The following is a 127756-nucleotide window of genomic DNA, read 5'->3' as shown; positions in this document are numbered from 1 at the left end:
GTGATTAGGAAAGAGGAGTTAGAATGCACAGTAATTATGGGAAAGATTGAAGGGAAGAAAGCAAGAGGAAGACAAAGACAAATGATGATGGAGACAGCAGCCAGAGAACTGGAAATGAATACCAATGAATTGATCCACTTGACCCGAAACAGGAGTGTGTGGGCCATGGCAGTCAAAGCTCAAACTGGGCACGGCACCTGATGATGATGATGATAATAACTCTATGAGAGTCATTCAGAGTCGTCCCCAGTCAAAAGCCGTGGAGGAACTATGAGATCTGCATTCCTCTGAGGATCTCAGATCAGAAGCATTCAACTCTGGTCACCAAGAAAGTTACAGGATGTCTAAGTACGATCTCTGGAAAACCATCTCACAGGTGACAGATGCTCGACCGTTGTTTCAGGGCTTGAATTCTATCACCTCTTATACAGTTAAAAAATCAAACGACATAGGCGACAGCAGGGCTTTGCTTCCAGACGAGCTCAATGCCTTCTATGCTCACTTTACCCATCAAAACTTGGAGGAACCATCACAAACTCCCAATGAAGGTGAGCAGTCTTCAGAAGGGTGAAACCACGAAGAGCATCCACTATTATCCAGCGGCATTTACATCCACAGTGAAGAAGTGTTTGGTCATGAAACATAAACTCCTGCCTCAGAAGTGACTTAGACCAGCTCCAATTTGTCTACTGGAGCAACAGGTACAACAGCAGATGCCATCTCATGGGCTCTTCACTCGGGCATGGAACATCTGGACAGCAATACATCCTTGTGGAATTGGATCCTCGATCTCCTTACTTGCAGATCCCATTCAGTTTGGATGGGCAACAACATCTCCTCCGTGATCTCCATCAGCACAGGTGCACACAAGACTGCATGCTTAGTTACAGCAACACACATCAAAGTTGCTGGTGAACGCAGCAGGCCAGGCAGCATCTGTAGGAAGAGGTGCAGTCAACGTTTCAGGCCGAGACCTTCCTTACTTTGATGTGTGTTGCTTGAATTTCCAGCATCTGCAGAATTCCTGTTGTTTGCGTGCTTAGTTCCCTGTTCTACTTGTACTCCGCGTATGACTGTGCATAAGCATACCTCCAATGGGATATTCATGTTTGCTGATGACACCTCTGTCGTAAGTTTAATCAAAGGTGGTTATGAATCAGCACAGAAGAGGAAGAATGAAATTCTGGCTGAGTGGTGCCATAACAACTACCCCTCACTCAATGATTGGCCTAATCTCAAACAATAACAAGGTGACCTACAGGGAAGAAGTCATCTCTCTGACACAGTGGTGTCAAGAAAACAACCTCTCCCTCAATGTCACAAAAACAAAGGATCTGATTGTGAATTACAGGAGGAATGGAGATGGACTAACCCCAATTGACATCAATGGATCTAGGATCGAGAGGGTAAACAGCTTTAAGTTCCTCGGCATCCACATCACCAAGGACCTCATGTGGTTTGTGCACACCAGCTGTGTGGTGAAAAGGGCACAACGTGCTTCTTTCACCTCAGATGGTTGAGGAAATTTGGTATGGGCCCTCAAATCCTAAGAACTTTCTACAGGAGCACAGTTGAGAGCATCCTGACTGGCTGCATCACTGCCTGGTATGGGAACTGTACCTCCCTCAATCGCAGGATTCTGCAGAGAGTGGTGCAGATTGCACATTTAGTCAGAGATGTAACGTAAAGATTTTTACTACTCATGTATGTGAGGGATGTAAGATATAAAGTCAATTCAATTCAATGTCAGCAAGACCAAGGAGCTGCTTATTGACTTCAGGAGAATGAAACCAAAGGTCCAAGAGCCAGTCCTCATCTGAGGATCAGAGGTGGAGAGGGCCAGCAAGTTTAAAGTACTCAGTTTTATTATTTCAGAGGACCTGTCCTGGGCCCAACACCCAAATGTGATCACGAAGAAAGCATGACAGCGTCTCTACTTCCTTAGGAATTAGCGAAGATTTGGCATGACATCTAAAACTTTGACAAATCTCTATAGGTGTGTAGTGGAGAGTATAGTGACTGGCTGCATCACAGCCTGGTATGGAAACACCAATGCCTTTCGATGGAAAATCCTACATGAAGTGGTGGATGAAGCCCAGTCCATCACAAGTGAAGCGCTCCCCTCCATTGAGCACATTTACATGAAACACTTGCACGAAAGCACCACCATCCAGGACATGCTTCCTTCTCGCTACTGCCATCAGGGAGAAAGTCCAGAGGGTTCAGGAAGAGTAATCACCCCTCAGCCATCAGGCTCTTGAACCAAAGGGGATAACGTAACCCATCTTCACCTGCCCCATCATTGAAATGTTCCCAAAACTCTATGGACTCACTTTCAAGGACTCTTCATCTCATGTTCTCGATACTTATTGCTTAATTACTTATTATTATTTCTTTCTTTTTGCATTTGCATATTTTGTTGTCTTTTGCCCACTGGCTGAACACTTTAGTTGTTGCGGTCTTTCATTGATTCTGTTATGGTTATTATCCGATGGATTTATGCCAGCAAGAAAATGAATCTCAGGGTTGTGTATGGTGACATACATGTACTTCGATAACGAATTTACTTTGATCTTTGACAGCGCTGAGTAGAGCTAAAGTTGTGGGGCAGAGGTACAGTAAAGCCTTTTCTTCACAGCTACAATACTTGTGGTTCAGTCTAAACTTCTGATGTCTGTATGGAGATTGCATTTTCTCCCTGAGACTGTGAATTTCCTTGGAGTGCTTCACGTTTTCCACACACATTCCACACATGTTGGTGGTAAAGGTAATTGGCTACTGTAGCTTGTCTCTCGCCTATAGGTAAGTGGTTATATCTGGGAGGAGTCAATGGGAATGTGGGGAGAACAAATAAAATAGGATTAATGGAGGTTTATTGTAGATGGGTGTTTGATTGTCAGCGTGGACTTGGTAGGCTGAAGATGCTGTTTCGTTTATGCATCACTGCACGCTCTATGATGTGGAACTAGATAATATCCAAGTTGTAGTACTGAAGGCCCTGTTCTCTGGAACAAGAGTCATTAGTCAAAGTATTTGACTGCAATTGCCACATTGGTAGCTAACCAACAATGTGGAAGAGATATACTCGGCACAAAAGGCAGTACAAATCCAGTCAGCCAATTCACTAGGTGTTTTGTTTACTCACAATAATTAGCAAAACTCTCAGCGAAAGTACTATCAAGCTGTACTTATTCACCCAGCAATGCCCAGTTTTAGCTTCTCAACAACCCCCATGCTTCTGACCTCGTCACAGCCTTGCAGCAAGGATGGAGAAAACAGTTGATTTCCAAAAGTGAGGTGAGAGTGATTGATCTTGACATCAAGACATTTGACCGGGTGTGTCACCAAGGTGCACGATAACTGAAGTCACTCGACACCGGTAATGGGAGCCATGCCCCTCACCGGTAGCGGGAGCCATGCCCCTCACCGGTAGTGGGAGCCATACCCCTCACCGGTAACGGGAGCCATAACCCTCACCGGTAGCGGGAGTCATACCTCTCACAAGGGAAGCTGCTTGTGGTTGCTGGAGATCAATCAACCAAGGCTGCGCCAAGAAAACTGCTCTACAGTGTATTTATAGGGCAATGTTCCTGGTTAAACTTCCTTCAGCTGCTTCACCAATGACTATCCTTTCATAGCAGGGTCAGATATGGGATAATCACTAATTACATTTATGATTTATCTATCTATCTAGTCTAGCATACTACTAAAACTCTCATGCTCTGTCTGTTTGTGACCTCCAATTAGCGCAAACGGTGCATTATGACGGTACTTTTTTGGCTAAATCGATTAACATGTGCTAACTTACAGAATGCAGGCAAAGTTCAGGGTTAGATATTCGTATAAAATTGCTCATTCGCCAAAATCAGCAGACTCGCTTTGACCCTTACAGATGATCCGCCATCATGGAAATCGGGATGCGACAGCCCGACGCATGCGCACGGCCAGTCTCAGCAGCGACACCTACTGGAGTAAAAGGGCAGGGCAGCTCTATTTCAAAGGGTCACATTCTGCTAATCACCATCAGCAATGTGCAGGATTGGGACAGATCTAACTGCGACCCATCAATAACAGATAATTAAATCTTATTGTAATGACGTACTTCGAGACACCCATAAAACCCTTTGCTACAGTCAAAGGACAGCGGTGACTATATCACGTCCATTTAGGAGAGCACCAACCACATCATCAAGAGTAATCAGCACCCTTTGGTGTTACTGCTTCATATCCTCTATCTAGCATTAGGGTAAAAAAAATGGTCAGCCTAATTATGCTGCATGGAAAGGGATGGGGGTCATTATGGTCAAGGGATGACGCCAAACGTCATCAGGAAGCGGCAAGGAGAGGGAGAGAACAAGAATCGGATGAGGCCAGGGCCGCACGACTCCAGGATCAAAGAGTCAGGACAAAAAAAGATGAGAGAAGAAGAGAAAGAGGAGGAGAGGCATGCACGTCTCCAGGATCAGAGACAAACAACAAACAGCAGAAGAGCTGAAGAGACGGGGGATGAAAGGGCTGCACGTCTCCAGAATGACAACGAGAGGCACAAGGGTGGCAGATAAATCAGAAATGATGCCATCAAAAGTGTCCTTCGTTAAATGAGGAGCAGCTATATTTCCTTTGCTACACGTCGTTCTTCTTTAATAAACTGAAGTTTTCTACTTAAGTTTCCAAAGCAAAGTGATACCAATAGCATTCAGGAAAATTTAATGTTCATTCTGCTCACATCAGACTGCACTACCCTTCTCTCAAAGGGTGCCCCAATGGGTCACCCCGTTGTCTAGTTGCAAATAAAGCAGACCATCCCTGCATGCAGCAAGACTGGCATAGTTTGATAAGTAACATTCCTGGTATAAGGTTGGCAGGCAATGATCATACCAAGCATTTCAGAGTACAACCACCTATCTTTGATATTTAACAGCATTGCCATCTCTGAGTTTTCCCACTACCATTATGCTGCTGGTGGTGGTGGGGGGTGGGGGAGAGTCATCATCGTGCAAGAAAAAGGTCAAATGTCAGGGTATATAGCTAATGTGGTTCAAGTAAAAGAAACCACAACACAGACTTTAGAGCTTTAAAAGCAAAGGTGTCATTTGATATAAACATGTTAATTTATCATTACTTAATCAGAATCAGGTTTAATATCACCGGCATGTGTTGCGACATTTGTTGTCATTGTGGCAGCAGTACAATGCAATACATAACAAAAGAAGAAAGCTGTATTACGGTAAGTAAATACAGTAAGTGATATATAATGGTTAAATTAAATAAATAGTGCAAAAATAAAAATAAATAAAGCAGTTTTTGTGGGTTCAATATCCATTCAGAAATTGGATGGCAGAGGGGAAGAAGCTGTTCCTGAATCACTGAGTACATGACTTCAGGCTCCTGTTCCTCCTCCCTGATGGTAGCAATGAGAACAAGGCACGACCTGGGTGATCAGGATCCATAATGACGGACGCCGCCTTTTTGAAGCGTCGCTCCTTGAAGATGTCCTAGATACTATGGAGGCCGGTGCCCACGATGGGGCTGACTACGTTTACAACTCTCTGCCCCTTATTTTTCGATCCTGTGCATTTGCCCTCCATGCCAGACAGTGATGCAGCCAGTGAGAATACTCTCCGTGGTACATCCAGACATCCCACCCTGCAAAAACTCATTTCACGGAGGTAGACCATCAATTTGCGGGGGAGATGAGATGTCTGCAGTAGAGTAGCTCGTTAGCAGCTAGACAGCTAGTTTAAATAATGTTAGCTATGCTAATGAACAAATGACACCTGTTAAACTCACCTCAAGATGTCTTTTACAGTCCTAACCCACCATGGGCAATAGAAAAGTCACTGTTGCAAACAGTGCAGCGAGCAACACTGTCATTATTTTTGACCCCTATTAGGCAGGGGTACACTTTAGTGTAGTCTGGGGTGACATACGTTTTATATTTTCTTTTTTTGGAACTCTCAGCCATGGTGCGCTCTCTCTCTCGTCGCTCTCTCTTGCTCTCTCTCTCTCTCTGTCTTGCGCTCTCTCACTCGCTCACTCTCAAAAAAATTGATTTCCGGGATATTGTATATAATTTGCAATGAATAAACACTAATAAAATATTATACGCAAACACGAGGAAATCTGCAGATGCTGGAATTTCAAGCAACACACATAAAAGTTGCTGGTGAACACAGCAGGCCTGCTGCTTTCACCAATAGCATATTATATATTCTTTTCAATTATCTTAGTAACTCTTTTTCTTTAACACCATTGACCACAGGCTCAACTGGACCTACTGCATAAATATCACGACTCAAGAGCAGCTCGGAGGCCAGGTATCCACATTAAACAACCCACCTCTCAACACCTGAGGGCCTTTCCTCCACCAAGCAGATACAAATCTAGTGTACAATGGAATGTCCTTCACTTGCCTGGATAAAACCATGCTAACAACTCTCAAGAAGAGCAGAACTATCCAGGTCAAAACACTCTGCTAGATTAGCGCACTATTGTCCACTCAAAGCATCTACCATTGGTGCACAGTATTGTGTACTGTCTTCAAAATACCCTGCACTTATTCGCCTAGGCTACCCCAAGAGCATCTCCCAAACCTGTAACCTTTATCATCAAGAAGGACAAAGGCAGAAGGTGCAGTGGGAGCACTACCACCTGCAAATTCTCCCCCAAATCTCATACTATCCTGCTTTGGAAATATGTTGCTGGTCCCTCCTTGTTGTTTAAATCCTGGAGCTCTCTATCAATGCTTTATGAGAGTGCATTCTCCAGAGAACTGCAATTACTGAAGAAGACTGCTCACCATCACCTTATCTAAGCAATCAAGGACTTGTCAGTGTTGCTGGAAATCTGAAACTGTTACAGGATATGCTGCAAGTATGCAACAGATCAAGAGAGGGAAATAGAACTAATGAAGCAGGTCAATGATCTCTCATTAGTTCTGAGGAAAAGGTCATTGGATTAGCTCATGTGTTTCATGCTAAAGTTGAGACTTTCTGAGTACGCCCAGCATTTTCTGATTTAATATCAGCATGTTAAAGCCCTAATATGAAGAAGCAGAAACTCTGCACACAATTTCCATAGAACGGGGAGAATGAAAGCAAAACATCCCAGCTCATTCTGCTGAAATTTCACCGCTCTGAAGCTTTAATTATGTTTTTCTTTCAACACTTTTACTTGGGCTGCAAATAGTTGCACAGGTATTATCAAGTAGAATCAAGACACTCCCTTTCAAGTTGCAGAATACCAATGGCCACTGGTCAGGGTGTTCACACATACTGGTGAACACTAGATGTTACTTTAGGGCTAAGTGGGTTCTGACAAAATGATGGAAGTAAAGTAGACATCCGGAACAATGTGCAGATACCAGTGGGCCTACTAAGTATTTAAAGAATTTGCTGTTCTTATTTCAAAAAATGATTGCAGCTGCTGGAGGTACACAATCTGGAAATATTTAGCTAATCAGGCAACATCAATGAAAAGAATGGATGATAGTTTTTATCACATGTCAGTAGTAGGCTGGATTCCATTCAATTATAGTGAAACCTGCAGTCAAGTGGCAATTGGCAGCTGCCCTTAGAATTGTCATGGGTTTCTGACAGAAGCTGGCAATAATTGAAAGAATGTGGACAAGATATCAGATCTTGTCCATGGATGGTAGGGGTATGGAGGGCTATGGTCCCAGTGCTGGGACTAGATGGGCTAAAGGGCCAGTTTCTGTGCTGTACTTTTTTATGATTCTATCTATTTGTTTTCTTGGTGGGAAACAAAAGAAGCTGCAGAATAATGGTTACTGGTGAATGCAGCAGGCCAGGCAGCATCTCTAGGAAGAGGTACAGTCAACGTTTCAGGCCGAGATCCTTCGTCAGGACTAACGAAGATGCTGCCTAGCCTGCTGCGTTCACCAGCAACTTTGATGTGTGTTGCTTGAATTTCCAGCATCTGCAGAATTCCTCGTGTTTGCAGAATAATGGACTCTTTCCAATATATCATGGGCATATCTCTCCTTACCATCAGCAGTATCTACAGAAGGCAATGCCTCCTACCTCATCAATGATACCCACCATCCAGGCCATGTCATCTTCTTGCAACTCTCCATCAGGCAGGAGATACAGAAGCTTGACGTCCCACAACACCAGGTTCAAGAACAGTTACTTCCCTTTAACCAAATGGCACACCCACAATCACTACTGTTCAGCAAAACTATAATCAGTTTGGTCACTTTGCACTAAAATTAACTTACTTTGTTGTTAATCTTTAGTTATGTTCTTATAAAAAGTGTGCTTAATTTTTACTTTTCTTCTGAATACTCCTTATATGATGCTATGAGCCTGTGATGGTGTTGCAAGTAAGTTTTTCGTTGTAGTTGTTCATAGATATACTTGTGTGTATGTCTATAAACACAACTTTGATTTTGATTTTTACTTTGGGCCGCCTATACTATACCAGCACTTGGTTCATGGCCACCAACATCTTGCCATTTCAAGTCCTTACCCTGACTGCATTCTAGATTCCAGGCATACCTTGGGTGAAAAAAAAGCTATGTTCCTTCTAACCTTTTCACTCAACTTAAACCAATGCTGCCTGGTTTTAAAGGTCTTTAATGGAGAAAAATTTCTCACTATCAACTCAGCATTGCCCGCAGAAAAAGAATCTCAGGAACATATGTGGTGATGTGTATGTACTCTGATGATAAATTTTATTTTGAATTTTGAACTTTGATCTATGCCTCTCAGAATTTTGTATACATACCTGTAGTTCTTGCCTTCCCACAACAAAGAAGACTACAGTGTTGACTTAAAACTTGACCATTGGATGTTCATATTATAGAAGCCTTATCAGCACACAATAATTTAATGACTAAGGTTGAGATAATCCTGTGTTTGGAGTGGAGATACAAAAGTTAAGGATTTTCAATTTAATTCATAGACTAACTCCACTCCAGTGGAAATCTTCTTGGAAGTGAGGTGTAGTTTTCCAGTGAGGAACACTAAGGAGAAGTTTGATCCAATGATACAACTTTGCTTGAATTGAATTGAATTGACTTTATTTCTTACATCCTTCACATCCATAAGGAGTAAAACTCTTTATGTCACGTCTCCATCTAAATGTGGCATATGCAATCATAGAAATTTATAATAATTTATAATAAATAGAACAGTCAATGTAATATAGAGTACACTCAAATCAGCATGAGTTCATCAATCTGATGGCTTGGTGGAAGAAGCTGTCCCGGAGCCTGTTAGTTCTGGCTTTTATGCTGTGGTACCGTTTCCCAGATGGTAGCAGCTGGAATAGATTGTGGTTGGGATGACTTGGGTCCTCAATGATCCTATGGGGCCTTTTTACATACCTGTCTTTGTAAATGTCCTGAATCATGGGAAGTTCACAACTACAGATGCGCTGGGCTGTCTACACCACTCTCTGCAGAGTCTTGCGATTAGGGGAGGTACAGTTCCCATACCAGGCAGTGATGCAGTCAGTCAGTATGCTCTCAATGGTGCCCCTATAGAAAGTTCTTAGGATTTGGGGGCCCATACCAAACTTCCTCAACTGTCTGAGGTGAAAGAGGTGCAGTTGTGCCTTTTTCACCACACAGCTGGTGTGTACAGACCACGTGAGGTCCTCAGTGATGTGGATGCTGAGAAACTTCAAGCTGTTTACCCTCTCAACCCCAGGTCCATTGATGTCAATAGGGGTTAGCCCATCTCCATTCCTCCTGTAATCCACGATTAGCTCCTTTGTTTTTGTGACATTGAGGGGAGAGGTTGTTTTCTTGACACCACTGTGTCAGAGAGATGACTTCTTCTTGTAGGCCACCTCGTTATTGTTTGAGATAAGGCCAATGAATGAAATGCCGTCAGCAAATTTAATTAGCAAATTGGAGCTGTGGGTGGTGACACAGTCATGGGTACACAGGGAGTAAAGGAGGGGACTCAGTACACAGCCCTGAGGGGCTCCTGTATTGAGAGTCAGAGAGTTGGAGGTGAGGGAGCCCACTCTTACAACCTGCTGACGATCTGACAGGAAGTCCAGGATCCAGCTGCTCAAGGCAGTGTCAAGGCCGAGGCCTCTGAACTTCTTGTTGAGCCTGGATGGAACTATGGTGTTGAATGCTGATTTGTAGTCCAAGAACAGCATTCCCACACAAGCATCCTTCTTCTTCAGATAGATTATTGCATCATCTGTTGATCGGTTGTGTCGGTAAACAAATTGTAGGGGGTCCAGTTTGGGTGGTAGCAAGCTGCAGATGTAATCCTTAACCAGCCTCTCAAGGACACCAGTCATTCAGGCATGTTACCTTGGTCTTTTTTGGTACAGGGACAATGGTGGACAATTTGAAGAAGGAGGGCACTCTACAATGGGAGAGGGAGAGATTAAAAATATCAGTAAACACACCTGCCATCAAAGTCTGTTATAGGATTGAGTCTGTGGTGGACTTGTTGGTGAACATCATACCTTGTATGGCAATGCTGAGTAGACAGCAGAAGATGATAAATTTTTGGGGGCAGATAAATGTAAGAAGGATTATCGATCATCTTTCTCAGCTGAAGTCTGGTGAAGAAGGACTGAGGTAGCCAATGAATTGGCAATTACCTGGAGGAAATTATGGAATAGTTGCGGATAGGATCGGTGATAGTGGAAGGAGTTCCCCGGCAATGAGAGATGCAGTTCTGATCTGGGAAGGTCCAAGTTTCCTTCTGGCTCAGGAGATATTATGGGAAAAGCTACAGCTTAAAAGTTGTCATATTCTCTTTGGCCTATTGATCTCCTTCAGCATGTTTATCTTTGGTTCCAGGTGTATAAGACTCCTGAGTGGATGTGAGTATTACATTGTGGCTTTGAAGAGATCACCCTTCTTTCTTTTTAAATCTTTTTATTACTTTTCCAAAATTATAAACTGAATAACAATATTGATACAGAGAGATTGGAATAAACTTCTTGTTGCTAAACATGTACAAAAAAGACTTCAAATAATACAGGTGTAATAGATTTCCAAACTCTTAATATCGTTGATCATAGAGAAAAAAGAAATAAAAAAGAAAAAAGTAATACAAAGAAAAACACAAAAAAAACTAAATACTAAATCTAAAAAAAAAGCAAACGGAACAAAACAAGACTAGACGAATATCTTAAATCGAATACATTCAATAATGTTGTCAACGCCGCTCTTCTATTCATATATTTTAAGTTAATAAGAAGGATTCGGAAAAGGTCAAGTTATATCATATAAAAATGTTGTGAAGAGATCATCACCCCCGAGATTTGAATTTCAGCCTCAAATTAATGAAGGTGAAATGGTAGGAGACAGGAACAGATTGAACACAGGATAGTTAGTCAGCTTTGCTGATCCAGCACAAGAAACTAGCGAACACCTGAGTCTGTAGCAGAAATTTCAACTGCTGGGTACCAGTGTTGAATAAGATTTTCACATCAGTCCAGCAATCTGATCTCCAACCTGATCCCAGGATTGCTGGTACATTGCCCTGGGGAAGTGGCAGAAGTCTTGGAAAGCATGGAGTTGGTGTGTTTGCTAAAGTTGACACACTTTGTCTTGTTTCCTCTGCAGCTCCACAGTGATCTTGCTGTTGTGTATTTATCAGCTAACTCGGACTATTGCCGGCCATGGTGATAGAGTGTAATCTAGGCCATGCGCTGTTCCCAAGTTCTCAGCTCCACTCTATCTCAACAGTTTCCCACACATCACGTAGTCACCACTGGGAAAGCACAGCACAGGAACACCATGACAAACACTAAGGTCTTGTACAGGCATGAATAGTTTATGCATGTCATTCATTGCTCTTTGGTTGCTATGATAGTTTTATGGACAAGTTCTCTAGAAAGTTATTGAAGTGGCATAGTTTGTACTTTCAGAAGAAGGAACAGGTGGTGAGAGTTAAAGGGAGGATGGTAGTGTTAATTTTTTTGGTTGAAGTGTTGCCAGTTTGACTGCAGTCTGTCATCAGTGCCAGAAAGGAGCTACTGTCATGGTTTTCTGTACATTTTTCTTTTCCTAATCATCATCCCCCTTCTTCTCCTTCCCCTCCATGTGCTGTTACGCATTTGCTGCAGTGGGTAATCGTGGCAGGTCTTTGAAGTTGAGTTTATTGTCATATTACAAGTACATTTATGCACAGATGCAATGAAGAATTTATTTGCAACAGCACATAGCATAGCATCAAATAAGCAGCATTCACAAGAAAAACCTAATGAAAGGTAAATCATACATAATTTTAACAAGAAAGTAGACAATTAGAACAAAAATACCCACCGAGTCCATTTTAGTGCAAAGTGTTGCTGTACCGCGGCAGTGATGAGGATTACAGTAATTCGTTGTATCTACCAGTGCCTCTGGTAGGTACAACCAATGATGGGGTGAGATGTACCCATGATGCAGTGGGCAGGGTTTACTTTTCCCTGCAGCTTCTTACGATCCTGCAAATTTGAATTGCCGTACCAGATCTTGATGCATCCAGAAGGGATACTGTCAATAGTACAGTGCTGGTCAGAAAGAAATCTGTGGAATGTGTAGCCTCGTAATCTTGGTGGAGACAGCTTCATCATCTCATGACACATCATGGTGGAAGATATCTTTATGTATCTCCTGCAGACGTACTGTTAATATGAGCACCTTAAAGTATGTCAGCCCATCCGGAGGGAGCCGAATATGCTGCTGTCTCATAGTATGCAAGCTGACCACATGCTCTGGTTCCTTTAGTTATAATGTCCCCTTACAGTTGGCTTCAGCTCAGCATTCCCTATTATTGGTTGCAAGTTCTCCATTTTTTAGTATGCATTGCAGCAGCTATAAATGTCACAACCAGCTCTTCCAGTTACAGTGAGGCTTGCACTAAATGATACTGCAATGGTCACTGGAGGCAGGGGAAAATAATAGGGGAAGATGAGAGGATGGAAGATGCCTTCATGAGATTGCATGTGACATAACTGGTTGATGGAGAATACTGATTATAGGAAATATGTCCTTTGTTAAATGGGATGATGGAGATCTGGCAGGACAAGAGCCAACACTTCCTGGTATGAGATTGCAAGGAGGCCATTTAAGGACATAAATACAGTCCATGAATGCCTGCACTTTGGGGAAACCTGCAACTTTTTTACATTTCTTTTCATAGCTCACTTCTGGGAATTCTATGATTTACATTTTCAGTAATTAAAACATAATTTTTAAATGCTTACATAAAAATGATCGCAGATCAAAATGAAATTCAAGGAAAAATAGATAGGGTTTTTTTTTTCTCCACAAAATCCTGAGGCATGGCAAAGATCATAATTAGCAGGCTGGTTTGGAAATACCAAACACGGGAGGTTCTGCAGATGCTGGAAATTCAGTGTAACACACACAAAATGCTGGAGGAACTCAGCAAGTCAAACAGCTTCTGTGGGAAAGGAATAAACATATGACATTAAGGGCCAAGACCCTTCATCAATCCCGATCAGACTGACTGAAGAAGGGTCTAGGCCTGAAACATTAACTGTTTATTCCCTTTCATAATTGCCGACTGACCTGCTGAGTCTCCCCAGCATTTTGTGTGTGTTGCTCTGGTTTAGCAGTTGTCTTTACACTCAGCTTTTTGGCCAAAGCAATACAGACACACATGTGAGGTTGCATTTGAAATCATATAATGTTATACAGAACTCTCAATGCATACAAAAAATACTCTGAATTTTGGCACTTTAAGTAACACAATTTCATAAGTTAGTAAAACCTGTTCATACTGAGTCAAGAAGGACTATTGTTTTTTAAACCAGTAAGAGTGAAAATCTGACTGCAGACTAATTTTATGTGTTGCATTATACGTGACATCGTTTGGTGGAATTTGAAAATGGAAATTAATGGTAGGGAAAGTGGAATCCATGCGAAAAAGCAAAGTAATTAATTTCCCTTGGGGACTAAGACACTGAGAAATTTGGATTAGATCAATTTTAAACTGTCATTGCTATATTTTTGGGATTGTGTGAATTGATTTTCCAGCACATGCCACTGAAGTATAATAAATAATGTGAGTACTGCAAGTAGTGCTGAAAATATGTGTTACTCATTACCAGTTGAACCTAGTAATTTTGCATCTCAGACAGCCAGCAAGAATGACAGTAAGGAGCCCAACTTGTCCCTCACCACCTAATTAATTATCTTATTGCTGCTTATGAACTCCTGCTATGTGAAAATTGGCTGCTTGTATCTCCACAGTTGTGACTACACTGCAAAGTACATTGTGAAGCTAAAGGTAAAAGATCCAGTGGGCACTGGAATTTGGACAAGAAACAAAAGGTGCCTGGTTCCATCTAGTCCCTGTCCCACCTTTCTTACTGCTATATACAGGAAATATTGTCTCTTTTCTCTCTGTTTTAATGCAGGGTCATGACTAAAAACATCAAGATACACCTATTGCTTCCACAAATACTGCTTGATCCCTGAATTCTTCAAGTGCTATGTTTTTAGTTTTATGCCGTGTAGCTTTTTGAGATGTTTGACAGTATTGAATGGTGCATGCCCTTTCCAATCCTTCATATCAGACATGTAAATGTCCAGGATTGAAAGTCTTATCATACGAAGAGCGTTTAATGGCTCTGGGCCTGTACTCTCTGGAATTCAGATCAATGAGAAGGGATCTCATTGAAATCTATTGAATGTTGTGGGGGAGTCTAAGACCAGAGGACACAGCCTCAGAATAGAGGGAAGTCCATTTAGAATAGAGATGATGAGGAGTTTTTTTAGCCAGAGAGTGGTGAATCGGTGGAATTCGTTGCCACAGGTAGCTGTAGAGACCAAGTCTTTTTGAAGATTTGAGTCAGAGGTTGATAGATTCTTGATTGGTCAGGCATGAAGGGATACTGGGAGGAGACAAGAGATTGGGGTTGAAGGAAATGTATTAACCGTGATGAAATGAGTGCAGTGGGTAGAGGGGAACAGGTGGATGTCGTATACTTGGATTTCCAAAAGGTGTTCGATTAGGTGCCACACAAGAGACTTATAAATAAGATACGGATGCATGGAGTTGGAGGAAGTGTATTGGCATGGATAGTGGATTGGTTAACCGATAAAAGGCAGAGAGTTGGTATAAATGGGTGTTTCTCCGGTTGGCAGTCAGTGGTGAGTGGGGTGCCGCAGGGGTCGGTGCTGGGCCCGCAGCTGTTTACCATTTACATTGATGATCTGGAAGAGGGGACTGAGTGTAGTGTAGCAAAATTTGCTGATGACACTAAACTGAGTGGAAAAGCAAATTGTACAGAGGATGTGGGGAGTCTGCAGAGGGATATAGATAGGGTAAGTGAGTGGGCCAAGGTCTGGCAGATGGAATACAATGTTGGTAAATGCGAGATCATCCACTATGGAAGGAATAATAGAAGAGCAGATTATTATTTAAAAGGTGATAGATTGCAGCATGCTGTTGTGCAGAAGGACTTGGGAGTGCTTGTTCATGAATTGCAAAAAGTTGGCTTGCAGGTACAACAGGTTATTAAGAAGGCAAACGGAATGTTGGCCTTCATTGCTAAAGGGGCTGAATTCAAGAGCAGGGAGGTCACGCTGCAACTGTATAGGATACTGATGAGGCCGCACCCGGAGTACTGTGTGCAGTTTTGGTCTCCATACTTGAGGAAGGATATACTGGCTTTGGAGGCAGTGCAGAGGAGGTTCACCAGGTTGATTCCAGGGATGAAGGGGTTAACCTATGAGGAGAGATTGAGTCGCCTGGGACTATACTCTCTGGAATTCAGAAGAATGAGAGGGAATCTTATAAAAACATACAAAATTTTGAAAGGGATAGATAAGATAGAAGTAGGAAAGTTATTTCCATTGGTAGGTGAGACTAGAACTAGGGGACATTACCTCAAGATTTAAGGGAGAAGATTTAGGACAGAGATGAGGAGAAACTGTTTTTCCCAGAGAGTAGTGAATCTGTGAAATTCTCTGCCCAGGGAAGCAGCTGAGGCTTCCTCACTAAATATATTTAAGAAGCAGTTAGATAGGTTTTTACATAGATGGGGAATTAAGGGTTATGGGGAAAAAGCAGGTAGATGGAGCTGAGTTTACGGACAGATCAGCCATGATCTCATTTAATGGTGGGGCAGGCTCGATGGGCCGGATGGCCTACCCCTGCTCCTATTTCTTATGTTCTTATGAAATAGCAGAGAAGGCTCAATGGGCCAAATAGCCCAATTCTGCTCCTATATCTTAAGGTCTGATGGTACGTAGCAATACTTTCCTGAAATGCACCATAATTCAGTATTACTCTGCAAGCATATTTTAGATATGGTTACATGTTAAAATTGTAAACTTAATTATTTATAAATGCACAGATGAGGTGCAAAGAAAAAAATATTCAAGACAGTGAAGGGTAAAGAAGAATTTGTTTTTAGAAAGTAACAGAAAACACTGAATTTCAATAATTTAGAACAAAATACTTCAGAAATAAAATAACAAATTTTAATCATTTGGTTACGTAGGCAAGTACAGCATCGATTTTGCATCTGTCAAACTTCCGTAAATAGCAGTGAGGTGAGTAACTGTAAGACCATAAGATATAGGAGCAGAAGTAGGCCATTTGGCCCATCGAGTCTGCTCCGCCATTTAATCATGTGCTGATCCAATTCTTCCAGTCATTCCCATTCCCCTGCCTTCTCCCCATATCCTTTGATGCCCTGGCAGATCAAGAACCTATCTATCTCTGTCTTAAATACACCCAATGACTTGGCTTTCACAGCTGCTCATGGCAACAAATTCCACAGATTTACCACCCTCTGCCAAAAGTAATTTCTCCGCATCTCTGTTCTAAATGGATGTCTTTCAATCCTGAAGTCATGCCCTCCTGTCCTAGATTCCCCTACCATGGGAAATAAATTTGCCATATCTAATCTGTTCAGACCTTTTAACATTCGGAATGTTTCTATGAGATCCTTCCCTCATTCTCCTGAACTCCAGGGAATAAAGCCTAAGAACTGCCAGACGTTCCTCATACGGTAACTCTTTCATTCCTGGAATCATTCTTGTGAATCTTCTCTGAACCCTCTCCAATATCAGTATATCCTTTTTAAAATAAGGAGCCCAAAACTGCAGACAATACTCCAAGTGTGGTCTCATGAGTGGCTTTACAGCCTCAACATCACACCCCTGCTCTTATATTCTATACCTCTAGTAATGAATGCCAACATTGCATTTGCCTTCTTTACTACCAACTCAACCCTGAGGTTAACCTTTAGGGTATCCTACACAAGGTCTCCCAAGTCCCTTTGCATCTCTGTGTTTTGAATTCTCTCCCTATCTAAGTAATAGACTGCCCATTTATTTTTTCCACCAAAGTGCATGACCATACAATTTCCAACATTGTATTTTATTTGCCACTTCTTTGCCCATTCCCCTAAACTATCTAAGCTTCTCTTCAGGCTCTCTGTTTCCTCAACACTACCCACTTCTCCACTTATGAACATAGTGTAATGAACATAGAATCAACAGCACATTACAGGCCCTTTGGCCCACAATGTTTTCCCGACCATGTGACCGACTCTAAAAACTGGCTAGAATTTCCCTAGCATATAGCCCTCTATTTTTCTAAGTTCCATGTACCTATCTAAGGGGCTCTCTTTGCATAATTGGCATTTTAGCCACGAACCCATTAATCCCATAGTCCAAATCATTGACATTCATCGTAAAAAGCAGCAGTCCCAACACCGACCCCTGTGGTACTCCACTGGTAACCGGCAGCCAGCCAGAATAGGATCCGTTTATTCCCACTCTCTGCTTTTTGCCAATCAGCCAGTGCTCCACCCATGCTAGTAACTTCACTGTAATGCCATGGGCTCTTATCTTGCTAAGCAGCCTCATGTGTGACACCTTGTCAAGGGCCTTCTGAAAATCTAAGTACACTACATCCGCTGTATCTCCTTTGTCTACCCTGCTTGTAATTTCCTCAAAAAATTGCAGTAGGTTAGTCAGGTAGGATTTTCCTTTCAGGAAACCATGCTGGCGTTGGCCTATCTTGTCATGTGCCTCCAGGTATCTGTAATCTCATCCAACAACTTCCCAACCACTGATGTCAGGCTAACAGGTCTATAGTTTCCTTTCTGCTGCCTCCCACCCTTCTTAAATAGTGGAGTAACATTTGCAAACTTCCAGTCATCCGGTACAATGCCAGAATCTATCAATTCTTGAAAGATCATTGTTAATGCCTCCGCAATCTCTCCAGCTACTTCCTTTAGAACCCGAGGATGCATTGCATCAGGTCCAGGAGATTTATCCACCCTCAGACCATTAAGCTTCCTGAGCACCTTCTCAGTCGTAATTTTCACTGCACATACTTCACTTCCCCAACACTCAAGAATATCCAGTATATTGCAGATGTCTTCCACTATGAAGACTGGTGCAAAATACACATTCAGTTCCTCTGCCATTTCTGTGTCTCTCATTACAATATCTCCAATGTCATTTTCTATTGGTCCTGTATCTACCTTCAACTCTCTTTTATCCTTTATATACTTAAAAAAGCTTTTAGTATCTTCTTTGATATTAGTTGCCAGCTTCCTCTCATAATTCATCTTTTCCTTCCTTATGACCTTCTTAATTTCCTTCTGCAAGTTTTTAAAAGCTTCCCAATCCTCTATCTTCCCACTAGCTTTGGCTTCCTTATAAGCCCTCTCTTTTGCTTCTACCTTGGCTCTGACTTCACTTGTCAGCCATGGTAGTGTCCTTCTCCATTGAAAAATTTCTTCTTATTTGGAATATATCTGTCTTGCACTTCCTTCATTTTTCGCAGAAACTCCAGCCATTGCTGCTCTCCTGTCCTTCCTGCTAGTGTCCTGACACGCCTTTTCTATTTCCTGCTGTAATTTGTAATCCACATCCCGGCTACTGTTTGGAGGTCTGTATACAACTGCCATTAGCATCCTTTTACCCTTGCCATTTCTTAACTCAACCCATAGAGACTCTACACCTTCCGATCCTATGTCATTCCTTTCTAATGGTTTAATATTATTTCTTATACACAGGACCACACCACCCCTTCTGCCTACTACCCTATCTTTCTGATACACCGTATATCCTTCGACATTCAACTCCCAATGGCAGCCATCCTTTAGTCAAGTTTCAGAGATGGCCACAATGTCATACTTGCCAATCTGTAGCTGAATTTCAAGATTGTCCATTTTGTTTCTTATGCTGTGTGCATTCAAACACAACACTTCCAGTCCAGTATTTGTTGCCTTCTGTTTTAACTGCACAATTCAAAGTTCTGAGATGCAACGGGACTTGGGAGTCCTCGTACAGGATACCCTTAAAGTTAACCTCCAGGTTGAGTCAGTAGTGAAGAAGGCGAATGCAATGTTGGCATTCATTTCTAGAGGAATAGAGTATAGGAGCAGGGATGTGATGTTGAGGCTCTATAAGGCGCTGGTGAGACCTCACTTGGAGTACTGTGGGCAGTTTTGGTCTCCTTATTTAAGAAAGGATGTGCTGACGTTGGAGATGGTACAGAGAAGATTCACTAGAATGATTCCGGGAATGAGAGGGTTAACATATGAGGACTGTTTGTCTGCTCTTGGACTGTATTCCTTGGAGCTTAGAAGAATGAGGGGAGACCTCATAGAAACATTTTGAATGTTAAAAGGCATGGACAGAGTGGATGTGGCAAAGTTGTTTCCCATGATGGGGGGAGTCTAGTACAAGAGGGCATGACTTAAGGATTGAAGGGCGCCCTTTCAGAACAGAAATGCGAAAAAATTTTTTTAGTCAAAGGGTGGTGAATCTATGGAATTTGTTGCCACGGGCAGCAGTGGAGGCCAAGTCATTGGGTGTATTTAAGGGAGAGATTGATAGGTATATGAGTAGCCAGGGCATCAAAGGTTATGGTGAGAAGGCGGGGGAGTGGGACTAAATAGGAGAAAATGGATCAGCTCATGATAAAATGGTGGAGCAGACTTGATGGGCCGAATGGCCTACTTCTGTTCCTTTGTCTTATGGTCTTATGGTCTTATGCCTCTATTGCCCTGTAACTCATCCCATTGGCTGTGGTTATGTCTCATCTCCTGCCTGTCCTTTCTATCACATCTGTTGCACGCTATCTTTGATTTATTTTTGTTTTCCCCTTTCTCAGCCCTATCACTCCAGTTCTCATCCCCCTGCCAAATTAGTTTAAACCCTCCCTAACAGCTCTAGTAACTAGTTAAATTGTAATGGTAATGGCTGAGGGAGGCAAATTGGGCAAAACCTGAGGGTCATTCCCCAGTCATTTCCAGTGCAATGGATCCTGCATGTACGCCAAAAACGCAGAGGCAGCATGGCTTGGAATCTCCTACAAATATCAAAATCTCTGACTATGAGAGATGTACCAAAAGGCTTGACACTGAATGGTTATATTTTACAATATCATTAAAAGATAAGGATGATGAAGGTGCAGAATTTATGGTCACTAACTTTGCTAATGACAAAATCAGGTAGGAAATATGATTGTAACTGCAAGGGGATATTGATAGGTTAAATGAATTAGCAAAAATCAGACAAATGATGTATAATGTTGGATTTTGTGGAATTGGCTACTTTGTACATAAAATAAAAAAGGAAACTTGTTATCTACATGATGAGAGATTGCAGGGCTTGAGAGGTAGCAAGATCTGAGTGTCCCATTGAAGGTTAGGAGGTTATGCTTCAGTTAAGCAGTGCATTAATGAAACCATATTTTGAATAATGGTCTCTACATTAAAGGAAGGACATCATGTGATGGAAGGAGCTCAGAGAAGGTTCACTAGAACTTTAAATGGACAGATTGCCTTCCTAGGAAAGATTGAACATGCTGGACTTGACCATGCAGGACTTTAAAAGAGTAAAAAGGAAACTTGGTTACAATACTTGAGATCTTGAGAGGTCTTGACAGGGTGTGTGTGGAGTGGATGTTTTCTCTTGTGGGATAATCTAAAAAGAGGATCACTTTTTAAACATAAACGTAAACACTTCTCACCCATTTAATAATGAGGTGATCTTTAAATATAAGTCTAAATATTTTAATGCACCTCTGCCTTTTTAATATTTTAATAAGTCTAAATATAAAGATAAGTCTAAATATTTTAAATGCATAGGCGGATAGATATTTGGTAAGAAAGGTTACCATGGGCAAAGTGGAATGCACTAACCAATGTCATTTTAAATGGCCTAAAAGGCTGATTCATGTGTATGTCCACATAATGAAGCATTCTGTTAGTGCTGCAACGTCAATTTAAGTTTTGTGAAATGTTGTGAGGTACACTGGACTCATATCATTCTGAATGAGAGACAGATGCCATCAAACAAGTTTATTTAATCACTTTGTGGCTATTGTGTTGAGAACATATTGCTTTTGGAATGACAATTCTCTTTTGGCCACAGGAATGATGCAATGATCTGATGATTTTAAAAAACCACTCTGCTTATAATGTTTCTATAAAATTAATGTTTTAAAGTGATACTAGCGGTTACCTTAGTATCGAGATAAGTGATTTGGAAAATCTATGGGAGTGTCTGTGTAGGAATGTAACCTTAACTGGAGATTTGTGTTTGATGAAGCTTATAATTTGCTGGCACAGCAGCAGAGGCGGTGAGATTATATTTGCCTTCTATTAAACACAATGTTGGTGTTGAATACAGCTAAAGGTTGTGATTTGCACAAACAAAATGCCACATCAACTGTATCTAAAAGCAACTGTTAGGCTGGAGTGAATTGGACTTCTTCCCATCCTTCAAAATATATAGCCATGGTACTACGTCCACTTTTTAGTTCACAAATTTTGTCTACAAATGTTTTATCAGATACAATTTACCTGTCAACTTCTTTGTTAAAATAAAAGTACCCTGAACACGAGAAATTCTGCAGGTGCCGGAAATCCAAAGCAACACTTACAAAATGCTGGAGGAACTCAGCAGGTCAGGCGGCATCTCGATTAGATTAGATTAGATTAGATTATGAGGACACACAATCCTCTTTTATTGTCATTTAGTAATGCATGCATTAAGAAATGATACAATGTTCCTCCAGAATGATATCACAGAAACACAAGACAAACCAAGACTGAAAAACTGACAAAAACCACGTAATTATAACATATAGTTACAACAGTGCAAAGCAATACCGTAATTTGATAAAGAACAGACCATGGGCACGGTAAAAAAAAAAGTCTCGAAGTCTCTCGAAAGTTCCGTCATCTCATGCAAATGGTAGAAGGAAAAAAAACCCTCCCTGCCATGAGCTTCTAGCGCCGCAAACTTGCCAATGCAGCATCCTGGAAGCACCCGACCACAGCCGACCCTTGAGCCCATCCGAAAACTTCGAGCCTTCGACCAGCCCTCTGACACCGAGCACCATCTCTGCCGAGCGCTTCGACCCGGCAACAGGCAATAGGCAAAGCCGAGGACTTGGGGCCTTACCCTCCGGAGATTCTCGATCGCACAGTAGCAGCGACAGCGAAGCAGGCATTTCAGAAGTTTCTCCAGATGTTCCTCCGTGCTCTCACATCTGTCTCCATCAAATCAGGATTGTGCACGGTACCTACTTACAAATACGATACCTATGGTAATGAACAGTCAATGTTTTGGGCTGAGACTCTTCTTCAGGACAGGAAAGGAAGAGGGAAGATGCCAGAATAAAAAGGTGGGGGGAGGGGTAGGCGGACAAGCTAGAAGATGATAGGTGAAGCCAGGTGGGTCGAGAGATAAAGGGCTGGAGAGGAAGGAATGTGATAGGAGAGTGGATTATAGGAGAAAGGAAGGAGGAGGGGATAGGCAGGTGAGAACCGGCAAGAAGCTAGAGTGGGGAATAGAAAAAGGGGGTAAGAGGGGGTAGGGAATATCTTTCCACCTGAAGGAGACATCAGGTTGGAGGCTACACAGACGGAATATAAGGTGTTGCTCCTCCACCTGGCACAAGAGGAAGCCATGGACTGACATGTCAGAACGGGAATGGGAATCAGAATTAAAATGTTTGGACACTGGGAAGTTCCACTTTTGGCAGATGGAGTAAAGGTGCACAACAAAGCAGTCCCCCAGTTTACAATGAGTCTCACCAATGTAGAGGAGACCGCATCGGGAGCACCGGGCACAATAGACAACCCAGCAGATTCACAGGTGAAGTGTTGCTTCACTTGGAGGGATTGTTGGTGCCCTGAATGGAAGTGAGGGAGAAGGTGAGTGGGCAGGTGTAACACTTTGACCGCTTGCAGGAATAAATAGCAGCAGGGAGGTTAGTAGCAAGGGACGAATTGACAAGGGAATCATGGAAGGTGTGATCCCTGTGGAAAGTGGAGAGGTCGGGGTGGGGGAGGTACGATGAGTTTGGTGGTAGGATCGCTTTGCAGATGGTGGAAGTTGCAGAAGATGATGTGTTGGATGCGGAAGGTCACGGAGTGGTAGTTAAAGACAAGAGGAACACTATCACTGTTAAGGCAGTGGGAAGATGGGGTGAGCACGAATGTCCAGGAAATAGAGGAGATACAGGTGAGGGCAGCATCAACGGTGGAGGAATGGAAACCCTGTTCCTTGAAGAAGGAAGACATCTCAGATGTCCTGGAAAGGAAAGCCTCATCCTGGGAGCAGATACTGTGGAGATGAAGGAACTGATAAAAGTGAGTAGCATTTTTATGGAGACAGGGTGGGAAGAGGTATAGTCAAGCTCTGCAAAAGTACTCCGACATAGTTTGAACAGTATTTAATAGGTCACTGAACAATTCTATTATTATCTCAGTCAGTACTTGTTCTGGTGCCACAGTAAATTTGTTCATTCAAACACTGCACCATTGTGTGATTGCAGCACATTTAACATCCAATGAAATTTCTCCACACAGCGAGTTTTCAATCCCGGGATGTCTGTGGAAGGCAAAAAGCAAAGCTGAAAATCTGTGGAATGTGGAGGTCAAATCAGAGAATGTAGTATAATAAATTGAAGTGAACATCAAGTTACACATTTGGGCTTTCTTTGCTCATTTACATATGATCCGTAATGTTAAATAAGTTTAGAAGGCAAAATGCCAACTCCAACTGTTAAGTAGGTCTTCTGTAATTCCATTGCTGTCTAAAACCATGGAGAGACAGTGCAAAAATTATTTGTCGTTTTATACTAGTAAATTGTGTGCACATGAAAACAACATTCGGAGGGCAGAGCTTAGTCAAGATGGTGCTAAACGCCGACTTCTTTGCTTACATCTTCAGAAACACCTCTATTTCCATCTCTAATATCTCTATTTTTCCCTTTCAGGGTTCTTTTGAAGACCCTGACCTGGAGTTACACACTGTTCTTTGCGGAATGGGACCCACTCTTGCCGTTATCCAACATGCCAAGGGTGCGGCTTAAGAGTTCGGCTTGCATTTGGAGCCTAGGATCTCGGTGCTCTGGAGAGGCGGATCGAAGGTCAGTGTCCCAACAGACCGGTGTGTTGTGGGAGCTGGAAGATCTTCGGCTGTGTGCCCAGAGATCTGAGATCTTTGGGCACAGAGCTCGGAAAAAGCGATGCAACAGACTTTTAACCTTGTAAACCAGCAAGTTTTTATTTTATGTCTTCCCCTCTCGCTGTGAAAGTGGAGACATCTCTTTCTCCCTTATTAGGGAGCGAGAGAACCTGTGGTATGTCGAATACCAGGTGAACGTGTAGGCTTTGGAGTACTGCAAGCCTGTGTCTTCGCTGTTCCTTTGCACACTTGAGTGCTCGGTGGCGGGATTGCTGATGCTTTTTTTTGCCATTGGGGGGAGAGGAGATCGTTGCTTCCAGCCTCTTACGCAGGAGGGGGAGGAGAGCTGGGGGGAATTTGGGGTTCTTAACATTTAACTGTCATTTATTCTTTGGGGCACTCCTCTGTTTTCATGGATGGTTGCGAAGAAAAAGCACTTCAGGATGTATATTATATACATTTCTCTGACATTAAATGTACCTTTGAAACCTTTGAATCCTTTGAAGTAACTCTGTACATTTCATTGAAAAATCATGATGTCCATTTTATGTTTTCTATCTCTTTCTATTATTAGTGTTTAGTGCTAAATTTAATATTCAGATTTAGTTCTACACAACATTTACAATAGTGCATAATGTTTATGTGCCATAGGGGGGATTAATATAGCACTTGTTTTTTACCAGTCCCATTTTCCAGGAGGCATTCAATTTGTGTTATGCTCTCATATATTTAAGTAGCTTCATATCAATTTTGTAATATTCTCAGCCCTATTTGAACAATCAGTGCAATCTGGCAGTAAACTCTAAACAATTGCCTTTATGTATTTCTTTATTGCATCTTGGCCAATCATTGATGTTTACAACACAAGAGGGGAATGGGGAGAGGAAAGCCTGTATTTATTAACCACCTCTAATTAATCTTGAGTAGATGAGAGTGAGCTGTTGCTTGGACTGTTGCTCCTCACTAGATCCTCATAGTGCCACCATGGTATCCAGTACATCTTCAAGGAGTGATGCCCCAGAAAGGTGGCATCCATCATCAAAGTACCCCGTCACCCAGGACATGCCCTTTTCTCATTGCTACCATCTGGAATGAGATACAGAAACCTGAAGGCACACACTCAATGTCTCAGGAACAGCTTCTTCCCCTCTGCCACCCGATTTCTGAATGAACATTGAACCCATGAACACTACATCACTTTTTTATTTCTATTTTTGCATTGCTTATTTAATTTAACCATTTTATATATATACTGTAATTCACAGTTTATTTCTATTATTTGCATTGTACTGCTGCCGGAAAGCAACAGATTTCAGAACATATGCCACTAATATCAAACCTGATTCTGATTCTGTTAAATAGAGATGATGAGGATTTAAACCCAGTGGCAATGAAGGAACACATTCTCAAGTCGGGGTGGTGCATGACTTGGAGGAGAACCAACATGTGTGGTTCCAATCACCTACGACTTGGTTCTTTTAGGTTGGTAATTATCACACGTTTGGGAGCAGTTCAAGAGCAAAAGTATCTAGAAACAAACATGTATATTTGGACATTACAGATGCATGCACATGCCTGCCCTTCCTCAGGAATTTTAAATGTCTAGCCTAAGGCACCTGAATCCTTAAAGTTATGTGGCAGACATGTATACGCATTCCTAACTTCCATATTTACATAATTTTTCAGGATACGTTTTGGAGAACCCCGTGTCTCTGTTGCACATTTCCCTGTCTGGAGGATGCTGGTGTAGGAGCCTTGGCAAGTTAATTTAGTACATGTTGAGGCAATGGTGTAAAATGGATGGTGAATGTTCAGGTTGGCGGATTTGGTGTCAGCCAGGTAGACTGCATTGTCTTGGATATTGTTGAACTTCTTAAGCTTTGTTCAAAATGCAGTAATCCTAGGATTCCTGACATCTGCCATTGTACTTTTCTTACACATTAATTTTTTGAGATCTGGTAGTCACTGGGAAGGCCAGCATTTTCCATGCTAATTGCCTTTGAGGTAGTGGCAGTGAGCTTCCTTTTTGAACTGCTACAGAAGATACTCCTTTAATGTATTATATAGGGAGTGCCAGGATCTAGACAGTGATAATGATGGAACAACAATATATTTCCAAAGCAGCTGCTGTGTCACTTGCTGGGGAACTTACAGCTAATAGTTTTACATGCATCTGAAGCGCTTGTTTGCTATGTGTTAAATAGTTTTAAAAAAGGAGACAGGAAGTGTTCATTCGTTGTAAAATTCTTAAGTCTGCTCTTGAAGTCATAGAATACAGATGACTCAACCAATGATCTCTTTAGCCAATGGGATGTTGATATGGGGACCCAATTTCTAGAGCGTACATCTTCCACACTGATTTGGATTCACAATTTATTTGTTGCATAGGTCCATTCCAAAAGATCTTGATATATCATCCATGGGATCATTGTTACACATCTGACAATCCTACAAGCAGAGCCAGTGAATTTATCCAAAGTCAAACAGCATTTATTGTTCTGTTGTATTGCTGGTTTCTCCAAAGTGCAGGGTGCATAAAAATGAAGCTTCTACCATCATGGCCATTTAGGCTGAAATGCCTGTTTCTGTAACACAAGAAAGTCTGCAGATGCTGGAAATTCAAGGCAAACTCACTTCCCAGTGGCCAGACATTTTAATTCCTATTCCAACATGTTGGTCCATGGCCTCCTCTCGTGCCAAGGTGAGGTCAACCTCAGGGTGGAGGAGCAACACCTTATATTCCATCTTGGTACCCTCCAAGCTGATGGCTTGAATATTGAATTCTCCTTCTGGTGACCTAATTTCCTCCCCCCTCTATTCCCCACTCTGACCTTTACCTCTTAATCACCTGCCTGCTAATTCCCCTGGGTCCTTCCTCCTTTCCTTTCTCCTGTGGTCCACTCTCCTCTCCTACCAGATTCTTTTTTCTCCAGCCCTTGACCTCTTCCTCCCACTTGGCTTCACCTATCACCTTCCAGCTGGCTTCCTTCCCCTCCCCCCACTTTTTTATTCTGGTATTTCCCCCTTTCTTTCTCAGTACTGAAAAAGGGTCTTGGCCCGAAACATTGACAGTTTATTCATTTCCGTAGATGCTGCCTGACCTGCATTTTGTGAAGCCTATTTCTGTGCTGTGCGCCCTATATGCAAAGCATATCCTTCTTTATTAAAATAGCATGTAAAGTAGAAGTTAATGACAATTCTATACCCAATGCTCAGCGAGTTAACCTTCTCAAAATTCTGATAATAGGCCGTTAACATGAAATATTTACTCAGTTTTATTTCACAGGTGTGATCTGCAGAATATTTCCAACATTTTCTGTATTTATTTCAGATTTGCATCCTTTGCAAAGGTATTTGCAGTTCTCAGGCTGGCAATGCAGAGCATGATGGAAGAAATCCTCAGCCTAACATTATTGGCTGTCCTGCTCTTGAAAAACACATTTTAAGCTTCAGTACATCATGTTACAAAATATTCTTCTGTTTGCAAGCTTCAAATTAAAGATACTGTGTTAAGCTCAGCTGATATGAGAAGCAAGTGTGATCTATAATTTATGGTATTGTACCAACAAGCTACAGGACTTAGCGATCTTAGCCATAATTTACAGCAGTAAGTTTTTTGCAGCTTTGCTGAACAAATATCTTTCTGGAAGAGAGGAGCATTATTGCGATTCCATTGCCTGATTTTTTCTGGAAAAAATTGTCAGGCATAATTTGGTTGGTTCATCAATCAATCTTTTTTCTAGCCTTTTCCAGTACTTTCCTAAAGAGAACTGCCCTTATTCAGTACATATATTGATTGCTGTACAGCTTTGATGTGTCATAAGTACTTAGCAGTAAATTATGGAAAATTATCACAGAACAATATGAGTTCTTGGCAGTATTCTGTTTATAATTACATTTTAAGTACATAAGAATTAATGATATTTTGCAATAAGCATTTGTCAGCACTTATTAACATTCAACAAATCAGTAATTTCAAGTAATTATCATTCATTTTAATACAATTTATCATAGCTCTGTGCACTCTATTATAAGAAAAAAATGCAAAAATAAATTTTACAATGTAATAATATAATTACAAAAACTGAGTTGCTCATGTTTCAGAGAAAGTATTTGCAAAATGGTAAAAGATATTCAAGCATATGTGTCATTGGTTGACATCTTTTGCAATTTAATTTGCACTTTTTCTATTTTTCCTCATGTTTCTTCTCCTGAAGAGAATGGGATTAAGCTCCACAGATGATAGAACCCTCATATTTCATTCAAATGGCTGTTCTTTTCAAATGAATGTGGACTGTAAATGTGATTGGACATCTACAGGATTGGACTAATCCACATCTAATATTCTGCTGAAGAAATTCTGCAAGAGATTATTAGATAGCAAATTCAAAACGGGAACTCTGCAAATGCTCCTCCCCTACTTGCAATAAGGAGCCCCCCCAGTTCAGTGGAATTACAACATTCTTTATCTTATCACTTCACACAGTGAACTAACTAAAGCAATGAGATCCTTTATTGAAACAATCCATTTATCCTGGAATAATATATTTTTACAATATTTAAGTATAGTGCCAAAATCAATTCAATTTAGCTTATTTGTGTGTTAGCATGGTGTGCAATCTACTTAAGCTAAAAGCAAAAACAAAACGGAGTATCTGATTTTTAGAATCAGAGAGTCATAGAAAAGTACAGCACAGAAACCTGCCCCTTGGCCCATCTAGTCCATGCCAAACCATTTACACTGCCTTCTCCCATCGACCTGCACTGGGACAATAGCCCTCCATACCCCTACCATCCATGTACCTATCCAAACTTCTCATAAATGCTGAAATTGAGCTCTCATGCACCACTTGCACTGACAGTTCGTTCCACAACCTCAAAACCCTCTGAGTGAAGAAGTTTACCTCATGTTTCCCTTAAACTTTTCACCTTTCACGCTTGACCTATGATCTCTAGTGTTGTCCCACCCAACCTCAGTGGAAAAAAGCCTGCTTATATTTACCCTACCTACTCCTCATAATTTTGTATACCTCTGTCAAATCTCCTCTCAATCTTCTACATTCCAAGGAATAAAGTCCTAACTATTCAGTCGTACCTTATAACTCAGGTCTTCCAGTCCCGACAACATCCTTATAAATTTTCTCTGTACTCTTTCAACCCTATTTTCATCTTTCCTGTAGGCAGGTGATCAAAACTGCACAAAATACTCCAAATTAAGCCTTACTAATCTCTCATACAATTTCAACATAACATTCCATCTCCAGTATTCAATACTTTGATTTATTAAGACCAGTGTGCCAAAAGCTTTCTTTACAACCCTATCTATTGATTATGCCACTTTCAATGAATTATTGACCTGTATTCCCAGATCTCTTTATTCTACAGCACTCCTCAGTGCCCTGTTTTTCACTGTGTAAGACCTACCTTCACTGGTCCTGCTGAAGTGCAACACCTCTCACTTCTCTGCATTAAATTCCATCTGCTATTTTTCAGTCCATTTTTCCACCTGGTCCAGATCTCGCTGCAAACTCTGGTAGTCTTCCTTGCTGTCCACTACACCCCCAATTTTGGTGTCGTTTGCAAATTTGCTGATCCAGTTAACCACATTACATCCAGATTGCTGATATAGATAACAAATTCTCATTACAATGAGTTTCTGACAAATTGCAATTGTTGTGATGCTACTCCAATATGCACGCTGGGAACAGACTGTAAATTAAATGTTTTTGTATTGCCTTCAGCAGTAAGTGAGATTTCTACACTTGGCATAATAAAAAGAGATGCCATCATTTTTTTAAACTTTTCCTGCTAGCATGAACTATATTCCCTGAAAGCTTCCAGGAGGATGCAGAGAAGAAAACTATTTGGGTAAATAAGGACTGCTGCCCTAATCTTCACTATTCAGCAGTTCTATTATCAATTGGGACAGACCTCTTCAGTGTTAGTTTTATCCAGGCTCATTTTGTTAAGAGCAGAAGTCAAATTGTTGTTCATTACAGGGAAAGAAAACTTGTAGAAAAATCAAAATGCTGAGAACTTACACTAAGACAGCTGAAAAATGTATTAAGTGATTGAAGAAATTTAACTTTGATGACCACAGGGCAGAATGTCACCACTAGTGATTAGTGCTGAGAGGGTATTGGTACCAGCTGTACTAACCTCCAGCACATTCCATTGACATCAGCCGAATGAAATGTCCTATATGGAGGTGACGACAAGTGACTGATGTACTCATATGTTTAGAGCTTCAAACTAGAGACAAATTTCTCCCCCGAACAGGAGGAGAGAGGAGTTATACCAGGGGTGAGAATATTTTTTCCACCTGACAAGTTTTTAGGTGGTGGAAACATTGAAGAAGCTTGAGGAATACCTGGGAGAGTCTTAATTATACTATTATATATTTAACATTGATTAATTCTTCAGTTAAACAGGATTAAACTAGTGAATACTGGCCCACTGCAAATCTAAATCTCCTAGTTTCTAATAGACAAGATGAAGAAAAAAATCCTTATGTGTGTAAAATAACTTTCTAATTGTGATTACAATTGTGATAAAATGAGAAATAGAATTTAGATTAATGAAATTGTAGAAACTGCACATATTTCTTCAGAATCTTCTGTTATATCTAAGTTACTATAATACATACACAATGTTGACATCCAGATCAAGTCATAGTTCCCTTCATTACTTTTGATTATGTCAATACTCCTCACCTTTAACATTTGGTCATGTAACTCCAATTAACAGCTCATGTTATAGGCAGCTACTGAACCGTACCACAAATAAAAGCAGCATATCTATAATAAAACTACTTTATAATTTCAATTTCACAAGTCTGACTTCAGTTTTTAAAATAGCATGACGAGATCACTTGAAGCCAGCTTCTAATTCAGTAGATAAGTTCTGGACAAAGCATCATCATTCTTAAATTTGATTGAGATCCTTTGCATATATTGGTGAAATATGATGCCAAATGTTGTCAGAGCTGGAGGCTTAGAGACACTCTTGTTGTGTAGGTTGGTGCTGTTTCTGCAGTTGAAACAAAAAAACAGCGTTGTTTTATATCATCAAGTAATAATTTTGCTGACAAAATAAACTAATGGAATGGATCACTAATCTTTTATTGAATCTGCCAGACTTCAATTAATTTTTATAAACAAATTAAAATGTTACAACTAGCACTAGGGATAAAATATTGCAACAATATACATGTCAAGTGTTCCCAGCAGCTGCTGGGGATGTAAACAACCTCATTAAATTACGTTTGTACATGACTTTTCAAAACTCCGGGGCAAACCATTCATAAAATATAATAGCACACACAAAACACTGGAGGAACTCAGCAAGTCAGGCAGCATCTATGGAAATGAATGAGCAGTCAACATTCTTCAGGACTGAAAAGGAAAGGGGAAAACGCCAGAACAAAAAAAGGTGGGAGGAGGGAAAGGAGGCTAGGTGGAAGATGATAGGTGAAGCCAGGTGGGTGGGAAAGGAGAAGGGCTGGAGAAAAAAGGATCTGATAGGAAAGGAGGGTAGACCATACAAGAAAAGGAAGGAGCAGGGGACCCAGAAGGAGGTGATAAGCAGATGAGAAGAAATAAAATGCCAGAGTTGCAAGAGAGGAAGAGGGGAGGGGGAGGTAATTTTTTTACCGGAAGGAGACATTGATTTTCATACCTTCAGGTTGGAGGTTACCCAGATGGAATGTAAAGTGTTACTCCTCCACCCTGAGGGTGGCCTCATCTTGGCACTAGAGGAGGCCATGGACCAACATGTCGGAATGTGAATGGGAATCAGAATTAAACTGTTTGGCCACTGGGAAATTCTACTTCTGGAGGGTGGAGCGGAGATGTTTAACAAAGCAGTCCACAAATTTACAACAGGTCTCACTGATGTAGAGGAGTCCGCATCGGGACACAATAGACGAGCCCAGCACATTGTCAGGTGAAGAGTTGCCTCACCTGGAGGGACCGTTTGGGGCCCTGAATGGACGTGAGGGAGGAGGTGTACGGGCAGGTGTATCACCTAGGCTGCTTGCAGGGATACATGCCGGGAGGAAGATTAGTGGGGAGGGATGTATAGGCAAGGGAATCGTGGACGGAGCAATCCCTGGGGAAAGCGGGGTGGGGGGGGTGGTAAGTAATAATATGTTTAGTGGTAGAATCTCTTTAGAGATAGCAGAAGTTGCGGAGGAGGATGTGTTGGATGCGTCAGCCCATGGGGTGGTAGGTAAGGACAAGAGGAATTCTATCACCATTAAGGTGGTGAGAAGTTGAGGTGAGCGCGGATGTTCAGGAAATGGAGGAGATGCGGGTGAGGGCAGCATCAATAGTGGAGGGAGGGAAACCCCATTGTTTGAAGAAGGAGGAAATCACTAATATCCTGGAAAGGAAAGCCACATCCTGGGAACAGATGCGGCAGAAGTGAAGGAACTGAGAAAAGGGAATAGCATTTTTACAGGAGATGGGTGGGAAGTGGTATGGTGAAGTTAACTGTGGGAATCAGTAGGTTTATAAAAAATGTCTGTTGACAGTTTACCTCCAGAGATGGAGACAGAGAGATCATAAAAGGGGAGGAAGGTGTCAGAGATGGACCAAGTGAATTTAAGTGCAGGGTGGAAGTTAGAGGCAAAGTTGATGAAATTGCTGCATGAAGCAGAACTAATGCAGTCGTCAATGTAGTGGAGGAAGAGTTGGGGAACAATACCAGGGAAGGCTTGGAATGTGAATTGTTTTATTTACTATAGTAGTCAAATACTAGGTTTAAGTAGGGAGACAGATTCAATTTCTTTTAGAAGAAATGTATATGTCTTTGGATCTGAGAAAGTTAAGATATTGTTTTAAAAATCTTGTTATTATTGCAGGGACTGGATTGGGGAAATGCAAGCCACTCACCTCTTTCTTCCTCTTTTCAATTTTTTAAATTGCAGCTTACAGTATTGAAAGGGAGAACACAACCACAGCTGTGAAGATCCCTGATGACCCTGTGATCTCTGTCTCAGAGGCCGATGTTAGGCTGTCTTTAAAGAGAGTGAACCCTCGCAATGTGGAAAGTCCGGATGGAGTACATAGTAAGGCTCTGAAAACCTGTGCCAACCAACTAGCGGGAGTATTCAAGGACATTTTCAACCTCTCATTGCTACAGGCGGAAGTTCCCACTTGCTTCAAAAAGGCAACAATTATACCAGTGCCCAAGAAGAATAACGTGAGCTGCCTTAATGACTATCGCCTGGGAGCACTAGCATCTACAATGGTGAAATGCTTTGAGAAGTTGGTCATGATTAGACTGAACTCCTGCCTCAGCAAGGACCTGGACCCTTTGCAATTTGCCTATCACCACAACAGGTCAACAACAGACAAAATCTCAATGGCTCTCCACACAGCTTTAGACCACTGGACAACACAAACACCTATGTCAGGATGCTGTTCATCGACTATAGCTTAGCATTTATTCCCCTCATTCCCACAATCCTGATTGAGAAGTTGCAGAACCTAGGCCTCTATACCTCCCTCTGCAATTGGATCCTCAACTTCCTAACTGGAAGACCACAATCTGTGTGGATAGCTGATAATATCTTCTCCTCGCTGACAATCAACTCTGGTGCACCTCAGGGGTGTGTGCTTAGCCCACTGCTCTACTCTCTAAAAACATATGACTGCGTGTCTAGGCGTAGCTCAAATACCATCTATAAATTTACTGATGGTTGTGACAAGAATACACATAGATTAAGATGTTAGCTGTCCTGTGGTGGCACCAGTGGGATCAACAGTTGGTCTGCCACCTGTCTTCAGGAGAGAGAGAGATAAGGAAAACAATGGAGCAGCATTTGGAGATGTGTAATGAAGGGACAGGAGAGAGAGTAACAGAAGGAGGGAGCTGTCAAGAGCGACTCCCCCTTTGAATCCTGAACTGTTTGAAGTGATGGACAGGCGATACCCCAGCAGGGGGATAAAAAGAGACAGGTTCGCTAAGGCAACACACACACGACACCCGAGGTAACGAGACCCTGGAAGCGGTGCGCCTCTCACAAGTCGGTGGAAAGCTTTTGGATGGCTGATCGCGGGATCAAACCTTAGACGCTCAGGGTGGAAAGGCACGATCGGCGGGAACCTGGTGTGTGTCCACCCTTGCCTGGGTGCCAGGTTCAACATAGGGAAACGATCGTATCTGGAAACGGAGGGGTCACGGTCGGTGACCTCAGATGACATCACAAAGGACTCGTCCGAAAGCTGACTGCGAAGGTCTGTGTGTGGAAGCCGTTTTGAATATTCATTTGTTTTTGCTCTCTCTCTCCTTCCCCCACACTGTCCATCTCCCACGGCAGCGATTACTGCGAACTGAACTGAACTAAATTGAACTGAACTTTGCGTCACTTTGAAACTGGTGATTTACCCCTAGACAACGATAGAGCTTGATTGATCCTGTTATCTGAATTCTGTGTACATGTATGTTTATCATTGCTGAACTGTTGCATTCATTATCCTTTTGATTAGAGTACTGTGTTGCTTGTTTCTTTAATAAAACTTTCTTAGTTCTAGTAATCCAGACTCCAACTGAGTGATCCATTTCTGCTGGTTTGGCAACCCAGTTACGGGGTACGTAACATGGTGTAACCATTGTTGGTAGAATCTCAGGTGGTGATGAGAGAGCGTACAGGAGTAAGATATGCCAACTAGTGGAGTGGTGCTGCAGCAAAGACCTGGCATTCAATGCAAGTAAGACGAAAGAGCTGATTGTGGACCTGTGGAAGGGTAAGACGAAGGAACACATACCAATCCTCATAGAGCGATCGGAAGTGGAGAGAGTGAGCAGCTTCAAGTTCCTGGGTGTCAAGATCTCTGAGGATCTCACCTGGTCCCAACATATCGATGTAGTAATAAAGAAGGCAAGACAGTGGCTCTACTTCATTAGGAGTTTGAAGAGATTTGGCATGTCAACAAATACACTCGTAAACTTCTATAGTTGTACAGTGGAGAGCATTCTGACAGGCTGTATCACTGTCTGGTATTGGGGGGGGGGAGTGCTACTGCACAGGACCGAAAGAAGCCGCAGAGGGTTGTAAATCTAGTCAGCTCCATCTTGGGTACTAGCCTACAAAGTACCCAGGACATCTTTAGGGAGCGGGGTCTCAGAAAGGCAGCGTCCATTATTAAGGACCTCCAGCACCCAGGGCTTGCCCTTTTCTCACTGTTACCATCAGGTCAGAGGTACAGAAACCTGAAGGCACACACTCAGCGATTCAGGAACAGCTTCTTCCCCTCTGCCATCTGATTCCTAAGTGGACGTTGAACTTCTGGACACTACAGCACTTTTTTTTAGTAGGACAGTATTTCTGTTTTTTGCATGTTTTAAATCTATTCAATATACATATACTGTAACTGATTTACTTATTTATTTATTGTTCTTATTATTTTATTTTTTACTCTTCGATATTACGTATTACATTGAACTGCTGCTGCTAAGTTAATAAATTTCATGTCACATGTTGGTGATAATAGACCTGAACATGATCTCAATTCTGATTCTGATTGTAGCTACTTTTGGTGTGGTGACCTCCTAATCCAATCCCACCAACCTTTCCCAAACATTCCACTCTCCACTCAGAAAGATCATGCTAAAGAACAAAATGGAACAACACATGCTTAGGCTTTCCCCCTTACAACTGGAAATATTTTAAAGCAAATTATGCTGATACTACCACTGTACCATCTCTTCTCACTTTTTATTCATCTTTCCTACTCATTCTAATTTTGCTGAGCTAGAACCTAAACTTTTCTAGTTTCACAAACTAAAAACTCCAATGTATAAACAAATAAACAAAACCAATTGAGTACTTGCCTCTTTCTTCCAAATCCTGAAAGTATGTGTGCATCAAATCTTTTTCAAATTCTTCATGTTCATCATCTTCAAATATTTCACTAATTGAATTATCTCCAAAACTGTCAAGTGGATTTTCTCGAAGATTAATATATCTGGTGAAGGACAGGAACATACATAGTCCTTAGTTGGGTTTTCATCATTATTTGATTTACTCATGACATTTTAATTCATAAAAATATCAAAACATGAAGTGTTTTCTCATGAAAAATAAGAAAATTCACTTTCTTTTAATTATTCTTTCATTGGCAGTATTAGTGGAAATGAAACTCACCTAAACTCATTGTGTTCTAATTCTCCTAAATCTTGTGGTGTAGGATTTTGAAGCACAACTCTTAAGAACAGAGGAGATGGGGCCATATGTTACCATTACAGTTAAAAATCACAGCATCAGCAGTACTCCACTCTCTCAATAGTCAAGTAGCTCCTTTCAGTATCGATTGTATACAGTGGATTATAGCTAATCCACAGTTTGGGCCTTCAGTTAATTGGGACAGCAGCTAATTTGAGCCAACTCTTAAAATAAGAAAAGCTAATCAAGGAAATAGCTGGGATACCATTTGTTTATTTGGAACACTATGCCACTTAATTGGGACAGGAGACTGTTGTTGAACAGTTTCTGACTACCGTCAGATGTGTGTTAGACACTACTCTGTATGTAGAGTGAACAGTTTTTAAACAGTGCTAGTTGTGTGTGCTTGTGTTCAAAAGACAGTGATTTTTGTCACTGATAATCAGTGAGAAATAAGCACTAAAACAATTCAGAATTGTTTTGCTTATTGTGGTTTCAAGCGTTCAGGCTTAGCCATGCCAGAAACAGCCGGAAGGTAAAATGAAATGATTTCACTACTTCACCAACTATGAAGAATCTGAAGGTATAGACAATTGTCTTGAATGTTACAATGAAAATGAAGATATGGAGAATGCAATCGTCAAAAGCATTGTATGACGTCACTCCATTATCTAGAGTAGGTATCTGCATCGATTTTGTTAATTTACAGTCCATTGAAGGAATGCGGCAATGTACGCTGAGTTCCTCCATCAGTAACTGTTAAGAACAAATAGTTTTATAGTACCGTGGTAGCATTGATAGTGTTCTAATTTGTCCTGTATTTCATTTAAATACATAATTTGTTACTCAATTAAATTGTAGCTTTTCTTTTTTATAACTATTTCCATGAAACTTTGACTAGAGTGCCTAAGATATTTGCACAGTAATTATTCGTCATTGGCAAATACTGGGATTGGCGACGGTGGAGCACCACGGGAGGAGACTGGGACAGGTGGAAGAGAAAGAGTGCTGGGGCAATTTGTGGTGCAGGTGCAGGCACACCCAACAATGAGATCCCAGATAAGGTCATTTGATTCCAAACAATTGATTTATTGATCATTTCAGAATGTCTCTGTGGTGTTTCCCACTCCCTTCCCTTTTTCCCAAACATGATTCCCCACTTCCCACTTGCAGTCTACAAAAGAGACTTATATCAGGATTGGGTTTATCATCACTCACATATGTCATGAAATTTGTTTTATTTTGTGGTAGCAGTACGCTGTAATACATAAAATTCCTACAGTACTGTGAAAAAGTCTCAGGCACCCTAGCTATATACTGTATTTACGTGCCTAAGACGCTTGCACAGTATAGTACATCACAAAGCTTTGAAAGAGGTGGTTATGGAGATAATGGATGCACAAGTTAGCATCTTCCATTCTGAGACTTTTCTGGCAACTGAAGGGTGACACATGTGACACTACCATTTAAGAAGGGAAGAGGAGAGAAAACAGGGAAAGATGGACCTACTAGCCTTCCTTGGAAAATGCTGGAATTTAAAACAAAAGGATATGATATTCAGTCAGAAAAATGATTTATTCAGAACTAACTTAGAGTTATGAAAAGGAAATAGTGAATCACAACCAATTAGAATTTGTCAAGGAGAAGATGAGCGAGAATCAGTGGATATAGTATATTTAAATTTTCAGAAGGATTTTGGCAGTAGGTTGATTACCAAGGTTAGGGTAGGTGGAATTAGTTGACATGGATTGATAATTGTTAACAGAAAGAAAATTCAAAGTAAATTTATTTTCAAAGTACATATACTGTATGTTGTTGTATACTACCTTGACAGTCATTTTCTTTCAGGTACTTACGGGGGAAAAAATAACTTCAATAGAGTTTTATGAAGAGCTATGAATAAACAGCCAAAGAGTAACAAGCAATCAATATGCAAAAGAAGGCAAACTGGGCAAATAAGAATAATACTGAGATCATGAGTTGTAAAGAATCCTTGAAAGTGAGACTTTAGATTGCAGTTTTATTTTGGACTAATGGTGCATGAATTTATCCACACTGTTTCAGGAACCTGATGATTGTAGGGTATCAGCTGTTCTTGAACCTGGTGGTGTGGGATCTAAGGCTTTTGTACCTCCTCTTCAATGGTAGTAGTGAGAAGAGGGCATGAGATGGATGGTGGGGATCTTAGATGATGAATGTTGCATACGTGGTCTAGGACACATTCCCGTTTCTAATAATTAGAGTCATAGAATCATAGAAAATGCAGCGCAGAAACAGGCCCTTCGGCCCACCTAGTCTGTGCCAAGCCATTTAAACTGCCTACTCCCATCGATCTACATCAGACCATAGCCCTCCATACTGCTGTCATCCATGTACTTCTCTTAAATGTTGAACTTGAGCTTACATGCACCACCTGCACTGGCAGCTCATTCCACAATCTCACAGCCCTCTGAGTGAAAAAGTTTCCCCTCATGTTCCCCTTAAACTGTTCACCTTTCACCCTTAACCCATGACCTCTAGTTGTGATCCCATCCAAAATCGGTAAAAAAATGTCTGCTATATCTATATACTACTAAAACTCTCATGCTCTGTGTTACATACCTCATGGATATCTTGTGACTGTCTTATGACCATGATGTAATTGAGTAGCTGATGAGCATGATGTAATGGTCTTTTGGAGGTCACCCGATGTAATTTTCCTGCCGATGTGAAGTCATGTGATGACATGTCCACCATGGGTATAAAGGGGAGGCCCCTGGTGACGCAGTTAGTTTTCAGTTAGATCATCAGTCAGATACTCCACTAGGCTGCGTATTCATCCCATGACGCAGTTTAGTTTTAAAACGGCGTTTTACTTTCTATTGTAAGGTACAGAGGTGTTGGGTCGGCAGTTTCACCAATAGCTGCCAGCTTTGTTGGTGTACCTTTTCAGTAGTATTGGAGAGTGAAGACATTACTAAGGTACGGAACCTGAAGAAGTCAAGTAAAGCTGATATCGTTCGGCGGTATTAGAGAGGATTGACCATTATTGAATCCTCATTCAAGAAAGAGTGATCTGCATGAAATAACATCTGCTAAAGCAGAAAAGTTTGTGCAGTGTCTATTCTACAGAGGAAAAGGTCAGTTCCTTTAAACCGTTTAATTTCCATCATCGTGAATCCTGCAGACAAGGCAGGTTCCAGCTGGGATCAGCAGTAACCTCAAGTTTTCGAGGAATTCTTTACTTTAGGAAAGTCTCTCCTGATTGACTGTATAAATCTCTTGGACTTTCAAATTTACCATTCTAAGAACTGTGTTCCAAATTACAACTTTAATACTGTCTTCGCATTTACCGCTTTAAGAACTAGTACTGAGATTGGCGGTCTGTTAAATGGCTGCACAGCAGTTTACTTCTGGTTAAGGTTTTCGTTTGTTTATCATTTTACTAATGTGGAGCAGAGTTTAATAGATGTTTATTTGTTTATAGAACCTGACTCATTTCTATATTCATTGTTGCCGGTCACGTGACACTCTGCCTGTTTGTCTGTTTGTGACCTCCAATTAGCGCAAATGGTGCATTACAGCAGCACTTTTTTTGGCTAAATCGAATTAAAATGCGCTAACTTACAGAATGCAGGCAAAGTTCAGGGTTATATATTCGTATAAAATTGCTCATTCGCCAAAAATCAACAGGCTGCCTTTCACCCGAGACCCGATCAGCCATCATGGACATTGGGACATCACAGCCCGATGCATGCGCACGGCTAGCCTCAGCTGCGCCTCACGATGCTCACAGAGCCACTTCAATCTTCCATGGAGACCGTGACGCCACAGCTCGACGCATGCGCACAGCCAGCTTCAGCAGCTTGGAGGCTTTGGTGTTACTGCTTCCTATCTTCTATCAAGCATTAGGGTAAAAATATATGGATAGCCTAATTATGCCACGTGGAAAGAGAAGGGGGACATTATGGTCAAGAGATGACACCAAATGTCGTCGGGAAGCGGCAAGGGGAGGGAGAGAACAACAATCGGATGAGGCCAGGGCCGCACGACTCCAGGATCAAAGAGTCAGGACAAAAAAGTTGAGAGAAGACGAGACAGAGGAGGAGAGGCATGCACGTCTCCAAAATGACAACAATAGGCATTAACGGAGGAGAGAACAAGAATCCGATCAGGCCAGGGCCACACGACTCCAGGATCAGGGAGAAAGAACAAATGGTTGAAGAGACGAAGGATGAAAGGGCTGTGTGTCTCCAGAATGACAAAAACAGGCAGAGAAGGAGGAGAGAGGAAGAGACAGGAGAAAAGGAAAGATCAACTCGAGAATGTGCGGGACAGAGTAATTATTGTGAGAGTTGCTGAAGACGACAATGGCCGCTTTCGACGACAATACCTCGACAGAGAAAGAGCGAGGCAAAATGCACGACTTGCATGCCGTCACATTTCTGCTGATGTTGGTTCAATGACCACAGTATGCCCTCACTGTCGTGACTTCCTATTCACTGGAGAAACCACACATTTTTGCTGTATGAAGGGAAAGGTCAGGATAGGCAATTTGCAGCCTCTACTTAATAAATTCCTCAATTTGTACAGCAATGATGAACCTATTGCAAATGAGTTCAGGAAGAACATCAGACAATACAATTGCCTCTTCCAAATGACATCCTTTGGTGCCAAAGAAGTCACTCTAACTAGGAATCGATGGAATCCCTCTCTGATTATTCAAGGCCAAATCCATCATTACATCGGATGTTTAATTCCAGACCCGACCCAGCAAGCCCGCTGCTTTCAAATTTACTTCATGGATATTTAATGTTCATTCTGGTCACATATTTGTCTTGCTATTCATCTTTCTTCTTTAATAAACTGAGTTTTTCTTCTTTAATTTCCAAATCAAAGAGATAGCAATAGCATTCAGGAAAATTTAATGTTCATTCTAGTCATATCAGACTGCACTACCCTTCTCTCAACAGGTCACCCCGTTGTCTAGTCTCTCTTAATTTTGTAAACATTCATTCTGCGTTCCAAGGAATAAAGTCCTAACGTATTCAATCTTTTCATATAACTCAGGTCCTCCAGACCTGGCAACATCCTTGTAAATTTTCTCTGCACTCCTTCTAACTTAATTACATCCTTCTTGTAGGTAGGTGGCCAACACTGCACACAATACTCCAAATTAAACTTCACCAATGTCTGATACAACTTCCATATAACATCCAATGTCCTGTACTCAATACTTTGATTTATGAAGGCGTATATGCCAAAAGCTTTCTTTACAAACCTATAAACCTGCGATGCTACTTTCAATGAATTATGGACCAATATTTCTAGATCCCTTTGTTCTACCACACTCCTCAGTGCCCTACCGTTCATTGTGTAAGACCTACCCTGATTGGTCCTACTGAAATGCAACACCTTGCACTTGTCTGCATTAAATTCCAACTGCCATCTTTCAGTCCATTTTTCCAGCTGGTACAGAACTCACTGCAACCAATTAGAGTCTTTCTTGCTGTCCACTACACTTCTAATGTTAGTGCCATCCACAAATTTGCTGATAACCACATTATCAACCAGATAGTTGATATAGATGACAAACAACAATGGAGCCAGCATCGATCCCTGCAGCAATCCACTAGTCACAGGCCTCCAGTCAGAGAGCCAAACATCTACTACCACTCTCTGGTTGTCTTACAAAGCCAATATCTAATCCTATTTACCACCTCATCTCGAATGCTGAGCTGAACCTTCTTGATCTACCTCCCATGCAGACCTTGTCAAATGCCTTGCTAAGGTCCATGTGGACAACATCCATTGCCTTGCCTTCATCCATTTTGCTGGAATCTTCCTTAAGAACACAAATCCAGGATTATGCTGCTTTGCAGAAGCACAGAGGTGCTGCACATTTGAAGATTCTCCATTTTTGTGTAGGGCATTAAATCGAAGCCCTATTTGCTTTTTCCAGTTGGATATATGAGTTTCCCTGGCATTATTTCTCTATTTATCACTCATTTAACATCACTGTTTGTGGAAGACCGTTATATTAGAACAGTAGCTTCATGCCAATTTTATTTTTACTAGTTAGAATGTGCTTTGGGAAGCTCTAAAATGTATAGTATTTGAAAAGTATTAATATTAAATCAATACTTCATTTCTTTCCTTCAAAAAATTCTTCAATGTAACCAGATTCTCCAAGATATCCCAAAAGAACATTATCCTAAAACATTCTGACCATGAGCCACACAAAAAGACAGCAGGACAGGTGACAAAAAAAAAAACACTTTCTAAAAATGCCAAAATGAAGATATCCCAAGAACAGGAAAGCCCACAGGGAACTCCAGAGCCCAATATGGTCCCCAGAATAACATTTTGAGTTTAGTTTCTTTGGTGTGAAGTACACCATTGATGCACTGCTAGACGATCTGGCCTTGTGTAGATTCTTCTAAGCCCCTCACAATTTAGGAGCGGATTTTTAGCAAAAAGGCACCAACTATAAATTCTGTCTCACTTGAACAACTTCAATTGGACGATCATGCCTTAAGAATTCTGAGCTGAGAACTTTACAAAAGCAATACAACGCTTCGGTCAACTACATGCAACTTCAGTTACTCATGTAAACTGTTGTATTGTGCTCCTGGCCAGAAATCTGCTGTGACCCACATCATGACAAAACAAAATAGATGTAAAAATGAATGTAAGAAATATTGTACCTCTTTATTTATGATAGATATGTACGTCAATAATCGTCTGCCAAAAATCTTCTTAAATCCATATGAATGAAGTATTCTTCTTTCTCCACTCCGCTGGTTTACAATATTGATCATCCCACCTGTGATAATTTTTCTTAGCTTTTGTTCTCTTAAGATAGTTTCAGTTTGGTTTTGTTGAAGCTACACTCCCTATTCCAGTGAGTAAAGAGTATGTTTATTGCTCATTTCATTAAACTGTTAATTGCTATACACTCTCCTGTTGAACATTCCTCTGCGACCAATAACAAAGACAAAGACAACTTAAATAAATCATTTTACTCAAGTGCTTTCTGTGCCATGCATTTGTCCAAACATAACGCATAGCCAGAAACAATGCAATAAATCTATTTGACTATATGAGATTGCTAAACCTTGAAGTTAGTTCTTAAAGGAGCTGTTTGAAATTAATGTTGTTCCAGTATTAACCTCCATATGTTCAGTCTCAAATCACTATGGAAGCTATTTCAGTAAAATCTCTTGAAGTTCCGTGTCATCTACATTTTTAGTTATAACTTACTCCATATCTTGCACCTCCGTTAGATTACCAGTGTCAGAAACTTTAGTCTGTGCCACACCTTCCTCAATTAAGTTCATCTGCATTGCTCCTTGGCTCTAATGGCTTTCTTAAAATCTACCGATCATGTTATGTTGATGCTTCCAACTATTCTCCTACTCCTTGTTAGTATTGATTCCCTCAACCACATTTTGTACGATTTTTGGGTACAATTTGCTGTAGTCAGTATGTAGAGTGTTGTTGGCTTATGAATGCCTCGATGTAGGAGCTGCTGTCTTGTTTTATCCCAATTCAAATAATTAACATGCTTGTAGGAGAATTTCTGTAATTTCTGCTATCATTATTTGTTATTCATTTGGTAAGCTTTGCTCAATCACGTGCACCGGCAATAATGAACTCAGTCACCTAATGAAGCGGTATTCTGCACTTCATAAAGTAACAATCAGCTGAATCCATCCGCATTCTTCTGGATAATTCATACATCCTTCTGTGGGCAGGCTAATGTGCAGGAGTACCTCATAACTAACAACAGAAATGCATCACTTAAATTTTCAGCTTCTATTGACTTTTGAGCAAAAGGGTAATTAAGGAGAGACATAATGAAGGAAAATAAAGGAAAATATTTTTAATAATAACAAAATCAAAGATTATAATGCCACACTTACTTTAGATTGGGATCCGTCAAAAGAGCAGATGGCATGTTCTTGATGTCATCGCCACTGACAACTAACATCTTTAGACTAGGCATTCTACACAAGACTCTGGATAGGTAGGTCATCTTGTTCTTCTGAAGGAACAGGGACTGGAGTTCACTGAGTCTGTGCAGGATGTGAGAGAGAACGCACAATGTTAACGTCATCTTCAGCTCTACATTGCGGTGAATACCCCAATGGACAGCCTGGTCATCTCACCTCAATTACAGCATTTTTTTTAAATAATCGGAATCAGGATCAGGTTTAATATCACCAGCATATGTCAAGAAATTTGTTAACATTATGGCTGTGTTGCAATGAAATACATGATAAGTAAATATAGAGACAAAAAACTGAATTACTGTAAATATATATATATATATGCCTATTAAATAGTGAAGTTAAAATAAGAAGACCAAAAAAACCAGAAACAAAAAGTACTGAGGTAGTGTTCATGGGTTCAATGTTCATTTAGAAATTGGATGGCAGAGGGGAAGAAGCTGTCCCTCAGTCACTGAATGTGTGCCTCCTTCCCAATCATAACAATGAGAAGAGAGCAAGTGCTGACTGGTGGAGATCTTTAGTGATGATCGCCGCCTTTCTAAGGCACTGCTTCTTGAAGATGTCTTGGTTTCTACAGCGGCTGGTACCCATGATGGAGCTGACTAATTTTACAAGTTTCTGCAACTTACTTTGATCCTGCGCAGTGGTCCCCCCCCACCATACCAGATGGCGATGCAGCCAATCAGAATGCTCCCCACTGTACATTTGTAGAAGTTTGCATCCAAAACAAAGACTGGATTTTAGAAAGTGTAAATGAATGCATTTTCATTTTAATATTATTGGCCTAATTATACAGTTCTGTTCCAGTGGCAACAGGCCACATTGTATTGTGTAAATGGCCTGGAATCAGAATGGAGAGCAGAGTTCTTGAAATTAATTATTTTACTTCTCTTATACAGCTATTTCAAAAGCAAAGTTTATAAAACACTGGCTAATTCTTATCTGTTGTGTGGTCGCAATTGAGCTGAAGAGGGTGCACAGAAGGTTCACCAGGATTTAGCCTGGACTGGGATATTTCACATGTATGGATATGCTGGATTTGCTTTTTCTGGAATGGAGGGAGCTGATGGGAGACTTGATAAAGATATACAGAATTGTGAGAGGGATAGATAGTAAAGATCTTTTTGATTTGGTGAGGGTGTTTAAAACATGAAGGCCTGAGTATAAGGTGGGGGGAATTAAAGGAGAAAATTTTTTCACTCAACGAGTGATTGGAACCTGGACAGTACTGCCTGAGGAGGTGGGAGAGGCACATACCCCCACAACATCTATAAAGGATCTGCACATACACTTGAATTGTCGAGGTAGAGAAGTCTATGGATTGATAACTACAGTGGTGGGTATGATCATGGTGGACCACTAGATTTGGTTCTGTGGTGTAGGAGTTTATGACTCGATGACCTTAAGGAGTGATATTTAAAATCCACGGTATGCTTTGTGGTAAAATGGGCAAGTAGAAGATACTTCCCATGTACGACCCACCGTGTTGGGGGTACCTATAAATCTGACCACAGTAATCCTGGATACTTAGCCAATCTTTTCAATCTCCTGCTCTGCTTGCTTTACACTTATGTCTGTGAGGCTGAGCACAGCCCCAATGCCATATTTAAGTTTGCTGACGTCACCACTGTCATTGGTTGAATCAAAGGTAGTGACGAATCAGCATACAGGAGGGAGATTGAAAAATTGTGTCAGGGGTACCACAGCAACAACCTCTCATTCAATGTCAGCAAGACCAAAAATATGATTATTGATTTCAGGAGGAGGAACATGAGACCCATGAGCCAGTCCTCATCAGGGGATCAGAGATAGAGTGGGACAGCAAATTCCTTGTGTTAGCATTTCAGAAGATCTGCCCGTGGGCCGGCACATGAATGCCATTACAAAGAAAGCAGGGCAGTCCCTCTACTTTCTTAAAAGATTGCGAAGATTCAGCATGTTGTCTAAAACTTTGACAAACTACTATAGATGTGTGGTGGAGAGTATACTGACTGAGTTCATCATGTCAGTGCCCTTGAACAGAAAAGCCTACAAAAAGTAATGGATACAGCCCAATCTATCACAGGTAAAGACCTTCCCCACCATTGAGCACATCTACACAGAGTGCTGTCTCAGGAATGCAACATCTATTGTCAAATACCACCAACACCCAGGTCATGTTCTCTTCTTGCTGTTGCTATCGGGAATGAGGTACAGGGGCTTCAGGTCCCATACCACCAGGTTCAGGAACAGTTATGTCCCCTCAACCAGGAGGCTCCTGAACCAGAGGGGACAGATTCAATAAACTTCACTCAACCCATCATTGAACTGTTCTCACAACCTATGAACTCACTTTCAAGGACTCTTCATCTTATGTTCTCAATTTTTTTTATTATTTTCTTTTTCTTTCCTTTTGTATTTGCAAAGTTTGTTGTCTGTCCATCCTGTTGGGTGTGGTCTTTCCTATTTTGTTTCTTGCATTTACTGTGAATGCCCGCAACAACATGAATCTCAGGGTTGTATACTGTATGCACTTCGATAATAATTTTACTTTGAATTTTGAACTTTTTCTTAAGTACAGTCCAGCATGGGACTTCGCATGGAGCTCAGCAGGAAAGTTGAAAGTTGAGGTAATTTCATAACTCCTATTCTGAGGAACATATTATAACTTAGGGACAACTTACAGTGGCTAATTAAGCTACCAGCCCGGGCATCTTTGGGATGTGGAGCAAGCAGGGCTTCTAGGGGAAACCTAGGTGGTCACAGTCAGAAAGTGTAAAGTCCACTGAGAACTTTTCTGGAAATTAGAATTGACTTGGGTCACTGCAGCTCTAAATTGAAGGGGTAGTATTTCTGTACATCTGGAAACATAGGATCTGATCTGAGTTGGACAGAATGGCTTTGTGTGTATCTGGGAAAGGGATAAATCGTATCTCACTAATGTCATTGAGTTAAAAAGGTAGCTTAAAAAACTGATAAAGACAAGGTGGTATATACGGATTGTGGTGAGGCATTTGACATGGTTTCTCATGGTGCTGGCCCAAATATTGAGGCACATAGAATACAAGGCAAACTAATTAATTTGTCCAAAATTAGCTTGATGATAGGAGACAAAGGGCAACTGCGGGAGGATGTTTTTCTAATTGGAAGTTTGTGACCACTGCAGGGATTGGTGCTCGTTTTCTTTGGAATAGATTGCCAGTGGGAGAAAAATTATGGGTATTTGACACTAGGTTGACTGTAATGGAAAAAAAATAAATGCGTTTTAGAATCTGGGTTGAGATTGCCCAGACAGATTTCACAAACAACTTCAGCAAGAGGGTTTAAAACAAATCTGCATAGTTTGGACTCTGGAGATAAGCTATCCTCTGGGAGTTGCCAGCATTTAATGTACTTAACTGAACATAAATTTGACACTTGAACTCAGCTAAATTGTAACCTTCTTCGGGAGTTAACAGCTTGTCCTAGGAAATATAATCTGTGCAGGTGAACAATGCATGGAGTCCATTGGGACGGTGTATACTTGCCCTGAATTCTCACCTCCCATGTTGGGGGACGAGATTGCTGAGCCTGTGGCAGGTTTAACTTGGCACAAGTACAGAGGTCCCAGTGGGAAGAAATGGCTGCCAGGGTAATGGTAAGTAGTTATAATCCCAAGGGCAGGTAATATGAAACTTGCTAATCAGTAGATTTGCCCATTTACTCGAGTCTGCAATTAGTTTAATTTGGACTGGGTTTGAAGCTACACTGAAGGTAATTTCATGGAGAAAATCTTCTTTCAAGATATGGCAAATATAAATTGTGTCCTATTCTTGGCCACTTCACGTTTTGCACCTTTCGTAGATTCTGGTGAAGAAGTTACCTGTTCAGATCCTGAGGAAGTTCCTTCAGTTTATTGCTGCTAAGATCCAGACTCTTGAGCTTGGACATCCGAAGAACACAAATGGGCATGCTCAGAAACTGGTTCGAGGACAGATCTAAGTGGCTGAGTTTCTGCAGATCACGCAGCTGAAACAAACAAAATTCAACTTATGTTACATCACATTAAACTAATACCTGAAACCTTGTACCTCACTGAACAGAGATTTAGCTTTTTTATATTGATTAAGCTTTCTTCATTTTATTAGAAATTAGGGTGAAAAATTAACCTCAAACCTATTGTCATGCTCTTCTTCTCCACGGGGGTTTTGTTGCCAGAAGAGTCGATACAACATTTGAAAATATATGCAACAGAAAAGTGAACCACAAAGCTGTCTGAGGGTAAGAGGACCGTTAGCCTTTGTACAAGCTAGAATCAGAACTCACAAGTCGAAATGCCAATATTTCTGCTTTAACCAGGAGCCTCCTTTATTTTTGGTGTCATCTCTTATTTATCTCAAAATGCAATTTTTCACATTTACTCATGTTCTCTTTTCACCTTTTCCACAAATACACTTGTACATTTATATCACTAGGCCCTGGGGACTGAATTGCTACACGAAGCAGTGGCGACCACAGTCAAGATGCTTATTATAATGAGTCCATCTGTTACCATAAGCTATAGTTTGGCATCTTCCCAAAGTAGATTTGTTAAGTGGGGGCTACCAAGCACAATGAACCAAAGTCAGGTAAATGGATAAGCTATGAACTAGACTTGCTGGCAGACTAGACTTGAGGTGTCCATGGTCATCCCCTGTTCCTAATAATCTTTTATTATTTATTCATGGGGGGGGGGGGGTGGGCAGCACCAACAAGGCAGAAAATGTTAATGAAAGAAAAAAAATACTACTGGCAAATACTTCTCTAATTTCACCCTTATTTTCCTGTGAAGTTTTATGTTTACAAAAGAGGTTTGCAAGGTTGGCTCTGAATATGAGGGGGTATGAAGGGGTTAATGGTGAGGAGAGAATGAGTTGCCTGGGGCTACAATCACTGTACTTAAAAGAATGAGAGGGGATCTTATAAAAACATATCAAATTTTGGAAGAGTTATATAAGATGAAGGCAGAACAGTTGTTTCCAAATGGAGGGTGAGAATAGAACTCGGGGGGGGGTAACCTCAAGATTTTGGGGAATAGATTTATGATGGAGTTGAGGAGCAACTACTTTTCCCAGAGAGTAGTGAATCTATGGAATTCTCAAAGTTTAAAGTAAATTTAGTATCAACCACATATATGTCACCATATACTACCCTGAGATTCATTCTCTTATGGGTATTCACAGTAAATATAAAGAAAATAATAGAATTGATATAAACACACTTAATAAATATAGGCAAGCACCAATATGCAAAGGCAATAAACTGTGCAAATATAAAGAAGAGAAAAATAGTAATAATCATAATAAATAAGGGATAAATATTGAGAACATGAGTTGTAGAGTCCTTAAAAATGAGTCCATAGGTTGTCCATGGGGTATGGAATCAGTTCAATGTTGGGGTGAGTAAAGTTATTTCTTCTGATTCAAGAGCCTGATGGTTGAGGGGTAATAACTGCTTCTGGATCTGGTGGTGTGGGGTCCTGATAGCAGCAGTGAGAAGACAGAATGGCCTGGATGGAGGGAGCCCTCAATGATGGATGCTGCTTTCCTGCGACTGTATCCACTCCGTGTAGATGGACACTCAGTGATATGGAGGGCTTTACCTGGACTGTATCCACTACTTTTTGTGGGCTATTCCATTCAAGGGTATTGGTATTCCTAGACCAGGACAGGGACGCAGTGGGGAATACTTCATTAAATATATTTAAGACTCAGGTAGATAGATTTTTGCATAGATAGGGAACTAAGAGTTATGGGGAAAGGGCAGGTAGATGTAGCTCAATCCATGGCCAGATCAGCCATGATCTTATTGAATAGCAGAGCATGGGCCAGATGGTCTACCTATTCCTGCTCCTATTTCTTATGTTCTTATGTTTTTAACAAGCAGAATATTTTGGTGGCTAGGAAGAAAATTTCTTCCTATTTGATGGGGGCAATCTACAACACCTGGGTAAATGTATTTTTGGGCAGGATGCATTATAATTTCATTCCTTTTTTTAAATTCTTGACGTAATCAGAACTCACCAGAATCTAAAGAAGTTATTTGCACCACTCTGGTGGGCTGTGTTTGTAAGGAAAATCTTGGCTTAAATTTTATTTTAATAATAAACAATTCAGTGCAATGATACAACTCTAATCATACCCAGCAAAATCTAATGGAATCTGTACATTCAACGCTTGAAGGTTGACTTAAATTGAGTCAGTGTTTTGGTATTCTCTACTTTGGATTTTACTCCCATGCTTCTTTACAAAGTTATTGATTTTGTATTAAAATCACTTTATGGTTAAATCCCTAAAACACATTGTGCCTAAAGTCCCACATCAACCAGGTCCAAGAACAGCTACTTCCCTTCAATCATCCTATTCTTGAACAAAGCTTCACAACCCTAATCACTACCTACGTGTAGAACACCAACATGGTAACCACTGGATCACTTTGGATTACGAAGGGATTTTTTTTTGTTCCAATTGTGTGCTTTCTTGTAAAAATGTGTGCCTAATTCACAGTATGTTTAATTTGGGATTTTCTTGTCAACGTTACATACCTAATGCTATGTGCCACGATGCTTTGGCAAGTAAGTTTTTCATTATACCTGTGCATATATGTGCATATATATGACTTTGACTTAGGATTCAAAATACAAAGTAAACAAAAACAAATGCTTTATCAGTAGCTGACATTACAGTTAGGTAGTGAGGGTGCCTTGCTTCCTTTTTCAATTTAGGTGTGTGGGTTATGGGAATTCTTTTACATAAAATAACTTATTATTCCTTGTCTCCTTTTATTGATGTGTGTATTATAGGGCAGGCTCTTAAATTTGTATTGAGTCTGACTTAAATAGATCACTATAATTCTACATGAATCTATTGTAATTCTACTGAAACAAATGCTGAAATCCTGATATCAGTGGGTATAGTTTAATGCCATTAAAGAACTGCTAGGATCGTATTTTCTGAGGGGGCAGCAAGGCATTCAAAAATGTGCACAAAGTTGCATTATTTCTGGTTCGGCCAATTCGCAACAGCACATCGTCATTCTTTTTCTGCTTTCTAGATGTTACATTAAAAGGATCACGGTAGTGTAGAGGTTAGCACAACGCTAGTACAGCCTGGGGCATTCTGGAGTTTGGAGTTCAGTTCTGGCGCCGTTCTGTAAGGAGTCTTCTGTACATCCTCTCGTGGAATGTGTGGATTTCCTCCCACAGTCCTGCAGTTTTCTCCTCCAGTTCAAAGACGTACCGGGTAGGTGAATTGGTCATTGTAACTTGTCCCATGATTAGGTTAGGGTTAATCACGTCTGTTAGGGGTTGATGGGGGCAGCATGCATCACTAAATAAAATAAAACATGACTGCTTTAGCACCATATCTCGCAGTGTTGCCACTTTTGGAGAACTATGGACTTGAATCCCAAGGTTCTTTGATTCATCAATGTTTCTTAGCACTCGACCATTTAGTGTAAATACCCTACCCCTCTATCTGATCTCCCAAGATGCAGCACCCCACAGTCCTCAGGATTGGTCACATCTGGAATCATGGTAGCAGTAGGGCACTGCATGGAACTGGGAAATTGGGAGGTGGGGGTGTGTAGGTGTCTGGCGATATAGCAAACCAATGAGTTAAGGCATGCTCTTCTCTTACTGCCCCATAATAGAGAGAAATACGCATTAACATCGGAAGCTAGTCGCTGACCTGAAATGCTGATTTGTTTCCCTCACCACAGGCAGTGTATCTCCACCATTTTCTTTTTGTCTCAAGATTCACGCAACTGAAGTCCCCCCCCCCCACTGCCCCCACCTTCAATGAGCTGTGAGTAATGGCTCTTTCGATTTTATTATTGAGCACATGGAAACCAGGGATGAACAGTCCAGTTGGAGCATTGTGAAAACCTTTAAGGTCTTTTGCAAACATGTGAACATCAAATGCACCACGATAGCCCGTAGCTCTGTAAATCCACCCAACACTGCTGTCACTTGCCTCCTCCATGGTATCCAGATGCATATTTTTGGATGCAGTCTGCACTGATTTATGTCTGATCTATGCTCAGCATTTTCACTTAAAACATGACCTGTAAAGACTGGATGCTAGGGTTCGACAGCCAAGACTAATTATGAGATGTCCTCTGAAAACAGATTACCTTTATCAAGAACGCAACCTGTTCATGTGCTAACGTACTCTCTCTCATCAGACGCACCCTCCTCTGTTTCACCTTAAGCTCTGCAGGGTGGACACACCTTAGTTGTGAAGGAGTGAAAGACGCTAGAAGCTCTACATGCCGGTCAAATGCAGGACACTCAACTCAGGTACAAATTCCAGTGGTGCACCTAGTCAAAGAGAACAATGTTGTCACCGTGACAACCTACAAAATAAAGCTCAGAGGTGAATAAATCAACATGAGTCTGTGAAGGAGGTGGAGAAAGGCTGGAGACTGCAGAACTGCGTTTTGTTTTTTTTTTGCCTTGGTACAGAGTTGATCCGAGTCCCGTTGTAGTGAAAAGTGCAACTTTCGTCTTGAGACAAGGGATGTTGTGGGTATGATGCAGATGTTTTGGTTGTCTGCAAATATTTTTGGAAATGAAGCCAGGCTGCGTTGAAATTCACTTTTCTATGTGTTTGATCAGTGAGGTAACCTAGCTCGGTTTCTGCCCAGCACTTGCACAGTAACACTCTCATCTGCTGGGCCGAACTTGCCCTTACCTTCCCTTTTGATTCTTCCTACTTTCTACATACAAGCATACTGTGTACCCATGGGCATTCACATGGGCCCCAGCTACAGTCCTTCTGTTGGCTATGTGAACGGCTCTTGTTCCAAACCTATTCCGGCACACTCCAACCCCCCACCCCCCAGGCCTACAACCCTGCCAACTCATTCTCTGCTACATTGAAACCTGTATCGGTGTAGCCTCCAGGACTCATGCAGAGCTCATCAACTTCATCACTTTCGTCACCAGCTTCCACCCTGTCTCATGATTGCCTTGGTAATTTCTGGATACCTTCATCTCCAACTCAGACGGTGGACTAGCCACTAAAATCTATAAACATATTGAATTCAACAGCTACCTTCTCCCAGCCGACCTCCTGTAAAGATACCACCTCTTTTCTTTGTCCGTGCCACATCTGCTGTCAAGCCGAGGCTTTCTGCTCCAGGCCTTCTGAAATGTCTTCCTTTCTAGAGGTGTGGCTTCCTATCTACCTGAGCTGATGGAGCCCTCCCATGCGTTAGCCCCACTTCCTGTGTGTCAGCTCTGACAACCCCCTCCCCATCACCCCAGAAAGAACAGCAATAGATTGTTCTTTTTCCTGACAACACATTTCATAACATATGCCAATGATATTAAACCTGATTCTGAGATTCTAATTTTGACCTTGGTCCTCACCTTTCGCCCCAACTGCCTCCCCATCCAACGCAACGTCTTCCTGGCCTTTCTATCTACTCCAGTGCCAGCCACCATCTGTCACATCTCCCCCTTCTCTCTCCAGAACCCCCTCTCCCTCTCACCCACCTACCTGCTTGCTACCAGGAGTGGTCTCCTTGGGACCACCTGTCACATCTCCCCCTTCTCTCTCCAGCACCTCTCCCCCTCTCACTCACCTATCTGCTTGCTGCCAGAGGTGGTCTCCTTGGGACCACCTGACCTGCTCATCCACCCCACCCAGCCCTCCCCTCCCCTTCCCTGGCATTTACCCTTGCAACCAAAGGAAGTTCCTGTCCCCTTACCTCCCCCCTCACCCCCAACCAGGGATCTAATCAGAAGTTTCAGGTGAGGCAGTGCTTGCCCCTCTTCTGATCTGACCTACTGCATTAAGTTGAGACATTGTTATATGCTGAAAATCATCTATGTACCCCCTCGAATCTGTAGTGTCTCCAACCAAAGCATCATCTTACATTTTTTTGCCTTCATGCATGCAGCTTGACCCATTGGATTCTTCCCATGTTCTGCAAGTGTGCCAGTAGCCCCTTCAAAAACTCATTGGATAGTTATTCGTCTGAAAAGCAATGAAAGACTATCAGGGCTTTTTTGATGTCCCTTTGATTCGCTGCCACCACTGCATTTAAGGGAGTGATTACCACTGAGTACTGTGGGCACAGATGTCAGAAGCATATACAGTACCTCATACCCATTTTTTCTCCGTTGCTTCCCATGTATACTCTGACACTGTTCTGTGTCTCTTTCTGCTTTTTGTATAATGGTAACAAGTGTCAGAAACAATATTAATGTATTGCAATGGTGAGAACATTTTCCAAAATGACAGGCATGTTTAGAATGTAATAAACAAAAGAGATTCCACAGATGCTGGAATTCCAGAGCAACATTTCCAGAACAATATTTCCGTAGATGCTGCCTGACCTACCGAGTTCCTCCAGCATTTTGTGTGTTGCTTTCAAATATAATGTTGGTTTTGGAAAATGTGTGTAACTGCCCCATGCAGGGAACCATTACCATTTGGATATTACAGAAGAACCTTTATAAAATACTTAATGGACACCTATGATCTGTATTAATATGGTGCAAGGATTCGTAATCCTCTTGATATCAGGGCATCAGCAAATCAGCTCATCTCTTGTCAAGACCTGCTTTCTGTTTCAGAATCAGAATCAGATTTAACATCACTGGCACATGTCATGAAATTTGTTGTTATGCAGCACTGTACATTGCAATCCTTAATAATAAAAGCTGTAAATTACAATTAGTGTGTATATATATATATATATATATACACACACACATATATATATATATATATATCTAAAACGTTAATCTAGTAGTGCGAAAAGAAAAATGAAAGTAGTGAGGTATTGTTCATGGGTTCAATGTCCATTCGGAAATCTGATGCCAGACTCTGTTTGACAACGGAGAAACAAAAAATCTGCTGGAAGGACTCAGTGGGTAAATCAGTATCTGAGGGAGGAAAGGAATTATTGTTGACATTTTGGGCTGAAAGCCTGACGAGTCCTGATGCAGGATTTTGACCAGTAAAGCCAACAATTCCCTTTTTCTGCAGATACTGCTTGACTGCTGAGTTCTTCCATCAAACTGTTTGTTGCTTCAGATCTCAACATATGCAGTTTCTTGTGTCTCCATTCTGTTAACGTATGACCTGGTTTCCCAATCCTGTTCTGGTACCCTATTATCCTTGTGTTCAGTCTTGCAGAGTTTCAACAGCTTAGTTACCATTATTTGCACTAATATAATCAATTATTGGGCATTCAGCTGCTTCAGCACTTCAACTATTGAAGATAATGTCACTGAGGATTCAGTTTACTAAGTGAGAATTCCATCTGAATGAGTCCTTGCAGGTATTTAATGGCTTGGGAGGAAGAAAACTGGTCAATGCTACGCTGTGAAAATGAAAATGCGGGATAAAACAAACTTGAAACCAAGAAAACCCGGCTCTCAGGATAGTGGTGTATGTGTTCCTGCAGGCAGACTCACTCTGGACCAAATTTAACAACACCCTTTTCTCTAGAATTCTCCTTTCCTTTCTCTCTCCACTTCCCTCCCTCCTCTCTTCCCACCCCCATAACTGACTCACCAACATCCAGCCGGTATCATCCACCAGTCCGCCAGGCACTGGACAACTACTCCCTCCCTGTCTGAGAGAGTACAAGGTCAATGAGGTCCCCAGGTCCCAGTTTCAAATTCCTTGCCAGTTGAAACTAACTCTAGTCCTTTCCGTCCCACCAACACACACTCAATACCACAACAAAACTATCCGACAAAAATAACCTACAAAGAGCTCAAATCTCTTGCCGACACACTCAATCCTGCCAGGTACTGACAGGTTCAGCTGTTAGTAGTTGGCAAGAGCCCTTCAATGCACATCTATTGAGCCGGCCAGAGTGAGCTGTGTCTGCAGATGAAACCAGTAAGACTTCTCAACACAGATCATAATCATGGTTAAAGAAGTACTGTTCTAGGACTTTTGGAGAATTACACCTGTTTAAAAAATGTAAATTACCATAAGAAGCATGTATATATTCAAAGAGTTAAATCATTTAAGTAGTTCAGGAAGAGAAAAAGAGTAGCGAGGTAGCATTAATGGGTTCAAAGTCCATTCAGAAATCTGATGGCAGATTCTTTTTAACCATAGGGAAACAAAAACTCTGCTGGAAGAACTCAATAGGTAAATCAGTATCTGAGGGAGGAAAGGAGTTGTTGACATTTTGGGCTGAAACCCTGCATCAGGACGTACTGATGAGTCCTGATGCAGGATTTGGTCCTGTAATGCCTGGTAGGTTGGTAGATAGCCCTATCCCATCCACCGACCTACAAGGAACTGGACAAGTCCCTCTCCCAGTCTGAGAGTTGCAAGGCCACCAATGCCCCCAGGTCGCAGTTCCAAGTTCCATGCCAGATGAAACTAAGAGCAGACCCTGTAGCTCCTTCCGCCTTACCCGCACACACTCAATACCACAACAAAGCCATCCTACAAAAATAACCTCCAAGGAGCTCAAATTTCTTGCCAACAAACTCAATCCTGCCAGGTATTGACAGGTTCAGCTGTTAGTAGTTGGCAAGAGCCCTTCAATGCACGTCTATTGAGCCGGCCAGAGTGAGCTGTGTCCACAAGATGAAACCAGTAAGACTTCTCAACACAGATCATAATCATGGTTAAAAAAACCACTGCACTAAGATTATTGGAGAATTATACATGCTTGAGAATAAAAGAAAAGAAATAACATGGGTAAAAGCAAGATTTTGTGGATTTAATTATGTTGCACTGGAAATGTAGTTTTTGAACAGAGCGAAGACCTGATCAGAAAGGTTCAAAAAAGGTGTTGTAGGCAAATTGAAAGAGGCCAAATGTCAAATAATTTTGGAAAGGGTACAAAGGTAGGAAATGGGAAATAACTTGGAACAATGTTAGAAATGTTTTAAAAAGCTTTGAGTTATTTTAATTCTTTTTGAATTTTGTTGTGCTTATTTAGACATTGAACTTCCACATTCAATCACAGAGTTGCAGGGAATTGTGGACTCCATCACAAAAACGAACCTCCCCGCCCCCCATGGACTCTGTCTGCATTTCCTTTGCCTTTGGAAAGCAGGCAACATAATGAAAGATGTCTCTCACCCCAGACAACATCTCCTTGCCACACCACACCATCTTCCATTGGGCAGATGATACAAACGATTGAAAACACACACACATCGGCCTCTATCCTGCTGTTATAAGACCCTTGAACAGACCGCTTGTTCGATAAAGTTGAATTTTTGGAGAATTACACATCTTTGAAGGTAATAAATGTGGCATAGATTAATTAATTAAATCCTCGAGTTCCTGTTTTTATGTTTCACTGGAAATCAGAGTAGCAAATACTAAAGTTGTGAAGTTACACAGCACAGAATCAGGCCCAATTCAACCATGCTGACCAAGTTGAATAGTTCCACAGTGATACACTTTAAACGAGCAATTGAACAAATCAATGCTTCTGTAGATGCAAACAAACAACAGGCATGAATTCAACAATGAATGATTAAAAGTCACACCGATCATAAATGTATAGGCATAATGTAAAAGTATTACCTCAAATGGGAGCTCTTCCAGCTTCAGGTTACTTGCTAAATTCAGTTTCTCCAGGTTCTCACAGTTCCCAAGCTCTGGTGGAATGGACGTAAGCTTGTTGAAACTAACATTTAGCTCTTTCAGTTTGGTCATCTTGCCTGTCAAAACACCAGACATTTTGGCTTTCAGCACCTTAAATCTGTGTAAATGTAAAAAAGTACTGCACTGGGAAGTCTGCTAAGAACCAGATAGCAAAATTTCGTTTACTCTTAGTATTTTTTCTCTTTTCCAAATTCCTTCCCTTCATTCCAACATTCCTACCAGAAGGCACGCATCATGTGACACTTTGGTGTCAGCGACAAACTGAGTACCAGCATTATCACCCTTGAGTTGAAAGGTTGAGGGCTTAGACACACCAAGGACTGAAGCACACAGCTCTAGTCTGATATTTCAGTGCAGTGCTGAGGTGCTGTCTTTCAGAGATGCCCATGTGCTTTCAGGTAGATACGCAACATTCTCAGACATTTTAAAGAGATTTACATCCGAGAAAGTACTGCATGAAGTGTAGTTACTATTCCAGGAATGTATGAGCCAAAGTTGGCTCTGAAAAGTCCCACGAAGTACAATGACCAAGGCAAGAAAGTGAGCTGGGCACTGATGGGCCACGCCTCGCAGTCACTACCTACATCAGCTTCATGTCTGAACTCAGTGTTTGCAGCCACACTGATACCCAAGCATGGTTCCTGGTAGCACTGCTAATTCTCTTCTGTGTGGAGCACTGGGCAAGCAAACAGTGACCATTTGGCAGATGGTGGAATGGAACCTGTGCCATCAGAGGACCCTGTCAGGGTAAATGTCAGTCAAGACCAGACAATTGGGAAAAGTTGAAAAAGTATCTTGAAAGATTGGAAAACAATGTACAAACGTATTACATCTAAATTTAAAAGTATGTGACACACACAAAAATGCTGGAGGAACTCAGCAGGCTAGGCAGCATCCATGGAAAAGAGTAAACAGTCGACATTTCAGGCTGTGACCCTTCAGCAGGATGGGAGAAAAAAAGACGAGGAGTCAGAGTTAGCTGGTGGGGGAGGGGGGAAGAAACACAAGGTGATAGGTGAAACTGGGAGGGGGAGGACTGAGGTAAAGAGCTGGGAAGTTGACTGGTTAAAGAGATACAGGGCTGGAGAGGGAGGAGTCTGATAGGAGAAGACAGAAGACCATGGAAGAAAGAAAAAGGGGGAGGAGAACCAACTGGAGGCAATGGGCGGGCAAGGAGATAAGCTGAGAGAGGGAAAAAGGGATGGGGAATAGAGAAGGAGGGGGATGCACCATTACCAGAAGTTCTAGAAATTGATGTTCATGCCATCAGGTTGGATGCTACCCAGATGGAATATAACATGTTGCTCTTCCCACCTGAGTGTGGCCTCATCGCGACAGTAGAGGAGGCCATGGATGGACGTGTCGGAATGTAAAATTGCTGTTAGCTAATTAATAACATAAGCATAAAATGAAATAAAGAAAAATAATGTTAAAAGCTTACCTTCTAACGGAAGGTCAGTGAGGAACCAGCTATGGCTGCTGTAAAGCAGAGGCAACAGATATGAAGTGTCTCAGGCCCCTCAGATTGTGGTGAATCCAGAGACAGGGCAAAAAGTCGGGTCTGCGTATACTCAACATATTCCTGATTTCTGTGCTGCAGTGTTCAGAGTCCAGAACATGCTGCCGTGCACACTGCAGTGAACTAAAGGTTCTCTACAGTCTTCCCAGCTCACTGTCAGCACAGTCCCACACAAAGTTTTATGCAGTGATTTTATGTGAGGGATAAATATTGACTGAAGGCAAATAAGTATCAAAAATCTACACAATAATTAAAGCAAGAGGGAAATGAATTATTAAAAGGAAAGGATGACTCAACTTCAGATGGTATATCAACTGTGCATTTCATTCCAATATAGTGGAGATTTGCTAGATTAATGATGTATTTAATTAACTAATATTAATGAAACATAAATGATTAAATGTGAGATAGATAGCCTCATTGTATTGCAACATTGCATTTATCTACTGCCGGCAGATTTAGCCTGAGGGAAAGGGAATTATTGATTCTGTTATTAGCTCATGTTGGAGAGAAAGCTCTAAAACAAAAATCAATGGGACACAGTAAAGATCTGAACTAAATAGTAATTGCACATTTATTTTCTGTCAATATGCTGTCCCCTATAATTCAACCAGCACAAGTATTTTAATTAATCTCTGACTATACAAAACTTGATTTTAAATGTAAGATAAATATATCTTAACTGGGTGGTTTGGAATGTAATCTAAAGCAGTTAGTTATCAGTGCTCCCGATGTGGCCCCCTTCACATTGGTGAGACCCGTCGTAGATTGTGGGACCGCTTCATTGAGAACCTCTGCTCCATCCTCACAAGCAGAACTTCCTGGCAGCCCATTATTTTAATTCTGATTCCCATTCCAACATATCAGCCCATAGCCTCCTCTTGTGCCACCCTCAGGGTGGAGGAGCAATACCTTATATTCTGTCTGGATAGCCCCAACCGATGGCATGCATTGATCTCTCTTTCTGGTTAAAAGAAATTCCCTCCCACTTCACTCTTCATCTATTCCCCACTCTGTCCTCTTACCTCTTCTCTGCCTGCCTATCACCTCCCCCTGGTGCCCTTCCTCCTTCTGTTTCTCCTATGGTCCATTCTCCTTTCCTATCAGATTCGTTCTTCTCCAGCCCTTGACCTTTCCCACCCATCTGGCTTCACCTATCACCTTCTTGCTATCTTTATTCCCCTTCCTCCACCTTTTTATTCTGGTGTCTTCCCCTTTCCTTTCCAGTCCTGAAGTAGGGGTTTGGCCTGAAACATTGGCTGTTTGTTCATTTCCGTGGATGCTGCCTGACCTGCTGAGTTCATCCAGCGTTTTGTGCGTGTGGATAAAAGCCTTGGTCCGTGGGAAAGTGGTCATGCGAGTGTGGTGCGACAATTAGTTCCTTAAGATTAAGGAAGAGGAACTTTTGCTTCTCTTTGTTTTTCACTGTTCCCTGGTAGAATAGGATAAGTATTTAGATCTTTACTCTTCACCAGAGTTTAATTAGGCTTCAGGTCCCCATGTGGGACTGTCCCATTAATGTTCACCATACAGAATAACAGATGAAAAATGAACATTCTGTATGATTCTCCTACCATCCATCAAAGATTGGCACCCCAGAGAACTGCAAACCTGCTGAACTCAATGTGCAGCTTCCACTCAGTGGCCACTTTATTAGGTACAGCTAAAGAACCCTGTGTGGTCTTCTGCTATGGAGCCCATCTATTTCAAGGTTCGATGTATTGTGCATTCAGAGATGCTCTTCTGCACACCACTGTTGTAACACGTGGCTACTTGAGCTCCTCTCAGCTTGAACTAGTCTGGCCATTTTCCTCTGATCTCTCTCATTAACAAGGCATTTCCACTCACTGAACATCTGCTCACTGGATTTTTTTTTTGTTTTTTTGCACCATTCTCTGCGAACTCTGGAGAGCGTTGTGTATGAAAATCCCAGGAGATGAACAATTTCTGAGATACTCAAACCAGCCCATCTGTCACCAACAGTCATTCCCTATCAAAGTCACTTAGATCGTATTTCTTCCCCTTCCTGGTGTACCTAATAAAGTGGCCACTGAGTGCATGTTGGGATTGCTGCCGAGGACTGACTTGCTCCAATGTTCCATTATTTCCAGATAGTCCACTAAAGTGCTTATCTCACTTCTTCTACGCCTTCTATCTATTTTAAATGTGTTTCTGGGACTGTTAGAGCCTGTGATCTACAACTTGAAGATCGATTGCGTTATCTGGGGCTTTGCTGTCTCGGAGCAGATTCCAGGGGGTGAACAGCCACGAGGCCTGGAAGCTTAGAAACAAGGCTCGAGCCAATGATCAGCTCCACTTTTCACCAATCTCACCGATTAAAGCATCGAGGAAGGTTGAGACATCAAGGCGAGTGAGTGTTCAGTGCCATCTGCCAGCCTCTCTCTCTTTCTGCTGCTGGAGGAGGGTGCCAGTGTGCGACGGTTGCTCGCTCCCTGCTCCCGGGGGAAGGCCCCTGCGTCTGGGTGGTGTCTCTCTCTCTCCCTCTCTCTCTCTCTCTCTCTCTCTCTCTCTCTCTCTCTCTCTCTCTCTCTCTCTCTCCCCCATAATGTTGGAGGATGTTACCGAAGTTCTGGGTCTGCGATTTATGAATTGGCCTGTGGCTTTCTTGGACTCTTTCATTTTGTGTCTTATACTCTATGTTTCCACACGATCTTTCTTGTTTCTGTTTGTGTGACTTGTTTGTAGTTTTTTGCGTGTTGGGGATTTGACCTTCATGATATTTTTTGCGCGTGGGGGTTTTTAATGTTTTTCTTTGAATAGCTACCACAGAAGACAAATCTCTGAGTTATATACTGCATACATACTTTGACAATAAATGTACCTTGAACCTTGAACCTTGGGCTATTTGGAGCCAACTCAAGCACAAATGGAATCCATATGTCTTATTCCAGTAGCAGGCTGTTCATGGCACACATGGACTTGCACACATGTAACGGTGGGAGATCATGGACAAAGTTCCTTTGTGAATAGTTACTCATGCAAAATCTGTTCTAGCACACACAACACTCTGAGTGTTGTGCACATGGGATATCACACACTCAGGGCTTTGTACCATATTGATCAGTAGTGCCTCTTCACCATGTAGAAATGTATATTGGAGAAATTCTAGCCATGAAATTTTTCTTCTTGATGGAAAGCCAGTATACTGGAAAATCCTTAAATCCTACACAAGGACTATTCCTCCTGAATCTCATTGCTTTCTTTTACATGTACTGTATGAAACTCCTTTTTACCAGGCGTCTCTAAAGATGCGGCTCATTAGCCCTCGCTAACAGCCACTGGACTCAGCGGTGAGAAAACCACCTTTCTCAAACTCTGTACGTCTATAGACAATAGGTGCAGGAGTGGGCCATTTGACCCTTCGAGCCAGCACCGCCATTCGCTGTGATCATGGCTGATCATCCACAATCAGTATCCAGTTCCTGCCTAGGGTTAGTATGACTTGGGTCCCTCCAAAACTGGGAAGTTGGGATATTTCAACCACCTGAACCCCGATCTGTGCAAATACTGTGTAAATACTGCCCTCATGTAATTAGCTACCGGAAAGAAATAACACATCGTACACTGCATACAATTATAAAGAACGTATATTTACAAATGTCAACTTTACTAAACAGTTAATAGGAAAAAGAAAGGGAAAAAATTAAAATGGACCCATTACAGTTAACCCTGTCCAAGTGTGCACATAAGTTGGAGCTCATCTTGAAGCTGTCTTTAACCCATGCACTGGACTCATGGTCTATGTGAAAGTACACACCACCTTCCAACTGTCACTCGAAATCCACCTTGACCAAATGGGTCTCCCACAGGAGTGATGGTCCTTCCTCCTTGAAGCCATTCATCTGCACAGAGCACCTTGTGCAACAGGGATGGCATCCTCAGCCACCTTCCCTCCTGTCTTCCCCCAGCTCCCGCTAAAGATACCTCAACCCACGCCAGTGTTGTCTCCAAAACCTCTCAGCCCAGCGTACTCTAGAACCTTCTCCCAATTCCACCATTCTGATTGGCTGACACAACATTCCTAAGTTGAACAACATAGCCCCTTATCTTTAGCTCAAATCCAAACATCTAAAAGCAGAACAGACTGCTCTTACAGAACTGCTAAAATGAAATGCCTACAGCATAGCAGTAAAAATCTTAACCAGGGCATTATATGTATATGAAATGTAATAAGTAAACTTCCAAAATCACTATTTTCTAATTCAGGTAACCAAATGGGAACTGGGAGCAGCAAATTGCATATCTGATTAGTATATAAAAATTGAGTAATGGATAAAGCCTGGCCAATCTTATATTCACACAGCATTCATTTGTGCACTTGGTAGTGAGAAGGTTAGGTGAATTGTGGGTGGGGGGGGTGACATTGTTGTCAGTGAATGTTTTAATTATCATGTTAATGAATGGTGGCAGATGTTTGTTACATGAGTATATGTAGGGGAAGTACAATGACCTGCGCCATGTAATAGTAGGTTATATCCATTGGGTAACACTGAGTTATATCACCTGAAATACAAGGGGAACGCTATGTCATTGTGATCCGGTGCTATTCATGGAATATAAAATCAGAGTTCCCTAACCACCAATACTGCACAAGGGGAATTTGTCAGGACAAGGAACGTCCCATCCAAACCCACCTCCTTCCCTTCGTTGATGTTTTAATGCCACTCTTTGATTTCTCCACAAGCCCCTCCTCAAAATTCCCCTTGACCTTCTGTCATAACTTCTTGATCCTTCACAATCATCTCCTCAGACATCCTTCCAAGATCGTCTCTTCAGCATCTGCTCCTCATATTCTGATGTCAATTGTTTCCATAAGAGCACCCACATCTTTCCCCAAACACGTCTCGCCACCTAATTACCTCTTTGGGACCTCAGAAGTCTTCTCTCTCCCCATGACAACCTTTACAGACATTTCCTTGGGTATTCCAGTTATATTCCCAGCAACTAATAACCCCTCTATTATCATTCATTTCTTTGCCCTTCCTTTTCCCTCCAAATCCGCTAAGCTGACAGTCCTCACTCCAAATACCCCCTCCAATCTTCACTATCAATCATCTATGTTCATTCAATCTATTGTCCAACAGATTTGCTCCACAAATTTCCATCCTCTGCAAGTAGTCTGGAAAAGCCTGGTACCAGGAACGGTGTTAAGAGCCCACCCTATATATCCAATTATAACATAATCAGGAAATATCCAATGCCAAACGATACCTGGAAAACAGCTGTCACAGTGAAAGGAGCATTGACGTGATACATGATTCTCTTTCCAAAGTGTTGTCTAACCTGCTGAATACACTCAGTATTCTCTCTTTTTCGTTTTTGCACCCAGTTATGGAAGATACTTTTACTCCTACCTGGTAGGTTAATGCAAGAAAGAACCAAGTTGAAAATAGGAGTAATAGAAATGTTCCTACATGTTCATGGTCTCTATAAAATTACATTGATTCAAAGCAGACATAAACCTGCTCGCTTTAGAGGAGCAGAGAACTAACATCAATGACTCATGAGAAAATTAGTGAGCTCTATTCCTTACTGTTTAGTGGCAGCATGGCATTATAGGTAGATCTCCACTGAGGAAGCTGTTTGTAGACTCCTTTATGCTCCTTCACTTGCTCCATTAAAAGAATAGAACGTAAAAAGTGAATATGCATTTCTCTTGGCAAGTGAGAAAAGCCCAGCCACCTGATTCAATAATCTGCTGGAGGAACTCAACAGGTCCAAAGAATAGTTCATATTTTGGGTCAAAGTTACCCAGCATCAGGACTGAGTCTGTGGAGGGAAGAAGGCGGAAGGGGAGAAGGGGAAGGGAAGGGAAGGTTGTGAGATAGGGATCACTGAGGATGGGTGAAGGATGATGGGCAGATCCCTCACGACCATCCATGGGCCTAAACAGCCCTCCTACGAGAAGCAAGGATTCACATGCCCCTGCTCCAGCCTTGTTTATAGCATTTGCTTCTTCCCTTGTGGTTTCCTCCACATCAGCCAGACCAAGCATATACTAGGCGATCAATCTGAAAAGTGGCAGTACTCTGTCTCCAGTGGCCACTCCAAACTCCCAGATGCATGCCTTTTCAACTCCACTTCCTGTTCCTAAACCCAACTCACCTGTCTTTCCTCTTTCTTCCCCACAACCAGGGTGAGGCCCAATGCAGACTAGAGGAATGACACTACATATCCCACCTCACGTTCCAGTCTATATCCCAATGCTGTAGACATTGAATTTTCCAATGTCAGGAAATGATTCCCTCCTGTGTTTACCCCCTTCCCCTCTCCTTCCAGTCTACCTCCAGATCTTCCTTTTTGTCCCCTTTCCCATTTCCTCTCAGGCTCCCCATCATCCCCATATCCCCCTGTTCCACCCATTTCTTACCCTCATATTTTATGCACTGGATTTCTTTCTAACCTATCTGGTTTCATCTGCTCTTCACCTCTGCCCTAATGGTTCCTATTATCACCTTGCGTACTGCGAGCCCTTTGCATTCCTTCTTATCATGGGGCGGCAGCTGTCTCTACCTCCTCCCTCCTCTCTCCCACCTGTCTCCATCTGCTGTTTTGCTGTTGGCTCCACTTCCTCATCCACCTACCTTTGATTCCCAACTTCACCCTTCCCTCCCTTGTCGAGCACCCTCTGCCCCATCATTCTTCACCCCTCCTCAGTCCACCATTCACTGACAGGCCCCAGTCTCACAACTCCCCCTTTCCTCATTAGACTGGCTCTCTTCACTCTCCATACTCAATCCTGATGCAGGATTTCAACCTGAAATGCTGCCATTTCCTTCCCAGCAAACCTTCCCCAACGCACCCTCCTCCGCACAACCTAAAGCTATTTAACCAGCCAGGTTCCTGTTCATTGCTCTAGGTTCTAATATCTGCAGACTCTGTCTCTAGTTATACAACCTGCATGAATTATATTTGAGTAATTCATAAATAAATAGACTAACTTCAGTGTTTACTTCACAGAAGTATATAACTTAAAGTGACAGGCACCCAACTTACCATGTATGTATAAACCTGAATTTAAGAACAGATTCAAACCCAGTTCCTCAGCAAGATGTTAGTGTTTTTTTTACCTATTTCAGCTGGAAGCTCCTTGATACAATTCCGGGATAAATCCATTACAATCAGATCCTGGAACATGATAATGAATGATGGAATGATTTCTATGCTTGTTTTCTTAATATGCCACTCTCTGAGATAAGTCTTCTCCGTTAAGGAATCAGGAAGCTCCTGCCATAGGTACATAAGGTACAATCACATCAGAAAGTAAACTACCTCTGAACTGTCTAGCAATGATTTGGATGCAATTGGTTCATTTCCTTGAAGCAGTTTGATGTGCTAATTGTGTGGAATAGCCAGCCCCATAAATGACAGCTATGTCTGTTCATAATTCTCCAGTAAGTAGCCTTATTTCTTAAAGGGTGCATTATGTTAACATTTATAAAATATCAAAAATATTTTATGATATTTTTAACTCCTTAAATTTGAATATTTCCCCTAACTCCCAATTAATGTTAAACGGCTACATTCTCACTACAGTCTCCCTAATGTTGCACCTTCAATAATTTGTTCTCTTTACCTGAGCCAATGAAAGCAAGGGATATATTCTAATCATTTCAGTAAACTGTGAAGCCAAGTAAGAATGCAAGTACAGTTAATTGCTGAATTGACATTGATGCAATAACTCCATGTGGTTCAGCTAAATGTCTGGACGTTATCTACAACATCATAGCTCCTGCACCTATGTCTGCCTACAGGGCACTTTCTCTGTGGCTGTGTCAGTATATTCTGTATTTTACTATTGTTTTTCTCGTTGTACTCATGACAATTAATTGATGTGCCTATATTGGAATGATCAGCCTGGATGTCACACAAAACAAAGTTTTTCACTGTATTTCAGTACGAGACAATAATAAACCATTGGCCAGTTACCGTTACCGTCTGATTATGGTTCAAAGCATCATCACTGGAATTCAGAAGAATGAGAGGGGATCTAATTGAAGCCTTTTGAATGTTGAAAGACCTTGACAGAGTAGATTTGGAAAGGATGTTTCCTATGGTGAACAGGTCTAAGACCAGAAGACACATCCTCAGAATAGAGGGATCTCCATTTAGAATGGAAATCAGGAGGAATTTCTTTAGACAGAGGGTGATGAATCTGTGGAATTCGCTGCCACAGGTGGCTGTGGAGGCCAAATCATTAAGTATATTTAAGGGCGAGGTTGATAGATTCTTGATTAGTCAGGACGTGAAGAATATGGGGAGAAGTGGGGGTGGGGATTGGGGCTGAGAGGGAAATGATTCTGCCATGATGAAATGGTGGAGCAGACCCAATGGGCCAGATGGCCTAATTATGCTCCTATATCTTATGGCCTTATGGTCTTACTATCCAACACAGTCAAAATGTGGCATCAACAATATTAAGACAGAACAGACCCTCTACTCAGATGGCATATGTAGAAACTTTGCCTAACAGATTACAGATGCTGTGGTACAAATTTCTTATTTTTTGAAAAGTGTGCATATATAGTCATATGTTAAAGGAAAAATTATGCGGCCAATATATATTAAACAGTGGATTCTGTTTACCCAGATTATTGGAGTTGCCTTAATCCTGATTTAACTTGGAACTTCTTTTGACTATTCTATTGCATCCCATATCAGTAGCTGGATACAGAAATAAATCAATCCACTGTTCAATAGGAAGTAAATTCTGTTTAACACAAACCTTCCATTCCATTCCTTGCAGTTCAAAAATAAATCTTTTGTCCTTTGTTATGGTGTTTGTTGTCAAGTCCAGAAAATTTAGGAGCTGAGTGTTCTTTCCAAGTTTGCTTTTTAAGTGTTGCATTTGAACGTGCATTTCACCATTCTTTCCATCTTTACCCCGCTCAATGTAATTCTTAATGGCTCTTCTTCTACATTCAAGTCTCTGTGTCCATTCCTCATTGATCCTTAAATAAGAGATAATCAAATGAAATTGAGTCTTGTATTATTTATATGAATTAGTGCAAATTTTAAGGCTTAATTACAGATGTGTGACTGTTGGCAAATTAGTTCTGATGTGGCATATGTGTACACACATAGTACAAGTTGTACTGCTGCCACATTGATCATAAATAACAGAAAAATGACTATCTTTTGATCCTGCCACAAGCTCCATTCCCTTCACCTCTCCGCCTATTAGAGCCTGCATTGTAACAAAACAGGTATAATTTTAGTCATCCTGTAACAGGAAAGTCATCATTTAACTGGAAAGAATGCAAAGATTGACAAGGATGCTGCCAGGACTTGAGGGTCTAGGTTATAGACAGAGGTTGAGCTGCCAAGGACTTTATTCATTGGAACATAGGAGGTTGAGGGGTGACCTTGAAGAGGTCACCAGGGGTATAGATAGAGCTAACATACATAGCCTTTTTTTGTCCAGGAAGGTGAACTAAAAACTAGAGAACATAAACTTAAGGTGAGAGGTGAAATACTTTAAAGGGATCTAAGGAGCAACTTCTTCACACAGAGGATGGTACATATATGAGATCATGAGACATAGGAGCAGAATTAGGCCACTTGGCCCATTGAGGCTGCTCTGCCATTCAATCATGGCCGACCCTTTTTTCTCCTCCTCAGCCCCACTTCCTGGCCTTCTCCCCGTAACCTTTGATGCTGCATCCGATCAAGAACCTATCAAGCTCTGCCTTAAATACACGCAACGACCCGACCTCCACAGCTGTCTGTGGTAATAAAAAAAAATCCAGAAATTCACCACCTTCTGGCTAAAGAAATGTCTCTGCATCTCTGTTTTAAATGGACGCCCCTCTATCCTGAGGCTGTGCCCTCTTGTCCTAGACTCCCCCACCATGGGAAACATCCTTTCCACATCTATTCTGTCTAGGCCTTTCAACATTCGAAAGGTTTCAATAAGATCCCCCTATATGTACATAACATCTAAAAGACACTTGGATAAGTACTTAGATCGGAGTAGTTTATAGGGATACAGTATTTAGCAAATATGGGCAGATCTAGCTTGGTGGGGACCATGGTTGCCATGGAAGAGTTGGGCCTAAGCCTATTTTCATGTTGTGTCACTCTGACGCTATAACCTTATGAATGATGACAGGCCAATTGTACATCATGAGCTCTGTTTCCATTTTCGGGATCTAATCAAAATAGTTCCTCTGTCTAAGATATGTTAATGAAAGCTCCATAGCGTCATAATTCAACAAATGCCTTTAATCTGTAAGTGAATAGCTTTAAACATTTAAACATTAATCCTTTCAAACTTCCATCAGTGAGAGATTAAAATAAGATACTCAGTGAGTCGAACAGCACCTGTGGAGGAAAAGGGGATAGTCGAAATTTCAAATCAAGACCCCCACTGAGGACTGAGAGTGTAGGGGGAGGCAGGAGCTGGCAAGCAATAGATAGATCCAATTGAGGAAGGGTGATAGGCAGGTGGAACCATTTGTTGGAGGTAAGGGTAGAGATGACGATGGGAGGTGATTACTTGAGATAGCAAAGGGCCATAGATTATGGAATCTGATAAGAAAGGAAGTTGATGAATGGAAGCAGATAAGGGAGAGATGCTGGGTAAATAGAAACAGTAACAGGGGGCTGAATGTGAGCATAGGGGACCAAGTAGGTAGTGTGTATGTGTGATAGACAGATGAACCCAGATAGTGGGGGGGTAGGAGGTAGGGATATGGAAAGAAGACATTATGAAAGGATGGGTGGATCAGGAGAGAGAAAGGAACAGAGGAGTATGGGTTACTTGAATTTGGACTATTCAATGTTCGTGCCATTGGATTTAGACTATCCATGTAGAATAAGGTGGTGTTCTCCTAGTTCAAGTTGGCCTTGACCTGGCACTGGAAGAGGCCAGAGACTTATGGATTAATGTGAGAATGGGGAGGGGAACTGTAATGGCTAGCAATTGGGAGCCTCTGTGGATTGAGCACAGATGTTCAACCAAGATGTTGCCCAGTCTGTGCTAGGTCTCGACAATGTGGAGGGGGCCATATCAGAAACACTGAATAAAACTGAACAGATTGGAGGAGGTACATCTGCCTCATCTGGAAAGGCTGTTTAGGTCCCTGAAAGGTGGTGATGATGGGGTTGTACCTGCCTTGGTTGCAGAGGAAAGTGCCAGAGGACAGAGAGAGATGGGTAGAGAGGGATGAATGAAGCAGGGAGTAACTGAGGGAGTCATCTGTGCTTAAAGCAGAAATGGGCAGGGAAAGAAAGAGAAACAGAAAATATGTTTTTAGTTACAATGCAGATCATGACCATGTTACTATTGAATTGATTTTAATAAAGAATTTGAACATTGTTTAAAGAGCAATACAGTACAGTTTACTTTAACGTAAACCACCAAAGGAACTTACTTCACTAATGCACTTCTCTCCTGCCTTTCCCTCTCTTTTTTTTGCCGCTCTTTATGTTTTTTTATTCTTCCTTCCCAAACACATCTTACAGAAGACAGGTCAAAAACAACTATAACAGGAGCCATTGTGGAGTCTTCCAATTGTTGCTGTACACTCTGCAGTTAGAATAATACAAAAAGGATTGAACAATTCGGATTCAAACGCAAGTGAGCAATCAGGAGCAAGGTCCTTCCATGAACATGATTAAACATATTTATGACAAAAACATACTCTGCTGAAGTGGTCACTTTAGCTTCTTAGAATTTGTATTTTTAAAAACTCTCCTTTCTTCTCTGATTTTTCTACTCCATACTGGTATTTACCCTAAAGCAGTCTTGCCATTTGGAGTATCTGCCAATCTTGCATTACCCGATGCGCACTAAAGTTCATGACCTGGTGAGTCTTGCTTAGCTTGACCACAGAGACCTTAAGTCATGATCTGATTCCTATTGCAAGTTTAGTTCAATATGAATCAGAAATCATTCCAACAATGTTACACCTGTAAAGTAAATTCACTCTAAGACAATCAATTTCTGGACTCTTCAAGTCAAAATATCAACATTGACAAATAGGTCTTATAAAGTACTGCAAAAGTTTTATATTCACCATAGGCTCTCAAACTTTTTCTTGTATTATATCCTAAGGATTAGAGTTTTATACCTGAAGAATATTGAGAGATTTGGGCTCAACATGTGTTCAAAACTGTTTTGATTATTTTACAAGTTTTTGTAATGCACATTTACATTATAACAAGCATTTTACCTTCAGAGAACGATCAGGTAAGATATGGTTATGGGCATTTGTTAGACTGATTTGCATTTAAAAATTGTTTTGTACTTTTAAAGTGGTAATCACTGAAATAAAACTACGAATTACTGGAAATACTCAGCAGGTCAGGCCACTTCTGTGGGAATAGACGCAAAGTTAGATTTTTCAGGTTAAATAATAGCTTTATCGTTGTCCACCTTGAGTCATGCTCTCTTTGTACTATCCCAGGGTACATAGCCATATATGATCATTCACATCAGTAGAGCTGTCTTTGTAAGTTCAAGCCTGAGTCCAGACTGTGTACAGTTCTGGTCACCACGCTAATGGGAGAGCATAGAGTCACACAGTAGAGACTCAACATCCTAGGATAGTATGTTTCAGAAAAGAAACTGCATAGGCTGAACTTGGTAGAGGAGGCAGAGGGGGGATCTGATGAAGGTGAAGTATACAAACTTGAATTGCCAAAGCATACTCCGGATCAAGTGGCAGTAAATGGCATTTACTGTACATAGATAGGTACCTGCTGGTTGGCAGGAAATGGGATTTACTGTATATAGATAGGTACTTGCTGACTGGCAGTAAATGGGGTTTACTGTATATAGATAGGTACCTGCTGGTTGGCAGTAAATGAGATTTACTGTATATAGATAGGTACTTGCTGGTTGGCAGAAAATGAGATTTACTGTATATAGATAGGTACTTGCTGGTTGGCAGTAAATGGGGTTTATTGTATATAGGTAGGTATCTGCTGGTTGGTATGGTCATCATGGGTTGAGGAACCTATTTCTTTTTAGTATCTGTACGCTACGTTGACTTTGGAACATACAAATGTTACAACAAAACTGCAGTTTCTCAACTCTTTTTCACTATTAAAGTAAATTATGGACCATCTGTGTCTCAACTACATTTGCTCCAGATCTCCAATGCCCTCAAGCTCAGAAATGAAAGCTTCAGTTGAGCCATTTATGAGGGGGAAAAAATCAGTTTTCTACTCCTCTATTTGTGATGAATTTCTTCCTTGTTCTCTCACAAATGGGCTAAATTTATGATTATCCCTCCTTATTCTGGATTCATTCAAAATAGGGTAAAATCCTCAGTATCTAAAACAGAGGCTCCTAATCTGGGGTCCATGGACCCCACAGTTAACAGTAGGGGTCCTGGCAAAAAAAAAGGTTGGGAACCCCAGATCTAAAATTAAAAACAGAAAATGCTCAGCAGTTCAGTCTTCTGTGGAGATCGATATATGTTCAATGTAATAGAACCGTGACAATTCAAATATCAAAAATATGGTTTAAGTTGTAGAGAAGAAGGGCTGGAGAGAACAAGGGAGATATGTATGGTGGTGGTGGGGGGAAATCAAGGGAGTCTAAATGACACAAATGACTGGGAGGTGTCAATGAAGGGTTTCAATCACAGGTGGACAATGCCTAGAGGAGATTTAAGCAGAAGGAGGTGAATGAAAACAGAGGAAGCAGGAGAAAGTAATGATGAAACTGCAAGATACAAACTTGGGAAAGCAAAACACTTTGTATGCTGTAGACTTGAAATTTAAAGAACATACCAAGAAACATCTACAGGGTAAGAGAAAGAAAAACAGAAGACATTTCAGGTCATTGACCAAACACTAGGACTTCCCACATTGTAAAGGCTGGACTCCTGAAATGATCAATTTCATGTTAAGTTCTGAGGATTCAAATGTGTCTAGTCAAATGATGCCGTTCCTCAGGCTTACAGCTAATCTATTGAACAGTGTGAATGTCAAAGACAGAGAGGAGAGAATGGGAATGTGATGGAGAATTAAAGTGATAGGCAACTGGAAGCTCAGGGTCCTTGCAGACTGAATGGAAAAATTCTGCAAAACAGTCACCAAAAACTGTGTTTGACCCTTCCAATAACAACCAGTGAAAACATACTAAGCTGCTTCATCTGATAGAATTCCCATAACTCAGTCCTTCCTAATTTGTGACCAAATTGTTATTCCCAAGCCACAACATCTAAATTTGAATTTACAAAATTGTGTAATATTTAGAGATACAGCATAGTAACAGGTCTTTCCTTCCGGCCCATTGAGCCAGCACCGCCTGTTACACCCGTGTGACCAATTAACCTACTCACCCAAACATCTTTGGAATGTCGGAGGAAAGCAGAACACCCAGAGGAAACACACACCATCATGGGGACAACACACACACTTCTTGCAGAGAGTAGTGGAATTAAACCTAGGTTGTTGGCACTGTAATAGATTTTAATAACTGCTATGCTATTGTGCCAACCTGATACATTAGTGTAGTTTGGGGGATATTAATCTGCAGCTCTTCACTTGGACTTTCCTGGAGAAAGTAGATGTAAAATATCCAAGGAACTTTTCAGAAAGAAGGGAGGTCTCCTAATCAGTGATGGTTCATCGACCACCCACATCACGTCTGTTGTAAGATCTTTAATAGTCAAAATCACTGAAGCATGTGGTTGTGTTGGCACTGCACTAATTAGTACATTTACATGGAGCGCAGCCAAAGAAAGCAGCACCCATCATTAAAAAACATCCAAGCCGTGCCCTCTTCATGCTACTGGTATTGAGCAGGAGGTTACAGAAGCCTTAGGTCTTACACCACTTGGTTCAGCAACTGTTATTACCCTACAACCATCTGCCTCCTGAACTGGCATGGACAAGACCATAAGACATGGGAGCAGAAGTAGGCCAGTTGGTCCATTGAGTCTGCTCCACCATTCCATCGTCGCTGATTTACTACCCTCTCAACCCTATTTTCCTCTCTTCTCACTATAACCTTTGACACATTCAAGGCACCTTTGACTCAGTCAAGAGCTTGTCAACCTCCACTTTAAATATTCACAGCCCTCCATGGCAAAGAAATGCATAGGTTCGCCACCCCCTGTCTAAAGAACTTCCTCCTCATCTCTGCTCTAAAGGGACGTACTTCTATTCTGAGGTTGTGCCCACTGGTCCTAGACACCTCACTATAGGAAACATCCTCTCCACATCCACTCTATCTAGGCCTCCCCCCTCATTCTTTTGAACTTGAGCAAGTGTTGGCCTGGAGCCACTAAATACTCCTCATATGTTAACCCTTTCATTCATCATTCTAGTAAGCCTCCTCTGAACCCACTCCAATGCCAGCAAATCCTTTCTTAGAATGGAGACCCAAAACTGTTCACCATATTCCAAGTGCATTCTGACCAATACCTCATAAAGCCTCAACATTATACCTTTGCTTTTATATGCTAGTCCTCTTGAAATGATTGCTAGCATTGCATTTGCCTTCCTTATTATCGAGTCAACCTGGGAGCTAACATTTGTGGATTCCTGCACTAGGTCTACAAGCCCCTTTGAACCTCTGATTTCTGAATTTTCTCCCCATTTAGAAAAAAAGTCTATCCCTTTATTCCTTCTACCAAAGTGCATGACCATACACTTCCCTATACTGTATTCCATCAGCCGCTTCTGTACCCATTCTCCTAATCTGTCCAAGTCCTTCTGCTCCCTCCACCTACCTTTGTATCATTCTCAAACTTGATCACTAAGCCATCAATTCTATCATCCTGGTCAATGACATCTGATGTGAAAAGAAGCGGTCCCAACACCAAACCCTGGACAACACTACTATTCACCAGCCGCCAACCAGAGAAGGACCACTTTATTCCCACTCTTTGCTCCCTGCCGGTCAGCCAATCTTCTATCCATGATAACCTCCTTCACCGCTACTTTGAACTGATTCTGCCAACTATAGACTCATTTTCACGGATTCTTGACAACCCATTCTCAGTAAAAAAAACTATTTACAGTTTGTCTTCTTTTGGTTGTTTTTCAATTTTGTCTGTTACTGTATAGCTTTTTCATATAATTCTGTAGTATTTCTTTTTCCTTGCAAGAAAATTAATCTCAAGGTGCTATATGATAACATATACAGTACATTCTTTGGTAATAAATTCACTTTGAACTTTGAACTCTGAACTATGTAAGGTCAATAATACTTAATAGTAAATCATTTTCTTAGAGATGCATGATTTAAATTAAGATAAAAATCAGGATATTTAATGTTTCTCTTTCAAGTAAAACTGTTAACATTTGATAGAATATTTCTACAATTAACTTTCCAGCTGTAACTCAATCCCAAGGTTAATACTCTTCTGTGAATGTCAGCTCGTCAGATGGCAGTTCATTTGCAGGCTGACCTCACGAAGATGGAATGGACAGAAACACCAGTGCCTTGGCCAAATGTTTCTGCTCAGAGTTCTGGCTTGGTCATCTTCATGTAGCTGATGCCTGAGCAGGAAAGATCCATTCTGAACCTTGGATCTTTGCTGAATATGATGAACTGAGTTGGATCGGCATTGCTGTTAATCTGGGTAATCTGGATTACAAAAATTAAGGCTGGCTAGATTTGCTGAGGAGTTAGCTCTGAGCTGCTAACCAGCATGAATTTGTGTGAACGGGGGCTCTGAACCGGATCAACCAAACAGTTTCATCTCTGTAAATGTATGCAAGTTGTTGATGGTCACCATCTCACCTTCACTATTATAACCATGATGATTTGAACAGATATCTGAATGGAGTTAACAAGAAATTAATCCTTTCAGAGGAGGATGTAATATCGCCAAGAAAACATAAACAAGTTTTTGAATGAAAAGTTGGTACACATTTTTTTAAAATTAGAGTTTGTATGGATTTGTTTCAAAGTGATAGCATATCTTAGGGGTTAGAGAAGACGCAAGTGACAAAGCAAAAAAAATGTTTAAATTTACGGCACATGGAGATCACTCATGGAGATACAGCCTTGCAACTGAAGGTCCGGATTTGATTTTTCACCAGTGCTAAATTATTCAACTCTGCTATAATTGTTCTCAATTGGTCTTCGACGTAACTTTTTGCAAGGCAAACATATTAACTAATTTTTTTTTAATTCTCATTCAACAAAGGGGCTTCACCTCAAAACAAATTTAAACTAGTTCTCTATTTCATTTTTCGAGTGAATATAGAAACACAGAAATGTAGAAAACCTACAGCACAATACAGGCCGTTTGGCCCACAATGCTGTGCAGAACATGTGCTTAATTTAGAAATTACCTTCGGAAGCAGGAAATATCCCTGTTGCCGCTCAACGTATGATGGCCTTTTCGACTTTATTGGCTAGGAGAGCCATTTTATTGAAGTGGAAGGATTCTAATCCACCTACAGTCTTTTATTGGGTTTCATCCATTATGTCCTCTTTCAGTTTAGAGAAAATAAGAAGTCAAGCATTTGATACGTCCTTTAAATTTGAGCAAATCTGGTGACCTTTTATTCAATATTTTCATTTAATTTGATGTAGAACTCTTCCATTTTTTTTGAAGTTTTAGATTTGATCAGAAAGTCTTTTTTTTTTGGTCGTATCCTCAGAATGGACTGCCCAGTCCCTTTTGTTTTGTTTTTTTTTGTATAGTGTAGTGGTTTTTTTTCTTCATTTAAAATTCAAAGATTTTTCTTTCCTCTTCATGAACTGATAAGAGGAAAATTGTTGTTTTCTTTTTTATTATATATTATATACTAGTTTAACACTATGTCTGATGTTGATAATGTCTATCTCAATCTCTGTTTGTATTGTTATTGATATATATATTTGAGATAATTCTCCTCTTGTTTGTATTTATGTTCCTTTTAAATCAATAAAAAGATTAATAAAGAAAGAAAGAAAGAAAGAAATTACCTTGGGTTACCCATAGCTCTCTATTTTTCTAAGCTCCATGTACCTATCCAGGAGTCTCTTAAAAGACCCTATTGTATCTGACTCCACCACCATCGCCAGCAACCCATTCCACACACTCAGCACTCTCTGCATAAAAAAAATTACCCCTGACATCCCCTCTGTGCCTACTTCCAAGCACCTTAAAACTGTGCCCTCTCGTGCTAGCCATTTCAGCCCTGGGAAAAAGCCTCTGACTATCCACACGATCAATGCCTTTCATCATCTTATACACCTCTATCAGGTCACCTCTCATCCTCCGTCACTCCAAGGAGAAAAGGCCAAGTTCATTCAACCTATTCTCATAAGAAATACTCACCAATCCAGGCAACATCCTCGTAAATCTCCTCTGCACCCTTTCTATAGGTTCCACATTGTCCCTGTAGTGAGGTGACCAGAACTGAGCACAGTACTCCAATTGGGGTCTGACCAAGGTCCTATATAGCTGCAACATTACCTCTCAACTCCTGAACTCAATCCCATGGTTGATGAAGGCCAATACACCGTATGCCTTCTTAACTACAGAGTCAACCTACGCAGCTGCTTTGAGTGTCCTATGGATTTGGACCCCAAGATCCCTCTGATCCACCACACTGCCAAGAGTCTTACCATTAATACTATATTCTGCAATTACATTTGACCTACCAAAATGAACCACCTCACACTTATCTGGGTTGAACTCCATCTGCCACTTCTCAGCCCAGTTTTGCATTCTATCAATGTCCTGCTGTAACCTCTGACAGCCCTACACAGTATCCACAACACCCCCAACCTTTGTGTCATCAGCAAATTTACTAACCCATCCCTCCACTTCCTCCTTCAGGTCACCAATAAAAATCATGAAGAGAAGGGGTCCCAGAACAGATCCCTGAGGCACACCACTGGTCACCAACCTCCATGCACAATATGATCTGTCTACAACCACACTTTGCCTTCTGTAGGCAAGCCAGTTCTGGATGCACAAAGCAATGTCTCCTTGGATCCCATGCCTCCTTACTTTCTCGATAAGCCTTGCATGGGGTACTTTATCAAATGCCTTGCTAAAATCCATATACACTACATCTACGGCTCTACCTTCATCAGTGTGTTTAGTCACATACTCAAAAAATTCAATCAGGCTCATAAGGCACGACCTGACTTTAACAAAGCCATACTGACTATTCCTAATCATATTATGTCTCTCCAAATGTTCATAAATCCTGCCTCTCAGGATCTTCTCCATCAACTTACCAACCACTGAAGTAAGACTCACGGGTCTATAATTTCCTGGGCTATTTCTACTCCCTTTCTTGAATCAGGGAACAACATCTGCAACCCTCCAATCCTCCGGAACCTCTCCTGTCCCCGTTGATGATGCAAAGATCATTGCCAGAGGCTCAGAAATCTCCTCCCTCACTTCCCACATTAGCCTGGGGTATAGCTTGTCCGATCCCGGTGACTTATCCAACTTGATTCTTTCCAAAAGCTCCAGCACATCCTTTCCCTTAATGTCTATATGCTCAAGCTTTTCAGTCTGCTGTAAGTCATCCCTATGGTTGCCAAGGTCCTTTTCTGTATTCATTAAGTACCACTGCTACCTCCTCCGGTTCCATACACACATTTCCACTGTCATACTTGATTGGTCCTATTCTCTCCTCTTGCTTATCCTCTTGCTCTTCACATACTTGTACAATGCATTGAGGTTTTCCTTAATCCAGTCCGCCAAGACCTTCTCATGGCCCCTTCTGGCTCTCCTAATTTCACTGTCATGCTCCTTCCTGCTAGCCTTATAATTTTCTAGATCTCTATCATTACCTAGTTTTTTGAACCTTTCATAAGCTTTTCTTTTCTTCTTGACTAGATTTTCATCTGCCTTTGTACACCACAGTTCCTGTACCCTACCATTCTTTCCCGGTCTCATTGGAACATACCTGTGCAGAACGCCACACAAATACCCCCTGAACATTTGCCACATTTCTGCCATACATTTCGCTGAGAACATCTGTTCCCAATTTATGTTTCCAAGTTCCTGCCTGATAGCTTCATATTTCCCCTTACTCCAATTAAACATTTCCATAACTTGTCTGTTCCTATCCCTCTCCAATGCTATAGCAAAGGAGATAGAATTGTGATCACTATCTCCAAAATGCTCTCCCACTGAGAGATCTGACCCCTGACCAGGTTCATTTCCCAGTACCAGATCAAGTACAGGCTCTCCTCTTGTAGGCTTATCTACATATTGTGTCAAGAAACTTTCCTGAACACACCTAACAAACTCCACCCCATCTAAACCCTTCGCTCTATGGAGATGCCAATCAATATTGGGGAAATTAAAATCTCCCATCATGACAACCCTGTTATTACTGTACCGTTCCAGAATCTGTCTCACTATCTGCTCCTCGATGTCCCTGTGACTATTGGGTAGTCTACAAAAAACTCCCAGTAGAGTTATTGACCCCCTCCTGTTTCTAACATCCACCCACAGAGACTCAGTAGAAAATCCCTCCATGACTTCCTCCTTTTCTGCAGCCGTGACACTATCTCTGATCAGCAGTGCCATGGCCCCACCTCTTTTGCCTCCCGCCCTGTCCTTCTGAAACATCTAAAGCCTGGCACTCTAAGTAGCCATTCCTGCCCCTGAGCCATCCAAGTCTCTGTAATGGCCACCAACATGATAGCTCAAGTACTGATCCACACTCTTAGCTCATTGCTTTGTTCGTGATGCTTCTTGCATTAAAATAGACATATCTCAAACCATCAGTCTGAGTGATGGATTCTATCACTCTATCATTCTATCTTCTCTATCACCTGCCTATCCTCCCTCTCACACTGCCTATGAGCTTTCTCTATTTGTGAGCCAACTGCCTCTTCCTCCATCTCTTCAGTTCGGTTCCTAGCCCCCAGAAATTCCAGTTTAAACTCTCCCCAATAGCCTTAGCAAACCTCCCTGCCAGGATATTATTCCCCCTCAGATTCAAGTGCAACCCATCCTTATTTTAGAGGTTACACCTGCCCCAAAAGAGGTCCCAGTAATCCAGAAATCTGCATCCCTTCCCCCTGCTCCAATCTCTCAGCCATGCATTAATCTTCCACCTCACTCTATTCCTATACTCACTGTCACATGGCACAGGCAGTAATCCTGAGATTACTACCTTTGATGTCCTGCTTCTCAGCTTCTTTTCTAACTCGCTGTAGTCTGTTTTCAGAACCTCCTCCCTTTTCCTACCTATGTCATTGGTACTAATATGTACCACAACCTCTGGCTGTTCACCTTCCCACTTCAGGATATCGTGGACGCGATCAGAAACATCCCGAATCCTAACACCTGGGAGGCGAACTACCATCCGTGTTTCTTTCCTGTGCCCACAGAATCGCCTGTCTGCTCCCCTAACTATAGAGTCCCCTATCATTGCTGCCATCCTCTTCCTTTCCCTACCCTCCTGAGCCACAGGGCCAGACTCTGTGACAGAGGCACGGCCGCTGTTGCTTCCCCTCGGTAGGTTGTCTCCCCCAACATTAATCAAACAGGGGTACTTATTGTTAAGGGAGACAGCCACTGGGGTACTCTATAGTACCTGACTCTTGCCCTTCCCTCTCCTGACTGTTACCCATTTATCTGTGTCCTAAGGTCCCAGTGTGACTTGTTGCCTATAGCTCCTCTCTATCACCTCCCTCACTTTCCCTGACCAGACGAAGGTCATCGAGCTGCGTCTCCAGTTCCTTAACCCGGTCTCAATGGGGCTGCAGCTCGACACACCTGGCACAGATACGGCTGTCCAGGAGGCTGGGAGTCTCCCGGACATGCCACATCCGACACCCAGTACAGAACACCAGCTTCACAGACATACTTCCTATTCCTATTCCTATTCTTCACAGTAACCTGCCTCGCCTCGACCCATTATCACTGAAGCTCTGTTGAGCCAAAGCCCTCCTACTCTGACTCCCTCTACTCTGGCGCACGTTCTATAAAGCTGTCTTCTTTTTAAATTCTTCCCGCCGGACTAACTTGCTGACATCCATGCCCCTGCGCAGTTGTGCCTCGATCAAACTGCTGAAGATAAAACTCTCTTCTTTTAAATTTTTTTCCAACATGTAATATTGAATCATTTTTTTCAATAAATGAATTAACAAGTATAATGTTTTTGTGTTATTTATTTAATTGGGTTCTTTTTATCTAGTTTTACCACTTATATGAAGACCTGATCACATTTTAGGTCATATTTATGCAGAAATAGAGAAAATTCTACAGGGTTCATGAACTTTCTAGCACCATTGTGTATAAAATCATGATGGACATGGATAAGGTCATGGTCTTTTTCCCAGGATAAAGGGTGATAAATCAAGAGGGCATATGTTTAAGATGTAAGGAAAAAGATTTAATAGGGACATGAGGGGTAACTTTTACAAAAAAGTTGGGTACATGGAAGGAGCTACCAGAGGAAGTGGTAGATGCAAGTACAATTACAACTTTTAAAAGATATTTAGACAGGTACATGGATAGGAAATATTTAGAGGGCTTAGGGCCAAGTGCTAGCAAATGGGACTAGCTCAGGTAGGCAGCTTGAGCATCGTGGACAAGTTGGGTCAAAGAGCCTGTTTCTATGTGGTATAATTATGACTCTATGACTAAATGCATATCTACATTCATTCAGACAACATGATGCCAGCCATGTACCAACCCAAACCTCAGTTCAATGTTGCTCTGCAGAATGTATCTCTGATTTGCCAGCAACTGTGGCTCCAGAGAAAATCAGAGCAAAGCTCAAGTTGTGATGCTATTAGAATAAGTGGCACACCTAGAAGATTGTAAGGTGTCTGACAGAAGGCAGAACAGTTGTTGTCCATGGCACTGAAGCAATGCCACGGAATGTACACAGATCAGAGTGATCAGAGATGGATTGGCATAGACTTGGGACGGAGAAATGGCAAACAATTAAATGTAGAATCATACCTGTGCACAGAATAAAGGTGTCCGGCAAAACTATTCAGAACTACAACTAAATTGTTTTACTTAGAGGACACTTTAGTCCTTAAACTATGGAAAGAAAGAGGCTCTGGCCTGATATCCTTGGAGAAGAGGAGTGGCTATTATGGATAAGGGAACAGAGAACCAACATCTCATGAAGTGATGAAAGAAGGGAGAAGAGAAAGATTATTTGATGATGACATTAGCAACAAGTGGGGATAATGGGAAATAAACATCCCTCAAATGTGGAGGCTAATGGGGTGAAGAGAGTGAACAGCTGGGACTAACGTGGAGCTCGGACAGAGAAGAAGTGCAAGAACAGAGGAGAGAGTTACTGAGATACTTTACCAGAGGGATATTACTGGTGTGAAAAGGAATTGTGGTTTGAAGTTTAAGTCTAGGAGGTATCATTTATATTGGCAGATTCAGAGAAACATGAATAAGTAATTGGAGTTCTTACTGATGGCAGTGTGAGAAGATATAAAACCAATATAACACACTGTAGCCTTGTTGTAAATATCTGTGCATAGTTATTCCCAGAGAGGGAGACACAGACGTTCAGGAAATGAAGTGAAGCACCAAAGGTGGCGGTACCAGAAGAATGAAAGGTAGAGAAAATGTAATGAATTTGATTGGACAGAAGGAGGAAATAAACCCATTGTGCAAGGTCTCTGAAATGACAACCAACTGTCTTCACACTCCTATAAATATTATTTTCCAGGTCCATTTTAATTATTTCAATGGAAGTGCATCAACCTGAAATGTTGACTCCATCTTGTCCTCATAGCTGCCAACTGGTCTACTGAGTATTTTTATTTTTGGTATCATGAAAATGCAGGGTTTTTTTTTTTGCTTTTTTTTAACTGTTATAATGGTTACAATTGAATCCAGTACTATCTATCATTTCTTCATCAGCACATTCTATATCAGAAAGTTGTCACGTTAGAGCAAGGGCAAGAAACAATGTTAAGGAGGAGGAGATGTGGAAGAGGACAAAAATTAATAGTAATTTTATATTGCACAGAAAGGCACGAGAAAACAGTCAAGTGTATCCCTGATAAAGTTTCCCAAATGCACACAAATGGAAAATCTCATAAATCGGAAGATTTCTTTCGTCATCAATCGAAGAATGTTAGCTATGTCAATGGCAAAGGCCAATAGTAATTTTCCAAATGTACATTTTTTGAATGTTCAGCTCATTGCTATTCATTTGGACTTTTCACTGGGAAATTTTGAAATTCAGATCTGTCTGTATTTTGCCATTGTGAAAGATGTTTCTCTATTTTGATCAGAGATTTCCAGAAATTAGTGGGGATGTTTCACTAAGGAAAGGAGATTATGAGAACATCCTTTTCTCTGTCCACTTAGAAATGTCTTACCATGACATGGAAATGAATGCCTGTATCAGGAGTCTGGTGTCAGGCATGAGGATGGTATGACCTGCCTGACAAAGTCAAATGAGAGTAATGAGGGTCTGAGCACTGGGTGCCAGCCTGGTTCACATCCTGGCAGTGATTTTGAAGGATTTTGTGGAATCAATGTCATTGGATCTCTCCAGTACCTTGAGGAGCCTGTTTTAAGTAGACAAAATTTCAGAAGCATTTGGAGCACATGGACCACTACTGCTCTGTAGTCTATGAGCTTTCATCAGGTTTGATATATTGATTTTCAATACCCTTTTCTCATACATTTTCCCGAGCCTCATTATGGGTCTTTTTTATTGTGGAAGAGTTGGCAGATGGATTAAAAGACCTTTTTGCAGATATTATAGTGTAAGGCCCATTTCCACCTTTGTTTCAGTGAATAGTTGACTGAATAGAAACTTGGAGGATCACCTCCAAAAGCACAGATGCACAAGTGTAGTCATTTCCTGAGGTTTGGATAACTTTGGCTCGGGAGTGGAAGCTTTGTAGGGTGAATAATTTCTCATTGGTCAAGTAGATCATCCCAACAGGACCAATGCTTGTTGGAGGTGAGATGTGGTGATGAACAATAGCAGGAGAGTTGAGGCCATGATAGGACCAGGCGTGCTGTTACTCTGCACTGATATTTGATCTGCTGCGGGCCATTTGGTTAGGATCTCATTTTGTAAGCCACCACGAAGCAAATATAGGATGGATGTGATTTTTACTTGGCCAGTCAGATTTGAGGGCGATTCTCTACTGCTCCTTCTGATTGGCAGAATCAAAGGCCATAGTGAGGTTAAGAAAGACAACCATGTATAAATGATGAGGCTGCTCCTGGCATTGGCGTATCGTGCAGTGAAGATTACCAGAATGGTTTACCCTGGATAACAGGAGAATGAAAGGTCTACTAACACTGATAGTACATATCAAACAAGTGGCAAACTTTGTTCATACCTCCAGCCAGGAAGCTGGCTGCAAAATCTCCACCTTAGAAAATTAAACACGCAATCTGGTCTAACATGTCAGACGAATAAAAAAAGTGTTGCTGTGGTGCAGAATTGCCTGTCAGACAAAACATTAAACAAAAGACGAACCTTCCCCTTAAAAATCTTGGGTTTGCTTCTCAAAGGACAGATGATTTCTTTCTAGCTGTTATACATCACTTAATCAACAACTTCAAAGTCAGAAATATATGATTTATCTCATGGACGCAACTGTGCCTTGCTTGGGGATGAGAAACGTGCTCTACAAATGCAGAATCTTTCTTTTACAATGCACACTGGAAAGAAAGGTCATTTGTTCACATGGAACTCTCTAACTGCACGCCAGCAAGTGAACAGAGTAAGATATAGGGAGGAAGAGAGAGAATAAAAAAGTTTTGACCATAGTAGTGTAGTGGTTAGCGTAACATTATTACAGCTCAGGGCGTCGGAGTTAGGAGTTCAATCCCAGCGTCCTCTGTAAGGAGTCTCTGTACGTTCTCCCCATGGAATGTGTGGATTTCCTCCAAGTCCTCTGATTAACCGGGTAGGTTAATTGGTCGTTATAGATTATTTTGTAAATAGGTTAGGATGAAATCGGTGTTGTAGGGGGTTGCTGGGCGGTGCGACTCGAAAGGTTTGAAGGGCCTATTCTGCGCTGCATCTCTACATAAATAAAGTAGAAAGAAGCCATTACTTAAATTTGGAGGTAATAGGTCTTATAACCACTCTGGGATCTCATTCATTATAAGATTATCATTAACTGCATAGACAGATGCACATTCTGAGGCAATATGATTACTTTCCCTAGATATGCACACATATCCCAGGATAATGCCATGACCTCTTAGTCCAGCTGTTTTGGTGCAAATAATATATTAAAAATCTGAACAAAAAAGGAGTGGAATATATTCCAGTAGAATTGAAAGCCTTCTCCTCCATTCTTTTCAAGTCAACACATGTAAATCTGATTCAACCAATTTTCCTTCAGTTTCAGATTAGACTGATTCCTATCACAGGCCTTTTTTTGGTTAATTCTGATACAATTAACAAGTAAAATAAAGACTAGGGAATTGATAATCCCATTTCAATTAATATCAATTCTCTTTCTTGATTTCAATAATTGATTGAGCACACAACACAATCTGCTATATTTCAATGCCTTGAATTAGGCCAGACTTGGAATGAAATAGAACATACCCAAGTTATTGACATCGTGAACAACAAAATGTAATATCAACTTGACTCGTAAGACTTTCACTTACCAAACTGAAGTGCTTTGCTTGCTAAGAGTTCCACACTTATTTGTTTCAGTTCAATTTTCTCGTGTATTCCTGTGTTTATATGTTCTCTGACAAACATCCCCTGCAGAGATGCCAAACGACCAGTGTGACTCTACCCGTCGATGCTGTAATGTACTATTTTTGTATTCTGTTTATGTGATCTGTAATCTGTATACCAGATACACGTGTTCTAGGAAATATTCAGAACATGTGCATAAAAGCAGAGAGCATCAAAGGTCATTCAGCTAAAATGTGGACATCAAACTGAGGAACAATTGTTTTCTGATGTCTTTTCTTGTCGTAACCTATCTGGAACTGGCCTAATTAAAGAGGCATCTTTGTCCACTTCCTTTCATAGCTTTTGTGATGCTCCATTGTGAGAAACCATTGCTTAGTGTTGTGCCAGCAGTCTGGGCTTGAGGCGTACACAGGTGTCTATGTAAGTGACTGTCCGAAGTCTCACTTGGCAACATTTTCTTTCAATTTCACCAGAGGAGAAATTTGTCTCTTCAACTTTTAGGTTAATTTTGGCCCAAAGAGTAATGTCAACTCTTGTTAATGTATTTATTCAACTCTTCAAAAAAGCGATAAAGTAAGCACTATTATATTCATTTTCAGGGAGTGCTTGTCCCCTTCATGAAATTTGACTCTATTTTTTAATGGGGTTTTACGTTCACTAACATGTTCTGATAAGATAGCAGTACATTTGGACACAGTGGTCACAGAAGGTGCTTTTCTCTTTGGTAAATGTCTGGGCTCCTAGAACTTCGGGTGCTGCAGGTCTGCCCCATCAGTGAGCTGCTTGTTGGTGGAGGAGTGGACTTGGATACAGACTGTGTTGCTGCCTGCTACAAGAAGGCACTGGAGCTGGTGTGAGAAGATAGCATGTGGTGTAACCGTGGGACCGTGGGTGCTTGTCTTGGATGTTTCTCTTGCTATCACAAGACCCTGTTGGAATTTAGTAATGTAAGGTGCTGCGGGCCTGGTTCCTTTGCTTGGTGGCACAATAGATGGCGGGTGAGCTGCGTGGCTTTGGTTCTAGTGAGGACTAAGCCTCAAGCTGCAGACTTGCCTGCTGCTGCAGTCCAGGAGAGGAGGCACCAGAGGTGGTGTAGCGTGGTGTCCGTGCTTGGTTGGGGCTGTCCCCTCCCAACAGTGCTGCCTCCAGTGTTCGATTGGTGGAGTGAAAGGCTGGATAGCGTGTGTCAGCGCAGTGCCTGGAAGTGCACCATCAATTTGTGAGACACGTTGCTTAGGGACTTGGGCTATATTTTTTTTTGTGTGACTATTTTGAATGTGCTGGGTATGTTTTGCACCTTGGCCCCAGAGGAATGATGTTTCGTTCGATGTATCATTGAATGATAATTAAATTTGAATTTGATCTTGGATTTTCCTCTGGCGCGGAGAGTGGAACATGCCAATTCATTTGCTATAAGATTTTCAGCCTCAATGGTATGAGACACAGTAACCCATTTCTGCTCAGAGGCTAACCAGGTTTTACTGGCTCAATTTACTTTGAAACATCAAGGCACAATACTCAAACCACATTCACTGCCCTCGCTGAGATCTATGGATGTCTGAAGATGAATACTACCTCACACATATGCTCTGACTGCTTTGTTCACGGAGCTTTGATCCAGATTCAGACTGATTTATCACATATCCAATGAAGCCTACAGTGAAATGTGTCAGGGGAAGCCCACAAGTGTTGCCACACACTCCGGTGGCAACATAGCATGCCCACAATGCTCGGCAGAACAACGCTGAACACAACACAACAAGCAACATCAGAACAAGCCTCTTTCCTCCCTCTCACCCACACACACAAACAAACTGTCCTCCAACTCCAGGACAGGCTTCCAGTCTCCAATCTCCAGGCTTCGGCCATCAGGCTTCAACTTCCAGACTTACAATCAATGTTTGGGCTTCGATCCCTGAATTAGCCAATGACATGACCCTGGGTTTCAGGCTTGAACTCTGGGCCCTTCTCTATGGAATTTGGCTCGGATGCACCACATCAATTCCACCCCATCCAGGTCCTTTGGACTCTCAGTAGCCAAGTCACTACATGGAAAATTGAAATCTCCCACCAGCACTATCCTACTAGTCTCACAACTACATGCAATTTTTTGACATTTCAGCTTCTCATGTTCCTACTTAGAGGGTCTACAACAGCCTTTCTCAATCTTTTTGCCCTGGAGGAACCCTTGAAATAATTTTCAGGTCTCAGGCAACTCCTGCATAAAAATGATTATATCTAGAGCTCACAGTACGTTAGCGTGATTAGTAAGTTATAGATAGAATAATCTAAAAATAATTGTCAATGCACTTTTGAGTAGAAGATGAATTTTTAGCCATTCTTTCTTTAAAAAAAAGATAGCTAAGTTTAGCTTACCTTTCTTGAAATTACTTTTTCTTTCTATTTCAGAAATTTTAAAAACCCATAAGGCAAACTTAATAAATTTCTCAATTCTACGTTGAACTTGAGATAAGAACACATAGATTTCACCTTCAACTGAAATGAGACAATTTCTATCCTTGCTCTTGATGCTTGTTAAAGAAGAAAAAGCTTGCTCACACAAGTAAAATGTTGAAAACTGCAGCAAAATTGTTCATTGCTTTCCCATTTATGGCTGGATACCCCTCTTTCAGAAAAATCCAGAACTTGTCCAGGGGCAGGTCAGTAAATCTCATTTTGAGTGCATAATCAGACTGCAGCTCACAAAGTTCTTCCTCTTCTCTCAAAGTCAAGTTCTCAGGCTGAGCAGAAGATTCAGAGAAAGGGTCCTGTCCCAGCCATACACTTGTGTTGAAAGGGAGGAAAAATACTGTTCAGTTTTGTTCTCCAGTTCTTCAAGGTAATTTTCAATAAGACTCAAGACCTTCTGATATCTTTCCTCACTCTCAAGCCTAAGCAGCAATGTACTCAAGATTTCCTTTTGCAACATGATTTTTCCAAAAATTCAGTTTCTTTTAAATTCAAGAATCTTGTCACTTGAAGTCAAAACATTTTCTCCAGGGCCTTGCAAAGACTTGTTCAACTGCTTCATATGATGAAAAATCTCTGTTAAGTAGACTAGTTTCTGCAGCCATTCTCCATCTTCAAAGCACTCAGCAAAATCTGGCCTACTGTTTTCTTGAAAGTACCCCTGCAATTCACCTTTCGGCTCAAACACACTGTTAATAACTCTTCCTCTGCTAAGTCACCAGATTTCTGTATGTAGCAGGAGATTGGTGTGCTCTTCGTCCAGGTTGTCACCCAGTTCAGACATGGCCCAAGTGCGGAGTGAGAGACACTGACATGGGTCGATAATTCTAGGGTGGCCATTATCAAATTTCCAAAAAGGAGGACATTGCATACGTGGTCATAGGTTACCAAATATATATATAGTTGTGTTTTTTAAAAAAATATTTTTTTAAATAAAATTTAAACCATATTGTAAAAACAGCAGATGCAAACATTAAACAAAAATTCTAATGATACTTTTTGTTGCCTATATAAATCCAGCAAAAACCTAGCTATTTCATCATTAATCAGTCATTTTCTGCCAGAACCCTTTTTCCTATTCAATGATTCATCATTCTGCATATTACATACATGCATTCATACATACAGTATAAAGAACTGAAAGAAATGAATATTCATTTTTACTCCTGCTGAAGCAGATATGCTAACCAAATTAACTTACTTCACAAACTAAAGGAAGTAGCCTACTTAGGCCTACCATGGACTGCCAGGTATGGATGTCTATTTTTTGTATTTCTGCCCTTTACTTGCCATCTCCAGGAGCTTTCTGTTGGCCAGGAGTTTTCTGTACATGGCTGGGCACTCTTCTGAGAAGTTTTTACGTATTTGGATCTCTGCTTTGACTGAGTCAACTTGCAGACGGTTTCTCTTGTTTCTCCAAGCTGAGGTCATCATTGAAAAAACTTGTTCTGTGTGAGCATTGCTGCATGGAGTGGAGAAGATATAAGCACTCACCTTCTTCAGGTTTGTAAAGGAGACCTCAGATTTACTAAACAGCTTGAGATAACGCAGACATCCCACCCTGCAAAAACTGATTTCAGGGAGGTAGCACCATCAGTTTGCGGGAGACTTCCGGGAGAGGTGGGATGTATGATAACGTTCTTCACTATGGCTATCTACCATCTCAGGAGCATTGATAATTGCCTCCACAATCCCATACTCGTCATAATTCATCCATATCATTATCTTGAAGGTTACAAGCCTTGACTGCATCACAGAATTCTCCAAAAGGTATGGCACTTATTAGACTCAATTTTGACACTTTGTTATGAAAGCTGTTTTCAGAGAAGTCATACCTGTCACTTAAGTACTTTATGACTCTTTCAAAGAAAACAATGAAGTCTGCTTCACATTTCTTAGACACATCACGGGTAAACTGGCTAAGCTTGGTGTTCACTGCCAAGCCAAAAAACAGTCCTTTTCTCTTCTCTGAAGTTTGCTTTTTAGTTCAGCCATTAGCTTAAGTACTGAAATTATGCTGAATGACTTGGCTTCTAGTGCTTCAATAGTGTCTGAGAACAATAGTGTGACTGAGGAAGAAGAAATAGATCTCTCACGATACACAGGCATTTCCTTCATCTCCAAAGCACTTCCACAGTACCTTGGGGCACTCCTCTTCAGCTAGACTCTGAAATTAACTTTTTAGGATTTCCCAGCACTTAAGTATTCTGTCAATAGATGGCAAAAGAGAGAGTCATCTAGTCACAACATGCTGTAACAGATTACAATTATCAATATCCACGAATTCACAGAATTCCTTTAACTGTGCTGTTCTTTTAGCTGAGATGCTGAAATGGTTGTACACTTTGAGCATAATATTTTCAACATCATTTTCCAGTTTTCCTGTAGCAAATCTTGTTGCATTGTACAAAATGTGGGCCAGACGATTTGCAGCAATAATGTTCTTTTGAGCCATTTTTAGTTTTTGATAAACACTGTTGTGTTTTCCATAGTTTACACTTGCATTGTCGGCAGTGTATGCAGACACTTTATTCAGATCCAGACCTGTCGTCTCTAGCTTAACCAGTAGCTGATTTGTTATGTCCTCTGATGATTCATTGTTATCGCTGTAAAAGTCAAGTTACACATTTTGCACTCCCTTCTCAAAATGAAAGTATCTCAGAAGTATTGGGAAACACTTTGTTGCACCTTTGTTTGAAGCATCAGTTGCTACTGAAAAGGGCAAGCCATGTTCTTTGATATACTCCACATGCTTTTGTACAGAATACGGTGCTAGAATATTTTCACACAGAGCTTTTGCTTTAGTTTTCCTGCATGTTACACCTTTCACTATCAATACTATCAATGAGTCACTGTATATTTCTTTGTCAACTTTTACTCCACAATCAACACTTCTGTATGACTGATGATGCTTCACAGCATGATACACTACAGTTCTGCAGCCAAGATTTTGTCATCTTGAGTTGATCGAGCTGGGGAGAAAAATGATAACAATGATGACGTACCAGCAGTACGAGTGTCAACTTCATGTTTATCTGAGGTAGCGTGTCGTTCAACTGCACTTTTTCCCTTACTGCCAATCTCCACATCACAACGGCATAGTGTGCAAAAAAGATGAAAGTCACCTTTTTTGCTTTTAGCAATAAATCCAAATTCTTTGGCCCATTCATGGTTAAATATAGTCTTTCTTTTCGGCATTTCTTTAGGGGCTTGAAACAAGAACAAAAAAGTCAACCACTCTCCACTGCAGTGACAGTCTTGGGCAGACTGACCCTCTCGGATGTGCTGACGTGACCCGTACTCTGCGTCATCAGCACTGTTGACAACGGCAACTACATATAATAAAAATACGTTAACGGTTGTTATAGTTTTCAGTTCCCACTGTTTTAAGTATATCTGAGGTAATTTATATAAGCTTTTTAGTCAGACCCAAAAAAGGAGGACAAATTAACGTCCATCTCCAGGTGGCGCTGGACGGAGGACAGAGTGTTCAAAAGCCAGACTGTCCGGCCTAAAGCCAGACGTCTGGCCTCCCTAGATAGTTCACAGACTTTAATGAGAACAGTGTTAAAACAATAAATGCTAGGCCAAACAGGGCTGTTAACTAAAACTCTCAAATGGAAAATAAGACCTACACTGGGGCTGAAAAGAACAACTAAATATAAAAGGAATACCGCTGGTCTTCGGAGTCAGTTGACTCGACAGTCCAATTTCTCAAGCAAGGCTGAATGCAGGCAGTGGAGCATTGCTTTGCTCAAGTCTCGACAAATACTACGACAGAATGAATGGAGTTAAATACTATCACAATGAAATATGAGGGGTGATTGATAAGTTCATAGCCTGAGGTAGAAGGAGTCCGTGTTAGAAAACTTAGCACGTTTATTTTTCAACATAGTCCATTCCTACATTTACACAGTTAGTCCAGCGGTCATAGAGCATACGGATCTTGGACCTCCAGAAAGGGTCCACAGCAAGGGTGATTGATAAGTTCGTGGCCTAAGGTAGAAGGAGATGAGTTATACAGCTCTCGTTACATGCACAAGCAGTTCAACTCTTTGAGTGATTATGCAGAAAGTTTGAAGTTAATAACATATCAGTTAATAACTCATTGGGGTGATTGATAAGTTTGTGGCCTAAGGTAGAAGGAGATGAGTTATTGACTTCAAACTTTCTGCATAATCACTCAAAGAGTTGAACTGAATGTCCATGTAACAAAAGCTGTATAACTGATCTCCTTCTACCTTAGGCCACAAACTTATCAATCACCCCTGCTATGGGCACTTTCTGGAGGTCCAAGATCCATATGCTCCACGACTGCTGGACTAAGTGTGTAAATGCAGGAGGGGACTATGTTGAAAAATAAATGTGCTAGGTTTTCTAAAACTGACCCCTTCTACCTTAGGCCATGAACTTATCAATCACCCCTCGTAATAATTAACCGACACGTGCATATTCACGAGCACAATTGCCAAACCTGCTGCGCTGCCGAATCCATGTTGTGACACAGGTTTTCACACAGTCTTTTAAAAACACTCTTGAGAGAACTATGAAAGCACTTGCTTCCTGAAATCTTTTAACTGACTGTGACTTTATTTTCAAAATCTTTAAACTGTTTACTTTAAGATTCCAATAGCCATTTGAAATAATCAGCACTTTTATATGTCATATGGCTGCGATTTGTAGTTAAATGTCTTTTCAGTTTTGCTGGAGCCATTGCTATATTTGTAAGTTGTTTGTCACAGACTAGACACAATGGAATAGGACAACTTGGATCACCAATCCATGTAAAACCCACTGATAAGTAACTTTAATTGTAAAGATGTGGTACCAACTGATTACTTTAGTCCCACCTACTACTTTTGTCTCCAGGACCCAGAAAAGGCTGGTGGATTTCTTCTGGGGCAACAGCAGGCACTGGGTCTCTGCTGTGGTCCTGAGTTTTCTGTTCGTGGAGGGTGGTCAGTCATTGGTGTGTGTGCACACCCAGCTGGCAGCTCTCTGTCTCAGGACCCTGCAGAGATACCTGTACAGCGACCACCCTCCGAGATGGCATGAGCTGGCCACGGGCTTCCTCCGCTGGGGACACTGCCTGCAGGAAGGGCACGTGGCTTCCAGCAGACAGCACCAGCCACGCCACTTTGAGCAAACTGCCTCACTTTTACTGAGAGCTGTTGAGGGTGAGGCGGTGCTCTAGCTGCGAGGCGGATCTGCTGGGTGCCCAGCAGACTCGGGGAAGTGGAGGGGCCACCACCTGATGGGCTGAAATTGCCTATCGGGCCCAGGCCTCGGGATACCACGTGGGGAGTGTCCCACATAATGTGAGCTGTCTCGCAGGGATGCCCACCGTGCCCCTCTGTGATGCTCTTGTGTGGGCTGCTCCTGCACACCTTTCACTTCTTTGCTTCGTCTGCCAACCAGACTCACCTTGCCGATCCGTTTTACATCTGGCAGTGGAGGAGATCCCCAGTGGAAATCTCTTTATTATGGTCCTTCCCCTGTTCACTGGGGACCTGGGGTGGAAGGTGTCGCACTGGGCAGTCCCGTGCAACAGGTCTTTAAGCAGGTTCACGGATACCCCGTCTACCTGTCCATTCTGTGGCCTGGAGGGAGTTAGTGTACCACACTGGTATGGCATGTGAGAGGTTGCAGCACCTGATTGAGTGTCTGAAGGGGCTGTTGCTCAGGTTCTGATTGCATTTCAGCCCCTCGATTCTTAGGTACAGGCAGCCAGTATGGAAGGGGGTGGGTAGCGAGGAGGATCTATTGGGGGGCTTGTTCCTGGGCCTGGCCAACATGGCCATTCATGGGTCTAGGCGGCAGACAATCGAGGGCTCTGCCAGGGCTGACTGCCTGTCCCTCTTTTGAGGTTACGTTCGTGCCCGGCTGTCCTTGGAGAGAGAACATGCGGTTGCAATGGGTACAGTGGCTAATTTCCAGGAGTGGTGGGCCCCCAGAGAATCGACTATTTATAGACAGTAGTACTCATATTTCAATTTGAATTTGTTCACTGTCTTGTAAATACTTAATGTTTGTACTTTGTAAATTGGTTGTGTAAATAAACTTCTTTAGTTTTGGTAAAAATAAAGACAGACTTTTGTGGCTGTTGTTACACTAGTGCAGTGAAATGACTCAGAAGATTGTAATTTTTCATCGTTAACCTTGTCAGAGTTATTTGTAGGCCTAGGCCTAGAATTGTTCTCTTCCATCTCACACCTCCACTTCAAAAATTGCCATACATGACTGTCCTTAGAATGAAAATTTCCTTCCAATTTTCTACTAACTGGTAGAGTTTGTTCACTCCTATAAATGTGTCGGTAGTGTGCAAGGGGAAGTTGGGGGAGGTAATTCAGGAGGGAGAGGCTGATGCCACAGCCCAAGTTGGACAAGTCCTTGCAAAGCTCTGAAACCCCATTTCACGCTCCTCATCAGCTTACCATCGCCCCCGCTGTGCATTACAGTGCTCACCAGCCATCGATGGCCTCCCCATCTCACGTTAAAAAATGAGAATTTTATATTTCAATATTACAATTTAATTTAATTTTTATGAATATAGGGTTTTGTGATTGTAACTGTATTTTTAATACAATGTATTTGGTACTATTTGACTTATATATCTTCTTGTACTCTGTATTCTTCTATGCAGAAACTAATAAAAATATTGAAAGAGAAAGAGAAAAACTGAGAATAAATACGGTCCTACTGTGCACTGCCGTAATAGGCTGAGATTGCTAACAGGGCTGCTTGGTCATTGCCCACCACTGTGTGCACTAGCGCTAAGTTCAAAACCTGATGTTTAATTTTCCTTAATCATGCTCTCTCATGGAACCCTGGTTGAGAAACCTTGGTCTACAGTATAGCCATACCAAGGAGACTATCCCCTACATTGCAGTTCTTAAAATTATAAAAGCAGTAACTGCTGGGAACTCTCTTTCTTTTTCCACAGATGCTGTCTGATTTGCTGAGCATTTCCAGAACCTTCTGCTCTTATTTCAGATTTCCAGCATCTGGAGTTTTTAGATTTTAGTTTGCTTTTCTAGGTGTTGCAGTGTCCGCTGAATTTGCAAGAATGCCTCCTCAGGTTGGGTTTGTAGCTCTCTGGTCCGTTGTTGAATTAATTTACAACAACAGGAATTAAGCAATCACTTTCTGCTGATTTGAGTGTTGTCCCTAATCACTGTCCGGGCAGTATCCCAGTCACTTGAATGATTTGCCCTCATTTCTATGAACTCAGCATGACTTGACTTCTAAGGGGGAATGTAACAATTACCTTCTGGAAGTCCATATAAATAGCAACTGTAAACTTGTCCACTCCTTTGGTCAATGAAGGTAGACTCATTCAGCATGATTTACATGATACTGCTATCACAACAACTTTGGCATGTTACTGCTGAAACTTTCCTTAGATACTCAGCTCCTTTGTTCCTAATTGCAGACTAGTAATTTCCTGACAACAGATGTTAGGTTAATAATTTATTATCTTCGGCTTTCCCATTTTCATTTTTCTTAAATCGTGGATAAAGGTATAGTTCTTCATCTTCAATTTGCATTCACACTTTCTGATTGGGATTTTCTTCATTTATCTAATGTGAAATAAATGTCTTCTAATTAAAAATTATAATAATTCCTGTGTGTTGCATCAGTGAACACAGGGCACAAAATAGAAACCTCGTTTGTCAATATCGGAGTCAGACATGATCTCCCTTCATAGTGGAAGCAAAATCCGTAAATTCAGTAAATTCACAAATCAGCAAAGGAGCAGTAACACTTCCTCCAACCGCTTCCCCATTTTCTGCTTTATTTAATTACCACGGCAAGCATTGAACTCAAGAGCTTTGCTGACTGTTAGAACTGGATTATAATTTCCTTAACTTTTGCCTGTTCTGAGTACATGTCAGGCTCAGTTAGAACGAGCTTTAACAATACAGAATTTAACAGAGCTTGTAAAGAGGTTTGTATTACTTTGCCAGGATTGATGTGCACCTCAGCTGAACATAGGCAACATTCACTGCTAATTATAGTTAGTCAGTGTTAACATGGCTCGACATTTATAGGAAGTCATTAGAAACTTATCTACGAGGCCATTGAAAAGGATTCAAAAGAAGACTGATGGGGTAACGTACAGAATAATGTTGATGTATATTTGTAATGAAGCTTGTCTGAAAACCAGCTTCAATTTGGAGAAATATGCAGAGGTCTTGAACAGAATTCAGAGCCCTTCTTTTCTTGCAACACTCTACAGACCATATCCAGTATTTGATGTCAGTGTCCCCATTTCTATTGAAGCGCAGGCAGAAGCCTCTCAGCATCTTGAAGGTGCAGTGGAAATTTAGATGTCTGCCATGCAACAGGACTCATTGTCACACAAAGTTATAATATTTCATGACTATGGCCACTAGTGTTCAAAAGGGAGCATTTCAGAAATCCGTCCTTAAAGGATTAGTAGGATAACTGAGGGACTGATCTGCAGGGATGTCAATTGCTGCCAAACTCTCGAGCCTATTGCCTATACTCAAATACCTTTACTGTTTCCTTTCATTCACACAGCACAGGGTGCTTGCACACTTGCATATAGGAAGGGCCAGACAGCAGCTCAACATCCACCACATGACGTCTTGTAGAATTTTAAGACCTGAAATAACTGAGGAGGGTGCCAAAAGAGTATAGAGCTACGGTAAATGCCAGAAGCAATCAGTCAGCTGTTAATTCATGGAAGATGAATGTTTCTCCTGGATAGGACAGATACTTTGGTGGTCGGGTCATGGGGCAGAATGAGTCTTTTTTCTGCTACAGAACATTTGTTTAACAGTAAGGAATTAGGAGAGTATATGAACTCAAAATGGCATTGCTTGCTGATTGGTATAATAGCGGGACAATTATATTTACTTGCATCAGAAGTTTGGTATGAACTTTTATACTTTAACAAAGGTAACATTCTGGGCACTTCGCATCAGGAGTATACTAAAGTAGACACCGCTTTGGAACTCCTTGTTCACTCACATGATGTCTAAATAAAGGTAGCACTGAACACAGTTTGATAATGCAGCACTCCACCAAAATGTTTATCGGGGGTGGTGGGGGGAGGCTTAAACCAAGAGCGAAAGCTCTGACCAAGACTGACAGCAAATATGCTTGTCCTGAATATTAGAGAAAATACAGAAAGCAGCAGCTGTATTAATAAAGGATACTACTCCTGCTCTAGAATGACGATGCACAGAGTTGAGTTTGCAGTCTCCATATTCAGGATTAAGGCAAACGAAGAAATGATATACTGTATTTACACATATACATCACAGGGCAACCAACATTAGAGGTGACATTTCAGGGAGATCCACAAGGAGAAAAAAGCATTAATATCGGTTAATGCAACAACTTCAGATTGGAATAAGTTCAGTGCGTGCTGTCGACACATCACATCCAACATGACAGAAGGTTATATGGTAAAGATTAGGTGCATCAAATAATAGAATTATGTGAATAACTTAACATATCAAAACAGAAAGGATGTCACATCTTAAAATTAGGACTACAATAATAAAGACAAAGTATAGAAGCTGTGACAAAAAGTGAAATCCTGATGATAAAGATTGCTCTAAAACAAGTTTACAATTGCTGACCACACACTGGGTGAGTTCCACTGTTCTTCCTTGAAATACTTCTGTGGGAGTTTTTCTTTGCATTCCCCTATATCACAAGTAGAAGATCAGTTTAATATTTCATTTGAAGATTAGTGACTTTACACATCCTATATTCCCTCCCTGCTACATCAGAATATTAAACTAGACAATGTGCTCAACTCTCTGGAATGAATTTTGATAACCTCCTTATGGCCAAGAGAGCCACCATCTGCGCCACTTACAATACAATCCATTTTTCATACAGAAACTGTGGTTTATTTTGATAGAATGAGCAAAGTATACTCGGTTAAAATCTATCTTCTGTCTCAAGATTAACTTTGAATTTACGGTTATAAGCAACTTGATCACTCAATTTTGAGACCAACCGCTTCTCAGTATTTAATCAGATTTTACCTAGATGTCCATCTAGTGGTTCAATTGAGCAATGACAAAATTCACCTTTGCAGCAACACACACACATTGGTGAAAGAATATAATGACAAGAAACTGCAGGTCCTAGAATCTGGAGCAAAAAAAAAAACAAAAAGCTGTGTGGAGGAAAATGGACAAAAGATATTCAAGGTCAAAACTTCATCTGGACTGTGGCACCGGTTTGGGCCTGCAATATTGGGAGCACCCCCATCAGCTTGAAGGCTGGAAGATTTAATTTATCTTTGCAACCTTTCAATTAGCTAAGTCCATTGTGACAAAATTCCTTTACTCTGGATACCCCACATAGAAGAGGATTTGTCTTTCCATGGCATATAGTGTGCAGCATCAGCTCCTCATTACAGTTATTAAATGCTTTGTTCTAACAATGCTGCCAACTAGAACATTCCACCTGCAGTGGAAAGCTCTGAAGCTGGGTGAAGCCAACACCAAGACTAGGCGGAGAAGGACTGCAATCCGAGGTCCTGCCATCACTGTCTAGGTCCAGTGTCATAGCCTTTCAGAGACTTCATGGATATATGGTTCAAAGAAACCACATAGTGGCATTGATGCTTTGTAAATACAATATATTTACAAAATATTGTAAATATCCCTCCTCCCGGGAGGGAGGAGAAGATGGCGGCGTGACGGCAGCACGCGTGGCCACTTCGGTGGTGATATCTGTTATCTGTCAAGTAGGGGACCGTGCACAATTCTGATTTGATGGAGACAGACGTGAGAGCACGGGGGAACATCTGGAAAACTTCTGAAATGCCCGCTTCACTGCCGCTGCTACTGTGTGGTAACCGGAATCTCCGGAGCTGAAGGCCCTGAAATCCTTGGCATTGCGTGTTTCAGCGGCCGGGACGAGGTCGAAGGCGCTCGGCAGAGGATGGCGCTCAGGAGGCTGTATTAGAGAGGCTGGTCGGAAGCTCGAAGTTTTTGGATGGATGGACTCAGTGTCGGCTGTGGTCGGCTGCTTCCAAGGCATCGGCAAGTTGACGGTGCCTGGAGGTTTATGGCAGGGAGCTTCTCCCTTTTGCCGCCTGCTATCAGGGACTCAGGAGTCGAATGACTCGGGACTTTTGAGACTTTATTTACCGTGCCCATGGTTTGTTCTTCATCAAATTATGGTATTGCTTTGCACTGCTGTAACTATATGTTATAATTATGTGGTTCTGTCAGTGTTAGTCTTTGGTTTGTCCTGTTTTCTGTGATATCACTCCAGAGAAACATTGTATCATTTCTTAATGCATGTATGCATTTCTAAATGACAATAAAAAGAGGACTGAGTGTTCTCATAATCTAATCTAATATTGGGGTTTAAGGATACAATGAATCTACTGACTTCGTAATACTATGAATGTGGAGAAGGACATTTTTCGTATTGAATTTCTTGTATGTTTTACAAATAGATTTAATTTTTTTAATTAAAGTAAGTTTTACTATAATAACAGCTTCAATAGGAAACAAAGCGGCAGATACTAAATGCTTTGCAGGAGTATATCACCTCAATCGTTTTAAAAATAATTGACACAAAATATTGAAGCTACTTTTACCTTTCAAAGTAGACAAGGGAGAAGCATTTGGAAACAAGAAAGGCCACCCAAATCAGCCTTGGATGTATCGACAAATGGTTTTAATAGACACATTTGGAGGTGAGTACCTAACTGATCTGCAAGGGTTAAATCCAGCAGACAGCAGGGGAAGTCAGAAGCCAGCAGATCAGTCCCAGAGATGCTGTTGATTATAAATTGGTGAGGAGAAGGCTGGGAATTAGGTTGCATTGATGGTTGATAGAGTGAGATAGGATAGATTATGTAATCATTTTAATGGCATTGTATATCTGTAGCAATCCTGGGTTCCTAAGATTTGAAGTTCTAGTTATTCTTCAGGTTCTGAGCATTAATCTGATGAATGCATTCAAATAATTGCCATCCCAGTTCCATTAGACAGAATTTTTTTCGAATAGGATTCATGGCTGATGTAGGAAATCCCATAACCTAAACCCTGTAAAAGTGTTTAATTACACACCATGCATTCTCTCTTGCACAGCAATAGAAATCTTTTTCAAATTAGCAATTGATTTGGCTTGCAATGCATATTTCCAAATCCATTTGCCCTCTTGAATGATAAGCTTCCTTCGCTGTTCAAGTTTGGCATTAAGACTAGGACACAGTAATCTGCGTAATTGGTTCCCTGAGCCACTATCACTGATAGGAAGCCAAACAGGAAGTTATGTCAAGAAATCCAGTTGTGGAACGCTTAATATTCATGGAACCATGGAAATTTCCAATGCAGAAGGATACCTTTCAATATCTGAGCCGGTATTTCAGTCAGCTCAAAGTATTTGTAATGAATACAAAATCTCACAAAAAATGGAAAAACAGTTTCAACCGTATTGTAAGGTTATATCTAATTTAATGGCATTCAAACGTTAGGAGTTCACTATCTGCTTTGAACTATATAATACAATTAACTGCTTCCTGAAGATTTATGGATAGTCTGAGAAGTTGATTGATCAATGTGTATTTCTACCTTGTAGCTATTACGAAAAGTTTCTCAGCCAATTGCAGGAGACACATGATAAAATAGGCCATCGTCAGCATGGAAAATCTTGCCTTAAGAATCTGTTGGAATTCTTTGAAGAAATAACAAGCAGGATAGACAACGGAGAATCAATTGATGTTGTGTACTTGGATTTTCAAGAAGGCCTTTGATGAGGTATCACACCAGGCTGCTCAGCAAGCTACGAGAGCATGGTATTACAGGAAAGATTCTAGCATGGATAAAGCAATGGCTGATTGGCAGGAGGCAAAGAGTGGGAGTAAAGGGAGCCTTTTCTGGCTGTCTGCCGGTGACTAGTGGTCTTCCACAGGAGTTTATGTTGGGACCGATTCTTTTTATGTTATATGTCAATGATTTGGAAGATGGAATTAATGGCTTTGTTGCAAAGTTTGCAGATGGTATGAAGGTAGGGGAGGGGCAGGTAGTTTTGAGGAAGTAGAGAGGCTACAGAAGAATTTAGACAGATTAGGAGAATGGGCAAAGAAATGGCAAATGGAATACAGCGTCGGAAAATGTATGGTCATGAACTTTGGTAGAAGAAATGAAAGGGTTGACTATTTTCTAAATAGAGAGAAAATACAAAAAAAAATTGAGGTGCGACGGGACCTGGGAGTCCTTATGCTGGATTCCCTAATGGTTAATTTGCAGGTTCAGTCTGTGGGGAGGAAGGCAAATGCAATGCTAGCATTCAGTTCAAGAGGACGAGAGTATAAAAGCAAGGATGTAATGCTGAAACTTTATAAAGCACTGGTGAGGCCTCACTTGGAGTATTGTGAGCAGGGCTCTGGGCCACTTAACTCAGAAAGGATGTGCAGAAACTGGAGGGAGTTCAACGGAGTTTCACAAAACTGATTGTAGGTTTGAATAGCTTGTCATATGAAGAGTGTTTGATGGCTCTGGGCCTGTATTCAATAGGATTCAGAAGAATGTGGGGTGACCTCGTTCAAACCTATCAAATAGTGAAAAGGCTTAATAGAGTGAATGTGAAGAGCATGTTTCTAATGGTGGGAGAGTCTAAGATCAGAGGACACCACCTCAGAATAGAGGGATGTCTTTTTAGTATAGAGATGAAGAGGAATTTCCTTAGCTAGAGGGTGGCGAATCTGGGGCATTCTTTGCCACAGGCATCTGTGAAGCCCAAGTCTTTATGCATACGTAAGGCAGAGGTTGATAGATTCTTGATTGGTCAGAGCATAAGGGATATGGGGAGAAGGAAGGAGATTGGGGCTGAGAAGAAAATAGGATCAGTCATGATGAGCAGATTCGATGGGCCAAATAGCCTAGTTCTGCTCCTATATCTTATGGTCTTATCCTGCAGCACAGCACTGTGCATTGACGTAACCCTGAGATTGTAGGAGAAATGTTATCAAACCTTGTGTAAAAGCTGTTATAAAAACCTTTTGGGTAAAGGAGAAGAATAATCTCCTTCTGAAATAATTGAGTTCCAAGAACTATTCAGAAACGCTATTATTGGAATAATTGTGTGGAAAATACAACAGAAAAATTTGCCCATTATTTGGAATCAATAGACTTCTCAGGACTGCCTCAAATAACAATATTTGTAAATATAGTGTTTTGTATATTGAGTGACATGAAATATAATGATATTTTCTTAAATTTAAGTTCATAAAATCAATTTTTAATTCACGATTGTCATTGTGTTAATGTGCTGACAAATGCAATACTAAAGATCAACAAGCCCGTAAGTTTTCTGAGTCAGAATCAACTGACTCTAGTAGGGATCAGTGCAGATGGAGCCAGGAAAACTGTGGCTTGTAAATCAGGCTTAATAACAAATGTTCAAAAACTTGTAGCTGATACAACATTGACCCATTATATTCTTCAAGTTTAATCTGAGTGAAGTATTGGACTCATTTCTCAAAAGCGTAAACTGATTAAAAGCCCAATGTTAGTTAAATTCTTCAGAGCTCTGTGTGAAGAGCTGAGTGCCTGCAGCAAAAGCATTTGTTATCCCATAATAGACGTTAGCTGGTTGTCTTGGAGTGGGCACTGGAAAGACCATCAACTGAATAAGGAAATGCAAGCATTTCTACTCAATTACATTGGAATTTTCAGACCCCTTCGTTGATAATATTTGATTGATAATGTATGTGTATACACCAGAGAAGTCAAAATGTTAACTGTGTTGAACTTAGATCAAGGTAGAGGTATTCATTGTTGTCTTCTGCTGCAGAAAGTCACTTCCTTGAGCTGCTATTACTATTAATCCTTGTTTCAATACTTTCTTTATTTGCTTCTCTACCTTCCGGTTTGTGCCTGACAGCTACTGAACTCTTGCTCACCACAACTAATGCACTCAGTCCCTAAATATGAGGGAAAGCCCTGAGAATATTTTAATGCTGAGGTCGTTCCTGGAATTAGTTTCAGAAACTTCAGCTAAACCAGTCATTATCAGAATCAGAATCAGGTTTATTATCACCGGCATGTGTCGTGAAATTTGTTAACTTAGCAGCAGCAGTTCAATGCAATACATAATATAGAAGAAGAAAATAAATAAATAATCAATCAATTACAGTACATGTATATTGGAGATTACAAATTGTGCAAAAACAGAAATAATATATTTTGAAAAAGTTCACGGGTTCAATGTCCATTTAGGAATCAGATGGCAGAGGGGAAAAGCTGTTCCTGAATCACTGAGTGTGTGCCTTCAGGCTTCTGTACCTCCTACCTGATGGTAACAATAAGAAAAAGGGCATGCCCTGGGTGCTGGAGGTCCTTAATAATGGAGGCTGCCTTTCTGAGACACCGCTCCTTGAAGGTGTCCCAGGTACTTTGTAGGCTAGTATCCAAGATGGAGCCGACTAAATTTATAACCCTCTACAGCTTCTTTTGGTCCTGTGCAGTTGCCCTCCCATACCAGACAGCGATACAGCTTATCAGAATGCTCTCCATGGTACTTCTATAGGAGTTTTTGAGTGTATTTGTTGACATACCAAATCTCTCCAAACTCCTAATGAAGTATAGTCGCTGCCTTGCCTTCTTTAGAGCTGCACCAATGCATTGGGACCAGGTTAGGTCCTCAGAGATCTTGACATCCAGGAACCTGAAATTGCTCACTCTCTCCACTTGTGATCCCCCTATGAGGATTGGTATGTGTCCCTTCATCTTACCCTTCCTGAACTCCACAATCAGCTCCTTTGTCTTACTGACATTGAGTGCAACACCACTCCACTAGTTAGTATATCTCACTCCTACACACCCTTTCGTCACCACCTGAGATTCTTCCAACAATGGTTGTATCATCAGCAAATTTATAGATGGTATTTGCGCTAAGCCTAGCCACACAGTCATGGGTATAGAGAGAGTAGAGCAGTGGGCTAAGCACACACCCCTGAGGTGCACCAGTGCTGATCATCAGTAAGGAGGAGATATTATCTCAATCCGCACAGATTGTGGTCTTCCAGTTAGGATGTCAGGAGTCAATTACAGAGGGAAGTACAGAGGCCGAGGTTCTATAACTTATCAATTAGGATTGTGGGAATGATGGTGTTAAATGCTGTGCTACAGTCAATGAATAGCATCCTGACATAGGTGTTCGTATTGTCCAGGTGGTCTAAGGCCATGTGAAGAGCCATGGAGATTGCGTCTACCATAGACCTATTGTGGTGATAGGCAAAATGCAATTGGTCCAGGTCCTTGCTCAGGCAGGAATTCAGTCTAGTCACGACCAACTTCTCAAAACACTTCATCACTGTAGATGTGAATTTTACTTGGCGATAGTCATTAAGGCAGCTCACATTATTCTTCTTAGGCACTGGTATAATTGTTGCCTTTTTTAAGCAAATGGGAACTTCCACTCATAGCAGTGAGAGGTTGAAAATGTCCTTGAATACTCCCGCCAGTTGGTTGGCACGTTTTCAGAGCCTTACCAGGTACTTCTTTGGGGCCTTTCTCCTTGTGAGGGTTCACCTGCTTTAAACACAGCCTAACAACGGCCTCCGAGACAAAGATCACAGAGTCACCGTGCGCAGCAGGAATCTTCACAGCTGTAGTTATATTCTCCCTTTCAAAGTGGGCACAGAAGGCATTGAGTTCATCTGGTAGTGAAGCATCGCTGCCATTCGTGCTACTGGGCTTTGCTTTGTAGGAAGTAATGTCTTGCAAACCCTACCAGAGTTGTCATACATCCGATGTCACCTCCAGCCTCATTCTAAGTTGTCTCTTTACCCTTGAAATAGTCCTCCGCAAATCATACCTGGTTTTCTGGTACAGGCCTGGGTCACCAAACTTGAATGCCACAAATCTGGCCTTCAGTAGACAATGTACCTCCTGGTTCATCCATGGCTTTTGGTTTGGGAATGTACAGCAGGTCTTTGTAGGCACACACTCATCCACACAGGTTTTAATGAAGTTGGTAACAACTGCAGCAAACTCATCCAGATTCAAAGACCACCAATTCAAAGCAGTCCCAAACGCTCCGAGCTCCCCTTGTCCATATCTTCCTGGTCCTCACTGCTGGTGCTGCAGTCTTCAGTCTCTGTCTATATTCAGGGAGTAGAAGTACAGCTAGGTGATTAGATTTCCCAAAGTGAGGGTGTGGAATAGTACGGTAGGCATTCTTGATGGTGGTGTAGCAATGGTCCAGTGTGTTGCTTCCTCTGGTATTGCAAGTGATCTGTTGGTGGTAATTGTTTAGTGATTTTTTTCAGCCTGGCCTGGTTAAAAACCCCCAAAATGATGGTGAAGGTGTTAGGGTGCGCTGTTTCGTGCATGTTGGTTCCATTACTCAGATCAGCTAAAGCCTGATTGACATTGGCCTGAGGTGGAATGTACACTGCTACCAAAATGATCACAGAAATCTCCCGTGGTAGGTAAAATGGATGGCATTTAATTGCAAGATGATCCAGGTCTAGTGAGCAGAATTGGGACAGCACTGATACATTTGTGCACCAAGAAGAGTTGATCATGAGGCATACTCCTCCACCTCTGCTTTTGAGAGACTCTATAGACCTATCCTGATGGTGTATAGTAAACCCGTAAATTTTCAAAAATGCTCCAACCAACATTGGCTACATTCATTACGGATTAACCAGAATTGTGCACGGTATTCTAACTGTGACCTAATAGATAATTTGTCCAAATTCATTGCTACTATTTATCTCTTGACTCTACACCATTTTTTAAAAACCATGATCTACTTTTGAAAAATAGCTCAGATTTTATTTCCAAAATATCAGCAAGTATAATGTATTTAATGTATTATAACATAAGATTCACGATTGGTCAGGACATGAAGGGATATGGAGAGAAGGCAGGAGATTGGGGCTGAAAGGAAAATTGGATCAGCCATGATGAAATGGCAGAGCAAACTTGATGGGCCAAATGGCCTGATTCTGCTTCTATCTCTTATGTTCCTTATTTGCTTTTAATATCCCAGTGGTCAGACGGTAGAATCCTTCAAAGGACATGTAAGTGATGGGTTTTGGCTTTCACTTTGAATTTCTGGAGGTTTTTACCTGAAGCAAAACATCCATCTGCCATAAATAGGAACCTGTGCCTGAAGGAGGTTCAGGGCAGGAACCCCCACATCATTGGTTTTCATTTCACTGCACTCAACAAGGACGTAATTCAGAAAATTCTCCAGCAAGCTGCTCATATTCTAGTGTGCAGATAACTCGAATAAGAGGCTGGGCCCAGATTTTACTGCCTCTGCAAGACTTCAACAATCATCGTGCTTACAATTATCTAGATAGATCTTGCCAGTTTGCCAGCAGGGATTTCTTATAATCCAGCATCTGATTCAGTTCAATCTCCTTTTCACTGGCTCCAATGCCTTCATATGTAAATAAAGCATCAGAGATGTTCACCATCCCAGCAGACTGAAGAATACTCCCAGAAATGGACAGCCAGGAAAACACAAAGATTCCATGGAGGCATGGCAATAAGTTCTGGTGTCTCACTCAGATTTGTGGCTTCAGTCCTGATCTTGTGGAGATTGTACCTTCTCCCTATAACTGTGTGGGTTTCTCTGGGTGCTCTGATTTTCTCCCATACATCAATGGGCGGCACAGCACCATAGTGATTAGCACAACGTTTTACAGTACAGGTGACACGGCTTCAATTCCTGTTGCTACCTGTAAGGAGTTTGTACGTTCTCCCCGTGACCGTGTGGGTTTCCTCCGGGTGCTCCAATTTCTTCTCACAGTCCAAAGATGTACTGGTTGGCAGGTTAATTGGTCATTATAAATTGTCCCATGATCAGGCTAGGGGTAGCATGACTCGAAAGGCCAGAATGGCCTGTCTCATGCTGTATTTCCAAGTTGTAAAAAAAATTAAAAATCAAAGTTGTGCTGAGAGGACAGGCAGAAATGAAATAATCTGTTCATGAAGGTTTATGACAAACAGAATCAAGAATAGATGCACGTTCAAGAGTGAATAAATTGCAGGAGTGTAGGGGAAAGGGAGACAGGAAATAATGGAAATAATAATGGGATTGCTTCTGTGGGAGCCCACAAGGGCCCAGTGCAACTAAAGACCTCCTTTTATCATTAGGTATAAAAGTGATAGATAGGAAATACAATTATATTCAAGTCACTAACACTGATCTTGCAACATTTAGTGGAATAAAATAATGGGCTCTAGCCTTCACTTGGAGTTTCTGGAGAGTGCTGTCAGGGACAAAACAGATTTTTGACGTTGTTTGCAGGGTAAGACCCTGGACAAGAAGCCCTACACAAAAAATTCCCACTTCCCTGATGTCAACCTGAAAGAGTCAATAGGGTCACGTTCAGGAGGGGTTTAAGAGTTTGACTCTAGGATCCATACAGCATGCAAACAGTCCTCTCAGCCCAAATGATCCATGCTGACTGTGTTGTCCAGCAAGTTAGTGCCATCAGCCTCATATGGCCCATAGCCCTCTAAAGCCCTCCTATCCATGTGCTTTTAAATTTATTTTATTTTATCTTTTGTTTTAGCAGTACAGCATGGAGTAGGCCCTTCTGGCCTTTCGAGTCACGCCACCTCAGCAACCCCTGACAAACCCGATTAACCCTAACCTAATCACAGGAGAATTTACAATGACCAATTAGCCTATCCGTATGTATTTGGACTGTCAGAGGAAACCAGAGCACCCGAGGAAAACCCACGCATTCAACAGGGAGGATTCCTTACAGAGTGGTGCCGAAATTGAAGTTCAGACTCCAGAATGTCCCAAGCTGACACAGTGTCACGCTAACTGCTAATGTGCCTCCCTCAACCACTTTTTCTTCCAAATACACACCACCCTCTGTGTGAAGAAGCTACCATAGATGTTTCTTTTAAGCCTCTTGCCTCTAATCATAAACCTTTGTCCTCTTACTTTTTGCACCTCCTCCGTGGGAAAGACTTCTGCCCTGTTTATGCATCTCATGGTACTATATACGTCTGTTAGGTCATCCCACAATTTCCTTTGTTCCATGTAATAGTCTAGTCTATGCAACCCCTCCTTGTAACTCAGGCCCAAAAGTCCAGGCATCATCCAAGTAAATTTTCTTTGTTTTTTGTAATTTAATGACATCTTTCCTATAACAGGATGGCAAAAACTGTACACTATACTCCAAGTGTGACCTCACCTACACCTTGTCTATTTAGTATTTCAGTAATATTAGAGTAATATTGTAAATATATTGCTTAGTTAAGCATTATTTGTTATTTACATAATTCATTCCAGGATATATATGTAAAAGTATATGAATGGCATACGTAATTACGCCGCCGCGTTTGAAGTGTGTGCCACGTTAAAGTAAGAAAAAAATAGATTCATTATTCCCAGCTCCATGTTTTTCTTTCAATGAGTCATGTCACATGTTATGAGTGATGGAAGAGAACAGCCCATAGACTTTGCTTCACGTTCCCTTACCACTGCAGAGAAGTTACACACACATTTACAGAGAGGCCTGGAATCTGGTTTGAGTGTAAAATATTTCAACCAGCACCTATATGGGATAGAGCTTGCCTTCATTACTGACCATCAACCACTGGTGTCTATTTTCAATCCACAGGACGGTGTTCCACTAACAGCAGCAGCCCAACAGAGAGTTGGGCTCTGTTTCTTGGAGGACAAAATTAAAAAATCGAACTCAAGAGGACGACTAATCATGGAAATGCTGGTGGATTGTCCTGTTTACTGATGGCAAAGGAAATACCTGATCAGAAGAGGACACTCCTCTTGACGTATCCTCTCTAATGAAAATCATCTCTATTGCGGCAGGGATGATCCAAAGGGAAACGAGAAAAGACCCCACACTGTCGTAGGTCTATATGGGAACCCAAAATGGATGAAATGTGCAGCAGAATTTCGAGTTCCCCATTTTTACAACCACTGGGATGATCTTGCCCTTGATGGAGGTTGCCTTATGTGGACAGTGAGAGTTGCTGTGCCATCCAAGCTGACAGCTAAAGTATAGGAGGAGCTACATGCTGGTCATCTAGGCATGATCAAAATAAAAGCATTGGCTCGAAGGTTTGTCTGGTGGCCTGGGATTGATCAGCAGTTCAAGCAGCTTGCCATACACAAGTCAGGATGCCAACATGTCTAGAAGATGCCAAAGCAGCACCTCTCCTGGGAATGGCCTACATTGCCCTGGCAGAGGATGCATGTGTATTTTGCCGGACCATTCATGGGCACAAATTTCTTGGTAGCAGTGGATGCAGCTATGAAGTAGCCAGGAAGGTTCCCAATAGCCTCCACTACAGCTTCGCACTCTGTTGATGTGTTGAGAAGCCTCTTCTCAAGAACCGGTGTCCCAGGACACTTTAGCCAGTGACAATGGACCACATTTTGTTACGGAACAGTTTCAGTCATTCCCGAAAATGAAAAGAACAGGTCATATTACCTGAACACATTACACAGACACTGAATCAGAAGCTCACCAATGTCCTCCTTGCATACCTTGCATATCACAATACAGCCCACTCCACAACCAACAACTCACCACCTACGCACTCTCGCTTGGGTCTCCTCAAACCCAGTCTCAGAAGGAGTGTGCAGGACAAACAGCTGAGGCAAATTGAGGGCTCCTCAAACAACGTGGTTTGATGCTTCACTCTTGGATAAGCGGTCCTGGCGAGGGACTAAAGAGGTGATCAAAAGTAGGTACTTGGAAAGATTAAGGAGGGAACTGGACCATTGTGTCTGATGTCATCTGGAGAGGACACATCAATCAATTGAGGAGAGTAGAGTCGATTGTTAGAGGGGGTGACATCCAGAGCTGTCAGAACCACTTCTTGCAGTCCCAGAGTCAACTACAACCACCATGGAGGTGGCCCCAGAACCTGAGATTATTTCACAGTCATAACTCCCACCTCCCAAAAAGCATGACTACCCTTGTCAGGAAAGCTTTATCCCACAAGAGTAAGAAATCCACCACACCAATTAAATCTTTAGACCTGAAGGGGACAATTCAAAATTTACTATGCTGTGGATGTCTGTATAGTAGTTGTATTATATAGTATAGTGTGTACTACCAAGAAACTTGTGCCCATGAATGGTCTGGCAATATCCACATGAATCTTCTGCCAGGGCAATGTAGACCATTCCCAGGAGAGTTGCTACTCTTGGCATCTTCTGGACTTGTTGGCATCCTAACTAGCGTATGTCAAGCTGCTTGAATTGCTGATCTATCCCAGGCCACCAGACAAAGTTTCAAGTCAATGCTTTTATTTTGACCATGCCTAGATGACCGGTATGTAGCTCCTCCAACACTTTAGCTCTCGGCTTGGATGGTAGGACAACTCTTAATCTCCACATAAGGCAACCCCCTGTCAAGGGCAAGTTCATCCCAGTGGTGGTAAAAATGGGAGAACTGGAATTTCTGCTGCACATTCCAGTCAGTTTGGGTTGCCATGTAGACCTGAGACAGTATGGGGTCTTTTCTGGTTTCCCTTTGGATCATCTCCACCATAATAGAGAGACTATTGATTTGCATTAGGGAAAATATGCCAGGAGGAATGCCCTCTTTTCTAAATTTATCAGGTATTTCCTTTTCCAAAGGTACACGGAACAATCCATCAGTGATTCCACGATTAGCTGTCCTCTTAAGTTTGATCTTTTAATTGTGTCCTCTGAGAAACAGAGTCTAACTCTGCATTCACGGTGCTGCTGTTAGTGGAACAGGTTTCTGTGGATTGAAAACAGAAGCTAGTGGTTGATGATCAGAACTGAGGGTTAGCTTTCTCCCATACAAGTACTGGTCTCAATACAATGGGTGGACCAAACTGCCGGCTTGGTAAAGGCAAACGGTGGCAGGTTGTTTCATGATAAACTCTCTGCGGTTCTCCACTGCGGCAGTTTTGTCGTACTTGTGTTTCTGCTGAGCTGCAACACCTGACGATCAAGTGCTGAACAAACTATTTACCTAGAGAGTTCTCCTTCATGATCCTGATTGCAGTTTACATACCAGCATTGACCAACTGTAATCAGGCACTTGACATACTGCATGCTGCCATCACCAAACAAGAAACAACCCACCCCAATGCATCTCAAATCATAGTCAAGGACTTCAACCAGGTTTATTTGAAGATATCTCAGCTCATCAGCATATAACCTGAAACGCCAGAGTTCCCAAAATGTTAGACTACTGTTATAAATATGATGAGGAATGGCTACCATTCCATACCCAGACCACACTTTAGGAAACCTGATCACTTGGCTGTCCTTCTCCTTCTTGCATACAGGCAGAGGCTAAAGAGAAAGACTCTAAAGATAAGGACGATGACGAGGGGGGTCGCAGGAGGCTCATCAGTGTATCTGAAAAGACACACTACGGTTGTCACAGACATTATAAAAACAGTTGTAGAATGGAGTGTTCCAACAAAATTGTTCAGTCTTCCCCAACCAGAACACCTGGATGAACCAAAAGATCCACAATCTGCTAAAGGCCAGACCAGAGGTATTCAAGTCTGGCGACCAAGTAAGATACAAGAGGTCGAGGTCCAATCTCCAGAAAACTTCTAATGGACGAAGTGCCAATTCTGGAGTAAACTTGAATCGATGAAGTAGCACTTACATTCACTGTGAAGAAACGATTTGAGAGGATGGTGATAAAACCCATCAGCTCCTGCCTGAGAAGCAACTTGAATCCACTCCAATTTGCCGACCATCATAATAGGTCAACAGCAGATGCCATCTCATTAGCTCTTCTCTCAGTCCTGGGACACCTGGACATCAAAGTTGCATACATCAGGGTGCTCTTTATTGACTACAGCTCAGCATTCAGTACCACCATCCCCTCAAAACAAATCAATAAGTTTCAAGACCTTGGCCTCAATACTTCCTTGTGAAATTGGATCCTTGATTTTCTCACTGGCAGACCCCAGTCAGTTCAGATTTGCAACAACATCTCCTCCATAATCTCCATCTGCACAGGTGCACTAAAAGCCTGCTCGACTTGCTTTACACTTACGACTGCGAGGCTAAGCACAACAACACTGTTGTTAGCCAAATCAGAGATGAAGACAAATCAGTATATGGGAGGGAGATTGAAAATCTGGCCGTGTGGTGTCACAACAACAACCACCTCTCGCTCAATGTCAGCAAGACCAAGGAGCTGACTATTGACTTCAGGAGGAGGAAACTGGAGATCCATGAGCCAGTGATCATCAGGGAATCAGAGGTGGAGAGGGTCAGCAACTTTAAATTCCTCAGTGTTATTATTTCAGAGGACTTGTCCTGGTCCCAAGACATAAGTGCAATTACAAAGAAAGCACAGCCGTGTCTCTACTCCCTTAGAAGTTTGCGAAGATTCAGCATGACACCTAATACTTTGACAAACTTCTATAGATCTATGGTGAAGAATATACTTGTTGCATCACAGCCTGGAATGGAAACATCATTGTCCTTGAATGGAAAAATACTACAAAAAGTAGTAGACATGACTCAGTCCATCATGGGTAAAGCCCTTCCCTCCATTTAACACATATATATGGCACACTGCTGCAGGAAAGCAGAATCCATCATCAGGAACACCCACCACGCAGGTCACGTTCTCTTCTCACTGCTGCCTGCAGTAAGAAGGTACAGAGGCCTCAGGAGTCACACCACCAGGTTCAGGAACAACTATTACTCCTCAATCATCAGGCTCTTGAACCAGTGGGGATAAATTCATTCAACGTCTTGCCCCCTCGCTGAATAGTTCCCACAACCTATGGACTCATTTTCAATGACTTTTCATCTCATGTTCTTGATATTTTTTGCTTATTTATGTATCCTTATTATGTTTTCTTATAGCTGGTATTTTCCCAGTTTGTTGCCTTTTGCGCATTAGTTGTTGTCCACACTGTTAGATGCAGTCTCTCATTGATTCTAATATAGTTCTTAGATTTACTGAGTATGCCCGCAAGAAAACAAATCTCTGGATTGTATATGGTGACATATATGCACTTTGATAATAAACTTACTTTGAACTTTTAAACACTTTACACCCCAAACCAGACTCAAATATTCAAAGGTTCAAATTACATTTAAGTATGTATGCAGTATACAACCCAGAAATTCGTCTTCCCCACAGACAGCCACGAAACAAAGGAAAACCGTGGAACCCATTCAAAGAAAATAATACCCCCCATGCACAAAAGAAACAAATTGCACAAATGGCAACAGAAATAAAAATGAGTGAAAAACATAGCATATAAAACACAAAATGGAAAGAGTCCAGGCATATTCAGTTCAGTTCAGTATTCATTATCTGCAGTACTCACAACACACTGGAGGAACTCAGCATGTTGGGCAGCATCCATGGAAATGATCAGTCAACATTTCGGGCCTGAACCCTTCGTCAGGACTGAAACGGGAAAGGGATAGGGCCTCAGCCCCTTCCCTCTTCAGTCCTGACGAAGGGTTCTGGCCCGAAACGTCGACTGATCGTTTCCACGGATGCTGCCCGACCTGCTGAGTTCCTCCAGCGTGTTGTGAGTGTTGCTTTGACTCCAGCATCTGCAGAGTATTTTGTGTTCATTATCTGTAGGCTGCTCTGATTCAAAATCACCCAAAATGCACCAAAAAAGGGGTAACCAGAAACCAGAAACACATCATATTGTGAACCATAGAGTCCAATCCACCATCTGCATCAATTAAATCTTGCTTTGGCACCATCCTCCATCAGCATCGAGGGAGAGAGAGAGACCATTTGAATGCAAGGACCCTTCTTCAGGGGCAGCCAGAGGCCTCTGTCAATCTGTGGCTAATTTTTCTCTGCGGTGGTAATGGAACATGATACAAAGGCTATGGGGCGTTCACTTCCCTCACCCATAACATGTGATATGACTGCACGTATACCATAAGGTTCACTGGACGATCCGGATGAGTACAATATCTGACGTCACCATTTCCTTTGCCTTTCGGAAAGCCACCTCACACTGCTTTGTCCATTATCATTTCTTCCCGATCTGTAGTAATGAGTTCAATGGATGGAGCACAGTAGTCAGGTTTAGCAGGAACCTGTTATAGTCATTGACAAATTCTAAAAAATGATTGCAACTGTGACAGGTCCTTTGACCTTGGGGTGTCCACCAATGTTTGAATTTTCTCAGCACACTTGTGTAATCCTGGGTATCAATGGTGTGACCACAGTAAGTAATGTCTGGTTTAAAGACTTTCAAACTATATATTTACAATATTAAATACACAACACATATGGGTTCACTGGATGATTCCCCAAAAATATCACCTATAATGACCATCATTATGTCTTATTTCATCAAGAATCAACTCCTCTCCTTCTCATACCAGTACCTCTTTCACACCGGTACCATCTGTGTCATGAAAAATTGAGCTGCCAGTTCTGCCTGACTCCCAGCCATATTCCAGTTATGGCTAAAGTATCCCAGTCCCCAGACCCAATCCTTGCCCAGAGTTCATCTACCTTATCTGTCAAATTTCTTGCATTGAATTAAATGCAGTTTAAACCAATGATCTTTCCTCTCCCTACAATGCAAAAGTAAAAGGAGATGCTCTTAATCAGAAGCAAAAAATGTCAGTCAGTATTGATGTTTCTATTCTGTGCCATCTTTGTAAATCAATTAAACAAAAAGTACTGGAGGAACAGGATAGACAACTAGAGGCAAAAATAGCAACACTACAGATTAAATTCCCAAGTTTTCCCTTTCATTTACATTGACAAATGGCTTAAAATTTGTTGCCAAAGGAACAGAAAATGTAATGTGCACAGCCCTATTAACATGCAGCACAGAAATTAGATTGCAGCAAGAGAGCCCATGAATTGCAAATTGCCTCAGATTACTAGTTAACTTAAAGTCTGCAAAAATGGCAGCTCATCTTCAGCCTCCCAGTGAATTTTAAAACATTGATGTTTCATTTTCTTTTAATTTAATCATTTGTCAGGACAAGGGTATCATTGACTAGACCAGCATTATTCTCCTCCTCTATCCTTCTGGTGGAGGTATTGGTGATGGTAAAAGACAGTAAAAGAATGATAGTGTGTTTCCAAATCAGGACATGAACTCACAGGATCTCGTGTTCCCATCTATTAAACCCATTCTCCTTCCTGGTAGTTGAGGTCACAAGTTTAGGAGGTACCATCCCAGATATGTAGGTAAGTAACTGCAGTGCATTTTGGGAGGAGCTATCCCTTAGCAGGGATCGCAGTGCATTTTCTAGATGATACACACCACAGTTTCAGGTAGAGGGATGAGTTTTCAGGTTGGGATGTCATGCAGGTAGACTGCTTTAACCTAAAAAGTATTGTGTCCCTTGAATGTTATTGGGGCTGCACTCTTCAGGGCAAGTGAGTGAACTTGTGTATTACTGATGTTGAAAGACTTTGGTACGTCGGGAGGTGAGGTGTCTTCCTCATTGCAAGATACCCAACCTCTAATATTCTATTGTAGCGTGGTATTTATGTTCCTTCTTTATTCAGAGTTTCTGTTGGCACCCAGGAAGTTTTCAATAGGGGATGAGGTAATGCCATTTAAAGTCAGGATTGGACAGTTAGGCTCTTTTATTGAAGGTGATCATTGTGAGAATGTTATCAGCCCTGAATGGTTTCTAGATATGGACTGCTTAATTTGCTAAGTATAAACACGAGAGCTTCTGCAGATGCTGAAAATTCAGAGCAACACACAAAATGCTGAAGGTGCTCAGCAGGTCAGGCAGCATCTATGGAGGGGAATAATCAATCGACATTTTGGGTCGGGAGTCTTCATCAGGGTTTGACAGGAAGGGAGCAGAAGCTAGAGGAGGAAGGTGGGGAAGGGGAAGGAATTCATGCTGGCTGCTGATAGGTGAGACCAGGTGAGGTGGATGGCGCGTGGGGAGGGAAGATGAAATAGGACGCTGGGAGGTGAGAGGTGGAACCCCACCTCCTTCTACTGGCTTTCTCCCCCTTCTTTGCCAATCTTAATGAAGACTATCAACCTGAGTGTCGACTGTTGATTCCTCTCCATAGATGCTTCCTGACCTGCTGAGCTCCTCCTGCATTTTGTGTTTGCTCATTTGCTCAGGAGTATATTTTCTTCTTGAGCAGTCCCTGGGATTCAAGCATGACCTGCTTCCAATCCAGTTTTGTGGGTTCTGAGATGACTATTGAAGTCAATATGGGAATCATGGATTCATCCAGAAGCTGTGTATGTAAGTGGTCCAGGTGCAGAAAAACTGCAGAGCTTTGATCAGATCTACGAGTTGTGTAAACACTTTGTTCCGTCCATTGCTGATGACTAGTATATATGAAAAGATAAAGAGTATTTTGGGGATTTATTTTAGCCACAAGACAAATGCTACAGTAATAATACAATATGGTTTGAAAGTTCATATTTAGAGCAGAGTTTTGGTCCTATTTGTTGATTTTCATAATTTGTACACGAGGAAGTTCTAATCCAATAGTCGGGGCTCAGCTCAGGATTTTGATGGTGATAGATTAGTGATGTGTGAGGAAGCAGCTCCTCTCTGACCCAGTGCAGACTGTGCCTGAGGTTTGTATGCACATCTCACTAACATTATTGCAGGACTCCAGACAGAATTAGTTGCCATGGAATGCACTTGCACACATTCACAAAGTGGAATTTTGGGGTCAGCTGCACAGGCAGTCCGAGGCACCCCTGCACCTGCAAAAAGGAGGCACCCCATCCTTCCAAGAGCTGCTGGAAATCTTTGTGCAACTTTAGAAGCCTTGCTGCAGGTTCCAAAACCATACTCCTTAATGTTCTGGTGCCACCTTTGAGGTCTTGGAGAGGAGAGGATTCTCTGGGCCCAGGAGTCTACCATATCAACAATTAGAGACATCAGTACTGTGGATGGAGAGTAGTAAAGATTTATTGACCTCCCTGATAGGATCAGTGCTAGTTAATGCATTAGTCCAGTGGTCCCCAACCTCCGGGCCATGGACCGATACAGTGCTGAGAAGAATGCAGTGGTGCAGCGGTAGTTGGAACGCACCCAGCACACCTTTAAGAAAAAAGCCAAAATAAACAAGCTAATTAATTAGGTGCCACCCGGCACGTAAATGTCGGCCCAGATCAGAGGCAATTGCTGGGAGCTCTATCTATGTAGCCTTGCAATCTCTTCTTCTGGCTGTCCCTCAGGATTGAGGGGGACTTACTTCCAGTCCATTTCTGAGGGTTCCAAGAAGGCTGTTGGGGCCAATGTGGGACCCATGGACTCTGTCACGAAAGAATCTATGAATCAGGGGATGGACAACAGAACTGGCAGGTGGATGGTTTGTGGGATGAAAAGCTGTTTTTGAGTCATTTAAATCAGGTTTGCTTCTAACATTTTTAAAGGATGTCCTTGAATCTTTTCTTCTGTCCACCCAATAATCTTTGACTCATAGCAAAGATTTTGTAGATTGTGGACACAGCACCAAAGTGGTGGAAGGAATGTGGGTGTGGATGGCTCACCAGTCAGGCAGGCTGTTTGAATTCATGGAGAAGAGACTGAATGTTATTAGAGAAGCATTTCATCGAGACGAGCAGAGAGCATCCCACAACAGTGCTAACTAACATGCTTTGTAGATAATGGAAAGGTTTTCAGATGTCAGGAGATAAGCCCTTGTTGTGGAATGTGCACCTCTAACTGCTCTTTTAGCTGAGATAGCTATGTGGCTGATGTTGGTAAAGTTCTCCGTCAATAGTTGCCAGAAAGGAGGACTGAAGACACACACTCAATATTTTAGGAACAGCTTCTTCCCTCCACCATAAAATTTCTGAACAAACAGCAAACCCTGAATACTACCTCATTAGTTTTGCTTTCTTTTTGTTCTAATATATTTCTTATTGTATTTTATAGCATATTTTATGTATTACACAGTATTGCTGTCACCAAACAACAAATTTCACGACAAGTCAATAATAATAATTCTGATTCTGAACTCCCCAGTTGTAATGCCTTTAAAAGTAAATGGTTAGGATCTCTTTTTAACAAAAAAAATCTGAAAATCCTGGAAATCTGAAATAAACAATCAAAATGCTGGAAACATTCACTCATGAACCTGCTACTTCATGACATTATGATGTAAAGAAGCCGCTGGAGATGGTTGTGTCTATAAAACTGCCCAGAGAGCTCCTGCGGTGTTATCCTGGGTTCCAACAGTCACCTTTCTTTACACAAGGTAGTTCTCTAAACAGTGACAGGTTTCCCATTTGATTACAGCTGACTTCATTTTTACTAATTCTTCCTGACATCACACTTCGTTCCACATTCTGAAACTCAGCCATTTTGCTAATGTTTGGCCCAAGATTGTGAGGAGGTCTGGAGCAGAGTGGTGCAGGCAAAACCCGAGCTGATCATTGGCAAGCAAGTACCTTCTGTCATTTATCTGATGTTCAAGAGTAGCTCATGGGCCAGTGACTGGAGAGCAGGGATTTGTCCAACCACAAACAAGAAAAAAATATGCCGATGCTGGAAATCCAAGCCACACACACAAAACACTGGAGGTACTCAGCAAGCCAGGCAACATCTAGGAAAAGAGTACAGTCGATACTTCAGGCTGAAACCATTCAGCAGGACTGGAGAGAAAAAGCATGGATTTGTAGTGATTTTTGTGGAGGCAATATAACTGAGAAATATCCACGTTGTTCCATAGCTCTAAGGATAGTAACCATAACCACAAGAGATTACGGAGGTGCTGGAAATCCAGAATGGAGGAACTCAGCAGGTCAAGCAGTGTCTATGGAAATGAATAAGCAGTCGATGTTTTGAGCTGAGACTCTTCATCAGGACTGTAATGGAAAGAAGAAGCCAGAATAAGGAGGAGTACAAGAAGGTGGGCTTTGCATATCACCTTCTAGCTTGTACTCCTTCCATTCCCCTTCCCTTCATCTCTCTTCTATTCCCTTCCTTTCATCTCCCTTCCATTCCCCTTCCCTTCATTTTCCTTGAAGAGTCTTGACATTCCTTTCCATCAATGCTGCCTGAACTGCTGGGTTCCTCCAGCATTTTGTATGTGTTGCTCATGTAATGCGCTGTAAGGATTCACTACTAATGAAATGGCTCCTCTGCAATGTTCACAGCTGAGGTAACAGTTTCTCTGTATCAGCAATGCTTGGGTTATGGCTGGAGATAACAGGACTGTGGTTATGCATGTTAGCCAATCAGGAGATTGTTGCTCCGTCTTGTGAATCTGGAAGGAGATTTTTCGCGGTCTTTGGTCGAGGAGAGATGAAGAGGGAAGGCATGTGTGGAGAGAGCTGGTAGACCACCAGGTGGAATGGACTGGGATCGGAGACACTCGGAGGAGACTGATGATGGAAGAATGGCGAATTTGTGAGCTCCAACGTGCACTTTTGTCTTTTCCTTGAAATGGGCCCTTTTTTTATTTTCATTACTAACCCTATATTCAGATTAGGATTCTTAAAGTTCAATCATTTAATTGCTTATGGTGTACTGTCTGATATTTTGCATTGTGGGTTTGTAACTGGGTGGAACATTACACGACATCCACACAAACGTGATTTCTCAGTTTGGTGGGGCCAGAGGCTGTTTTCCCCTTGACGAACACGAGCTGGCCGAACCTGAGGCGTTACACTCGGGTTTGTTACCATACTCAAACTGCTGAGCTTGCAATACAGCTGCAATTCTGTGTCATACATGAAATTGCCTGGTCCTAATGCTATCAGCCATTTCATGGGATGACTGCAGAGCCATAACAGCAAAACGTCAGGGGGAAACGGATGCATCATCCATGACACTTCTCCTTGAAGTTGATTACAAATACATGACTCTGCCATCACAGAGAATAGTGATGCATGGCAATTTAAATAGGCAGGAACGTCAGAAGCAACAGGCAGTAGTGGATTTTGCCTCATACATCATGGGCACATCCCTCCCCACTACTGGTGGTACCTACAGGAAGCACTGCCTAAAGGCGGCAAACATCTGTCAAAGATCCCCACCATCCAGGCGATGCCACCTTCTTGCAGCTGCATCAGGCTGGAGGTACAGATGCCTTAAGTCCCAGACCACCAGGTTCAAGAACAGCTAACTCTCCTTAACCAACACACATAAAAATTGCTGGTGAACGCAGCAGGCCAGGCAGCATCTATAGGAAGAGGTACAGTCGACGTTTCGGGCTGAGACCATTCGTCAGGACTAACTGAAAGAAGAGATATTAAGAGATTTGAAAGTGGGGGGGGAGGGGGAGATCCGAAATGATAGGAGAAGACAGGAGGGGGAGGGAGGGAGCTAAGCTTAGCTCCCCCCCACCTCCTGTCTTCTCCTATCGTTCCAGCTCTTAGCTCCATCCCTCCCCCTCCTGTCTTCTCCTATCATTTTGGATCTCCCCCTCCCCCTTTCAAATCTCTTACTATTTCTTCTTTCTCTTAGTCCTGACGAAGGGTCTCGGCCCGAAACGTCGACTGTACCTCTTCCTAGAGATGCTGCCTGGCCTGCTGCATTCCACCAGCGATTTTTACGTGTGTTGCTTGAAATTCCAGCATCTGCAGATTTCCTCGTGTTTGCGAACTCCCCTTAACCGTTCATTGCTTGAACAGAGTAGCACAACATGAATCACTCTTTGACAACTTTGTACTTTTTTTGTTCTAATTGTGTTCTTTCTTGTAAATATTGTACAGTATGTAATTTACCTTTAGTTTACATTTTCATGTGAATGCTGCTTATATGACGATGGCAGGATGGAGAGCTCCTTCCCTCTGCAGGTCACCATTGGGCAAGGTGTAGCACCTGCTTAGTCCCCTGATCAGGGTCACGTGAAGCCATGGGAGCAAGTCATATGAGCAGCTGGTGCATATCACAAGTCCTGGTTATGTGACCACTGACACCAGAGAAATAATCTCTGAAGAATGTTAGAGTATTGATAATGGCTGGGGTCACCCACCTCATAAAGACACTGCTGAGAAGAAGGCAACGGCAAACTTCCGTAAGTAGAAAAGTTACCAGGAACAATCATGGCCAAGACCATGATCACCCACGTCACATGACAAGGCACATGATGATGGTGGTGCTTATTTGATGCTATGTACCTGTGATGTTGCTGCAAGTAAGTTTCTCATTATATATATATATATATATATATATATATATATATATATATATATATATATATATATATACATACACACACAGTATGTACTTGTACGTATGGCAATAAATTCAGCACTGTTGTTCTTGGAGTCTTCTCTAGAGAGCTGTCTAAATTGTCCAACACCATTCCATGGATGAGGCAAGATTGCATTTTGCATGAAATAGACTCATTCAAATAAGATAAACAAATGATCAGATTATTCATGGAAAGAGGGATTTCCAAAGATATTTTTCCCATATTACTAGCACCTTTGTCAAGCACTTTTGCTCCATTCTCCAGAAAATACAGGATTTCCTGGTGGCCCTCATTTCAATTCATGTCCCGTTCCCATTCTGACATGTCAGTCCACAGCCTCCCCTACTACCACGATAAGATCACACTCAAATTGGAAGAGCAACACCTCATGTTCTGCCTGGGTCACCTCCAACCTGATGGTATGAACACCTTTCTCTCAAACACCATTCCCCATTCTGACTGCACTCTTCTCACATCCCTCTGGTGCTCCTCCTCTTTCCCTTCCTCCCATGGCCCACTCTCCTTTCCAATCGAATTCCTTCTTCAGCCCTTTACCTCTTCCACCCCTCCCCTATCTACCCACGCACAACTACCTCCCTCCTCACCTTGTTTCACCTGTCGCCTGCAACTTTATGCTTGTCCCCCCCCACCCTCTTATACTGGCTTCTTACTGCCTCCTTTCCAGTCCCGGTGAGGAGGTCTTGGTCAGAGAGCTGAATGTTTATTCCTCTCCATATATACTGCCTGGCTGCTAAGTTCCTCCAGCACTGTGTGTGTTCCTCAAGATTTCCAGCATCTTGGGCTTGTTCCCATGTTGCTAGTGTTCCCTGAACTACTGCTCCCGTTGGTACTTACCGTACATGAGTAACTTCAGTGGTGCAAACAATCCATACACAAATAACACTGATGAGTCCAAAAGTTATTGATCGGAGGTAGATCTTAAAAGGTAAGAAAGAAGTTAAATTTTAGATTCTGTCATTTGGGCCATATCAGCTAGAGTCAACATTTCTAACGCTGGTGTTCAACTTTATGAGACTAGAGTTGGAAGATCGCAATCATTTTTGATTAATTTGATACAGGAAAGTGGCAATTATTTAACTGGGAGTTAACGGGTAGGTGTCATAATGCAATTAAACCGGCAATATTTAGTGCGGTTAGCATTTGCAACGCCAGATAGCAGTTAAATCGTAAACTGCTTATTTATGTCAGCCGGACAAATGATTGTGTACTTTAATTTAAACCCCTAAATCAAACAGTCATCTTTATTCAGAAGCCCCATGAAAGCGATGCACTTCACAAATGAAAAAGAAAGTGTCATAATACCATCACCTTGAGGTTTCAATTTGAAGTTCGAGGTTGAATGAATTGTTGGCAAGAAGGGGGAAAAATATTCTTTAAATAAGCTCATGATCCGGTTTTTTTGTGTCGCTGCGAAATTCGGAATGTCACGCTGGGAATAATGAGAAGAGTCGAATGCCAATTTGTTGCATATTGATTTGCACTCGTTAATCTGATTTCGCAGTTGTTGTTGAAGTTTCCGTGCCGCGAAGGTGGAGGTGAGAATTACCTGATAATTGTTAATGGGATCGGTCTGGAGCACAGATTATCTTCCAGCCAGCAATAGACTTCACCTTGGAAACAACACCAGCATTCATGGATTTTTCAGCTCTTATTAGGCAAGACTGTGTATCTTAGAATAAAATATAGTAACGTGATCATATCTGCTTTTGTGATAGGTTGATGTGTGTTGCTTGAATTTCCAGCATCTGCAGAATTCCTCGTGTTTGCTGCTTTTGTGATAGTTATCTTGCCCTTGTTTTACAGATTGCTTTTCTTCCTTCCCCATTTTCTGGTTGCGGGATCTGAGAACGGTAGGTGAAGGCGCGCCGCTGAAACTCTATTGTATTAAGCTGAAATTGGTTCCTGGTAAACTCGGTGAATGAAATACTTTCCCATTTGAAGTTTCAGGTTGTGGAGGAGATGGGACCTGTGACCACCGAGTTACAAAATACCCTCTTGAGAAACCTCTCGGGCAAAGCCCCGACTCTCTGATTGAGTTCAACCAGCTCAACATCAAACGTCGCGAATCAAACTCTTCGGCCGCTGCTAATATCATTCGCTTCGTTGGGCTGACGGACAGTAAGTTATGGCTGGGTCTGGGACTCCTTTAGCACTTCTGTTGCTTTTTCAGTCAAAAAAGTAGTTTTGATATTGTCGACAAAAAGGGTATGATTAAAATGCTGACGTCTGTTTTTCAAAAAAACCGATGCTGTCGTATGTTGTCTTAACTGTGTGAACCCTAATACAGTGAAATCGCTGAAATTCTTTTTAAAAAGCTTCAAGTTAAACGTACTTTCCACCTTAATCCTTGAGATGTGTTGATCGAATCACGATCGCGTTCAGGAGTGAAACTTCTGTCCATCCTTGACTTTCATATTTTACGACACGCGAGGCGATTCGGCCCGTTGAGTCTGTACCTGCACTCAAAGCAATTCTCGGACGCATTCTCCCCTTTCCTTTCCAGTAACATGACCACGAACAATCTATGATTCTCCTAGCACCCAGCTACACTAGACATAATTTATAGTAGCCATTTTTATACATGCCGCACCACGCTTTTCAGTAATGGAGTGTGTCCCTCAACATTTACTCCTGCTGCCTGGAAAATGGCTGTCAGTAACATTCCTTTATGTCCATCCTATCATCAGTGCTTGATACGTGGGGGAGAGACTAACAAACTGGAGGGAATCTGTGTGGTCACAGGGTGAGTGTACGAACTTGACATTAGTAAAACTTTGGGTCAGGATTGAATCTGAGCTAATGGAATTGTGTGGCAGCTATGCTAGCACAGCACCACAGTTTTGACCTGCACGGTGTATGTATTACTTTGCTGTAATTCAGAGCCAGAAGAGTTTTTTTTTTTGCCTTTCCCTTTTCTTGTGTGTGTGTTGCTGTCAGATCCAGAATAAGTATCCTGCTGAAGGGTCTCGGCCTGAAACGTCGACTGTACTCTCTTTTCCATAGATGCTGCCTGGCCTGCTGAGTTCCTCCAGCATTTTGTGTGTGTTGCCTTAAACAATCTTCAACATTTCTAGCAAGCTAGGCAAATTGGCAGTTCACAACTCACAGAATTCTTCCAGTTAATGTCTTGATGTAGTTTCAAATAAAAGCTCTTGTTTGTAAATAAATAAATAATCTTGTGCAAAGTTACCGGGGAAACTCTGCAAAACTTTGGTTGCATGGGGTTTCTGTATCTGATACAAGAGTTATTCCTCCAGAATAATCCCAAAGCAAAATTTATTGTGGACTTGTAAAGCAAATAAACAATTTTGGTTTCACATCAGCGCAGCTTTTTTGATGTTTCCAGGAAGGACTGAGCTGAAATGTTGAGAGCTCTGTACATTATTTTTGGTTTCTTCCAGGTAAGACCTTGGACCGGAGTTGTTGCAGTAATGGTGGGACCTGTATCTTGGGCAGCTTCTGTGCATGTCCTCCTCCCTTCATTGGCAGATATTGTGAACTGGATGAGCGTCTCAAGTAAGAAAATGTATCGCTTGGCTGTGTTCTCTTTCTTTCCTCAGCTTTGTTTCGTGGTAACATTAATTACATTGTTATCATATTGCTCTCTTTGATAGTAACTGTGGCAAATTTCTGGATGGCCAATGGGTGCTAAAGCATTGTACCTGGTGTATATGCAGCTACGGAAATCTTCACTGCCTAGAGGCATTTGGAAAGGTTGAGAACTGTGGTAAGTATTCAGGATCAAGCACTGTCATCTTTCTGAAATCTGTCATCTGATGTATTTGGTCTAGAGCTGAGGTGTTTATTGCTAAATCGTGGACGTATTGGTAATCATTTTCCAATGTTCTATAGATTCAGGATCAGTTCCTGTGGATTGGAGGGTGGCTAATGTTGTCCCACTTTTCAAGAAAGGAGGGAGAGAGAAAACAGGGAATTATAGACCGGTTAGCTTGACGTCAGTGGTGGGAAAGATGCTGGAGTCAATTTTAAAAGATGAAATTATGACACATTTGGATAGCAGTAACAGGATTGGTCCAAGTCAGCATGGATTTACGAAGGGGAAATCGTGCTTGACTAATCTTCTGGAATTTTTTTGAGGATGTAACTATGAAAATGGACAAGGGAGAGCCAGTGGATGTAGTGTACCTGGACTTTCAGAAAGCCTTCGATAAAGTTCCACATAGGAGATTAGTGGGCAAGATTAGGGCACATGGTATTGGGGGCAGAGTACTGACATGGATTGAAAATTGGCTGGCTGACAAAACAAAGAGTAGCGATTAATGGGTCCCTTTTGGAATTGCAGGCAGCGAGTGACCAGTGGGGTACCGCAGGGTTCAGTGCTGGGACTGCAGATAATTACAATATACATTAATGATTTAGATGAAGGGATTAAAAGTAACATTAACAAATTTGCAGATGACACAAAGCTGGGTGGCAGTGTGAAATGTGAGGAGGATGTTATGAGAATGCAGGTGACTTGGACAGGTTGGGTGAGTGGGCAGATGCAGTTTAATGTGGATAAATGTGAGGTTATCCACTTTGGTGGTAAGAACAGGAAGGCAGATTATTATCTTCGGATCAAGAAGACAGCGGTAAGAGGCTAAGGATTTCCAGCAAGAAGACATTTTATTTCTCTGAGTAGGAGAGAGGCCAGGCTGCACAGGTGCATGATGTCAGCCAGTTGAGTGCAAACAGTTTAAAAAGAAAACCGCCATATCCAGGGGGCTGCGTCGGAGTGGGCTGTGGAGTGAGAGGGTGCAGAGTGAAAGGACTTTGGCTCAACGGGCTTCAGCGGAGACGGGAAGAGGCTTCCTGCGACCATTGAGTCTCATAGTAACGGAGTAAGTTAGTTTTTTGGTATTTGGTACAAACAGTAGCATTAGAGGTATGCATCTAGGATTAGTGTTGTGCTTGGAGTGCCAGATGTGGGGACCCTGGGAGACTCCCAGCCTCCCCAAGGATTACATCTGCACCAGGTGCACTGAGATGAGGCTCCTGAAGGACCGTGTTAAGGAGGTGGAGATGGAAGTTGATGATCTTTGGCTAATTAGGGAGAGGAGGTGATAGATACTACCTATAGAGAGGTAGTGGATAGCACCCCTGTGACAGTCCCCCTCAGAAATCAATATATCGTTTTGGATACTGTTGAAGAGGCAGACCTGACAGAGGAGGACCACAGTGAACGAGACTCTGGCATTTTGCCTAGTGCCGAAATCAAGACAGCAAGAAGAAATGCGGTAGTTATAGGGGATTCCATCGTAAGGGGGACGGACAAGAGATTCTGTGAGCCGGACAAGGATACCCGGATGGTGTGTTGCCTCCCTGGTGCCAAGGTACAGGATGTCTCAGATCGAGTCCAGAGTATTCTGAGGAGAGAGGGCAAGTAGCCAGAAGTCTTGGTACATGTTGGTACCAATGACAAAGACAGAAAAAGAGAGGAGGTCCTGAAGAAAGATTACTGGGAGCTAGGAAGAAAATTGAAAAGCCGGACCTCCAGAGTAATAATATCAGGATTGCTGCCTGAGCTGCACACTAATGATGGTAAGAATAGCAGAATTAAGCAGATGAATGTGTGGCTAAGTAACTGGTGCAGGGGGCAGGGCTTCAAATTCTTGAATCATTGGGACCTATTTTGGGGAAGGTATGACTTATACAAAAAAGATGGATTACACCTGAACTCAAAAGGTACTAATATCCTGGCGGGATTGTTTAATATAACTGTTAGGGAGGGTTTAAACTAAGTTGGCAAGGGGAAGGAAACCAAGGTGTTAGGGTCGAGAAAGAGGAAAATAGAAATAAGTCAAAAATACTGTGCGGCAAAGATGGCAAGAAGGACAGGCCGGTGAATATACAGGATAATTTGCTGCAAAATAGAA

At 41.7% G+C, this 127756-nt stretch overlaps 1 protein-coding gene across 3 annotated transcripts; it reads right to left on the bottom strand.

Moving 5' to 3' along the window:
• Positions 1 to 28291: 28291 nt before the first annotated feature.
• lrrc2 (leucine rich repeat containing 2) lies at positions 28292 to 86325 on the bottom strand. Of its 3 annotated transcripts, XR_011889540.1 has the most exons (10): positions 86236 to 86325; positions 71095 to 71249; positions 68445 to 68670; positions 66790 to 66946; positions 58099 to 58235; positions 48420 to 48565; positions 44489 to 44641; positions 36254 to 36387; positions 29840 to 31444; positions 28292 to 28775 (listed from the first exon to the last, which is right to left on the bottom strand). XR_011889540.1 is itself a non-coding variant. In XM_072281657.1 (9 exons), the coding sequence occupies exons 2-9, from the start codon at positions 71217 to 71219 to the stop codon at positions 31395 to 31397; spliced, it is 1128 nt and encodes a 375-aa protein (XP_072137758.1). In that variant the 5' UTR covers positions 71220 to 71249; positions 86236 to 86325; the 3' UTR covers positions 28292 to 31394. The 3 variants fall into 3 exon arrangements, 2 of the variants coding, with proteins under 2 accessions (XP_072137758.1, XP_072137759.1); XM_072281657.1 differs by having other exon boundaries at positions 28292 to 31444; XM_072281658.1 differs by lacking the exons at positions 28292 to 28775; positions 29840 to 31444; positions 36254 to 36387 and adding an exon at positions 43289 to 43459.
• Positions 86326 to 127756: the final 41431 nt, after the last annotated feature.

The sequence above is a fragment of the Mobula birostris genome, chromosome 17 (assembly GCF_030028105.1).
Source record: "Mobula birostris isolate sMobBir1 chromosome 17, sMobBir1.hap1, whole genome shotgun sequence".
NCBI classification, from domain to species: Eukaryota; Metazoa; Chordata; class Chondrichthyes; order Myliobatiformes; family Myliobatidae; genus Mobula; species Mobula birostris.
The sequence above is the reverse complement of the archived record's forward strand: the minus strand, read 5'-3'. Positions and strand labels throughout refer to the sequence as shown.

Coding starts and splice junctions, on each gene's coding strand:
- lrrc2 (XM_072281657.1), bottom strand. CDS start 71,219: ATGGCTCCTGTTATAGTTGTTTTTGACCTGTCTTCTGTAAGATGTGTT. Junction 66,947..68,444: donor TGCAAGGAATGGAATGGAAG/GTTTGTGTTAAA, acceptor TACCTATGGCAG/GAGCTTCCTGATTCCTTAAC. Junction 44,642..48,419: donor CTTCCTCAGGATCTGAACAG/GTAACTTCTTCA, acceptor CATCCTGCACAG/ACTCAGTGAACTCCAGTCCC.